The following is a 144,179-nucleotide window of genomic DNA, read 5'->3' as shown; positions in this document are numbered from 1 at the left end:
AATCAAAAAATCCACATTCTTTCTCCTTTCATCCACTCTCCCACTTTTTCCTCTCTCTCCCAATCCCTTGTCCTGGCAATTCTTATCAGATTTTCATTTTACCCCTCCTCCTTTACCAGTAATCCTGTAGTTTTCTATTTGTTTGGGTTTTATTTTCCTTGTTCTTTGGTTTTTTTTAACTCTTCATGGCCATTGCAACATAACATAGAAGGATGTCTGCCTCATTCATATTTTTTAAAATCCTACATTTGACCTCATTTTGCTCTCGCATTTCTGTCGAGCTTTCCTCCTGTCCATAAATTATAAAATAAAATAATGCATTGCCTGAAACAATTACCTCAGATGGCTTTCTGCCAACTTCACCTTTTCCCAAGTTGTCTCTAATTTCGGCTGTGTACACTCCACTCACCTCTTCTGAGGTCACTACTAATGATGTGACTGAATCTCAGGACTCCTTCCATCTCCACAGTCTGTGACATTATTGATCATAGCGTGACTCTGAAATCTTGTCCTCTCTTGACTCTCTGTTTTTTCTTGTTTTTTTTTCCAAATCATTGCCAATTCCTTAACCTTTCTTTCAGCCATGGGAGATCTCCATCCTAGCTTTCTCTTTCAACAGATATCTCACCAGGCTTTATTTGTACTTCTTACTATTCTACTTGTGTTTTCTTAGGTGATTTCTTGTGATTGCATCAATGCAACTGGCATCTCTACAATGCAAGTTCTCCACTTTGCATTGCACATACCTGGTTTCCCCTTGAGCGTAAAACAGTGAAGTCAAGATGACCTTCCTGAATTCTTTCTATGATTTTATCAGCCTGTCTTTGTATTCTTCCCTGGCATTCCCCTTTCTGCCATTTTGAATACAAGTTAGGGGCATCCATCGGGCACTCATCTATAATCTTACCTTGTATCTTACTGTGCAGTTTGTTGTTCCAAGCTGATGATGCCATTTTCAGTTGCCCATACATCTCTTTCCCAGAAGTTCTTTCATACACATCTTTCAGGATTTCTTCTAGAAAACTATCCCAAAAATAGACTGTAAAAAAAACCTACACAGCCTTCCTTCAAAGTTATCTCAAATCCCACTACTTTCATGATGCATTTAGAAGACTGAGAATTGGAATCGGTCTGCAGCATTTTCAGTGGGGAGTGTTCTTTTTCATTTATCTCTAGATTTGTAAATATGTTGTGTGCTACATTTTGCGGTATAGACATCTAGTCTACACTGAATACATACTCCACTCTTGTTCTCTTCTTCTTTTTTAATTCAATTTCTTTTACAAATATTACAAGCGCTTTTGCTTTAAGAACTGCTTTTTTTTTTGGGTGTGCACAGTAACCAGTACAACATGCCATGACACAAGAAATAATACTAATTTATTTTTTTTTTAGCTTTACTCACATGACACTGATGAAATTTCCAAAAACACTTATTCACCCTGGACACCTGTAGCAGCATATACACAACAATAAGACTCGGTGCTAAATAATGTGATGGCAAAAAAGTAATTAAGTTCAAACACGTCAGATGGTTTGAGGCATTAATATTGTGGCATGTCAGCCCATTTCATCTCATTAAAACAATGTAAAAATATAGTTTGAAAATCAAACCTTTGTAGTATTGCACGCTTCAGTGCAATCAAAATCTTTTCACAATCAGGATTTCACCCCTATTTTTGGGATAGTGAGGCAGATAGAGATTCCCACTGCTGACAGTCAGACCTGTATCTATCAGGAGAGGAAAAGGGGATGGAGAAGTATTTATATTCCATGAATATACAATGCCAGACACAATAGGATCACGACTGACCACTACGTCACACAGGTGCTATGACAATGAACAGGAAAAACAATTGAATTAAAGTTGGCTAGGGATTTGAATTTAATGTCTTAAAGGTGTGAGAATCCCAGGCCATTTCAGATCAGCATATTCTAATCTTACATAAAACAAAAAAAAAAACCCCAAAATACAAAAGTCAAGCCCACTGGATTGCATAACTTATAAATCACTTCAAGAGAGTTCAGTGTGAAAGGTGATATGAAAGTGCAAGTTGTTAACCACCGTTGCAGCTGACTGAGCATTTTGTTTATTCTCTAAACCAGATTCTGCTTCAGGAGTCTGTACCACAACTAATTAACCATAATGCTTTATAATTGTATAAACAGAATATATAATAGATCTGTATGATATATAATTAATTCTGCCCTTAAGGAAAGCTTTTGTAAGTCAAACCATGTGCTGTTTGAGAACTGCCTCTATGTTCTCGCTCATAAGGCAGGCATATTTCCCTGCCAGCAGAGCTCAGGGAAGATTCTAGAAAATAATGTTTGTTAAGACTAGCCAGATGTTTTCTTGCAGGACTGCCTACTGGGAGCCCCATCTCTGAAGCTGAGGTGGTTGCAGCTGCCTCTACCCCTTCCTTTATGCAGCCTGCAGTGAGGAAAGGGGCTTCAGTACAGAAATTTCTCTGGTTTTAATAAAATCAAGCTCACTTGCTGTTGTCATGCAGTGGTTATTTGTTTAATCTTGGGTTTTGTCAGCCTCACTTTTCTATATTTTTGTGTGTATTAAATTCTAGGCTCAACTCCATTCTTACCACTGGACCTGCAAGACCAGAAAAAAAACCCAAACACACACAAGTATTTTGTTTCTGGATTATAACCCATAAATAAGCACAGCCCAATGTGGTTAGAGGATCGCCATTCTCCCGTCTGGTGTTTGATGTGCTTGCTCTTCCTGTGAAAAAAAAAAAGGAGTTCAGGAGACCTGGGGGATCAGACACCTGAGTTCATTAGATGAGGGCCTGCTTCCTTGAAGTGACACAACAGGCAACATCCATCTTCAAGACCCATTCAAGCAAAGCTGTGGAAATGCCACGTCACTTTTACGTGGGGACCAGAGCTTTGTGTGGTAAAGAAGTCTTAAAACACCAGGCTTAGCAGAGCTGATTCAGTCCAGTGAAAGACTCCACCAGACTGTTTTCAGAGAAAACTTGCCATTGTAAGATGCTAATCAGAGCCAGCAGCCATCCAAGCACCCCAAGATGGGAAACTCCCATCTACCTAGTACTCTGCTGATGGTCTAGCTGGAGATCCATTTCCATGGATCCATGCCTTGGGGCATTGGTTCACGCTTTGGACATCTTAAATGTACATGATAAAAGAAGTTAATATGAAGATAAGTTGTTCGCTGAAAGAAAGGAAGAAAAACAGAAAGAGAAGAAAAGAAAGAAAGAGCGAGCAAAGCACAAGAAGTCTCCTTGATCTAGCCACCACTCGGCTGAGCGCGAGGCACAGGTTCACATTACACTCCTCTGGAATGATAATCACACCCTCCCTCAAGCCTGACACACCACTGGGAGGATTATCTTTGCATGGCAGCCTAGATCCTTCTCACTGATAAAGCTGCTGTATCTGAGAAGTATTTGGCAGAACTGTTGCCATACACACAAACAGAGGAGCTGACTCTCCTAACCTCAGAGGCTTGGTATGGGGAGTAGTCTATGTCAGCTCTCGTGCCCTCCAGATCAACTCTACAGATCATCTATGTAGCTTGTAGGACAAAACACGCAATTCCCTTGGGGAGCTTTGAGGTGGTTTTATTAATTGGCTTCCAAACCATTTAAGGTAACATTTTTAAGGTAACAAGCTTTTTCTTCTTCCATTGCTTTCCCACCCACATGCACTTCTGAATTCAAAGCTGTCTTCTGTCCCCTTGTGAGCTGAGAAGTCACAAAAAATTTCTTCTTCTTTCCAAAATTAAATGATAGTTTCTTCTACCCTTGCATGATGAATTGCACTTCTTACTCCCTTTCTCTACATTTCTTATGATGAGTTATCTCATATCGTTCTTTTTCCAAATACACTTTCCGTTTAACACTCCCTCTCATATAACAGAGATGCAGTGTCTGCTGGAAGAGCCAAACCTGTAACTCAGTACTATAGGGGAAGGTCTTCCCCTTAAGGCATTTCATCCTGGCCTTATCATAGCTGAACAATTACATCAAAGAGTTCAACTTCTGCATGACAACACTGATTTCAACTGTTTATTTGAATGTAGTAGTTATATCTCCACCAGTAGTGGTTGCAATAATATCTCAAGCACCAAGGAAATTATGTGTGCCTACGTCTACCTGGCTGGTCAGTCCAAGTTTGCATATGACAAGCTTCAAAAGAATTTCTTCAAGTAATGTGTGGGCTTTTTGTCATTTAAGACTATGAAGAATCTGAAGACGTACTTCACTGGAACTGTCCTGATCTCTCAAAGAAAGAACACTCTTTCTGGGCAAATAACACAGATAGATTAGATAGATTAGCCAAATAATGCTTTTCCTTACAAAGACCCATAAATCTCAGGTTACTCTTGAGAGTAATAAATGTTGCAATAATGCTGTTCTTGTTTACAAGCAAGACTGTAAGAGTTCTGACTGGTAGTGATTCCATAATTATGTTTGATTACAGACATGCTCCTATTGTACCGATGCAAAGGGGTTATTTGTTGCCTTCTATCAGTCCACTGGATTCCACTGGAGACCAAAAGCACGCCGCGCCAGCATACACAAACTTACTCAGCTGCCTTCCTCAGAGCTTTGTCACTAAAGCATAGCATTTAAAAGCAGGACCTGTGATATTTGGGTATGCAAAACCTTTCATGGAATTGTAATTAAAACGTTATGTAACTACACCACCGATGGCCACTTTCTAAGAGGATCCTGAATTTCAGCAACTCTTGAGGGCTCGATCTTGCAAATAAAGCTTTACTTCACAGTACATGGGCTAAAGATACTCATGCCTTTACTATATTACCATTACTATATTACCATTACAGAAAGAACCAAAATGACAATGAGAAATAAAGAAAAACTATATCCATAATATTGTCCATGCTTACTACTGCTACAGAACTTTAAAACCGAAAAGCTCCATTAAGTCCAGTAGCCCTCCCTCTGTCAATGAACAACAACAACAAAAAATCATGCCTTACAATTTATTCTCCACTACTTTGTTTATTTGGTATTAAATGACTCATGGAATAAGGTTTCCACCTCTCCCCGTGGGAGATTATCCCAGCTGCTGAGACCTACTAGCAGTTCCCTTTCCTTTGTCTCTCTTTCAAAGATGCCTAAATTTTGCATTCTATTTTAGCTTGGGAAGTAAAAGCTACAAAGGAAGTTCACATCCCCAAACCTGCTTTTAAATGCAATTAAGGCCATGACATGAACCCACAAACCCAAGGAAACATGCAGTTAAAACAGAAATGCATCATATATTTCACTTAAATACCATGCCACCTCAACAGTACACTTTTAAGGTAACTGCACGCTTCCGTGTTTTTACGGGTGTGTTCCTTAGTGTTATGTAAATGCACTTTTATTGTATGTAAATTAGCATAAGGCAAACTGTTAAAGCCTGTTTTATAGCTGTCACACCAACAAACCACATTTACAAGTAAATATTTGTTTTACAGGCAAATATATTACCTGCCTGGAAGCAATAATTATTTCCAGCATTTCGTCTCAGTGCTGTGACTCTGCTCTGGCCCCATAACCTGTCGTATGCACAGAGGCTCTCAAAATGGAACATCCTCAATAAGAGTACACCACTTATGGAGTAGTAAATCCTAAAATTCTTTAACCAATATGTGGCTCTTTTTATTCTTATTCTTCTCGGCAGGCTTACATGTTATTCTTCTTAGCAGGCTGCAAAATCTATTTAACAAGAGAATATTCTCCTGATTTGAAGATGTAGAGACAGCGTGTTTACTTGCCAGTAGTGGTTGTGGAGTCCATTGTGTCTCTCAACAGTGTTCCATTTGGCTGGTAACAGAATAGGGGTGACAAGCTCCAAATAAAGTTCAGTGCTGCTTGTTGTGCCTAGGAAGAAAGATGGTGGTGAACAAGGCTTTATTTGTAAGAAAAAGTAAAGTTGGATAAATAGACAGGTAGAAGAAATCCAGATACGGACTCTCTGAAATAGAGGCTGGAGTTCCCAAACCCTCAGATTTGGCTTTTAAATCAGTATTGTCAAAATGTACCCTTGTTAACACTACCACAAACCCAACAGCTAGAGCATTGGTAGGGGCATCCATGGTTAATGTAGTTCAAAAAGAACAAAAAAAACCCAGATCTAGACCAAATCAAGAAATCTTAATGGAAAGATATCAGGGAATCTACTATCAGACACTTACAACTGTTTTAATGGATCATAATGGCTTCAAATCTACCTCATTAAGGGGATGCTGCTCATTTAAAAAGTAAAATGCCATATAAATCAAAGTACTATGCAGCGCATTTGCACTTACCTAATATCCTTAGCAAGGTAACGGCTCACATGAAGTGATGCCTTTCCTTGGTATGATTAGGAATAAATATAAGAATACAAATACATTCAGATTGCTACTGATATTTGCTCACTGTTTCTATCTTTCCTATTCAAGGTACTGTTGCTGTACATACTTAACATAGAGTACCTAAGCTACCCTGAAAACATAGTATGTTTCCTCACAAATGATTTTATGATGTAGCATGAGGGTGTTTTATAAATATGAAGAAATATTTTTATTATGTCCTTGCAAAATGAAGTGTTGCATTATTTAGCTGTAATTCTTGATATTTTACAGATAAGACACTGCCAAAAGAAATTAAGGTAAAAAACACTAGAGGTGGCCATTATTTTTTGACACCCCAGGTTATCAGAATACTTAGCATTTTACACTGTTTCATTAATTCAATGCACCGTATCAATCAGCTTCACAAATTTGGTTCAGCAACCCCACAAATTTGGCCTCTAGTGTCCTCATACCGACCGCCTAGAAATGGAATAAAGGGAAAACAAATCTGCAAAAGCCCTCAGCTGCTCCTGTGAAAGGACTTGGGCTTAAGTCCCAATGGTGCCAACTGGATTTTTTTTTACCAGATCATGAACTGGGGAATGGAGATGGAGACGGTGATTGAGTCAAGTGATGAAACTCGAAACAGTAACGAAGGGCAGGGTTGCAGGCTGGAGAAAACTCAGCTTCTCACGGGGTACGGCCTGACACTGTTGATTTGTTAGCTGAAGGAAAGAGTTGAATGGAATTACCTGTACCAATAGAAAGAAAAACTTCAGACTGAATGAGGAGCCTGGAAAGAAGAAGGATTGGTGATTTTAGTTGTGAGTTGAATGTTTACCTTTATGTTAAACCAAATGCCTAAGGAATACATAATTCAAAAGTCCCAAGTGGTTGGCCTCTTTTCCTGAAGGAGAGAAGAGGATGTAGCAGCAGGTCTGATTCCAGATGAGATAAGATTTTGTTATAACGAAAGTAATGGTTAGTGGGCAGGTTCTGGTTTAAGTGAGTTATTCAGTATCACAAAAAAGCTTCTGGAAGACAGGAAAAAAAGACAACTATCCAAAATAGTATTCAATTTTCTTAAGGGAAAATCTTATGGTTCTTATCCTGTTGTTTCTTGGCTTGTTTATTACGCAGTCCTTACTCATAGCGACAATGCTGTGCACTGAATGAAACACAGATACAAGTAGTAGCATTTGACTAAAAAGACAGCACTATAATACCTTTTTGCTGAAATTTGATGCTAAACTTAATTCTGAAATTTTTCAGTTTGTATTCATAAATACTAATTTGACCTAGTATAAATACTGTTTGACTCCATAGCTCTAACATGCCCTTACTTAATGCCTTTTCCCCATCTTCAGGAAAACAAAGACATGAGGAAAGGAAATCTAACGCTTGACCACATGTTTGGCCCTAAACTGGATGATCAGCAATGTGAAAGTAAGTCCTCAGTAGTGGGTTTCCTTTTGTTGTTGGAAGATAACTTGAACATGTAGAGACTTGAAAGTCACCGCGAGTTGGAAGTGCTGTAAGTGGCACTGAATGGTGAGACAGACGTTTTGCCTGCCTCTACCCGCCCTGTTTTAGCTCCTGATCTCCTTTATTCTCTGTGCCTGAATCCTGGCTCTCCTACCCCATTCCCAAATACCTTCCTTCTTCTTTATATATATATATATTTTTTTTTTTTAAGGTCTTGTCCCATTTCTCACTCCTCTGCATTTCACCCAGATTGCTTAACTCCAATCTCTTCCCTGGTGAGTGTCAACAAAACCAGATAATGACTGTATCAGCAGCCCTGGAGAATTCAAGGGCATGATTGAATTCCAAGGGCGAAGCCTGTGGACAGAGAGTGCTCAGCTGATCTGAGGAGATCATACCTGTGCCATTGAACATTGCGCACTTGACAAAGGCAGTGTCCAGCTGTCAAAAAACCCTATAGTAAAAAATTCCATATTTTTTTTCCCATGACTGACTTGTTCTAGCTAGAACTTTTTCACAAGGCAAAACAGGCCAAAAACTAAACCAACACCCCCACAGCTTAAGAAAGACATTTTCTAGGAAAATTTGCAACTCCTGCTTCAGCAGAGTTACTCAGCAGCAGAAAGCAGCATTTCACACAGGAGCTCTAACTACAGGTGGCACTCCCATTCCTGCCTAGGGGTACTGCAAGTGCACAGTGGCAAGCTTATTTTAGACACAATTTTACAATTTGAGAGCTGTACCTTGGGTTGTTTGGGGTTGTTCTAGTTGTCAGCTGCAGCTAATGCTTTCTGGTCATCTCTTCCAGAATATTACTGGGATATAAGTACTTCATCTTGTTATTTCTCTTTACCCAAATGCAATATTCTCACTTGCGTATTCATTACAAATAAGTGAAATACAGGGAATGGATCCAAAGATTCGTGAAGATAAATGCACCATTTCTCATTACTATTTTGTGTTAGGCCCTGTGTGAAAACCTCAGAGACAGTCACAAAGGACTTGTTTCTAAGTGGAACGGGCAAAGGGCAGCAAAGAAAACACAGACAGAGGGAGATAAGAGAGAAATAAAAATAAGGAAACAAGCAGGTGGGTACACTGGAAGCAGAGTATTGATGGCCTTATGCCCAGGTAAGTGCCTAGAAACAAAAGATATGTCCAGATTTGAAGGGTTTTTCCTCTCTAAAACCTTCAAGTAGGAATAAATTAAGGATTAGGATTGCACCATGTCTAGTGACCGCCTAAACCTTCTTGGTTTCCATGGCTCATGGCACTCAAGGAAACCTGTCTCTGCCCCCAAGAAATGAACCCATTAGTAACTGATAATAGTAGGAGAGATGTGTCTAACTTTGCTCCACACTTGCCTGTCATTGCCCCGCTCTTTGAGGTCATTCCCTTGCTCCCACGCTCTTGCTGTGATGTATCATTTCCACTGCTTTCAGGATGCCTCTCTCTCCCAGAAGCTGTGCTAAGGACGCCCATGTCTCCAAAAGGATTTAAGTTTCAGAAATACCCATTACCTCCAGTGTAAACTCCCTTAAGCTCATGCCATCTGACAAGCTAGTTTCTTAAAATGGAAATGAGAAGCAAGAAATGCCTCTTATGTGGCTTTTGAAATGTTGTCTTGAGGTATTTAAGGCAAACTTGGGTTTTTGAAAGATACGAAGATTCTGATAGGAGCTTGGTTTTTGCTTCACTTCTCCTGTTATATCTTCTGCTGAGTATTACAGGGCAATGTATTCCCTGAGGGAAGTGCTTTGAAACCTAGACCGAAAACATAATGAAAAATTCAGCAGTTGGCATACCACTTTAAAATAAGGAAGAATACTTTCATCATCTCTTCTGAAATCACTGTTTCCTGGGCACATGGCGTGGTGCTGTTATACTACGTATGCTAATTTTAGTTAAGAAAGGGACAAGGATGGGAATAACTTTTGGGGATCGAAGTTGCCCCTGTACAGCTGTTGATGTGTCTGGTAACAGTTTGACTGGAAGAGGCCCAAGTGGATCTTTTCTTATTCCCTTGCTTTGAAGGCTATGCAGGCGATGTGTCGGTTCAGTTCGGACTGCAAGGTTACGGCACAGTCCTCAGTTTGTTTAGAAAGGAAGACTTGCTACTGGTATTTTACACTGCTGTGTCCTACGGATTGGGGGGTTAGTTTTGTTTTGGGGCTCGTGGGATTTTCTGTGTGTCACACGTTTACCTTGTCTTTATGCATCTATTCTTCTTGTTCATATATCTCATTTGTTTTGATGGGGAAGAATGTGATGGAAGTATTTGCAGGGATTGTAGAATAGTGCCTAAACAGCTACAATCAAGAGTTATACCGGATCATCTTTACTTTACTCTGATGCAACCCTGAGCACTGGCAATAGCTGCAACGTAGCAGCTACTGTTCTAGTCAAAGATGCACCTTTTCTCTCAGCCGACACCAAATGATTTTCAGTCTTAAGACATTACTGTATCAGCAATGCTATCTGACAAATAGAGGAAAACGTGCTTACTGTTTAACAGTAGTGTGGGCAGACTACTTCTACAGGTGAATGCTTTCCAGCCATTTTGATCTCAGTGCAGTGAAGCAGAAAAAACTAGGTAAACTTCGTAAGCTGTGATTAAGCACAGTGCAAAATCCTTGGGGGAAACATCTCTACACCACAGTTATACAAACAAATTTGGCTCATGCTAGCAGAAAAAGAAAAGACTGGACTAATGGAAAAATACATGCTTGCTGATTTTTCTAAAATTAATTTATACAAGTGACTTTGTTGCTCGAGCACATGTTCTTGTGGATGTGAGGTGTATTATTCCAACCCTTTCTGTAACACAACCGCAGTGACTGCGTCACATGGTGCTAGTGCAAACAAAGTCTCGTTAACAACCCATGAATAGATGCATTTTCCGAGAATACAGTTTCTCATTGGGACTCACTGGTTCCTGGGCTACCAGGGGATAAGGACAGGTATGGGCAGCTTCGGAAGTATAGAGTAAGCATAGTAACATGCCGTGCGCTACAAGACAATGTGTTTATCCTATGATCAGAAAGAGTACAAGGGATATAGTTAGTTCTGTGACACTTTTGCTTGATTACTGATTGACCTGAAAGCAGTATCTTATATAGTAGAATACAGCTTGTTAAACACCAGCCATTCTGCCTCTATCTATGTCCTTTTTGTTCTCTTAGAGCCTGCACTTGAATCTGAGAGGCCATCACACGGAGCTGGCTTCCTCCACAAAGCAAGACACACTGCATTTTTCCTTCTCCTCCATCAGCATCCTATTTCGCATCAGATCCAACATAAACACTGCTCTTCTGATGGACTCAGCTCAACTTATCTTTCTGATCTTAGAGCCATTTATTTTCTGTTATTAAGCTACTCATCTTAAATCTTTCTTTCCGTCCCATTGTCTCATGTTACCAGTTCATCTAATGGGAGCTCTTTCTTGTAGAACAAAGGCACTTTTCTTAGTATTACTGTAAAACTTTTTATTTTCCTCTCGACATTCTCCAAAAACTGTTTTTTGACATACATTAGGAAAAAAATCTCATAAATTCCATATACACTTATACGAAATGATGAAACTACATTTAATTAGAATTTGAAGAACATCTTGATCTTTAAGCAAAAGGAAAATCGTTGTGAAGGCTCGACAGTCACACATGATGGTTGTGAGTAAACCTCGTTGCAGGTAATTTTGGCTCTGTTTCTGAGCCTTCCCTGCACGGGAGCAGAGAAATGGCTTAGAGGTAGAGAGTCTTCTGGGATTAGGGTGAGTGGCAGCCTCGGTTCAGACCACCTGCTCGCTGTAGTTAGTATTAAGTCGGCATCCTCGTAAAGTGAACTTTAAGCTCAAGATCGCATCTTGATACCTTACTGACCAGGCCCCCCGCTGGGCTGCTGCCCGCGCCTTTCCACCGATTGCCAGTACAGCCCAGTGCTCCCAATTTACACAGACCCGCGGGATCGGGCATCCCACCGCAGCGTCTCCTGGCGGCGCCCCCGGCCGGCCACCCCCCGCACCCGGCCTCGCCGGCGGGCGGCAAGGAGCCAGCGGAGGAGGCCATCTTTACCGGCCGCTCACACAGCCCCACGCTGGGCGGCCCGGGCGGAGACAGCTTTGCGGGGAGAAATCGCCCGCTGCTCTGAGGTAAAAGCTTCACGAGCACAGTTGCACCGGCCCCGCCAGGCCTCCTCCGACCGCCAACCACCGGGCCGCGGGACGACTCCTCTCCCCCCGGCCCTCCCGGGGCTGCCACATCCCACTTCCCTCAGACCGCCTCCGCCCGCCGGCGAGCCCGCCCCGCGGGCCCGCCCCGCCCCACGCCGCACATCGCCTCCTTCTCATTGGTTGAGAGCTAAGAGCGACGCCACCGCTAGCCCATGGAACTCGAGTTGGCGCGGCGGCGGCGCCCAATCAGGGTGCGCGCCTGCCGGCCCTGCCCGTCGCGGCCGGGCGTCGGGGCTGCGCGTTGCCATTCGGAGGCAGGGCGGCGCGGGGAGCGGATGGTGGTGGCTGTGGCTCCCGGGCGCTGGCGGGGACAGGAGCAGGAGCTGGCTGCCAGGGCCTCCCCTCATCCCCGTCTCACTCCCTTTGCTTGCGTGCGCCTTCGGCGCGCCACACCGCCGCCCGCCCTGAGCCGGCAGCGCTGTACGATGTGAGCGGCCGCGGGGCTCGGCAGCGCCCCCGGTGCCCACGACGCTGGGGCGGGCAGCGATGGCCAGAGCCTGGCGTGGGAGCAGCCGCCGTCGCCGATAGGAAGCGCTGAGGGCAGCTGGGCAGGCGACGCGGAGAGACTCGCTTGGGCTGTGAAACGCTTGTCCCGTCCTGCCCCGCCCCCTCCCTTCTTCCTTCCCCCCTCCCCTCCTCCTCCTCCTCCTCCTGCGGCCGGTGCATGCGGGGCGCCGGGGGTCGAGCTCGGGCTCCCCGCAGCCGCCGGAGCGAGTGACCCGCCGGGTCCTGCGCATCCCCGCCATGTCCTCCTCGTCCAGCTCCTCGCAGACTCCTCCGTCCCACCACCAGCCCCCGCCGCAGCGGATGAGGCGCGGCGCCGCTGGGTCCCCCACTGCCGGCGGCGGCACGGCCGGGGGCCCCGCTAACGGCGCCGGGGGAGGCGCGGCGGGGACCAGCCGGTTGCTCCAGCCCATCCGAGCAACCGTCCCGTACCAGCTCCTGCGGGGCAACCAGCACAGCCCGACTCGGTCCCCCTCCGCCTCGGTGGGCAGCAACACCGGGCCGGGAGGCGGCGGGGGTCGCGGCGGAGGCAGCCCCCCGCCGCCGCCCAGCGCGACGCCGCCGTTGGCGGCAGGAGGCGGCGCGGCGGAGCCGGGCAGGGTGAAGGGCAGGCAGCGGCGCTCGCCGGAGAGCGGCGGCAGCAGGAGGAGCAGCTCACCTGAGAGACGGAGCCCCAGCTCCCCGGTGTACAGAGGTAAAGCACCGGGACAAAGCCGGCGCCCTGCTTCCCTGCCCCCCGCGGGTGCTGGCCCGGTCGGGGCCGCTTTGCCTTCGGGCACCCCCGTCACCCCCTCCTCACCCCCGGCTCGCCGCTGAGGGGCGTGCGCCCTGCCCTCCCCCCGGGGCCGCGGGGGTGGGAGCCCGGGGAATGCCGGCCCGGCCCAGCGGGAGCAGCCCCGCTGGAGTCTTGGAGGGTGTGTGGGGGGTGCGAGGATGAGCCCTACACACACTTCCCTTCCCGAGAGCGGGGCAGGTGCCGTGCCCCTGCCAGTACGGCAACCGAGCGGCGGAAAGCGCCTCGTCCCGCCGCTTCCCCCCAGGGAGGCGAGGAGCCCTTAATGGTTATCCTCCTCCTCCTTCTCGGAGGGCGAGGTGGCGAGCCAGCCTGGGAAAAACACCCTGGTCGTCGTCGTCCCCGCCCCCGGCCCTCTCCCCGCCGGCCTCGGGAGGAAGTGCGGAGCGGGGCGGGGGGAGCCCCGCCGCCCTCGGGGGCCGCCGCCGGTTCCCCCCTCCCGGCCTGGCCTCTCTGCGGAGGGGGGCTGCGGGGGTCTGCCTCTGTCCCGCCCGGGCGGGCTGCGGGAGTGGAGGTGTGCATGAGAGGGACGAGTCTTAAAATCAACACGCTTCCCTGCCTACAGGTGTAATTATTCGGTACGGGTTGTTAATGGCTTAGATGCGTATCTGGGGTGTCACAACCCAGTTCGTAAGTGGTGTGCTTAAAACCAACCCCGAAACGCTCTTCCTTTCAACAGAGCTCGGTTTCTGAAAGACTTGCGGTTTTATAACAGGTTAAAATATGTAATGTTTTCAAGCACAGACTCCAAAACAAAAAGGAATTTCCCATCTTGAGATGCTTAAAAACAAATAACACAGTCTGCCTCCTTGTGATACTTAATACTGAATCCTTGAGACTGTAAAAAAATCCCAGCAAAACCCAACCAAAAAAAAAACCCCAAAACCCTCCCCAACCACACCCAACGTAGCCGAAATAGGCCTGTAAAGTTTAAAATGTAGAATTGATTCCGTCCAACTTAACCTGCGTCAGGTTGTCTGTTAAGTTATTGAATGTGTTAAAGTGGCAGTGGCCATCTTACCTCCCCTCACCCTTCCCCCATCACTTTAGCAGTTGAATGGATCGGACTAAATCCACTTTTTATGTTACCCTGCTGTAGCTATCAGGTACCGCATATCATCTCTTCCTGGGAACGGTTTATGTGGTTCAATACCCCTCGCTTGTTCTGTCCCTTCCTTAAGTCTCACTGTGTTTCGTTTTTGTGTCAAATTGTGTTCTGTGTTGGTTGCCAACGTGTTTTGTAGCAGTGGAATCTGTTGTCTTCTCCCTGCTCCCCCTCCTTTCAGTTTTAACGTGTAGTAAAACCTTACAATCTGTAGTATTTGTAACTTCGGCAGATCCCTGTCATCAGAACGGTCCTAGGACATGGGCAGCATTTTGCGAATGAGCGAAATGTCACTGCCGGTTACGCCTGGAGTTAGTTTACCCGATACAGTATTTGTGCTTATGCAGATGACTAAATTGGTTGCGTTATAAACTGAGCAGAGATACTTTGTAACTTATTTCTCAAAACCAGCATCTATTTATGCAGAAGTTTTTGCATGCTTGAAAATGGAACTGGACTTCAGTGGTTTTGCTTCATTCAAGCTATATTTAAAATTTTAAAGATCGTATTTTTCCCACTGTATGAAACAGTTCTAAAATGTAGACTTCTTTTTTTCCTCCTCCTTTAACCTTTGGAAAATGCTAATGGGGAACTAGGCAAAACAAAAAAATCGGTGCATATGAATAGTGATGGTGCTGATGATGAATACTGTAAATTATTTAATTATGGGAACCCGGAGGAAAACATTGTAGTGCTGCAGTGTGTAAAGGTCTACGCTTAAGGTGTATTGAAGGGGGAGGAATCTGGGCACTTACCTGCAAGCAAGGAAGAATACTGCAAAGCCGTGAAGTATTTCATTATTATGTACGTATTTTTTGTTAGAGGGGAAATTTTAATTTTTAGAAAGTGGTTTCAACCTTCTTCCTCCGTGGGCTATTTTAGCCTTAATAAATCAGACTATAAATTAGTATTGAATGACTTTTCTGTCATTAAACTTGTTTGAGCTTGCCTCACGGTGAACCACGTTAGCAGCATACATGGCTTGATTCGGTTTAATGAGTGCAATGTATAAAATCATAAACAGTCCGTCAAGAAATGCATGCTGTAAATCTGTATGCCTTGTGAGGAATGTGTTCCCCCTCCTCCAGGTCAAGCCAGCTGCTGCTGCAGAAGCTGACATCCTCTAGCAAATCCTGAATGAATGAATGAAAACAACGTGATCGCCCTAATAATGACCACAATTGCACACGTCAACAGCTTTATTTTACCGAAATACAGGCACCATTTTCTAGCAGGCGAGAGCAATAAGATACCCTGTATCTTTGGTCTTGCACATGAAAAAAGGTTGCCACCCCCCCTCCCCAAAACATAGAGCTGTTTCTACACAATCTGGAATATAGTTGCATGCCACGGGGCAGGATTTGGTCTTTGTTTCCCTGCTTTTTCTCAGCATTTTAGTATATATGATGTGTGGATACTAAAAATGATGTTTGTAGTCTATACGGTAGTAGTAGTATATAGAAAATTGATTGCTGAACCGGAGGACTGCTGCAGTAATAATGGAGGACTTGGCGGGGAGCAGGGGGAAATGTTCTGATTTCAAACATGGACCATCTTGCTGCAGCTTGTTAAACAATGTGCTACTCTGGCTATTTATAGTTGTTATCAGTATGCAAGTCTTGGGGAAGCGACTTAAGTTTTTTTTTGTGTCAGTTTTGAAAAAAACATTTCCCACTGCTGTAAAATAGCTGTAAAATGTGAGCTTAGGCTCTAGGTATAATCCTGTTGTTTGTCTCACCAGCGCAGGAGATCTGTTTGTCTTTGGTTCTGCAGTCTGACTTAGAGTGTTTCATGAATGTGCTCTTACTGGAGACTGCTTATGATTCTGATGGACAGATGTTTTTCTCTCTTCTTAAGACGCCTGCCCCTTCCCCACCTCCTTTCAGCCTTTTCCAGTATAGATTCCTTGAATTTGCTATCCTACTAAGCCATTTTGTTGTGGATATTTTAGTGATTTGCCAGAGGTTCTTTTTATAAAGGAGATTTCTGTGAAAACACTCCAGCTTTGAGCCTCTACAGGTCAGAGCAACTACCATTGCAGGCGTTGACATCACTACTACATGAATGGAAGCAGCATGCTCTGTTTCTTCTCCCATCATCATCATCTTTTCTCCCCTTTCTTTCTAGGATGCTGTAGATGTTTTTGTTCTGCAGCAAAACCCCGTGTGTTTAGAGCTGAAACATTAAGAATTTGATGATGCTTTCTTTAAGTTTGTGGATTGTATTTGGTTACTACTGATACCGAGTACATGAGAAATCATGAATGCTATGTACTAATTTCAAGGTGCTAAAAAAGGAAAAAGAAAGGGGAAAAAATTTCTGATATTGTGGAGTAAACCTGCAATGTGTGAGTCTGCTCCTTTCCTCTTTCTTAAACATGTTTATTCCTTACTAGTAGATATGTTTTTATAGCGTGCATTCATGCTTCAGAGAGTTGGCAATGTCAGAAGCGTCTGGCTGAATGTAACAACACATGGGTTTTTTTGAGGGAATATATCCGATACATCTCTGATTGCATAAATGTAATGTCAATGGAACGTGAAGCAGCGTGGTTTACGACAAAGGACATTTCAGTAATGATGCAAAAAAATCCTTTGAACAGGTCAAACAAAACATATTAGTTGGTTGTGAACATTTCTGTTTTACAGAAAAAGGGCAAGTTGTTTTCTTTCTTGCCTTACCTGGATAAAATCAGTAGTTTCTGCTATTATGTAAAGTAGCTTGCATAAATATAAGAGAGTGGGTTTCCTGTTTAGTTTGTTTTTCACATGGTATGTGATGTTTTGTATACAAGGAGGGTATAAATGTCTTCTGTATGATTCAAGCTCAATATTATTTTATCAAATGCTTTGATTTGTTCAGTGTTAACTCTGGTGGTACTGTAATATTATGCTTTGTATTTTTCTAACTTTCACTTACATAGTTTATAATATAAACTTTTTCCATATTAAATTTTGGAGGAAAAGGTTAGTTTTAAAGACATTTGAAAAATACAAATCAATTTGGCTGTTAAAGGTTCCCAATATATTTTTCCTCCCAAAATAACTCCTGAAGTGTTGCCAACATCCGTAAGAGAAAGGAATTTAAAAAGGTGCAAAACAACTGCATAACACAGTTCTGAGTAATAAGTGTGTATATCTGTCATTATGCTAGTAGATAAAAGGCTAGTGGCGTAAGACAGACAATATTGCTATCTCGAGACTTGTTAGGGATATCGGCATTTAAAAAACCAAAATTCAGACTTCAAAAGGCAAAACTATTTTAATATCCTGGATTCAAGCTATCCAATATTTTGGCATCATAAGCACCTACACGAGAGATCAAGATCTTTTCCTTTATTTTTAACAAATGTAGGTAAGGAAGTAATTTTTGTGACGCTTCCTATTTCCTGATGCCTGAATAATAGCAGTATTCCCATAACTGTATGGTCAAAACTGTTTTGCTCCAGCTTTGTCCCTCTCTCTTCCCAAAATAGCTTTCATTGGTGTATAATATGATGAAATAAAAGACTGGCTAAATTTGAACCAGTTGTCTTGAACTCAAAGGCCTTTTAGTTGCATGTTTTAACATGACTTTAAATGAGACTAGTATATGAGATGTCCTTAATAAATACATTTCATAAAACAAATTGATCTTCTCTTAGGTGTTAAAACAACTGCAGGAAAGAAAAATAGAAAGGTATTTTCTCCATTGAACTTGAATGCTACTGTAGTAAGGCATTAGCTATTAAGAAAGCCTCTCCCCCCACCCCCACCCCCCCCCCCCCCCCCCGCTGGAAAAAACAACTTACAAAGTAGATGTATATATCTATTTTATATCAGAACCTGACCTTTAATTCTTATTCTTTGGATGTAAGCAAGTATTAGCGTGTTAAATATGGTTGAACTGAAGTTACTTGCCAACATCCATGATCCATGCACAGTCAAAAAGTGGCTAATACTGACATTTGGTTTCTGAAATTCATGGTTCCTGTTTTTTGTCCTTTCCTTTCCCATGGTGGTGGGGTGAATGGAGGTTCTTAAAACACAGGGAGTGTAGGTGAAGGGACTTTATCTTAGAATCCTACAAAAAAAGTCAGTTTGCCAAGTATAGACTGACAAATAATGAGTTGTTGAGCTTTGCTATATTGTGAAAATTCACAGTGGAAACCTAGTTATTTTTAAAATTGGGTTTATGCTACTACTCTCAATATTATCACAAAAAAAAAGATAACTGATGCAGTAATTCTGAAATTTCAATTCAACCTGGACTTGAAAGCAATAGTTGTAGCCATGCAAAACCTATTGGAAATAAAGTATATGGTCGTCAATGTTTCAGTTTAAGTGAATATTTGAAATACTTTTTTATGGGATGTAATCAGTTGAGTAATTATCTTCATCTGAAGAAGGTTATAGTTTTGGTGTGTTTTTTTTTTTCCCCACAGTGAAAAATGGAAGTTCCTGTTGAAATCGGTTGGCAATATCTTCAATAGAGAAAAGTATTTCCAACACTTGGCACAATAGTTAGTTCTCTGTGGATTTAGCATATGTTGAGGAAAGGTTGTTAATATAGTAGGGTTTAAACATCGACTAGCATTTTTTAAAAAGTATCTTTTATTAATGGAAAAAAAGGACCCTGTAGTAAAGATACATAGCTGGAAAACTTTGCTCAAGACTTGAGATGGTTAACTGTTAATGATCATCATCTTGCTTTAATGTTAATATTTAAATGCATTGAATTCTCTGTCTTTCAACACTGCCTCCCATGTAAACTTGTAGTGCCTAAACAATGGCTTAAGGCATTTTTCAGGCAAGTGAAATAATATTTACATCTCATCATTAGAAGGGATACATCCACAGCAACTTGTCAGCCTGAGATTATCCCCTTTTCCTTCGTGTCACCATTTTTAAGGTGTAAGCAATTGCAAAATGAAGAGAATCAGAGATTAGAGTGATGGAAAATGGGTGTTTGTGCTTAACAATCTAATCCTTCTTACATTTTGTGTGTGTATTTACCTTTTTCCAAAAATTAGATTGTTCTTCAGTTGTGCTTTAATTTTTCCCCTCCTTATTTGACTTTGAAGTTCACCGCCACCACTAATTTGTATTACGACTATTTTTGAATTGGAAAATAGCTGATGTGTACTGAATGGGATCACAGTTTGAGAGGTGTTCAGTATGGATACCACACAGAGTGTTAATAATACAAGGTATAAGATCAAACGTTTTGAATGGTGACTAAGTTTCTCCAACTCTTTATTTTTCCAACGCTAGGATACTATCCACGGAAACACCCAACCCATGGTTGAAACAGAAATACACATTCTGTCAGGAACCCTTTCCTGCTCTCCCAGCAGCCTGAATATGGACTTAAGGGAACATCTCTGGTCCTATGTGGTTCCCTTGGACTGTCTGGTGGTGACTCTGCTCAGACTACATGTTCTGCTGCTAGTAAAACAGAAGAAAACATGTAGGAGCGGGAAGCTTATCTTGGGGAAAGGAGACCCAGCCAGGCCAAGTGGGGCCATGCTGGGGAGCACCCTCAGCCCGCTGCCTCTGGCCTTGTAATGCTGCCCCGGTCCTGTTCATTTCTCTTCTGCACCCCCCATGCTCCTTTGGTATCTGCATCACTTCTTATTAGCTGCTGCTGTATCCTACCAAACTATTGACTTACCACCCTGTTAAAAACAGATTAGCTTACTTGGGAGGGTGGGGGGGAACCAGAAGGTGTGGATGTCTGGCTCAAGTGATAGCTGTTTTCTGCACAGTTTGTAAATGGGGATTAACCTAACCAGTTGGTGTTGGGTTAATGGAAGATGGTTTTAATGGAGAGTTTTCATTTTTTGTATTAGTAGATCCCCTAATTAGCTTTCCATATTAGATACTGCTGCTTCAGAGACAATATGTACTTCCCAGCAGGTCATAAAATGTTACAAGCTTGGGTTTTGAAACCTGAATGCAAGATACTGTATTGGTTAGACCTTATTTAGTGTTGCATGTGCCCTAACAATAAATGATGTCACATATGTTGGTGTTTATAAGGATTTAACTTTCACTGCTGCTACTGTTGAGGAATAGCTGTTTGCAATGGATCTTATTCTCTGAATCAGATACAAATGAGTGATTAACAACACTGGTTCTTATATGCCATTTGTTTTGCACAACCTGAAACTAGTTTTACCCAAACTACACATTTTGTTTCCTGTTTAGGAAGACTCTGTCTTGTATTTTGCTCATAAGAGAGGTGACTGAGTACTATAGCAGTTGTGTTTTTTGAATAATCTAAAACCGTATTTGCTTCTCACTCTGCCTTGAGATAGTCTAAACTGGAATAATAATTACAGAATCACAGAATGGTTTGGGTTGGAAGGGACCTTTAAAGATGAGCTAGTCCAACCCCCAATTTGAGTGTCCCATTCCTTGAACAGTGCAAGTCACCTGTTTGAACAAGGTTAGCTTCATCCTCCTTTCCTACACTCTCAGCACCAGGCAATAAGCAAGGAGATTAGTTGTAGACACACTTTTGAATTTCAGGAATTAACACTAATATTTAACTGGCTTGGTTGATCATTGCAAGATCACTGGCATTCATATTACAAACTTGAAACTCATTTCTGCAGCTGTATGAATTCTAATATTGTTTTAGTACATATAAATCTGTCTTTTGGAAATGCTTTCTGTAACAGTAACCACTCGGTTGTGAACCAATTAAATGTATGGCAAAATGGGTATTGTTACATGGTGTGCCTTTTAATCTCTGTTTTGGTGTACAGTGCCTATTCTGGAGTTCTGATGGAAATACTTTGTGAAGGTTGACTAGCTGGATTACCTGTATATCTACATTTTTAAAAAGGCTTCATGGTTAGAAAAAAGTAAACGTTTTAATACAGGTGTTTAGACCGCAGTACTAAAAGTAATCAAAACTAATAATTTGTTGACATCTGTCAGCATTTGGAAATCAAACTGTGATTTGGAAATAACATGTTCTTTTCAGAAAACAAATTCTGGTTATTCAGTACTCAATCACTAGCAAATTCTGTTAATCCTAGTCTGCAGAAATTAGTCTGTAAATACAAAGACCACTTTTTCAAAGCATGACATGCGGTCAGCCATTGGCTGTTTGGGAGCAGTTTACCGAAGTGCAGATAGAAGTGCCTAGGCTTGTGAACATATGGCTTCCAAGGATAACAGTACGTCTGTTTTCATTAGACGAAGCGCTGTACCCATGCGGGATCAGAAATATTGCTGGATAAACCTTGTTCCCAGAACTCAGGCCACTGACACACAGCATGGAGGAGCCAGTGAGCAGCTCTACAAGACCTGTGGGTCGCTGGTATTTAGGTTGGTATTTAACATGGTCTCACTACCGCTGCTTCTGCACGTCAAGGCAGAGCTCATTAGGCCAGTCGGACTAGAAGATGCTGATGGTTACAGCAGGTACCTGTGTGGTGCAATCTGTGCTCTGGAAGGGTTTGGTGAGTGCAGTTCTCACACATGGAGTCAGCTTAACTTCAGGGCCGCATGTCAGCTAATCAGTCTTACTGGAGTCTGGAGCTCTGGAAAGTACCTTGCAAAACCCAAGTGGCTTTGTGGTGTTGACTGTGCAGTTAGGTGTTATACCTCTGTATGCAGTATGTCATATATAATTCAAAATCTTTCTTTATACTGGTATCTTAACTTTCTGTTATTCAAAGTAATGGAGAGGGGACTTGCTCACTAAAAATTAAACCCAGATTTATGCTGAGTGTCCCGGAACAGACTTTGAACAGTGTGACTCAAAAAATACCAGCTAACTGCTGAAGAATGCAGAAGGTTTACACAGTAGTTGGGAAGCTGCCAGGTTAAAGGAGAAGCTGTCTTCACAGAAGTAAATTTCAGTTAAGGTGTTCAAATTTTCGTTCTTAACTGATAGCTGTGTTTGCTTGATTGTGGCAATTGACAGTGGAATACTGTTACACATCCTTTCTCTCATACTCTTGATTTCTCTGGTATTTCACCTTCAGTGGCTCCTTTGTTGTACCTGATACCCTGCCCTGCATCATCATCTTTGCAGTGTTTTCTCCTTCCCCGCACCCCACAAAGAAACCATAAAATATGCTTGAAATACTTGATGTTCATTTCAAGGGGAACAAGAAAAAGTCCTAATCTGGTAGAGGAAAGTTTCTCATGGGCAAAAATGTAATTAACTCATGCACGTTTGAAAGTAATGTGTATTTGAGAAATGTCCATACAAGGAAATGACTGGAGGCACATACTCAATTTAGGAAGTTGTCCACACTGAAGATCCAAATAATCTTTTGGCATTACTGTAGAAACAGGGACACTCATGCTTTCAAACCAAGTTGTGTATTGAAGTGTGCAGTCCTTATATTGTTTAAAATACTAATTTTGTGAAACTGTTGTCTACATCTACCTTAATTTCTTCCAAAGAAGGCACTAGCCTGTTAAGACTATTGGAGTCTTACGATTTTATTTAGTGGTGTGTGTAACCTTTAATACAAAGATCTTTTGATTGCAAGAATTATAGCAGAAACTCAGTTTGGCTGCATGGAAGATAGGAATACCAAGTCTGACAACTCAAATCTGGGAGAAGCAGAAGAAATGGGTGTGCTGGCACTGTATATACAATAAATTTTAGGTGTTTTCTACAGCTAGGACTTTTTAATCATGCAAATTTACATGCATATACAGCAAACCAAAAAATCCTACATAGAGATATGTTCTAAAATTCATAAATCTTGAGTAAAGTTTCAGATTTCAGAAATAAATAGTTTGAAAATTTGGCTAACCAGGGTTGCTCTGACTTGAATATGGAGAGGATCTGTTTTTATGACAAATGTTAATTAACACTATTGGAATCTTTCAAACATCAGAACAACTCAAGGAAGTGATCTGATTGCATGGGCACTTGTCTCAAAAAGTCAGCAATGAGAGAGAGAGCCTGCAAGAAACAGCGGGAAGAACTGGGAAAAGAAGGTCACATTATCAATTAAAAAGTGAATCTTAGCTGAGAGTTGTTAAAACCCAAACTGACTTGGACTTTGCATGCTTCAAGACAGACAATAGAAACATGCAGCTAGAAAAATAAAGAAAAAGTAGTTGCAGCCATTCACTACCAAGAAAAAAGAGATTAAGGATGGTCTGAGATTGATTTGCTGGCATGTATGGTTTCAAAATCAACTCCAAGGAATAGTAGCAAAAATCTCAGAGGAAATAGCACAGGTAGTTATGCAATGCTTTGTGCTCACCAGGACGAATTATAAGTAATCAAGTTTCAATAAGGAGAGTGATTTTTAACCTAGTCTGGTTCTAAAAGATAGAGATCTGTTGGTCTAACTTCAGCTATAGGTGAAACTTCAGAAGAAATTCTAAGGGATGGTGGAAAGCAGTGAGAAATGTTAAAGTGCAGAATGAGCTTTCCAAATTGTGTCATGCTAACCTGGTGGTTTTGATAAGAGAACTGATTTTCTAGACGGAAAATAGATCTTATCTGCTTAGGCAAATTTTAAAATTAGGGTGATGAAACCATTGATGAATTTTGAGAGGTTTAATTAGTACACAGGAAGGTTATGCAACAAGAGTTGACAGACCTTGGGAATGGAAATAAAAATTTTTGAAAGTGAGATTTAAAAGTAAAAATTGGAGGTTTATGTATGTGAGGTTGTTCTTGAGCAGAATATATTTTCCTTGAAGTGGGGACATGTAATTTGAAAATGCTGGAGGGTGGAGTTAGGTGATGGTGGGATCTCTAAACTGCCAACATGAAGTGACTGAAAAAGTACTTGGGCACAGGTCAGGTCTTGCAGAAATGAGCAACCTGCTGCATAGGGGCCTGCTGAGACGTCATCTGGGATTTTGCACACAGTTTTGGTGCTCTGCAATTTAAGAAAGATAAAATCAAACTGAAGTAGACTCAGAGAAGGACTACTAGGTTAAGAGTTTAACTACGTGATGATAAAAAAAATCTACTCTGAATAAAAGTACAATTGCTTTCTCTGAATCCAGGTGAGTGGGGAAAGGGATGGAAGAACTGTAAGTTAGTGCTAGGACATGAATGGGTGGATTGGTTTGTCAGTGTAAATATTTATGTGGAACGTATGGCCTAAAATCATGGGGGGGGGGAATCTACCTGGAACATATTCCAGTAGGAATCGTGGGGGCAAAATACCCAGGTGCTGTAAGACTTAAGTTTGTAATCTGTTTTTAAGTGATTATATGTATTTTGTCAGTGATAGTTGAGAACTGGGCTCCTGATTTAGGAAGTTGTTTCTAGTCCTTTGTTTCAATGACTTAACTGATAATGAAAAGATAATTTATTTAATCAGCAAAGTTGGGTAGCCTGATTTAAGTAATCAATTTTAATCTGGTTTTACATTTCTATTTTTCAGTATTTTTTTGAGGAAAAATATATTATTCTTGTTTAGTATAATTAGCTCTGGCTAGGAGAATGCTTTCTATCTCTAATCACTGGTGATTGTTACAGTGGTATTGTAGAGCCTACTGTGCATTTATTACAGTTCTTTGTGTATTTTGATTGTGAAAATGGTGAATGATGCCTTCTGATTTTTTTTAAAGGGTTTTTATTCACAATTATGTTCAGCTGCATTTTTATGGAAAGTGGAATTAGATTACAGGTGTACAAAACCCTCACTTTTCTACATTTTGTTAAATTTGAAGTATTACAACAACAACAAAAACCGCTTCAGAGGCATCAAGCTTATTCAAGAAAGGTGATATTATCTTTAGTTACTGAATTAATTGCATGTGTTTATAATTTCCTTCAAGATTTTAATTATTAATACACTGGAAGAAAAAAACCAAACAGCTTTAGTACTCTTTTTGGTTCCCAGTTCATTCTCGATGTTGCATTTATCATTCAACAGATCTAAACTAATGAACTAAAATGTAGAAAATTCTCTGTACCTGCAGAAGTGCACAACAGTTAATGGTTGGTTGCGTGTTTCAATGTGCTCTTTTTCCCAAGTTCTTAGCTGCTGAGCCCTAATCAATTTTGTTTTAACTTTTTAAAGTGGGAACATTTTTGAGATACTTTATTAAATGATACTAAGTTTAGGTATTTGCATAGTATTTAGGTTTGAAGTGATAACAAAGAAAAGTATGTTCTAAAAATGTGAAATATATAAAAATCTGAAAGGCTTGGGATTAGTGTTTTACCTACCTAGTGTCCTGTTAGAGTGCGAATGTGTAGGTTACATCTGTTGAACAAAGCAGGCTTTTGTGGTATTAAACGCTTAGTCTTTTGTATACAGGTCCTATATGTGCCAGCAGTAATCTTTGTTAGAAGAATAACTTAGCTTTAGAGGGCTGAAACTTTCTTCCTTATAGTTTGTTTACTTTTCTTACTGAGATTAGAGCATTCTTTCTATGCTTGATCTCTAAGGATAATGTTGATTTTAAACAGGGGAGTTTTGCTGTGAACAAAATCTGAATTCTGAAAGATGCATAGTCATGTGTTACCATGTGTTATTTGACCTGTAGTTGAGTGGAATAGGGACATGAGGTAGAGACCATGTTTCAACATATATGCACAGGCAACCAAGATTTGAGAGTAAACTGTGGGTCCAATGAAATTCATATGCCTACAGGTTCATCCATCTGTCCCTCTTCCTCCAGGTATCTATAGCCTAGCTCTAAGCATTGTGCTTTCCTCTACAGTTAGGTGAGTAGAGCTGTATGTCCTTGAAGAGTCATGCATAAAACCTCCTTGATGGAAAGAAATGCCTTGATCTACCTGTTGGATTCAGTGACTAATCAGAAGACCTCTTCCCTTTCTAGGTGGCTTAGTCATGGCTATAAAAGGTAACTCAATATGGTTGCGTCCCAAAACCCTTACTGTGGGCCTTTGTCTACAATTTTCCTTTGACAGAACAAACTGTTCTTGTTTTGTTTTGTTTTCCCAGTATAGGCTACCTCTTGCATTGATAGTCTTGCTGTTTCATGCAGTTCAGTTTCAATTCTTGTAAGCCTCATCAGGTACAAAACCGAATGTGCCCTGACTACCAAACTGTAAAATGGCCTTTGTGGAAGACTGATTCCCCTCTTCCCCCCCGCCCCCCCAAAGAATCTTGAATGTAGAAGGCACTTCATTCATGGACCTGGATCTCTGAAAAGATCTCATCTTATGAAGTGGACTGCTTTCTGCTTGTTCAGTTTGGTTGTTGGAGCCTTGGTTAGGTTATGGTGCTGTTCTGTGCCTTTTTTTTTTGGTCAGTTCAATGCTATAGATAATGGGAAGAAATTAGAGTGCGTTATGTCAGTCTGTTCAGAGTAGTTAATTTAGAATGTCATCCTCCTTCATTTTTAGTCATCCTCTGTTTCAGTTTCTGAAAACAGAAACTTGGGAATAATTTCTGAAGTTGATACAACTGAATCAAAACCAATGTGGTGCACATAATGAAAACACATTTTACGGAGCTGAACGTAAAATAGTTTTGGAGATGTATCAGAAGGTAACTTAAAATGACCATCTCTTGTTATGTCCTCTTTGATATAACCTTTTGATAGTAAAACACTGTACTGCATGTTAAATGTTTGAAAAAGCTGGTATTTTGCTTCGTTTTAAGCTATTAAACAGGTTAAGGTGTTTAATTTGAAATTCTAGAAAGAAGAGTGCAACAACTGCATATTTTTTCCATTCAATTACATATTAGGGTGTTGTGTTTTTTAAGTTGCTATTTAAAATCCTTTTTTTTGTTGTTATTTTGTATGAACAGTACATTACAAACAGTATGCTCTTTGTTGTTCTGCACCACTCTGAACTGTTAATGCAGTCATTCAGCCAATTTGCAGATTGGGTCAGAAACAAGTCCGTCAGTCACTGGCAACTGGGAAATGTCTTTTGAGCCAATAGATCTGTCCTGTGGAGTAAAACTTCTAGGGACCCCAAATCCCTCATTAATCCTTTTCTTGAGAGATTTTGGCTCCAGTTACAAGAGAAAAGCCTTCTTGAGAATGGAGATTGAAATATTTTTTTGAGTGGCCTCTAAATCCCTATTATTCAGTCTTTTTCTTCACAGTGTCAGAGACAAATTCTGCAAATAAACATGCACTGGTTTGTCCATCTACCTACATAACTGGAGTGGGAAAGACCAATCAAATATACATTCACACATTAGTACAGTATCACTATATACTCGCTTAAAAAACAAACAAAAAAGCAAAAAACCCCTTGACCAGACTTTTCAGAGAATGTTCCTCCTCTTGTATCTGAAAGTCTACTTTTGTAGTACTCAAGGAGTCATTGTCCAAAGCAAGCAAGAGCAGAGGAATCCCTTATCATGCTTGTAGAAGATTAACAGAAGAGGGGACTTTTGACTAGAGATGTGTGGGGCAGTCAGCAGCAGCCACTGCTGTGGTAACCATGACCTAAGTGTTGGGCCACGATTCTTAGTAGTCACTGTGGGTCACAATTCCTTAATATTCAGCTTTCAATTTCTAGTTTATGACTTCCCATGCTGCATTCCCACATATTTCATTATTTAAGAGGCATTCACAAAGGCACTTCTGAATCATCGGGTTTTGAAGATTGTTGTAAATTTGTTACCCTCTCTAGTAGGAATGTCCTAGAAATATCTGAAACTCCTTCGTAATGTGATATCTAGTCTCTGCGTCTCCTTTGAGACAGACTACTTGAATTCTGGGGTTCATGGAAAGAGTCTTGAGCAGACTAGGATATCCATCAGAGTGAGTACTTCCAAGAATCTTTAGTATTTATGGAGAGAATTCTTTTGAAGTTAGTATTCATTTCCTAGGTAAAATCCAAAATTCTTTAGGAATGGATGAGACTTAAGCTTGGGACTTATTTCAGTAGTAGATCTGAAGGTGAACCAGAAAGATCTGCAGAGAATTATTAACTGAACTGAAGAGAAACAACATCTCATGAAACTTAATTGTGGAGTTCAGTACTGATATTTCATGGTGTCATGACTTGGCTGTCTTGGGTAAATAGCTTAAGATATAGACAAATTTTCAAGAAAAAAGATCAAAGATATTACTGCAAGAATGTTGTCTCACCTTTTAGCAGGAGAGTGTTACAGCTGACATGGATAATGAGATGACAATATTAATGCTCCTAGTTTTAGGGAAGAATGAAATTTATTTCATTTCATGTTTTTCATTCAACTTTAGAGGTAACTGTGTCATCTGAGAAGTTCTTAGGATAATTTTAGTCTTTTCAAGCTGGATATATCAATGCAAGGATGTGAGTGGAAAAGTTTTGGCCAAATTTGAACTGCGTCTGCTAACTGCTGAGAGAGAGATGCGAAGAAAAGATGGTGATGGATGAGCTCTGGTGGATTTAGCTGTTTTTATAATGGTACCAATGCTAGCTGTCAGCCTTGCTCTTCTGCAGCAGGTGATTTTCCTCACTGCATGCACGGCAGAAAGCATTATTTAAGCTAAAATGGACTGAATGTGGTTTTGAGATTATGTGCAGGTTAGCTGCCTCTATGTTGGATGGGAAGGCAATCTCTTCATTTTAGAGCTGTAGCAGATGGTTTTATTTGAGCCCTATGTCCTTTTCAAAAGAGCTGTCATATGTTAGTCTCTTACTAAATTACATTTTGCTGGCAGAGAAATGGAAACCTTTTTTCAGTCAGTCTAGGTGGTGTAACTAGAATTCTTTTGGCTCTCAATGCAGCATGCAGAACCATAATTTCATGATTTCATGCAGTTTATTTTAGTTGATTCCTGCTGGGAGGTAGGATCACGCTGAATTTCACCAGCTGTAGTATTCAGGTGGAGCCTTGTGCCATTTTATGTAAAATCATTTGTAACTAGAAATGTGTAGCAATAGCCCCTAAATACATACCATTAAAACTTGTGGCATATTTTAAATAACACATGAGGCATTTTGCTTTCCTATGAGCATGCATCTTGCTTTTGTAATTTCTAGCTAACTTTTTCAGGTAATGTTCTGCTTCTTAAATACTATGTTCCAAAGTTTACTTGTTCGGGAGGTAGAGCTGAGCTCCTTGTGAGATATGTCACATGTCACTGAGAAAGAACAGAATTGTTTTGAGTTACCACTGCAGTAAAATCCGCTCATACACTCTGACACAATACTGTCAGGTGTGGTATAGTCTGAAACTTGGGTAAAATAATTCTGTAATTTTAGAACTTTCTGAATATTGATGAAGCCTTTCTGAATGCTGAAGTCTGGCTAACTTCAGGAGCTGTTGAAGTGCTTCAGATATCTGATGGCACTTGCTGCACATTTTTTTGCTTCTGTGAGAAATTCAGAGCATGAGGTTTCCATCTGGACAAAGTGATTGGGACTGGAGAAGGATGTGCATGATAGGAGCATTGAAATCCCAATGGTAATGAAAGTCTGGGGAGAAGTGAAAATTCTGTAGTCACTTGTAAAGTAGGAAGAAGCCAGACTTACAATGAGGTGAGAAAAGCAAAATTAAGGAATAAATCCCGAGAACAGTTTTAGTATTTAGAAAACAGTTTAAGCTGATTTGAGCCACCACTGTGCTGGTCCAGTTCAGCTATGCTCTCCGTGGCATCCAGTCATCTTTAAGTTCATTACTATACAAGATGGTTTGTCAGATGCTAATTTGTAGACGTTCCATCAAATTTCATGCTTTGTAGATCCCTTCTTCTTTATTTTTTTATGGTCTAAGGATATATATCATAAAAGAGTGAGAGCCGAAACTGTTACTGAACAGACCTCAGTGCTGCTGCATCCCTGTTGTTACTCCTGGATCTCCTGTGGTTGTTTCTGCCTCTTATATTATGCAAACCTGCCTGTAATGGGGAAAACCGTGTGTTTATGACATTTTTCAGGTAGGTTTTAGTTTTCTTTGTTTGACTCAGTGAAAATCACCTTACTAGGTGGGTTCATACATCTGCGCATGCCATCGCAAAGTAGATGGAAGGAGCGCAGACAGCAATGGAATAGGGTTGGCGTTACACTAGTGCTAACTTGGATTGGTATATGCAGTTGAGAAGCGGTGTCGTTTTGTTTCCTGTGATTCAAAAAAATAGTGAAGGGTAGTAGGGACTTAGGAGACTGTGTCTTGAAGTTTCCTTCTCCTATTTTCAGGGTTTGATAGTGTCCGGCAGTCTGCTTCCAAGTTTACCATGGGAAAATATAAATGTAGTAACTTCTGGTGGTTGTGTCCGTTGCCATTGCAGTACAATTATGTGAGTTACTAATGCTGGGATTGCTGTTGCCTTTACTCGGTGTCAAACAAGATACAGATCTTGGATCATTCTCTGGTTGTATATATTTTATTTCTGTGTTTGGACTTGTGTTTTCTTGTAGGTTATTTTTTTTTTCAGCACGACTTTATAAATTTAAAGTTAGCAAAGGTAACTTTGCTTAGTCCTTATTTCCCCATCTTCAGACGTTGTCTTGCCAGTTTGTCTCTACATGGTCTCTAACTTGTTTTAAAAGTGCTTTTTAGTACATACTTAACTACTTACATATTTAACAAATTCCTGATAGATTTTTCATATGTAATGTATTTCTAATGAACTGAGCTTTTGGAGGAATTTTCAAAACTCAGGCTACCTGGGAAAGTAGTGTATTGTGCCATAGCGTGGCAGTGAAGGTTGGAAGAATGCTTTGTAGGTACACGTCCCTTAGGTGCTTTTGTGTTTCGGCACAATGTAAATACTGGTTTCATGTTTAAAATTTGTCGCCTTTATTTTGGATTTCAGGCTTTCTTGCTTCTAATAGTTCAAAAATCTTTCTTAAAATGTGAATGTCACAATTGGAATCCTATGAGAATAGATCTGTTTGACATTGTAGGGATTTGGTTTATAGATAGCATTGCAATCAAAGCAATTATATTATGCAAAGGCAGTATGATGTCATGCAAAGTATCATGCTTCCAATTCACAGCATTATTTAGAACTCTTCACCTAAAATTAGCTGTCAATGAAGTGTTTCAGCAGCTCTACATTTCTCTAAAATGGTCCGTTTTAACATCATCGTATTCATATATATCATACTATAAGCATGCTGTATTAGTGCAAGCTGTACCTTAATCATTGTGCTGAATGCGCTATAAGACACTAATGATGGAGTCTACCTTTTGAGATCCAGCAATTCGAGATGATATACAAAGAGAAAATGCATGTGGAGGTCAATGCCCGTCTTTGGTCTCGGAAGTGTGCTAGCAGGTCTGCTCTCAAGTTCCGAGCAGTGAGTAGGATTTTGGTGGGTTGGATCAGTGTGTAGCATGTGACTAACTTGAAAGTAATCTCACTTGCAGACTTCTTTTAGTAGGGGTGAGCAAGAGAGACAGTAGCTGTAATGTAGGGCTTAGGTTGGCTTATGTAAAGTCTAGAAAACGAGTATATGAAGTAATTTTGCCTAAAGGACAAAGCAAGATGATCCAGAGAGCATGCTGTAAAACTCTAATGTGGGAAAGAACAGTCTCATGAATCACCCTACTCTCTGCTTTCCAAATTAAATGCAGGAAAAAGTGTTCCATGATCTAGGTGTATGGGGAGAGAGGTACAGGGAGGAGTCAAAGATTGCAGGCGCTTTGATGAGTGAAGACAAACACAGTAGCTGCCTTGACCTGAGCTATGTCGGGGGAAATAACGCACACACACTTTCAGCTTGCTAAGGCCTGTATTGGGATCTTGTAAATAATGTGGAATGACATACATGAGAGCGAGAAATGGGATATGTGTCTTCTTAAGGATCACAATTTTTGTCATGATTTGTATTTTAGAAAGCTAAGCAAGCTGACTTAAAAAAAAGTAACCCAATACTGATGTTATATTTTCTATTTCTCCATGCCTGGCTTTCCTGAATTGCATTATCACCGTATTTAAATTTGCTTGATGTTTTTTGTTGATGAAAATATATCACATAAATAGCCTGGTTCTTTGCAGATATGAACACTTCAAGCGTTGTTGTTTTTTGTGACTGTTAAGTTTTTCCTTTTGTATTTTTTTTCCTGTGTCTGATGTTATTTGCTTTGATGTGATAGCATTCTTTTCAACTTGGTATTTAGACAGAGTTTTCTGATTTGTTCTTGCCATTGTGTGTCGTAGCTAGCTTTTAACATTTAATATCAAATTTAGCCTGACTTTTTTGTTGGTTTTGTTCTGATTTTCTACAGTGGACAGGCCAAAATCCCAGCAAATCAGAACTTCTGGTACCATAAGGCGAACTTCTTCTTTGGACACAATAACAGGACCTTACCTCACAGGACAGTGGCCACGTGATCCCCACGTACACTACCCTTCATGTATGAAAGATAAATCTACTCAGGTAAAAAGCTGTAAAACAGGATGACAGAGATGTTGTCATAATTTGTTGTTGTCAAAATCCATTGTCATAATGGATGTCTTCCTGATAATACTTTTAGCACCTGATCTGGAATCTTAGCTCAACTTAATTTTGAAGAAATGTGGGTTCATTTGATTTTATTATAAAGCCTTAAAAATAGGGTACAGTAGTGTTTTTTTAATCAGTGCCAGTTCAGTAACATGGTATGCGACAGATAACATTTTTATGCTTTTAGAAAACAGTTGTTAAAAATAATTATCTGTATGTGGGCAGATATGTTGAGGCTAAATAGCAGATTTCAATCTCAGCCTTGTGTCTGGTTTATTTTGAAGCTGCCCTATGCAAAATGGTGCTGAATGTTATTTAAAAAAAAAAGATTCCGTAATACTAGTGGCTGACAAACTAAAGATTTTACTGAATCATGGTAATAAATCTGTGGGTATTAAAAAGTGTATTTGGGGGGGGAGGAGAGAGGTTACTGTTAAAAAGAATCGATCATTTTGTCACTAGAGGGGAAATCAAGAAGAGAAAGCTGGGAGTGAGCATGTAACGTGGTCTTGAGATGTTACCTCTGCTTAGTAGCAAGAAAGACAAACAAAAATGGTCTGTGGAAGAGTGGCCTCTTGAAGCCAGACATCAGAGTGAGAGCCTTACCACCAGCTACAAAGGGAAGGCTACTGAGATTATTTATGGCCTGATACCCTTGTTGATACCCTTGGATCCTCCTCTGGGCTCTATCCTTAGCAGGAACCTCTGGCAGCTAGGCTGCTGTAGCATTCATAATGCTCCAGTGCTCTTTGGCTAGAAAGCTGAACATTGTTTCTTGGCTGATTCCTACTCATGCTGGAGCTTGTTGTCCACAAAGATGATCACTATAAAACAGGTAAAAAGGACATAATTCTAAAAAACCCAAATTATTAGCAAAGGAGTTGCATTCCTGGTTTTTCAGTAGTGTTATTAGGGTATGGAGTAAATCATCTGAGTTTGTGTTCTAAACTAAATTGGAAACGATAAAAAACTATCGATCTTTGGTTATATTTTCAATCTACAGGCCACATAGGAATGGTTGTTGAATCAATTTCCCATCTCTTGTGCCATGATTCTGGCCCATTGTTATCATGGGTGTTCTGCAAAGAAAAAGGATGCTTCTGTCATCCTACCTTTTGCTTATAACACTTTTGTGCCATTAAGAATTGTTTTTAATGGAAACATATGTGTCACAATGTGTATGATACCTTTAAAATGTCAAGGATTTTTCTGTCATAACTTGTAGGTTTATAGGATTTGGTTAGTTTCCACTGACTTGCAACGTTCTTGTCACCCATTCTGTCACCGTTGCTTAGAGTAAACGCAGCAGCTCTTTAAATTGATTCTAGGGTTTAGTCTATTTTGTGTAATACAGAATTTCTCAGGACAAGTTAGAATTTATAAATGATTTCCCACATCTCTCTAAAATCTACTGTAACACAAAGCAGGAAGCCCTCTGATGGGGGAACGATAAGTGTAGAATGCTTAGAAAAGAAAAAAGATCTGTCTGTATGATCAAGAAATCCTATTTAATGAATTTGGAAATCTGATGATTAAAATTGTTCAAGGAAACTTTTAGAAACTCTGGTGGGACCCTTTAAGAAAATGCTGTCTTCATGTCCTACTCATTCATTTTGAAACCAGCTAGCCAGTTTTAGCAAAAAAAGAAGCAGCAGCAGTCATCTTTACTGTCATGAAAGATCTACCTTCTTAATCCTGGATTTACTGCCAAGGTGCCTTCCTTTCACAATACTGTGCCTTGAAAGTCTTTGTTTTGAAACCATAATTTACATTCAGGAGATTTTCGGTAGCATACTTTGTAGTGACTATATTCTTAACCCCTCTGTCATAAAACAGTTATCCATATCAAAGTTTGTAAATACCCTTATGAATAGAAAATCTAGACTATTTAAACATTCACAAACAAACCTTTTCACTAGTTACAGAAAAGAGAAACAAACTTGTTCTATAAATATTTGAGCTTGAAGCATTTGGCAGTAAAATTGCTTTTCTAGTGAGCTCAAGTAAGTGTTTGGGTTATTTGACCTGTTGGCTGCCACCCTTTGCCTCATTCAGAAACAGAGCTCAGGGAGGGGAAAAAAAATAAAAAAGAAAATTTTACCTTTTCAGCATAATCAAATGTAACAGAGAGGAAAGGCACTACTGTTGTCATTACAAGGTGAAGTATTATTTCAGAGGGATAAGGGCAGGGGAGTTTCATTTGTGTGGATATCTTCTAGTAAGGAATATTAGCTGTCTTTTTGTTCAAATTATGTAAAAATCAAGAATTTATCAGTGTTTAAGTTGCGTTGAAAAATGTGTGTCTTGACTACTCAGGACTATATGAATATGTAAAATGTCACAAGCACAGTGACTGGCAAAGTTGTTTTAAATAAAACAGGGAGGCTTGTAGATGAACTTGATCATAAAATATTGACTTATGTTTTGGTTGCATGCAGTTTTTTGTTGTTAGAGCTCTGTGTAGTTTGAAGTATATCTAATTTCAAGAGCTAAGGATGAGTTCCAAGTCGTTGATAGGATGCATGCATGGCAAATTAAGTTAAATTAAATTAAAACCTTGCTCTTTGCCTGAGTACCAGCACAAGTACTTCCACTACTTTGTGTTTGCTGGCTAAGTAACAGTTTAGCTCATGGGAGTTCATATAGTTTACAGTAGCTAAAAATAATAACACTTGATAGTTTAGCAGAGTGGATTATGGTATCAAACAAAATAAATAAAAACAAGATAATGAAAATCAATAAACTTTTTTTTTGTATGACCATGTTTCATTGGAGAATAAATTATCGCTTGTTCTAGTTCTAAACTCGTGAAAAATACTGTCAGCATAACTTACATTGTAGGTGGAATAATTATTTCTCTTTCAAGGGTACTTTTTGTCCCTAATGAAACATTAATTTAAAATCCAAATTTTGTGCACTTGCGTGAAGGTGGTGATTATGGCTGTTCCCAGTTTCTTAGAATTCTTGTATTTAAAAAAAACCCAAAACCACAAGAGTCAGATTCTGGTCTTCATTGTGATCTGATGAACCTTTAATGAGTTTTATTCCACGTCCTTGTTTCCCACTTAAGTTCTATGAAACTCTGTAGTGCTCATGAATAAAATATTTCTTCTTTCCCTAAAATTAAACCAGGACATTTAAAAAAGGGTTCAATAATATCTCATTATTTAAATAAAGGAAACAGATTTTTGTTTGTTTGTTTTTGGTTTCTGTTGCATTTTGGAGAATAGTAACTGTAGTTCAAATTTCTGTGTCTCCCTTACCCACCTCAAGTGTTTTGATTGAAAACACTGAAAAGAAGTGAGGTTGTTTCATTTGCTTTTGGAAAAATATACTATGATGCTATGCATTGTGACATTTACACAATTCCAGATTTCTAAGACTTCACCATATTGTGATGCTTGTGTGTGTCTGTGTGCATTTGCATACAACTAGCTGCTCTTTTAAGGTGCAGCAAGTTTTGGATAATCAGAGGTACGCAGTTTTATTTAGTAGTGTTTTAAGTATTTCAGAAATGCAGGGAAACTTACTATTCTAGGAAATTCTTACATGTGTTGATATACTTTGTGATCCCCTTCCCAAGTTCCTCCGCTGTCCTACTTCCCTCTCCTTTTCAGTAAAATCTGAACTCTTCATTAAGGCTATTTAAAACACAGTGTAGCTTCCTTCCCCATTTTTTCTGTCTCTGTTTGGAGCAACGATGGTGTGATTTTGTATACTTCTCCTTCATGCTATACATGTAAGTATTTCCCCCTTCCTAGTATAAGGAATAATTCAGTGTTGAAATAGTTATGTCTAACCCCAGAATCACAGAATCATTAAGGTTGGAAAAGACCTTTAAGATCATTGAGTCCAACCATCAACCCAACACGACCGTGCCCACTAAACCATGTAGTGAAGTGCCACGTCTACATGTTTTTTGAATACTTCCAGTGACGGTGACTCCACCACCTCCCTGGGCAGCTTATTCCAATGTTTGACCACTCTCTCAGTAAAGAAATTTTTCCTAATATCTAGTCTAAGAATCTTCAGAAACATCGTCATAGTTTATTAATATCATTACAGCTAAATAATTTAAAAGATTTTTATAAAATTAAAAAGGAGGATTAGGGATAAACATATGATGTTGATGTCATAACAAAGATATTGCCAGTTAAAGTTCATCTATGTCATCTTTCTCGATCTAAATAATACAAAGAAAAGAACAAATGACCAATTGGAATATGATTCAGTGATTTCCTGCACAACCCCCCCCCCCCCCAGTTGACTTCTTAAACTGGATTCTGATATGTCTGGATATGCCTTTTTCATTGTATATGGCAATTACATGTTACACAAATGGAAATTAAGAAAGTTTGCAAAATGCCTTTCGGAAATTTTACTTTAATCTAAAGAATAATCCAGAGTTATTAAACTGGAATGCTTGGCTAAAATATATTTTTGTTCCCGTCTGTGGGTCAAGGCTTTAATATAGTTACCTCTCATTTATCACCTGAGTATGTTTTGTTTTCATTGCTTTCATGGGGTATTTTAATGATGTACTTTGGGCAGAAGGAACAAGGAGGAAGATATATGTGTCATATAACTGAATTTATCTTTCTAAGTTTTCTTAACCTGTCTGATGTTTAAGAGGAGTAGTCACCTACAGTCAAATTAACTTCTAACCCTTTAGGCCATTTCCTTCTGTAAAATTTCTAGAAGGCCTTTGAATGCTTTAGAAACATCTGAAGACTCATCAGACTTTATCTTCTAGTGCTGTTGTGTTTCTTTTGATTGTGGAAGTTCTTCAAAAACATTATTGCTTTCCCTGTAAAACCTAGACTTGTGTTCTTAATCTTTGCACCCATCCCCCAATGTAGTTAATCTGGAATGCAGGCTAGATATAGTAATTAGAGTGAAGGGCTGGCAATAAAATGTGAGATATTTAGCGTAATTCAGTCGTATTTTTGGTTTAGGTAGGTTGGTACTCCAGTCATTCTGATTTAAATGAAGTGGAGAGAATGTAGGTGTGTATATCCCTGACATGGGTGGAAAAGCAAGGCAGAATTACTAAACACGTTGGAAGAAATGCTAATCTCTACAAGGTTGGGTGAGTTAGAACAATGGTAATTGTGATTTACATTAAGACTGAAGAGAGCAACCAGATGTGGTGTTCTCAGCATGTCCTATCCCATGCGCATGCTTTAAGCATTTTGTCAACTGAAACTGGGACCGTGAACCTTCGCATTTCGAAATATCAGCGATCCTCCTCTTGAAGCTGCAGCGTGCGTTACTTAATGTTTTCAAGGTTCTTCTCCTAAAATGTTTTAAAATTTAGTTTCTGAATATAGGCTTGCAGGAATAATCCTTCAGTTTCATGAAGTTCAGTTCCTACTTAAGTGATGCTGTACATTTGTTTCAGCTCTGAAATATTCCCAGTTTCACAGATAGTGCCTATGACCTCTTTCACTCTGACTTGAGGTGCTGCAACTTTGGTTTCATTTATTGTGATTCAGAAATTTTTCTTCAAATACAGTTTTGAGTTACTTTTTTTACTTTTTTTTTTCAATATGCTTAACACATGGGAAGTACATTTGCAGCTTCAAATGAAGGCTTCCATAAATAAGCCTGTTTTGTAGTTGTTAATAAAGATGGGAGAACAGTTTTTGTGAGGTGTGGCATATCAAGGGTGCTGTACACCCCCATCGTATTTGTGATGTAAATTACAACATTTAAGTGAGACATGAGGTGCTCATACCTGAGCTAAAACAAAGGCAGAATTTCTGTTTAAATGTAACAAGTGTGGAGTTTCTTGTTTGTTGTGTTTTTTTTAAAAAGCTTTTCCTTGACTCTAAGGGTTTTGGGTTACAAACCCAAAACTTATCCTCATATAATGTGGGTTACAATATATTATAAGCAGCAATTTCTAGAATTTGAAGAAGACAGTCTTGCTATAGTATTCTTGTAACTGCTTATGTTGTGTTATTTTTTTTAACATTTTTCTTTTCTCCATCTGAATATTATTAATATAGCATTGCCCGACTTCAGTACTGTGCTAGGAACATCGTACAGTATTTCTAATCTAATACTGCAGGTGAAGTTGAGGGACACAAATAGTCTGATCCCTGTATACTGATACTTGTATGTATATTCTGAAAGGTTGTGATTTAGCTTAATTTACCAGAGATTGAAAGCAACTGTGTAATCCTTGTCTCAAGGGAGATAGTATTTGGGTGGAAGAGAGTGTCAAAGCATATTTGAGAAAATACAAAATTTCTTATTAAGTGAATGGATGTTTTATATTTGTTATTTTTGATTTCTGATTAAATCAACTGCAATATAAGGATTCCCACCTCTCTCTAATGTCACCAGTGTTGTTGATGAAGTTCTTCAGGGTGTTGCTATTAGTTTGTTTTTGGTCTTGCTAACTGAATTAATATCTGTGCTTATTAAAAAATACAGGCAAGCTCTTGCTTTCTACAGAATGTTTTGTTTTGGTTCTTAACAGTTTACTTCTCCTTGTTGAGAAACTAATTTTGGCTTTTAAATAATTCATATCTCTTCTGTTTATTAAGCTGTAATTTAAGGGCTGTAAGCTTTTAGTGATCCCTGGTACAGCCTCCTGCACTTACAGGAAGATATGTAAGCACTTGAAACGCCTGTTTCTACTTTGTCCAGGAGTTGTTCCCCGAACTATGGAGCACTGTTCAGAATACACTCTTCAGAAGATAAATTTTCTAAGAATTCCCTTTGCATTGATGTTTTTCTGGTTTTGTATGAGTATGGTTCCAGCTGTACTTGGGATATAGTAAAATACTTTAAGAAAAGAGTAATTTAATTTGGAAAGTAAATTGTAAGAAATTGTGGAAGCCCATGATTTTGAAAAAGGAGCAAGTTTCCCCCCCTCCATTTTCTCTAGTTCGTTAGAAATCTGCAAGCCACTTCAGTGTTTAAAAAAAATTTGAAAGCAATACAGGGTCTTTTGCACAAATTTCAGGGAGGTGGCAAGTACCCAATCTGCAAGAGCAAGTAATTATTTAGGACATGGCTCTGCTACAGTGCAGAGCGGAGGCACACATCGGTCGCACGCGTGCGGCAGAGGCTCTGCTTTGGGTGACCGGAGTCATGGGGGGGCTGGCGGAGGGACTCCCATGTTTCCCTCACAGTTTTAAATTGCTGTTTTAACTCTTCCCTCTTGTTTTTGTTTTCTTTTTTTTTTGTGTGGTGGGGGGTTTTTTTTGTTTGTTTGTTTCATAACCACATTATCTTCTGGCTTCTTCCCTAGACCCACACAAGGAGAGTCATATAATAAAGACACAGAACCCTAATTATAAAGACTTGTTTTTTCTTTCCGGCAGAAAAACTTTATTACTGATTTCCACCCCCCCGCCCCTGTTTTGTTTTCTAATCACCCGCACAGCTTGCTGGGCCTTTGGTGGAAGTATTCCTGGTGCTGTAAAAATAACAGAGGAAAAAAAAAAACCCACCAAAAACATGGAAAATGCGGGGCTGGCAGAGAACACATGTGGGGTATGTAGGCCTGTGTCCACAAAGCGACTTAGCACATTAATACTAGCACTTACTGGTTAGGTGCCGGGCTGTAGGCCATACAACACTATGGCAGTGAAGTGATTATAAAGGTATAGCCCTGTGCTCTGAAACTACAGCTCGGTGCTTAATGGTGCCCGGCCTGGGGTGCTTGCCTTGAGTGGCCCCGGAGGGCTGCTTCCACCTCCCTTCCCAGGGCAGCGAGGATGAGGAGCTGCAGACATTGTTTTTATGGCGATGCCCGGCCTCCTTCCTGAGCAGGACAGTGTCTACTACGTGTGTGGGTACGACAGAAGTTTCTAGACCCCAGAGAGGAAGCAGGAGTAAGGAGAGGTCTGGAGGAACAGGGTTTCCATACATGAGAGGGAAGCCCCACACGCAGGTGGATCCCAGATCCTACCTGTCCTGCTGAGCTGGGGTCCTATCTCCCTTGGAGAAGTATTAGCAATGGTCCCCTCCCTGAAAAACCTCACTGCCAAATTGTTTTCAGTGGTATAGTTTTATTTCTTGTGGCCTTACTGTGAAAGATTCAGCTAATACTAGTAGGAGTTGTTAAAAAAAATCTTTTTTTTTTTTCTTTTGCTTTTCACCAATTTATATGTGTGCCTATAGCCCCGAGTTTTATATGGTTCATACCCCAAACTCTCCCTGGATTTTAGATGCCTGTGTTGCTCCTCTGGCAGCTGGTGACAGTCTTGTTCAGAAATGCTGGTGGATATCCTCAGTTGTCATAATAATCTTGTGGTGAATAAGTACAGGAGTGGGAGATCAGGCTTCCAGAACCTTCTCAATCTTTGGGGTTTAACTTTGTAGCTCCTACATCCAAGGACAGTCCTCAAACTTCTGAGCTCGCGGACAAGGCTGGAAGAAGTCTGCTTTTCACTGTTCTGCTCGTGTAGGTTGGCACCAAAAATAATAAAAGGTATATCCAACTCTGTATCAAGTCAGAGTTAGCAAGAAGGAATTGATTATGTGGCCCAGTGATTAAAGACGACAGGTGAGAGAAGTGAATCCTGGCTTTTGGTCTCTGAGTTTGCATATATATATATTTTTTTAATCTTGTGTTTTTTCACTGAGTGAAAACTAGAAATGGATGCCAAAGCGCAGATAGGACTAGCCAGGTAGGGTTTTTTGTGATTATCAGATTCTTCAGTAATGTGCATTGTCCTCATCCTTTGCAAATGCATGTTTACAAAGCATTAGTTTTCTGTATTTTTTTTTTTTATGTATTGAAACTGTTACTGTTGCATATCAGATTCTGAAATTTATTCTTCATGTATAATGCCTGAACTCTGACACTGCAGAAAGAATAAACCAATATTGAGCAAAAGTTGTTCTTACCTGGAGGATTCGGTACAATATGTTTTCTTCTTTTTTCCCCTCTAGACACCTAGCTGTTGGGCTGAAGAAGGAGCAGAAAAGAGATCACATCAGCGGTCAGCATCGTGGGGAAGTGCTGATCAACTAAAAGAGGTGAGAAGTTTTGCACAGTCGAGCCTGTCAAATTTTGATATGCCCAAGACATTTTTTAATTCCTATCTCAGGTCCAGGAAACTGCACCCTTTCCCTCCCCTCAGTTCCTTTTGAAATGGGTTTTACCTCCAATGTAAGAGTTGTTTAGAGAGTGGTTGTTATTTTATGCCTGTTGGATTTCCTCCTTTCCTACTACACAGTGTTGGCTGTGAAGGAGTGGCTACAGTGAGTGCTGAGGAACCAGCTTGTTGTTGCTTACTAATTTTTCGGTTGAGTTACCTTTCTGTTCTTTAACACTGTTCTCCTGAAAGAGGCAAAGTGTAAGTCAGTATGTTAGCATATTCTTGTTTAGACTAAATTTCATTCAAGTTTAAGGGTGGAGATAGAGAGGACATCACTTTCACAAATGAAAAAGGAGGGTATGTGTTGATACAGTAATGATATGATTACTTGAAATGCTCTTTAATCGTACGTATTTTGCTGTAGACTACAATTGCAACTAGAAAGAACCCACCAAAAGTGGAGTGGATTTGCATCATGAGAAAGTAGATATGATAAAATGATCGCCAACTCAGCTGAAATGACAATATTTCAGTTTTTGTCCCAGTAAACTCCGTTCTGGCCAGAGCTCATGTGACTCCAGCTCTGTCCAGTGCCTAATAACTGGCCTGCAGTTAGCTTCATGCCCCTGTCAGGAAGCATGCAGCCTTTCTCTAAGAGCCACACCTTTCTTTTTAAGAAATGAATCTTGCACATGTTCTCATGGGATGGGACTTTTCCTTGGTACTCTGGGCTTTTTGCATCTTCTCTCCTGGCTCTCTGTTTAATAAGACATTCAAAAATGAGAAGAAATGTATAGGTTGTCTGAGGAGATGATGTTACTGGCAGTATATAGGCCTCTTCTGGACAGCCATTGATAGGACTAATAGTTGTCAAAAGGAGTGATGTAAGTTTAATTACTTGAATTTTAAAATCAGATTTGAGAAACATGGAATAATCTTGCATTCCAGTGGTGGCAATAACCTCATTTTTAAAGATGAGGACCTGGGCCAAAGAGAGGTCAATCCAAACAGGGTTGTCTATTCCCATCTCATTGAGTAGCTGTTATGAAACCCATCACAGCTGATTTATTAGTACATGGGCCTTCAGTTGCCTGGGTGACTTCATCTGCAGCTCTGAGGAAGCACTCAGAATCACAGATTAAATGCCCAGAAATTAGTGCAGAAAAGTTTTTTGTGTCTGAAAAGTTTTGGCTTAAACATTACCTACCAACACAAAGGAATCGTAGCAGGGGCAGGAGTGGTATCTGTATTTCCAGGATAATGCTTGCTTTTACTGAGAGACCATTCTTCATCTTCTGGCAGTTCCCTATCAAGTTCTGCAACAAGGCAGCTTTTCTTCACCACAGGGCTGTGACTGTCAGCGATAGCAAAACCTTCAGCATGTAAGCAAGTGTCTACCATTTGATAATAGTGATCAATTGTGCTAGGTTGCCATCCTCTTTATGGACTGACCACAAGAAAAGAAAAGAAACGAAACATGTGTCCCATGGGTTTCATGGTTCCTTGCTGGTAGAACACACTAATGGAAAAAATGGGGTGTGTGGAAAGGAATTGTTTCTATCCAAATTTTGCAATGGTTATTCACCCCAAAACCTGCCCTTGTCTTCTCCAGCTTATAGGGCTTTGCCTTCCTTTGCTTTCCTTTCTCCAGCTTCTCAAACCAGTTTTCTTGCTTTTCTAGCTCCCTGGGTTCATAGTCCCAGTGGTGTTCTGCGTGCATTATCCAGCCAATTCTCGTCTATCTTCCCTTACTTGAGCTCTTGCTCAGTTACCTTCCAGCTCCTTGTCTGTTCTGTCTCCCAATCATTTGGCTTCTATTTTATCCCTTTCTTTTTACTGTCCCTCCCGTGTAAGTCCTGGTTCCAGCTTCTCTGTCTGCCTACTTAATGCCTGTGTGGTGGGTGTTAAGAGTTTGCTCAATACCAACAGTATCTGTGCACTCCATTTCTTTGTGACACAGTAATTGGCAGTTTCTGGAAGGAGAAATTCTCTGGGGCAGTTCTGTTCAAACTGTAAAGCCCCGTAGAGACTGAATTACTAGCAAGTGTAGCTGCCAGTTCCAGACACCTTTCTTGAACATGTGCAAACTGTAATTTTTGCTAAAGCTTTGCCAAACGTAAAGGTTTTTCTAAGGGAATAGAGGGGCACATTCTCAGCATAAAGGACTCCCAGGCAAATGTTTGGCTTTTTCTTCTGAAGTATTGGACAGCAGAGCTTCCCAGGTAAAAAGCTACAATAATGTTTTTTTAGCACATAAAATGGTAAAATGATTTCCACCTCCCTTTCATTTAAATCTCATTCTTAAAACAACTCTAATACTTGTACTGAAATTTCTGGTGGGAAGGGGATAGGAGAGCTCTATTTTGCATGGTAGACTTCAGAGAAAATTTGACAAAGCTATAGGCAGCTGAAAGCAAGAGCTTAAGTAATGGAAATAAAAGTTTCACCTCTCCTGGGCAACTGCATTTGTTATGAGTAACACAGGTAACAGTAGTTCTGCTCAGCATTTTGAATGGTTTCCCATAACATTTGACAGTAAACAAGTAGATAGCTGTTTACAGTTTCCTTGGCTTGTCTTAGCAGTTTGGATTAATGTTTTCTTGTTTCAACACTTAATGGAATGATTTCTAGCATGTATTTTTTATTATGTTGATACTGTAAACTAGCCAAATACTTATATGCACAGTTTTAATTAGTTTTGATAAAAGAAGATTGAATGTGCTTTTAAGTTTAAAAAATTGGTTTTCACTTGGTTAGTTTGAGGGCTATTACAATTAAATGCATTTATTTAACACAACTGGGAGCTCTTTTAAAAGTATTTACATTTCAAAAACCTAAAAATGAGTGTATAGACTTAAGATCCCAAGCAAGTAAATGAATTCTGTATTACCACATAAAAAATTTTCACTTTGGGTAGTTGAAAATTATTTTGCCCTTGAATTGAAATAGATGGGTGTCAGGATTGAATCTGTCTGGCAGGGAAATAGGCAATGCTTGCTTTCTCATAGTGGGTCTATTAAAAAATTTGCAACTCCCCAACTCTCAGTATGAATTTTGTAATGATAGAGTGTACATTTTTTATCACCTCCTAACAAGGTTTACTTCTTTTTTTAATTCTGAAAGGATCTACTGCTTCTTTTTACCAAGTCTTGAATATAACTTGCTTTAAGATAATGCCAGACTGCTTTAATATTATTTTAATAGATACATGTCTTGACTGGGAGATGAAGATTGCTATCGGAATCTTTGTACTGGACAGACACCAAGTAGTGGTTTGAACCATTGGTATTTTTTCCTCCTTTCAACCTGAATAGTTAGTCTGAAATTCTGTTGAAGTGTCATAGGGACAAGTTTAGTTATAGCTTACCCTGAACTGGAATTTACCCAGAGGTGAAAAAACCTGGGCTTTAAAACACATAGTTTTCCTTTGGTGTCATTTTTAAAAGACATATTTCAGAGAGCTAATTTTTCACTTCCCTTAAGCACCTCTGTATGCTGTATCTGTTACACTGACACCAGCAGTCCCCTACTGGAAGGTCCCTTTTGCTCTAACAGAGTACTTGAAAAGGACTTTGGAATAAAAGAGAATCGAATATGAGAGCTTGCACTTTTTATGTGCTTTCATATACCAATCAAAAGATTGTATTCAAAGGTTTAGGGTGAATTTCTAATGCTTGTTTTACTCTTTGACCTACTGGTTAACTTATATATTAACAAATGGTTCATGAATGAGTTAGAGCTCACTCCCATTAATGAGGACTTCGTGGCTTGTTCAGCAGTAGGAAGTTACTATGTTGTGTAGCCTGATTTCTAGAAATACAGCCTATTAACTAGTAAATATTGATGAGTATTTGGACAGGAATGATGAGACGTGACATGTTCCTTCATATTAGTAGTCTGCATTTAGGTCTCTTCCAATGAAAAATTATTAGGATACTCAGATTATTCCAGTGTTGTAAAGAACTGACCTAATTTGCTTATTTCTAAGCTTTGTGCCATTAGTTGTAACATGCATGCAGTCTGATATAAGTGGTATAGACAAGATTCATATTATTTCAAGTACACTTCTAGCTGTAAAAATACTCAGCAAGCAAAAAAATATATAGGGTTTTTCTCCTAGCTTCTTGCTTGTTTAATAATCTTTGATGATTATCTTATAGTTGGCTGTATGACAGTAAACCATCAAGGCTGAACTGCAAGTTTGTGTCCTGAATGACCTGCTATAGGTTTATTACTGTTATGATGCACTGATCTTTGTGTTTTCTTGGGTTTTTTTAGTTGGTGTTTTCTTTTTTATAAATAACTGCAAGTATGTCACGAAAAGAATCTTTCTGATACATCAACAATATTGCAGGGAACAGTCACTAGAAGAGGAAAGGCTGAAAACTTTCTTAATTTTTTTGAAATGTGCAGAGATGTGTGCTTTGTGCTCCCCCCGTACAGCCACATGAGAGTACTTGCCAAATGTGAACTAAAAAATATAATTTGAAATTTATGTGTCTGAGCATTGGAAGTAGGGCTCAAATTGCATTTATTCCTTGAGGAATTCCTTGAGTGTTTTTTTTTTTTTTAATTTATTTTCAGCTGTATCCTCTAAGAAAATGCCTGTATTGTATAATGAGAACTTTCTGCCCATCTTCAAGCTAGGTAGACAGGGAGAGCATTTGAACTGGTATACTAAAATCACTGTCACATTTTATGGATCTAAATGGACTTCTGTGAAAGGCCAAGACTTTAATGTTTTCAACAACTGGAGGCTTTAAAGGATACACATTAGATCTTTTTGTGTTGGTTTACATGTGTTCCTTAATATGATCGTGTATGCCCCAGTCACCTTCATGGTCAGTACTTGGGCATGTGAGGGAAATGGTGTCCCAAACCCTTTCTGTACCTCCTAGCTGCCTTGTTAAAATGGAGTGTTTTGTTACTGCACTCTTTTTTTTTTTTTTCCCCTGTATAGCATATTACTGCGTTTCTGCCTCATTTTCCTAACTGAAATATCTGTATTGCTGCCCTGAATGGAGTTCAGTGTCACAGTGTATTTACCCCAGTGTAATGGCTGGATCTTCAAGTACAAGTTTTCCTGATACCAATCACATGGCACCATTTTCTTTGTACGGCAAATTCCCTAGCTCGTATTAGTTGCATCAGCTGAGTGCCCAAGAGGCAGGATCTGCTGCTTTTTTGAGATACTTGGTAAAACAGGTGCCATTAAGGCATATGTTTCAGACTCCTTCCTTACTACACAGATTATATCTGCTTTCATAGGATTAGTGTACCTCATACCTATCTGCAGCTCATTTTGGTTATGTTTGGTGCTCTGATTGTGCTTCTCTGCTGCTTAGGAAGAAGGTGAAGATAAACTTCTAGCAAGCCAGCACAGCTACCTCTTCCTGTTAGTACTAGTGGCTTTATTTGAGTTTCAGAGGGAAAATAATTGGCAATAAAAAGATAAACGTGTAGAAGAAAAAAGCTGTTGGGATTTTAGGATTAGTTTTAGCAAGTGGTAGATTCACTGTGGACTCCCCTTGGTGAAGAGATGGAGCATCGTTTAGTTTGGGAGATACTTCTGCCCATGTACTCGCTGCCACTGCCTGCTTAGTGTGGCTGCTCTGAAGCTGGGCTGTCTGTGCTGACAAGCCTCTGTCTCCCATGTCTGGAGGATGAATAAGAAATGGCAGATTCCTTTTTTATGTGTCCATCCTTACTTTCTCTTTTTTTTTTTTTTGTCTAATGGTAACTACCACATCAATGGAAATCTGGAGTCCTTCAAATTCAGGGCTAGGACTAAGGATGATCTGAGAAGGCACATCAGTTTCTTCACTGCCTTGTATGTTTGGCTTACGTGATCATACCAGCTCCAGATACACAGATTCTTCAACAAGTTTTCATCTTTCTCCACAGCGACCCAAGAAGCTTTTTCTTTCTGTTACTGTCAAGAACCTACTGACTGCCAAAATATACATGAGGTGGCTGAGAGAATCTCAGATTCCAGGGGTCCATGATTCCTTTCAGGATATCAGAGCTTCAAGGTTTTGGTCAGCCTAGAGACATACCAGCCTATCAACACTCTCCCATAGAATACTTTCACTGTCCAAATTTTACAGTGAGAAGCTATGTTCTCAAAGATTTGCAAGCTGTTTGTGACAGAAATCAGTCAGACAGATTTCTGAGGTGGAATTGTATAGACTCTTTTTTTTTTTTTTTATAGCATGCTCCTGAAATTTATTTTCTGATTTAATTTAAATAAAAAAAATAGGGTATTTAACTTTTTAAATAGGAGGAAATGCACAGCATCAAGAAGAGGCAGCAGAAACAAAAGACTTATATACAGCACTCTCCCTGCTTTCTGATTATTCTTGTAGCCAGCCATCTTAGTCCTCAGGTTATCTGATCTGGGCATAATTTTTCTCTTCTGTTTTTAAGTTTTTTAAAGGGGAAGATGAAGATTATTTCCTTGTTCTCCCCATTCTCCAACATTTTGATGTAAGACATAAATCTTTGTAGATGTAGGTATACTTACCAGACTGGTTACCTACTTGCATGGAGCCATGTTTCTGTTGTGGTTTAACTTCAGCTGGCAACTAAGCCCCACAAGCTGCTCACTCACTCTCGCCCAGTGGGGTGGGGGAGAGAATCGGAATGGTAGAAGTGAGGAAACTTGTGAGTTCAGATAAAGACAGTGTAATAGGTAAAGCAAAAGCTGTACATGGAAGCAAAGCAAAACAAGGAATTCATTCACCACTTCCTGTGGGCAGGCAGGTGTTCAGCCATCTTCAGGAAAGCAGGGCTCCGTCACGCGTAACAGTTACTTGGGAAGTCAAAATGCCATAGCTCCAACACTAATTGCAATTATTCCTACAGGGAGAATGGGGAAGTTCTGGACAATTGGGGTTTTTTTTTAGAAATGAAATATCTCTTCAGACTCTTTGCCAGTATCTTCCAATATGGTGACTGAGTTGCATCTTTCATCAAGAGATTAGTCTCCCAGTTCTCTAAATCTAGCTTGTCTGTGTTAGAAGCTCAGTGGTACTAAGTGGTACTACATCTTTCTGGATGTATTTACATGTAGAGCCTTTTGGAGGTCTGAACTGTTTGTTGCTGAAAGATCAAATATTCAGCCGTTTCTGAGTAGCAGTTGTTTTGAATATGGGTAACAAGCTGTGGCAAGACTTGATATGAAGCCTAAAAGGTAGATGCTTCTTTTGTGAGTGACACCAGAAACATCACAAAGAAAAGTCCACAGCCTGGAGCTAAGCTCCATCCAAAGCTCTTCACCAAGCACTATCATCTCTGACACTGTGAAGAGTGATGTGAAATGATTCTCTACCACAGAGTTGCTTTGCAAGAGCACTAGTGATATATTTAACTATTTGGAGTTAACCACAGAGTGCATGTACTTGTAAGCTGTCACTCAGAAAGAGAGGTTACTTTCCAGCTGAAGTTCTTTGAAATACGAATTCTATGTCTATTCACTTCTTAGTCATCCTTCAGGTTTTTAAAAATTGTATCTCTAGATGAGTTAAAAATTAAATGGGGCTGTGCATATTTTGCCTTATATGCCTGTGTGGTGAGCATGAGGAAGAGTGGGACTTGAGCCCAAAGGAAAAAAAATTATCCAGTCTTAAGTAAGTGTCTGTACCTGTTGTGTGAATGTGGACATAGTCTAAACTTCTGAGACAATGCTTTAAATGCTTTTTCATGTAGAAATTATCTGGGAGGAATAAATAAGTGGAGGAATCCCCAAATTAAATTATTTGGTTTCTTGTTAAGGAGCAGGTCAAATGGATAATGGCTTTATTTACATTTGACCTTTAAAATACGTAACTTTTGATTAGACATCTTTGCAGCAGACAGCAGAAGAGATAATTCCGTCTGCCTGAAGGGATCTGTGATAGTTTAGCCTGCAGGGAAATGCTATTAAATGTATTAAATAAATTCTCCAAGATGAGCAATGCATATTGATTGCTAGTTGTTTGTGAAGGCTCTTTGCTTTTATGATGAATTAGAATTGGAAAACTTTGGTTCAGTTTAAGATCAAATAAATTAAACTCTAGTCTTCATAGTCCCCAGTTTAGACCAATTATAGGCCAGAAATTGCTACAAAATGTGATTCTGACTACTTTTGTTTGCATCAGTTATTACAGTGCTTGTTTGAGACTGAAGAAGTTTAGTAATTAAACTAAGCCTGCTGTCATATTCCAGTTGACAAATAGGGCAGATACTTTGGAGGAGGTACCTAATAAGCGGGAAGAAGCTTTTATGCTCAGGCTCCAAGGGAAGGCAATGCCATACGCTAGTAAAATCCTACAAAGAGGACCTAAAGTGTCTGTGATTCATTTTATACATGAAGATTTGAGCAGTTACCCATTCGATAACTCATTATCACTTCACCTGAACTTCTTTCCAGCAGATTGCCAAACTGAGGCAGCAGCTTCAGCGCAGTAAGCAGAGTAGTCGTCACAGTAAAGAGAAAGAACGTCAGTCACCTCTCCATGGCAACCATATAGCAATCAGTCAGACTCAGGTAAGCAGATAGTTGCTTATATTAACAGCCTCCTACCTTATCAGGGTTGGGTGAATAGCCTGCGTTTCTTCCTATCTTTCTTATGGTTGGTTTTCTTATGTGGTACACTGAAATGCTTAACAACCTGATACCATTGCATCTTCACTGAAATTTAACTGATAGGCATTGTATAATAAAAGAAAGAAGGGTTGCAGCAGGATAGCAACTAAAATATATTAAGAAGCTGTAAAAATTCCAAGCATGGCCAGAGAAGACTGTGTTTCCAGCAATATGTACTCGCTTCCAAGACTAATTTTTGTGGTACATTTTCACAGTCTCTGCTCCTTTGGAAGGTTATCAGTTTTGCAACCCAGTTTCCTCTGAGCTGGTTGAAAAAAAAAAAAAGAAAGAAACAAAAAAAAAGAAAAAGAAAGTACCAAGGGTAAGCAGTCTGGATTGGCAGCCCAATTGATCAGTCTTTGAGCAGCAAGCAGAACACTAATTGGCTTGTTGCAAACAGACTTCTAATTCACCTTACCATGTATTCATCAGTAAAAGACAGCGATGCTGTATCACCAGAGATTTGAGGGAAAAATCTCATTTCCTTGTCCCATTTTAAGAATCTTTCTGATACTGTGCTTATTGGTCAGTTCCTGGCCAGAGAGGCAATTTCCACATGACACCAAGAAAAACAGTATTGTGGTGTTTACTTTCTAAAAAGAAAGTGATAATTCACCTTGGATTTAAACTGAACTGAAATCAGGATGATGCTTACCACAGTACAGCATCCCTGGTGACTGGTGACTAGACAATCTGTCACACTACAGGATAAAAGTCTTTTTCTCCATGGTTTTGTCTAGGACATACCTCTTGGTTGTTACAGTAGTCCACAATCATTGTCAATACAGGATCCTGTCTTCTACCATAAGAGTTTGTTGTTGTGGTGGCTATGTTACAGTACAGTCATTACAGTCTATTTTGAGAGTTTCCATTGTATTAAATGGAAAAATTGCCATCACCAACCTGTTCTTGTTCCAGATACTGTGACTTACTGTAACACCTCAGTTGGACATTATCTTTAGGATACAAAATATTATGTCCCGATTATGTTCGTGACCATTCTCATGTTCTATGCTAAAGGACGTTGTGATGACAGGACTTCTCTCCAGACATCAGTCTATGGATTTGATATCCTCCTCTCTGAGAGGTTAAGCTCAGTTTCCTAGTCTGACAGCTTCTGTTTTCTGTTGTCTTATTACTTACCTATTTTTCCAAGTGATGTGTGAATTTAAGCAAATGTTAATATAGCCGATCATCACTATCCTGGCTAGGACATTTTTTTGTTTTCAGGTCATTTTCATGTTTTACCAAGTTATAAAATTTTCCTGTGCTCTGAGTGTATCTATATTTCTCCTATTATAAATATGCTGACACATATGAAGAATAGCTTTGGTCAAGTTACCTGGCTAAATTACCAGCCCATGAACTAGATTCTCAGCAGGGTGCAATGGAAGATGCCCCATGCAGTGTCTGCTCTAGCCATCATAAGCTGCCAGCGAAACTGAAACCCAGTTACGGGTTCTAAACCTCAGGCAAGGTTCAGTCAATGACTTTGTGAACCTTAAGCCACTTGTAGAAAGCAGTTAATAATTTCTCATTTGACAGTGCAGACATCTGAGTCCTGATTATATTTCACCTACAGTGGATTCTTAACTTGGACCCCATGTTACTAACAGGCCAGTATTTGAACTCCCGAAATGTTGCTTCTGTCATTGTGTTTCCTGACTCCTTTTTAACTAGCTAGTGTTTTAGAAAGAAGAGATTGAGCTGTGAGGGCAGATCCTTTATGTTCCTCCTGTTTGGACAAAACCTCGTGGTTAAAACCTAACCTTGTGATGAAGACATATAGGAAATAGGTATTTTTCCTGAAATTTATATGCTTCTATAACAAAGAACCCCACTACATTTTGCATAGAAAAGCATTTTGCTTTCCATCTCGAAGTAAGCTGTTGTAGGTACCTGTGTGACTATTTATAGTCACCGTAAAAACAGTCTTTGACACAGACTCAAATCAACCTAGGACATATGCTTTGAAGGAACATTCTTTAGTACTTGGAGCTCACTTTGGAATGGCTTGTGCGGCATTTTGATTTCTCAAGAAGGTGTTCTCTGAAAGGCCGGTGAAGTTTTCAGTTCTGGCACTCTTATGGGAAGCTGTCCTGCAGGCAGTGTGTTTTGTCAGAGTCAGAGAATGCCTCCACACAAGTGACATGCACCTTTGGAGCTGCACATTGTGCGAGGTTCATTTGGCAAGAACTCAAAAATAATTTTTACATTTTGTCTTAAGCGTCCTGTGATTCTGTGAACAAGGGGAGAACATATATTGGAAAGTGAACACTGTTCATGGCTGTCAGCATAGGTGCATCTATGCTATGTAGCTTCTGCCAAGGTAAAGCTTTTGAGGTTGACTGCGCAAGATGCATGTGCACTCTTCTGAATGGTTCCTGTTGGTAACAGAACTTCACTCCAGCAGGTTTTTCTGAAAACCATACTTCTGTTTATTTGCATGCTTGATTCTTAAACTCAAAATGATTTAAGACCTTTGACATGAAGTTCTGAAAAGCTATAAGCTAGTGAAATTAAAGGTTCAGAATGAATGCTTTATTTTTCATTCACTAAAGCCAACCAAAAGAGAATAAAAGTGCATTAAGTAAATATTTCAGTTGAATGATTAAGCTTTTAGGAGTGTTACAAAATGTCTTTTGGATCCCAGTTAAACCATCAGCATCAGCACCCCGTGTGCTCCCCATCCCTCTACCACATATTTTGTAGTCTATATATCTGGAAAGTACATATACTTGCCTACTTACTGATAAGTGAAATAGTAGAATGCTTTTATTATAGAACACTTCTTTAAGTAGAGATGATTTTAGTGGCTTTTGATTCATACAAGTATTTCTCTTTATTTAAATTTGCCAAGTAAAGATGGTCTTCTAGATGGCAAAATTAATACACAGCTTCTTACTTTTTAGGTTTTTTGGTAGTACTGTTCTTAGACTTCTGTCTTTATTCCATTTTCCAACTTCAAATCATGTTGCGCTCTATCTTCTAGGCTTCTATTTCCAGATCAGTCCCTATGCCACTGTCAAACATTTCAGTGCCAAAATCAACTGTTTCACGTGTGCCGTGTAATGTAGAAGGAATAAGCCCTGAATTGGAAAAAGTGTTCATTAAGGAAAACAGTGGAAAAGAAGAAATATCCAAGGTAAGCATATACTAACATGCTTATGGTTGTTTCTTCTTCATAAGCTATAAACACATGGGAAACCTCCCTCCTGAGAAACCTTCCTCATGGCTGAAATTACAAATAATTTTCTTCAAAGAACTGTTTGTTTGAAAATTTTGTTTCAGTATTTTAGGGTGGTGTTTGTTTTTGAGGGTTCTTTTTCATGTGGTTTATTTTGTTGTTTGTGGTTTGTTTTTTTTTTTTTAATTTATTTTTGAAGGGCTTCTCGCCAAACATACTTTGTTTAGAATGCTCTTTCTTGAAAGTTTTTGTGCAAAATGGAAGTGCTTGAAAATTTAGATACTTCAGGCTACAGCAGTAAGTAATTGGAGACCAGGAGATTAATTTATTTGCTTCATTTTGGATTCTTTTTCTTAGGCAAGACTTAAGTTTCCTGTGCTATGCTCTGCTTTTTGGTTTTAATGCTTTTCTTCCATAAACTGAATGCGGACCATTTTACTTCCATGAAACCACTGTGATCTGTCATGAGAGATCTCCATGTGGGAAATACTGACAAACGGGGCAGCTTTGCTTATGGGAGAACTGGACCATTGGAATTGTCACTGGGGAGCAGTGGAGTGCTCAGATGACACTTAAAATATGAAATACTTAGTTTACAGCCACTGTTTCCTATATAGCCAATGAAAATTTTCTCCTGTGGAATAAACTACTGTTTTTTCTAATCTTATCTTGGACGTAGGTTCTTTTCTTGTGAATGGTCATGTAATACCAATTCAATGTACAAACCAAGCTATAAAACTTCAATTGGAAGTTTTAAGATTCCAAAGCCTGATATTTGTAGTTATTCATTTTGGCAGTAAACTTAAAAAGTTTTGGAATAGTCTTGGCTTCCCCAGAGACTTAGTTGTGCAGACAAAGCAATCTTAAGAATGAAATACTGTAGTAGTAGTAGAAGTTTTATGCTAAGTTTGCTTTCCTAAGGCTGTCTCATCCCTTTAGAAGGGGTGTGTGTTGTAATGGGGGAATAAGGAAAAAAACAAACACACAAACCGAAACAGAAAGCCCCAATCAATAAACCTTGTTACACCATCTCTAAAGAGAATATAAAACTGTATGTATTACAGTGCCACCATTGATCTTGCTATGGCTAAGATTGTAATCTCCTATGGTTAGAGGACATTTCATTTGTTTATCAGACAAATAATCTTCATAAATATTGTCCTTGAGCTTTAACAGCTTATTACTTGGGTTGCAGAACTCAGTCTCCTAAGTTACTAAATGTACTGGCTCTGATCCAGCAAAACAGTGAAGCACATACTTTAAGTGCATTGTTGGATTGAGGCCAGAGGTGCTCAGCAGTTTACGCAACCAAGGCAATAGTGAACCCTTCCTCCAAACATCTAGCTGGGAAGAGTCTTCAGACACAAAAGAAAGTCATAAATTAGATATTGCCCTTGAAGTCAAGCCCATCTTTGTGGGCAGAGGGTTGTTTCCTCTTATGTAACTGCTAATTTCTATGAAGTCTGGTCTAGTGGGACCTGAAGTGGAACTTCTAGCACTGTCTTACAGCTTACTAGATCTTGTGTCTTTCTTACGGAAGATCATAATAAGAGTAATTTACTCAGTCTTACTGTTGGTGAACTTTCTCTGATAAAACAATTTAGCTTCTTTTTAGCCTGGGGGAGTTGGGGCAGCTAGGTTAAAGGTTAGGAATTACTGAACAAAAGATAAACTATAGGAAACCAAATTTCATTAGTTTCACTGCTAGTGAAACAATTTGTTTTTCTTTCAATTTTCTGCCATTCATTCTTGCTGTAACATTCTGTATTTTTAGAAAGTATTTTAAAATAGCAATCAAAGGTTGGTTGCTTCAAGTGATGTGTGAAGCATAAATTATTCTATAGACTTGCTTGTAAGATTGGTGTGTATCTAGATTTTCAGCTGGTTTCTTTTAACCTTTTTAAGCTTTGATGCTTACTTCACAGTTTTAACAGTGCATGTTCAAATGTTAATTTTCATATGAATCGATCTATACGGCTGTATAAAACATTTTGTGCCCTGTTGTGAATCTGTATTCATTTGGCAGGAAAGATTTGGGGAATAACATATAATCTGCTGGAAAAACTGAGAAGGAATATTACCTTTATTTTAGGTACCGCTCACTACCTAATTTTTAAATTTTTTTCTTCTTAAATTCAGTTATTACATTAGTAGCTTACTGATTTCTTCCATTTCATTTTGATAACCACGTTTGGGCTGTCCTAAGTAAAATAAAATGCATTTTAGTTCTGTTAACTTTCAAAATTTTAGTCTAGTGTTCTTGAATTTTTTTCTATTAGTCTTTCATCTCTTCAGTATAAACTTGTGATTTTTTTTTTTTTAACAAACTTTCTTGAAATCAGGCTAGGTTATATATAAGACAAGAATAAGCTTAAGGTTAAAGCAGTTTTATGGATAGTTTTATGAATATTACTTGAATTACTTTTGTTAATTTAGCTGCCAGTTAAAATGGGTAACCAGGGAAACTTTCCTTCTGGTTTTGTACTTCCTTGCTTAGTCTTCAGATGCATAAATTGATTTAATTTATTTTTTAGATTTATGTTTTGGTTTTGTAGGATATGATGTTACATACCTGCTGTTTTCCCTTTTGCTGACTTAAATTTTTGTAACCCTCCTTCTTAAAAAGTTTATAAATTGATCTGGAATATGTCTTCTGTCTTCTGTCATGCTGACTTTGTTCTTTGAAACACTGCTCTTTGCTTTTGTTTTAAATAGTATTTTATTGATAATACAGGTTATACTTATAAAAGTACAATTACTTATCAAAGTAAAAATAATTGTTGTAGATATTAGTCTCGGTATTTTTGTGTTTCACAAAGATAGTTGATGATACAATAATGTCATTATGTCATTGCCTTTGAATAATGTAAATGACCATAAAATTTGGAGGGATTGCATTATAAGTGGTCACAACATTCCAAATATTTTATTCTGAACAGATTCGTACATGTATGTGTATATTTTTTCAAATCCTTCATCTTGCTTAGTTAGCTGAAGGTGTTCTCTCTTTTCTTTCATAAAACTAAGTTAAAGGTGGCTTTTTTGAGTCACTTCTTAATCGCTTCTTTCTCCTCAGATTTATTAATAAACTTTAATTTTCTAATGCATTTATTCAAAAATCCTGTCTATATTTTCCTTCCTATTTTATAACTTGTTGACGAGCTTTCCAGGTAATTGTTACGGTGTGTCTGTTCCCACCCTTAACATGAAAGAGGGAATCAGCTTTTTGTGAAGTTGTGACAGGCTTTTGTTCTTTGTCCTGTTGTGACTCAACAACACAAACATTGGAGACTTCAGTACAATAAGACGATGGACTTACTGTAGGGAGTTGGGGGGTAAGAGGTGTTCCCTCTTACAGAATACATTGCGAAAATAGGGAAAAGTGCCCTGTAGCAGGATGCAGACACATTCGTAGGTCTCTTATTAGGAAAAAAATACTCTCTTTCAAGTATACAGAAGTAATAAGAAATTAAGCAATTTTGATGGACTATCACACAATGTAAGTAAAATGATTAATGTGTTTCTTGTTTGATTTCTAATGCTCCTGGAAATAGATAGCAAGACGGTTTTTTGTACCTATCAGAAAAAATTCTGTAAAAAAAGGACTTTTTCTAATTTGCCCGTTGCAGAGGATCCTTACTTAAATCTTCATATCCTTCATCTGAAAAGTTGATGGTTTTTTCCAAGTGTTCCTTCCTGGGATACATTATATTCTTTTGCACTTGCACCTTATCTAAGGCATTGATGACTTCATTGATGCTAGATGGACAAAGCACTTTCCTATGTCTGCCTTTGTGTTCCAGCCTAGAGAACATTTTTTTAAATTGAAAGCATCGAATGCTTTGCTCTCAAGAAGTTGCCTCCCAAACAGATGTAAGGCTTATGAAGAACAGATTGTTTTTAAAGCTCCTGTTGGTATATTATATCATAGTAGCATTCCTGATGCTTCTGGGGAGGGTGTTCTTGTTTTTTTCCAGTGAAAATATGGATACTGAAAACAGTGTTTTGAGAAATGCATGCTGTTGTCAAACTGATAATTTCCATACCTTTGCAGGGAGATGAGGGTAGTATGTAACTGTGGCTAAGAATACACTGTCACATAGGGGTTGGCAGGTGTCCTGTCAGAATGCATTTACTATAAGGTTAGTACATGACTGGACACTCGGGGGGGGGAAAAAAAACCAAACCACAAAAAAAAACCCAATACAAAAAGAACAAAAACCAGCATATAGAATGCAGTAATTTCCATGCATTGAGTGTTATGAAAACTAATAGCAGCTGTACCAAATTAGTTACCCTATTTCTTATGTTGTAAGGTTGTGAGGACTTCAGTTTTTAGAATAGTTTAAGTATGAATCATGGAAAATAACTTCTAAAGTATTTTTTTTATGTTGATCAGCTTTAATACATAAAGTTTTTAAAAATTGGAAGACTTTTAGTTAACATTTTCATGAAGTTTTTTGCTCTTGTCAAAACTTGTATTCAATATTAAGGGAAAGATAAATACAGCAGCACAGTAATCTGAAGTATGTGCTGTTATTTTCTATGCCTTAAAAGTTATTTTACTTGGAAAGAGTGATAAATACTTAGCTTTTTCTACTTGTGTGTATATTTAGAGGCATGTCTAAAAATATGGTTAACTTTTTGTACCTCAAATTTTAATTCAGTGGAGGTTGAAATATGTTATTTGGGATATACTTCCTGACATAAGACTACGTTGTTCCAGGTGTGGAAGGACATCTGTGTAATCCTGAAGTCTTTAATTATGTAATCACTTACTGTTTTTTCTCCCTCCCTGGAATCCTTGCTTTACCTGTTACATGGAGCCATAGTACATGCACTTAATGAGCAGCTGTTCGGTGTTTTTGTTTTCTCCTCATTAGATGTGTGTCCTAATGCTCGCTATTAAACCTTGAAGTCAGAAATCTGAATTTTTTCCTGGGTTTTTGCTTCTATATAATGGGAGAGTGTCTGAAATTTTATTCTCTTTTTATCACACCTATGTTATCTGCACTTTATGGACAGAGAAACACAAATCCATCAGGTTTCCATAATGTGATTCTTGAGGTAACTCAGGATACTGCATATCATTTTGAGTTTAAAGTACAGCTCCTCTAGTCTCCTTCTGCGTCTGTGAATGTGGAAGACTTTTGCAAATCAAAGTCCTATATAGACTGGGCATCTAGATAAGAGACCATAAAAGAGAGAGGTGGGTTCAGATGACTTCCTGGCATCTCATAGAATTTTTGTGGCTGAGATGGAAATAAAAACGCTGTTCTGCAAAGCAGTTATTTTTTTGGTTACGTTAATTATGAGATTGTTTTCTTTTCTACAGCTTCAGTCTTGTTTTCTACCTCTTTTCTGTCTGTGTAACAAATGATATAATGCTTCAGGTCTATCTTGTGCATTGAATGAGTCACGGCCTGTTAGGGGTGATGGGAATAGCAACACGTAGTCATGTTGTAACGCATATGCAATGTGAACTGAGCTGTTGGAACAGACCACACAGCTGTGTCCAAACTTTTGAACATTTGATGTACCAACTGTAATGCTCTCTTTATAGTGTGTTTCTTTGCTTTTAATTGAAATGTGAAATGGTATTAACTGGAAGGCTCATAAGAAGAAAAGGATCTTCCCATTCTCTTACGTCTGCCTCTTTGTATAATATGTGGTGGTTTTCTGGATAGGCTTTTGCTGGAAAGGGGAGAATGCAATACTTGGCCAATAGGTTTCATGTCCTCGTTGCTAGCAAAAGAGCGTTGGGTTGAATTTTAGGCTCTGGAACAGGCTGTTACAATTTTGGACTATATCGAGAAGAGGAAGGCAATAAAATAAAAATGTTCACTTGAAGTAAGATGGAAAGAGACATTAATTTTTTGTAGCTAGAACATTTAAGCTGTTCTCTATGGCTTGAATACAGTCCTCACTGAAGTGAGGATAAAAATTATATTTAAATCTTGCAGGCATTTTTTCCCATTCACTTTTAAGCAAAACCGTCATTCTCATTTGGTTTCTTACATTTAAAGCAACACTGTCTTTGTGATAAAACTAGTTTTCCACTGGGAAGGGCAAGTAAGTAGAGCATGCCAATCTACTACTGTAAACATGTCTACACAGTATATTGCAGAACGGGTGCAAGATCATTCTGGCCAGTGCCAACTAGGCTGATATGAGCAGGCACTGCTTACCAGCTGTGGTTCAAGACAAAGCTTGTGAACCTTATATAAGCCTGTGCATCATCTGCATAGTTGCCATTTTGTCAGAGGTCACCTATAGAAGCGAAGGATGGAATGTAGAGCTGTGCTAGAGGATTATGACCTACTGGCAAAACTTGTATGGTTTAATTTGTAATGGTAATTCACTTGGTTGCTATGGCAATAGCATGCCACTGTATTTGACATTTTCTGCTTTCCCTTTTATCCAAATGTGATCTCTGTCAGAGTACTTGTTTTTCCTTCATAATAACAGTGACCTTTACTGAAAATTGTATTACTAAGTATAATTAGAGATCTATTTGTTGGGGAGGTGGAGGAGTGGTGCTTTTTTAAAACAACAGTAAAGGAAAAACCCAAACCCAAAACATTATACTACCATTTGTTGAAGTGCATTCTGATGTTAACTTTGCATTAAGACGATGTAGTTGGCTTGGAACATCTGCACATTGTCCCAGTGTTCAGCGTAATTTATGTATGTTGTGTCCATTGTGCGTTGCATTGTTTTCTTGTATAAAGTTGTTCTTTCAAAAATGGCTTGTTTGCTGTTCTTAAGGCATTGCCTCATTACCTCTGTTATGTGTGCTACAGGCTGACATTGCTTTGGAGTTTGATCTTTTCTCTGTAACCTGAATTGTTTTGTTTCTTTTGCAGCCTTTGGATATCCCTGACGGTCGAAGGGCACCGTTACCTGCTCACTATCGTAGTAGTAGTACACGAAGCATTGACACTCAGACTCCGTCTGTCCAGGAGCGCAGCAGCAGCTGCAGCAGTCATTCACCATGTGTCTCTCCCTTTTGCCCTCCTGAATCTCAGGATGGGAGTCCTTGCTCAACAGAAGATTTACTCTATGACCGTGATAAAGGTGAGAGTAGAATGGCCTGCCTTTACCTATGGAAGGCATGTGATGTCCTGCTTTTACAACTACCTTCATTTTACTCATTACATCAGTTTTTGTTTTTGTTTGATTGTTGTGGAGGGACTGAGGATTTATCTTAAAACTGGTTTTGTTTGTTTACATATCTTTTTCCCTCTTGTTTGTGAAACTTCACAAACATCTTCCATAAATACGTCAGAGGAGCACAGCAAACAGTCTTAACTATTTATGAAGATTCTAATGTGAAGAATTCAGATTGTAACATGTTTATGTTTAAAAAGGGTTTCAAGAAGGTTTGTGGTAGACTATTCATCATGGGTGAGTTACTTGCTGATGAAAATGGTGATGAAGTTTTGGACTGCTTTTAAAAGTACTCTGCTTCTGAACGCTTACATTCCACTTGAAGCTATTTGCTGAGGAGCTCAGATATGAGTTTGAACAATCTGATGGAGAGTCATTATTTGTCTGTGTATGTTGCATAACAATCCAAAATTTCTGAATGATTTATGTGTTTATATGAGATATATCCTGCATATTTTTCAAACTCTGTAAAATGTAATTTGATTTTGTAGAGAGGGTAAACTGGAGTTTCAGTAATTAAGAGTTACTGACAGAACATGTAGTATGAAAATATAGGCACCAGTTTAAAAAGACTGATTTTATTCGATAACTGTTTAATAGTGAAATTATTCTTGGGCTTCTGATCAGCTGGAAGTGTGGACTTTAGCTTGGAGGGATGCAGGGTTTTGATAAAATGTGCAAGCTAGGAGTAGCAAGTTTCACAGAGGAAACAAACTTCCTAAGATTCCGTGTAGGTTTACTAATAAGCTAAAGACAGCAGTATTTTAAGGTTACAAGTAGGCTTTTTCTGTAAACGTTCTCTGTTTAATAATTCTTAAGGTAATTTGTGAATAAGATAGGGGAAGGCAGAGGGAGAAATAATAGCTTTTTTCAGTTTCTGAAAAAGTATTGCTTTCCCATCTTGGATTTAAAAGGAAGTAGTGGAAAACAAATCCACCTGCCCAAATCCTGAACTGGGGGTGGGTGTGTGCACGTGCGTAAGTTAACTACATGAAAGTAAAAGTTGCAGTTCAACACGATCGTTGGCCATGCTCCAAAAATATCAGCGATGTCAGCTTCACCCCCTACTTCTCTTATAGTATGCATGTGAACTGTAATGTGTTGTCAAGACTGAATCACTGTAGAGACATCTAGTAATGTACTAGCACACGGGGAAATGTCTTGACAGGTAAAGTCGTTCATATATGTCCTGATAACAAATACAAGTTAAAAAGCAAGGAAATGAAAAGAATAATTCCTTTTGCAGTTAGTATTCAATTATCACAGTAACTGGAATTTTAAGTGGTATTTTATTGGCAGTAGTGAGTGAAGACAGTTTGAAATAGTGCATCTTCTTAATACTTTTCAAGGGTTTTTATCTCCTGTCTCAGATTTTTTGAACAGCTAATGGGAGTAAAATTTATTGCTGAACTTCACGACGAATAGATATGTATTTGTGGATTTTGCTTTTAAGACTGGCTTTAATATGCTAGGTTTGTATCAAAAGTCTGCTTTAGTAGTAGTGCATAGGTGATGGTGATACTTTGATAGCCAGCTTTGTAAAGTTAATATAATTGCATTTTTAAATTAGTTTACGTGAGATACTTAATACTGTGCTTTTGAAAGATAGAAGTTTGAACTGCTCATCACAACTTCATTCTTTAAGGACAAGATAGAAACTAAAAAAATGCAGAGTGGTTTTTCAACAGAAAGTAATTTGTTCAGAGGTTGTAAAAGTATAGTCAGCAAGGTGCCTATCACTCTCAGTTCATTGTGATCCTGCAGGACAGTTGTTCTGAGTAAGAATGTTCTTTTCAAAATAGTTAAGTTATAGATAAATGAGGTATATAGGTAGAAATTATAAGGGACTAGCAAGTTTTGAGAGACAGTTTATGAACATCTGTTGTGGATATTAACTGCTTTATAAAACAAAACTCACACAGTTTTTCACACCTGCATTTTAAAGGTTTTTGTAGTGCTAGAACAAAATTGTCTTGAGTTTGCTGTGAGACCTGATAAGTTTTGAAAAATGCATTTATGTATATGCATATATGTATAACCAAACATAGACATTTTAAACTCAAGATTATTTTTCTGTTATTTTTCTCAAGTTGAGGTTTTAGTTTCTTCTCTATGGGAATAACTTGGCTTTACCATTAAAAACATATAATTATCAGCTTTATGAATGCTCCTGAGCGTGTTGCTGAATAGGAAAGGAAGGTTAGTAGTTTGACTGAGAGACATGAGCAGTGAGAGGAGCCAGCACTCTGTACAGACACAGCACTGCTTTACATTTCTAAAGCATCTTTTATTTCTTGTGCAAAGCTGTGTTTTGGCCTGAGGCCCTCACAGCTGCTCTTTGGACTGTATCAGCTGTTTGGTTTACATTTCTGCAAGAAGCTGCTAAATCTATCGAATTTTTCAAAAGAAAGTGAAAGCTAAATTTCAGAAAAGGCCCATAACACTGCTCCGAATGGAGCAGTGATGCTAAATGGTATCAACTGGAGCATAGAGGGAAAGGTGGGAGAGAAGGTGTTTTAATGGCACCTGGCTTTATAATTTTGTTTTTGAAATATCATCCTGTTGCAAGGCCAGTGATTGCCATGCTGCATTAAATCTACTGGTTTCACTAGACCTGTTTTTTGATACTCTGGTCCATGAGACTATAATATTCAGAGTGCTACATAGCATATTTAGCAGCTGTGACAGATGTAAAGTTCAAAGGCATCCTAAGGTATAAGCAGATGAAATTTGGGGTTTTTTTGTACAAAAATAGAGAGTATGAGCTGTTTTTCAGGGATTTTGAGTTAGGTGCTTTTGTGTACCGTTATGTATTCCCACTGCCGCTAGCACGCTGTTACAAGCAACATGTTCATGAAGATGAATTGAAGATACTTTTTAACTTCTGGGCATCTGATTCATGGTTTTTAAAATGAGAATTGTATGTGAAGTCTTTGTGATAGTCTTAAGAAACAAAGGTATTTTTGAACCTATCCAAACAAATCCCAAGACTCGCTGGCAAAGTTTCTTGTTTCCTTTAAGTTTTGTTACTCTAAAAATTGTTTTACAGATTCTTTTTTATTTTGCCTCCTTTGATGCTCTAACATATGCAAGCTAAAATTTGTGGTATTACGTCTTCTGGTTAAAACAGTGCTTTTAGTGTTTAATTACAATCTTAAACATCTTTTAGATAGAATATATCCATTTTGAATATTTATATTTAGAAATTTTATGTAATAAGGCTCCATGTTGTCTGCTGTGTGGTTATGGTAACAAAACTCACTTTAAAAGTTGCATCTGTTAATCTTCAATCATTGTCATCTTAATGAAATTTGATTAGTTGTCTGAAATACGCCAGCAAAGCACACCCTACTGGTGGAAGCATGGAAGATGCAGACGTGTCCTCTGACATGAAGACTCTGAGAAATTAAAAAAAAAAAAAAAGTGTAAACATCACAGTTTGAGAATATGCATTTGTGGTGTTATCAAGGATAAATAATGTGACAGTTTCGCACTTAAGTGCTTGCAGGATACGCAAGTGGAGACTGGCTTAAGCTGTAAATTCCACTTCTTACCACTTTAACTCCAGGCCTATTTTCCCAGCACTCTTCTGTTCTTGCACTGCTGCTGTGCCTGTAGGACCAACACCAAGTGTTAAGTGTGACCCTCCTAATAACAACACTTATTTTTCAAGTAGTGGTGTGGTGTGGTGTGTGTGTTTGATCAAAATGAAAAGCTAACAACTTAGCTTTAAAAGCAGGGAGGGTAAAGAGAGGAACAGAATAGTTAAATTATACAATATATTTTTTTTTTTTACTTGTTTAACAGCTGTCGTACAGAAAGTTTCAGCCAGACAGGGCTAAATAAACTGAAAACTTGATTGAAAACTGAACTGGCTAGGCAAGACTCTAAATATTCCAAGAACTGACTTAACTTTGAATTCAGTTCGATTCTTTCCTTGGATGTACTTCCAGAGTTTTCCACTATTTGGTGGAACGAACAGTAGCACATTTTATGTCTCAGAGTTTTTAAATAGAAACTTGGATCTTCAATTTCAAATATTAGAAGGAGGAAACAAACTGTCTGGGTTCTGTTAATGATTTCTGTGTTTGGAATGAGCTGTATGGGCCAACAGTGGAAAGATGCCAACAGGACCATCATGCTTCCAGCTTGGCAAATATCTGTATTGTCTCTAAGCTTTTTCTGCCTTCATACAGTTAACACCTAAAATTCTGTAAATAGAAGTTCTGTGTTCACTCTACAGCAGGAAAGAGCTGGATAACCAATATACTACTGGGGTTCACTTCAACTGTTTTTTTTAATCATATCTTTCATAGTAAATCTCCAAAGAGAATTGTGGCATTTGAGCTGCTTTGTGTCATCTTGTAAGAGGAAGCAGAGATGTTTCAAAACATCTAATGATTAGCCTTTGTATTTGAGTCACAGTTAATACAAATGTTTATGTAGTTACTGTTTGCAAGCTGTTAAAGACAACCTTATATGCTTCAGTGACTCTAGATCATAGTGCCTGAAGCTTTGGTGGGTTTTCCACTGTTGCTGAAAAGGCACCCACGAGCAACAATAGGATAAACAAAGGTATCAGAGTTAAAAATGGTAAGGAATCCCATATCGGTAGAAAGACTCAAAAGGAGCTAAAGCAAGAGCAGTTATTTTTCTCTAAATAAGGTGTGTTTGTAAGTTAGGGGATCCTCTTTAACCTTGCCATTTCACTTCATTTTTTTTTTAAATTGCAAGCCCAAGCAGAGAGTAGGGAGAAACTAATACTAGCCTGAGATAGGTGTTGCTCTTTGAAAAGGTAGAAGCCAGTGCACGAAGCTAATTTTCTGTGAGTAATTACTTTTGTACCTACTTTTATTTCCTTAATGCATTGAATATCCTGTTGTCAAGATGAGTGTTTAAAGTGAACCCTTTCATAGTCTTAATTTTTCAAACAGGTGTGCTTCTGTCATTACCAGAACGGAGTCTTACCTCTTATATTTTCCAAGTACAAAGAAATCTGCTTATTGCCTTGTGTCCTAGATCGTTGCACCTTTAGTTCTAAGTGTGTCTAGTAGTCAGCTGTAAAATAGACACAGACAGCTAGAGTTAGGAAGAATACTTACATCATACAGTTAGTAGTGATGAGAGAATCGAGTTGTGGAAGTTTTATTGTGGGTACTAAAACAACTTCACAATTGTGAAGCAAATAAGGTAGGGCACTGTAATGATGAGGTATCAGTACCTGTATTACAAATGTGCTTTCTTTACAAGTTCTGAACAATTCATGAGACCTGAGGTCAATATTCCGGTGAAGAATTATGTTTTAAAATAAGATACATGCTGTATACACACATTTTCAATAACTGTGTTTATACAGTGAGAAGGTGTATTATCATTACCACTCATAATTCTTCTGCATGTATTATGCATATTACCTTGTTCATTTATGTTTTTTGAAATACATAATAAAGAATGTATTTGTTTCCAGGATCACAGCTCTGCTTTGTTCCGATTGCAGTGTTCTGGATAAAAATATCCTCCTGTTATGTGTTGTTATATGATAGATTACTGCTGCACTGAAGCTTTTATTCAGAAGAAATGTGCTATACAAGGGTGTTAGAAATAGCCTGCAATAAAGGAAGCATTGTGGTAGAAGCAAACCAGCATAGTGGCTAAATTGTGAAAAAAGGCATCTTGTTTGGAAATCGAATTTAATTTAAAAGCACTCTCAATCTCTAGTAATATAACTGCTTTAAATTTTCAGACAGTGGGAGTAGCTCACCGTTGCCCAAGTATGCCTCATCTCCCAAACCAAACAACAGCTACATGTTCAAACGAGAGCCCCCAGAGGGATGTGAGCGAGTGAAGGTCTTTGAGGAAATGTCGTAAGTAATGCCTTTTATATCAGCTGGTATCTGCAAAGCAGTAAACCTGTTTACTGAACCTATTCAACTGCAGATGAATAAACTATTCCAGCTGATGAGTTTTTCAGGAGCAAACTATTCTTAGAGTTTGTACAGAAGAGAAGTTGAAGTGTTCACGTTGGTTTGAAGAAGAAATGGAGTCTTTTATGCTTGAACTCTTTTTGTGCATTTATAAAAAGCAACAAAAATCCAAGCAGAAAAGATAAGGTACATTTAATTTCCTAAGCATTTATAAACCTGTTTCCATATATTTTTTTTATTAACTTTTTAAATGATCATGGCTTAAAACAAAAACTCTTCTTGTCGTAATTTATCAGTTTCAAGCATAGGTTATGTTTTGATAGGTTTCATTCCATTTTATGTTTTATACATATGTAAAGTGTTTGTAGATGGTAGTCTACTTATAGCATAGACTTTGCCCAATATTTTTGTTGAGCAAGAAATCAGAAATTAAACTCTTGGACATCATGTCTTTTTCCCCTAGACCCAGCAGTATGTGAGAACATGCTGTCAAGGTTGCATGCTTAGCTCCTGTGGATGAGAGAATTAAGGAGGGGACGTTTCTTGCTCTAAAGCATTCATTGCCTGCTGGATGGTGAAGGAACAATACTGGGTTGTGGAGGAAGCCTCTAGACAAATTACGGAATATGGGAAAGGAGAGGTCTATTTCATGGAGGTTCTCAAAGTGATTTAGTATGATTAAATGTGTTGTTGCTGCATTGTTTTTATTAAAGAAGAATTTGTGCCATTCTAAATTACTGCAGCATTTTTTCATGTGCCTATGTAGTGCAGATTTTTCTTGCTGGAAGTTGCATGTTTATCCAGTAATTATCAAGTCATTTTTGTGACGGTACTATTTTTAATGCTGTGGATCAGTTAGCTGACTACCAATATGGAAGATGTTTGCCCCTCTGTCCAATTAATCTCATTCCTTGTCATTCACATTTTAGCAATGTGTAGAACCACAAAGCTCATGACATGTGAAACATCTTCGTTGGCCAGATATATAATCTTTTTTCTTGTTGTAGGTCTCGTCAGCCTGTCTCAGCCCCTCTCTTTTCATGTCCTGACAAAAACAAGGTTAATTTCATCCCAACCGGATCAGCTTTCTGTCCTGTAAAACTTCTGGGCCCCCTCCTTCCCGCTTCAGACCTGACGCTGAAGAACTCTCCAAACTCTGGTCAAAGCACAGCTTTGAGCACCCTGACTGTTGAGCAGCTTTCATCTCGGGTCTCTTTCTCATCTCTGTCGGATGACACCAGCACAATGGACTCTACAGAGGTCCTGGTACAGCAACCGTCCCAACAGCAGCAGCCGCTTTTGCAAGAAATTCAGACTGAAGACCATTCCTCTCCTCAGAGCTACGTGTTAATCTAGACAAAGGTGGAGCAGGCCTCTGCCCTGAAACAAGGATTGAGGAGATAGTTCAGATACATCTGCATGAGGTGGCAACCTTTCAGAACAACACGGAATACTTAGCAGCATTCAAAAAAATATCTCAACGCTGTTCTTGGCAGGGACAGAATTCACATTCAGCATTTTTTGTGAGAAAGCAGTAATGCCTGCGGAATCCATATATCAATAAGCGTTTTAAGTGGAGACTATGCATTTCATAGTATGTTTGACCAGATTAGTACTGTGTCCTGTGTTCTGTTTCAAATTCTACAGTATAAATAAGCTCTATATATATATATTAAAAAAAAAAGTTGCCTGTCTGAATAGAAAATGTCTTGCTGTGTTGTGTCCTATGGAAAATACTGTACTTCAGGATTATGTTTACAATTGATCCAGGTGTTTATGTTTCTAACTTCTGTAATACACACAATGCAAAAAAAAAAAAAAAAAAAAAATGGCCACAACAGTTGCACAGTGCCCACCCTATGGCCTAGCTTCAGGTACTTCTCTCGAAGTGTAAACTCAGGTAACTTGGAATGTATGTCATATTAGGATATAAAATATTTTACAGCTACAAAGCTAAAGAGGGAACATCACTCTTTTGCCTTTTCTTATTTTATGCATTAATACTTCCTCATTACATTCCACTTTCTTGGAATAAGTGCATTCAGATCCAGGTAAACGATGACCCTGGACATGGGTGAACATGAGGAAAACCAGCAAATCTGTGATGTATATCACTTTGTCATGTGCTTACAAGTAAAACAACTGTTGCATTTACTGTCATTTCAATATATGTAAAAATGTGGCATTTAAAGGTTTCAGGTGTTGCTCAGTTAATGACTGTTAAACTGTTGCAAATAAAGTGTTCAGTACTAGGCTGTACATGAGAAACATTCCACGTTGTGTGTGAAAGGATTTTGAAAGACAAGAATGTTTTTGTTCAAGGACAGAAATTCTTTCAGGTTTCACAGGGGGTGATGGGGATTTTCCTCTCATGTTTTTGTTGGCAGTTAAGGATGTGAAATGCTACTGTTGCCGTCTAAAAGTCAAATTAATGTTTAGTTTCTCTTTTGGAAATGTTCATTCATTTGCTTGTTTGAAATAGGTTTTCAGATTTTGTCAAGCAGTGTTAGATGAGCAGCATTTTATTTATGTAGTGAGTAATTGTGTTTGGATTAAATTCCAACAGTAGCAAGTGAGTGTTCTAAGAGGGGTGGGGAAGACAATAGTTTTAAGTTCATGTTACTTAATCAAAGCTTCTCCCATAACTTTCAGTTACTTAAGTTGTGTGTGTAAAAGTGTGTTTCTCCCCTCATTAAGTGTGAATAAAAAAAAATCCTTGTAAAATAATCCTGGTTTTGCAGGCTGGACACTTTCTCAAAATAGTACATGGCAAGAACGGGTTAGTGGTGCTCTTCTATTATACTGGAACAAGAGGAGCGTTGCTTTCAGAGGTAATTTCCTGTGATACAAAGAGGACCCCAAAGGCAAAATAAACTTGATGTTCTTGCTCCATTGCTTTCAGCTCAGTGGAAGTCCATTTATGCTGTCTGCTCCTAAGAGAATAAGGTTCACCTTTTCCAGGAATTGAAGAGATTAGTAGCCTGCAGCTACCGAGCATTTAAGCTTGGTCCATTATGTTTTTTTCCTCTTTTGAAGATGAGATTGGAGGGGAGTGAGTGTGAGCCACCAATAACTACTCACTAAATATGTGCTTTCTTTGGAGATAAAGCATCGTTTCCTTTTTATTACTGAGGTTTTGTTAATACTGTGTTACAAGGTGGAATTTGCAGCCTATAAAACAGTCACTGTTTTTTGACTCCCCTTGCAGAAAATGTAGAAGGAGAGCGAGGTCTGTCTCTAACAATTCTCATGTGAAAAACCTTGAAACACAACAGCCATCTTTAACCCTACTAATCTCAGGCCTAGGTGAAAACACTATATATTTTATAGACTGAAGATAAAGGGGAGAAAATACTCGTGATGTAAGTATCAATTCCTTTTAATATTTTTCTTTCTAGATTAACATCGCAGTATGATGACCTCCTTATGCTCTGGAAATGTCCAGATAAGAAATAGTAGTCTCAGTTATTGGTGTTAGGTTAGCAGGGGAGATGATGAGTGGTTTTTAGATCAGTGATGAACTCTGTACAATATTTGCAATGCCATTACATATTCTTTTTACTTTTTCCATGAGAAACTAAATATTAATTAAATTGCACACTTGTTCTTAGCAGATTTGAAGGTTTTGAACCAAATGTGTTAAAGCTAATGCTTTGCCATGTAAATTTCCCAGCAGTTGTTGATCTCAATTCTATTCTACATCCAGCTGTAGAAATTTGTCAAATATTGTTTAAAGTTTTGTACATAGTTGTACTGTTATTTCTAGCCACTGTGCTGAACAGTATTCAAGTTATCACACAATATTGCTTTACACAAGGAAATGTGTGGCTTTTGTTTTGTATTTTTTTCGGTATAGACGTTCCTGTGTCTTATTTAAATAAAAATTATAGTTAAAAAAAAAGTGATGGGGACGATACACAAAAGCAGTGGTTCATTTATTTGTTCTGGAAAGTCTATGAAACACCATAGAATGAGATTAAAGTTTAATAATATTCCAAATTTACATCTAGAATAATGTCAACCATGTATATTTATGACTAGTGTGCTGTGTCCTCTAGATAATCTCTTACCTATTGATTTTTGCGTAACACTGTTCTAGGAGGTGGGGGAATCTAAAAATAGCTGATGAAATATGCTTAAAAATAGCATATTTTATTTCTGCATATAATGAGGTTTTTCTTTCTTCAGAGCATAGAAAAATATTCAGTTGAGCATTATTGGAAACTGTGTATCCACTGCTGTGTTTGTGGTATGGCTAATTTCAAGTTATCTGTTGAAAATTATGAAAGCCATTAGATGTTTCACTATGTGAAACTAAACTAACCCCCTAAAGGATGTGGTATAAATCTACTGACAGGCTTGGTTTCATGTTGTTTTGTATGAGTCAAGTGATTGTCATTTGACTTGCAGAATAATTCTTTCCAGATGGGGGTGAGGGGAAGGGAGGAAGAAAGGATAATATTTAAATACATGTAAATCCTCCAAAGTCAGTGTTTACTGAAGAGCACTATGGTGATAACCAGCAAGAATGGTTAAATGCTTATTATCAGTAAGTGGAAATTTTAAGTTTTCAGCATCCCAAAGATTATAGGGTTTTGATGTGACTATGTGAAAAACATGCATGTGAAAGTTAACTGAAGGTGCTGAAAGTCTGGAGCCTCAAATGATGCAGTATCCCACCCTGCTATGAAAATGCTTGATGTCCTTCAGTCAGAAGCAGCTTGGTTTTAGCCATTTCATCATCAGCTTCTTAGGGCTTGCTAGGAGAAGCTTTGTGACTGCCTTGTCCTCTAAATGGATTTGGCTGCAGCAGTTTTGGGCTGTCCTCCTGTGGGAGGGCCTTCTCTTCTCAAGAATTACTTTGACAAAAGCATGTAGCTCGCCCTGAAAATACGTGATGCAACTTGTCCCATGGGTAACTTTTTCACCATCCCTGTGAACCTAGGCCTTGCCTGGTTAGTTACGGTTGTAGTAACGTGCCGCTTCCATGAAAGCCACACTTCAAAGTCGTGTGCTTGGTGTAATTCAGTGCGTATGACTTCGTCAAAGCCAAGGCAACTGGTCCGAAAAGCACAAAGAGAGCTAATGAAATAATTTTGCTTTGTGTCTTTGCTTTGTGACTAAAAGATCTTCCTTGACTTGAACATTTTCTAGCAATTTCCAGGGCTCTGGAAGCAGACTCTTCCGTGACTGGAGGACTGTGTAAGGGGAGCCCTTGGCTGCATATGCTACGGGGAGGGGGCAACAGATAGTGACCTGCTGCTTTTAGGAAGCAGGGTGCCGTCAGGGAAATGATTTATGGCTTCCTGACAAATCAGCTCTTGGGAAGGGCCAGATACTGGCCCAAGGATAGAGTCTCTATATCGTCGTGGTATTTAAATATAACCTGGAGTAATACAAGAAATTGAATGGATTAGAGGTGTTGGCTGACATCACAGTTGCAAAGAAAGACCACTGAGGCTTAGCAAACTAGCTCCCGGCCCTACTCCGCGGCAATGGGTTGATACCTTCATCTGTTACTTGAGATAAAATCCAAGCACCTTGAAGATGGCAGGTGACTAGTAGTAATCAATTACTGCTGTAAAACAGCCTGGCTTGCTTTGCAAAGTATAGCCACGCAAACACAAATCTGAAGCCACACAAACAGGAGGAAATAAGCATGTTCCTGCAGTGTGTTTGAACCTAAATGCAAGGGAAAAGTGAGTGAAAACTGGGAAAGTACCTCTGTTACTGGGACGTACATGTACAGGCGTTCATAGTTGGTGCTTGGATGAAGCAAGTTGTTTGATCAAAGGTTCTCATGCTGTTAAAATATGTAGATCTTCTCTCTGTTTGCATTAGTGTAACCAGTTCTGGAAAACCGTCTAGTTCAGGAGAGACTGTAAAAAGTTGGAGAAGGCTCAGGGAAGAGCTATAGGAATGAGCGAGGTACTGGAAAAAACACTCAGCAAGGTTTTGTAGGAGCTGTACATGTTTAACTTAAGGGCTGAGAAGTGACTTAATTCCAGTTAGTAAATACATGCATAGGAATTACTTAGTAATGAGCTACTTAAACTTAACAGACACGGAATACTGAACTCAAGCAGTACAAAAATGAAGCTGGGTAAATTCACACTAGAAATGTGTGTAAGGATAATTAGGTACTGGGCCAACTTGCAAAGGTGGATTTTTTCAAGGAAAGTTGTGTTTAAAATGAGATGAATTTACAAAATATGACCTCAAAGATTATGGTTTTATAAGCCTTACTAGCTCATTATTATTTGGGGCTTTTTACATTTCAGTTGACTTTAAAGAGGTAGGGTTTGTTAAGTACCTCAAGTATTCTGGCCTCACTAAAAAAAAATAGCATGCTGCAATATTTTTAACTAGGAAATTACCACTTTTTTAAACTGCCTGGAATAGTTCTTTGAAGATAGTTTGTGGCTTCTGAAAATATTTGGTTTGTGTCACACATGAATGAAGTCTCCAGTAAAGCAGAGGTGCTTGAGTAGCTTTATAGTTGTTTTGATTTCTGCCACCTCCTCAATAACACCATAACGTTGGAGAGATGGCAAGAAACTGGAGAGTAGGTAGTGTCTTTTTGTAGTGCAAGAGGTCACAGAAATAATGTCTTGTTCAAGTGGGTCTGGTAGAAAAATGCTGATCGAGAAGGTAGAGCATTTCCTCAGTAAAGACTACATTTGAAGTGAGTGAACATGCAAATTAAATGCTAATTCAGTTGACAAGAATAGCAATCAGATGAAGCTGGATAGAGAGATGACCCCTTTTTTAAGAACTTGAAATTTTATCTCAGGTTGTAACAAGTTCTTATGTTAAATTGACTGCCTTGAGCTGTAGCCTGGAAGCTCAGATGCAGAGGAGCTGGAAACCTGGGAGAAGAGGAAGTTGTGTAATCTTTTTTTTTTTTTTTTCCTCCCCTTGAATTAGAGACTGAGCTTGTTAGTGAAGCACAATTAGGCTAATAACTGCGCCTGTAGGAAAATAAGTTCTGGGGTTTTTTAATTATTTTTGTGTGTGTGCATAGTGAAGTGTGTGGTTAAACTTTGCAGTGATTTGTACAGCTGTTGGTTGAGAAATAGGGTTTGCTTAGGGCAACGTATGTTTAGTAATACCCATGATAATCTACTTCTTGTACCCTTGTTTTTGCTTCTCCAAATAAGCTGTAAGTAAATAGCGTTATCTAAATCCAGACTGCTAGGCATAGCAGTCACGTTAACTAATTCTGCGTGTCTACCTGCTTACTGCAAGAGGAGATGAGATTTGAGAGCTCTTGAGATTTTTGTGGAAGGAGGTTCTTCCTCCAAGGAGGAGAAAGCTAAAAGAAACTAGACTCCCTGTTAAGATTTGATGCCAAAGGGCTGGGTGATGCAATTACACCTTTCTGATTTCTATTTGGATAAGAATTTCTAGTCCTACTTTATGATACAGAGGTTTCTACAGCCTCCCTTTCCATAAGAGTGGTGGTATCTCTGGGCTTGTTACATAGGGAAGAAAGAACTCATTCTTTGAAAAAATTAAAAAAGTGAGGGTGTTGCCTTTGGAAATGAAACCTTATTCTTAGGAAATTGGAAAAAAAATGCTTGACTCTGCTTTTGTGGTTCCTTTGGATTCTAATTTATTGTACCTCCTGAGAAAACTCTGAAAAACATAAAGCATTTCAGTGTCAGTTGCTGAAAAAATAAGTTTTTTCAGGTGTAGCCTTGCATCTCTATGACAGTACAGAGATGGTACCATACTACAGGCTTTCACTGCATGGTTTTATTTTGGATGGGACATGGGCATGTATTTCAAGGGTTGCCACTTCTTTCAGGGGCTCTCATTAACGAAGTTGGGTACAATGGTGGATGTGTTTTCTGCTCTTGTGAAGAACATCAAGGAGACAGTTTAGATACTTTCTGAATTCAGTACTGAAGAAACCTGCTTCCCTCTAGGGAGGACTTTCTGAATTGACCCTCTTCTTCAAGGGAATACCTTGGGGGCAGGGGGAAGATGAAGATGGTGGTAGTAGGTTTTTCACTTTCGAAGCAACAGAAAGCAAAGGCAGCCTAGGCCCTAACTGTACCTGATTTGGAGGGCAATCTTGTATGTGCGTATTTGTATGTACAGGATGTTCTTTGGGTTAGGAAGACAGGGGATGCCTTAATACTCCAGAAGAGCATTAGCCTGGATAAGTGTCATTCATTCTCCAAATCAGGCCATCTATAGATTGTAACCTGTCTCTGTTGTGGCATCCTAACTGAAAGGTGATTGAATGCAGCACTGTATCATGAATTGTTTTTGTAACCAGTAAGTGAGAAAATGTACCTACTAGACTGGACAACAAACTAGACACTCAGGGAAAAAAAACTTGTTTGTGAATCCTGTGAGTACTTCAGTGGGGCATCCCAGCAGCCTGGGGTCTTTGGTACTTGCGTAGCTGCCCTGTGGTGCCTGTGGAAATGCACTGAGGGAAACTAACTGTCTACACATTTATGTGCCTTCAGGATTAGGGACTGTTGAATAGAGTTGTAAGAATATTCTGGATGTGGAAAGTTCATTTGTGGATATAGCCCTTTTGGTCAAAAATGTTATAATTGTCATAAATGTCAGCTGAAGCAGGTTGCTTAGGCAGTGTCCAGTCAGTTTGGCTTATCTCCAGGGTCCGGGACTGCATGACCTCCCTGGGCAACCTGTTCCAGTGTTTGACCATGTTCACAGTATTTCAGTTTGTGCCCATCATCTCTGGGCACCGCCAAGAAAAGTCTGGCTCTATCTTTTTTGACACCAATCCCATTTCAGATATTGATCCACATGGATAAGATTTCCCCCTGAGCTTTCTGCAGTGCTGGGTAGAGAGGAAGGATTGAGCTTGGAGTAGGTGATCCTTGAAAATCAACCAGATCTCCTGGACTCCTTTCCAGGGAGTATCCCATGGGATTCTTTCAAGCAGTTCCCTGAACTGGCCAAAGTCTGTTCTCCTGAAGTCCACAATTGTGATCCTGCTTTTTGCTTTTCTCCCCTCCTCTCAGGATCCTAAACTTTACCATCTTGTGGTAACGTTGGCCAAGGCTGCCCCAAACCTTCATGTTCCTGACCAATTGTTCTTTGTAGGTATGAGATCTAGCTGAGCATCTCCCCTCACCAGCTCCTTGACTGTGTCAGGGATTATCAGAGTACTGCAGAAACCTCCTGGATTGCTTGTCTCCTGCCATGTTGTCCCTCCAGCAGATCTCAGGGTGGTTCAAGGCCCCCAGGGAACAGGGCCTGTGAATGTGAGGCTTCTTCCAGTTGTCTGAACAAAACCTCATCTAATCCCTTGTGATCAGGTGGTCTTGTAGCAGACATTCACCACAATGTCACCCATGTTGGTCTACCTTCTAATCCTGATCCATGAGCTCTCAGCTGGGTCACCACTCATCCCAAGCCTTCCCACGTAAAGAGCAGTTTCCCCTCCTCACCATCCTGTCTGGTCCTACCTGGAGAGCCCATATCCAGCCATGGCAGTGCTCCAGTTGTGTAAGCTGTCCCACCACAACTCTGATCCCAGTGAGATGGTAGCCCTGTAATTGCATGCAGGCTTCCCATTCCTCCTGTTTGCTCCCCAGGCTGCGTGTGTTGGCGTACAGCCCCTTCAGGGAGCCACTCTCATCTCCCAGAAACGCTAGGAGAGCTCCTCACAGTGCTGTTGTCTTGGCACTTTGCTTATTTGGGCTCACCTGGGATGAGCCCCTATTTTGTTATCTCCGAGTTCTATCTTGACTGCATCATCCTGCACCCTTTGTTTGCCAAACCTGGACTACCAGGTTTGTCACTTGATAGGACAGGCCTCAGCAGTGTCTCTGTAACATCCCGGATTCCAGTCCCCAGCAAGCTGCAAACCTCCCTAGATGACAGGTTGTGTTGGCAGCAGAGAGTCGCCCACTGCTGTCAGTGGCTGCTCCCTCCTAGTACTGCTCAGGCTTGGCAGGTGCAGGGGCTTGGTAGGACATGGCTCCCAGCCCCCTGCCTGGTATCAGGGCGCTGGCCCTGTTCTGTGAATGCAGATCTGCAGGTGGAGCAGGAACCATCCTCCTGGTGCCAGAAGTCACCAGCTCCCAGCCTTTGCCATTGTGGGAGTCTCCATTTCCCAACCTGATAAACGCGGGCTCTGCCTGCCCCTCCTGCATGGGACTCTCCTGATGACCAGGAGAGGTTTCCTCCTCCTTGTTGCAAATGAAGATGTGACCTGGTCTCCTGCAGCCTTCAGGACCTAAGGTGGACAGCATCACGGTGTTGTTCTGGGCTTCGGCAGCAAGCTGGGGACAGGAACCACCATGCGCCTGTGAGTCATGGTAAGACTGTCCCCAAGCTACTTGATGCTGCCATGGGTTGGGTGCTTTTTTTTTCTTTCTCCATATGCTCTGGTGCAGAAAATTGAGCAACTTAGTAGAGACTTTGTCGATGCTGATGGTGTGTACATTGGATTAAGTCTTCCCTGAGGAAAGGCACTTCCTTCATTTTGGCAGTCCTCCCTGTGGAAAGGAACTTGTTTTGTTTTGGCAATGCTACACAACAGGAAGACTTATTTGGGACCATAAAAATATTTTCCTGTATATTAAAACACTTTCCTTCTTTTCACTTGGGTAACAACCATCAAAGAAAACAACATTACGTACCTCAACCTCAATTAAGCTCCTCCATTAGACACTTCATGTGTTTATGGGGAAATGGAGAGGGAACCCAAACCGCTTACAGGCAAGCTGTACTGCGCATTAAAAGCACCCCATGACAGACAGTTCAATCTGCTCCTGCAAATCTCAAGTAGGAAAATGACCCATTATGGATTTTCAGTGTTTTCCAATTGCATTTAACGTTTGCTAACAGGATGGGCTATTAAAATGGGCAGGGATAAGGGGTGGGGACCTTGAAGCAGTGTCAGTGCAGGCTTTCTTCCTGAATGCCTCTGTTTGCTTTTGAATCTTGTTTCCCTTTATATGTTGCTTTGACAATGTTCCCACGGCTAAAACGGCGAGCTGTGAGATGGACCTGCACTCTCCCAGGTCTACCCAGCCTTTGAAGCACAATGATAATAACGAATGAACGTGGCAAAGGCCGGTGAAGCCAAGAGCTCTCCCACCTCCAAGGAGCCTCGGATCACCACCCTTAAAAATGAAAGCAAAAGCTGCAAAGTGCTCAGTGTGGCAGGGGGAAGGAGGGTTAAGGGTGGGCAAAAGGAAGATTTTGTTTGATTAAGGCTTTTTTGTAATTGTTATTTCATGAAGAGCAGTAACAGCTGTGTATATATCGCAGGTAAACTTGGCGGTGGTTTGGTGACAAGGGGAGGTGACCACAGGCCCTGCCCAAGGGCTCTGGCAGTTCTGCTGCTGCTGCCAGTGTCTCCCCGCTGCGCAGGCTCGCGTGCCTGTGTGACCTCTGCTGCCTCAAACATATTTTTTTTTTTTTTTTTTGGGCCAAGTTTTCAGCCATATCAGTGCCATTAAAGCCTCTCTTTCGGTTGGAAAGGGCCTGCTAGGACACCTTGGGGTGCTGGCCCACATTTAGATGGGTTTGGGATGCTTACAGATCCAAGCCCTGGGCAGGCTTCTGTGACTTAACAGCATAGGCTGGCATTTTGGGGGACAAGCCTTGGATTGCTCGTGTGCCTGTGGCTCTCTTGCAGCCCTGGGTGCTGTCACCAAATCCAGGGACAACCTCACAGAAAGGCCAGACCAGCTCAAGACCTAGCTGAACTGTAGATCTGAAAAATCCCTCCAGGGCTTGTCTCTGTTGTCTTCTAAAAATCAAATCAAACTACTGCTCTGCCACGGGGAGGGTGGCTCTCTGTTGTCAGACTTTGGTGTTCTAAAGCTCTGGTACTCAAGTTCAAGGCAGAGTTCATCATGGAAGACCACACAGACTGCCCAAACAGTCCAGGAAAATATGCAGCTGTTAACAGCAAAGCAGTTACTTCAGTGGCCCATGATTCTAATTTCTGTATTTTATGTGTCAAGGGTTTATTCTGAAGATTGCACTTGGAGTAATAGTAGGTTTGGGTTTTTTTTTTCCCTTGTTGGATCCTGTTCCTGTTAACGTTCAGAATGCTTTTTTCCTGCAGCCAGCTGTTATCTACCCACCTAGATGGAGACAAGGGTGGATGATTTCATTGTGTAGCATTTCTAAATATTTTTTTCCTCGCTTCAGCCTGTTGACGAAGCATATGGCTTCCAGCACTTGTCCTGGGGCCTTTCCTACTTCCATAACAGCTATGGAAGTCCAAAGTAGAAGAAACACCCTACAGATTAGGTTTCTGGGCTAGATGAAAGACTTTTGTTTAAAGAGAAGGCTGTTAACTTCTTGAACAGCTTAGGTAGGTCTGCAGTCACTTCAAAAATCCCTTTCCTACTTTTTTGTCCTCCATTTTGTGGTTTTTTTTTTTTTTTTAATTTTTGTATTTATTAGCCCATAATGATTCTAAAAGCAACCAGTGTAAATAGCTGGCAGGTAGAATGAGATGAGCCAGACCTTCACCTCCAAGCTACAGCACGCTTCTCTCATTGTAATTTGAATTGTGTAATTTTTTGAAAGCAGCCAAAACTTCACACCTTTCCACTATGGATTAATTACAAGGTTGAGCATATCAGGCGTTCGCTATGGTAGAACAGAGTTGAAAGTTGATGCAGTTGATGGGAGTTGTACACTGCTGCCTGGCGAATGGCAGCCTCCTCACTTTGACATAGATTCACAGACTGGTTTGGCTTGGAAAGGACCTTTAAAGATCATCTAGTCCAACTCCCCTGCCATGGACATCTTTCACTAGATCATGTTGCTCAAAGCCTCATCCAGCCTGACCTTGAACCCCTGCAATAATAGGGCATCTGCAACTTCCCTGGGCAACCAATTCCAGGTTCTGACCACCCTCGTTGTAAAAAAATTTCTTCCTTACATCCAGTCTAAACCCTACCCTTTTTCAGTTTAAAATTGTTGCTGCTTGTCTGCAGGCCCTGGTAAAAAGTTTGTTCCCATCTTTCTTAGAAGCTCCCTTTAAGTACTGGCAGGCTGCAATAAGGTCTCCCTGGAGCCACCACCTTCTCCAGGCTGAAGAAGCCCAGCTCTCAGCCTGTCCTCACGGGAGAGCTGTTCCAGCCCTCTGAGCATTTTTGTGGCCTCCTCTGGACCCGCTCCAGCTGGTCTAACGTAGCGGGCGCCTGTGCGGGTAAATACCTTCTGTTACTTGAAAGGGAAGATTATGCTGGTTTCTAATTAGTCAATGAGAGGAAAAGTCGATTTTATGCTTAGGAGAGCGCTGTTAATGCACACCTGGGTAACGGTCTGAGCGCGAAGGCGGCCTGGGAGCTGGAGACTGGATGGTTACCCAAGGCCAAACCTGCTGAACCTGCAGGGCCTGTTTGGCCGCAGCGTACCCTTGTTTGCCGTCACCAGAGAGTCTCTGCGTGTGCGTGCGTGCGTTGTCGCACTCACTGGCTATGCGGCACCGCAGCCGGGCTCTGCGCGCTTACCCAGACGCCGAGCGAGGACGGCAGCCCCAACAGCGGGAAGCGGCTCGTTCCTACCTGGCTTGCCAACGCGGCGCTAGACTGTCTCAGCGTTTCTGCGGCCCCGCCGAGGCAAACCCTCTGCTGCTTGGCTGTTGGCAAGCCTGGTTGCTGCTCTGCTTCCTGCCTTCCCAGATGGTGGCTTGTTTCAAAATAAGGAGCAGAAAATTTTTTTTACTGTAAAAGTAGCCTAACCAGAGGGGGATTTACAGTAAGTGCTCGATGAGGTAGTAAGCCTAGGCTGCAGTGAGGGCTCAACTTCAGGTTACTTACACACCTGTGGTGTTAACCCCTAGAACCACCCTGGGTCCCTGGCTGGCTGTGGCGTACTGTGGCAGAAGTCCAACTCCTGCAACTAGTCCTCACTGATGAGGTGAGCAAGCACGGCCGCAGGCTGCCCAGCCCGCAGCACGGCAGGGCCTCCCTACGCTGCACGGCTCGTCCTTGCTGGCCTGCCCTGGTGCCTCCCTGCCAGGGAGGAGAAAGCTGGTGAGTGCTGGACCCAGAAGGAGGAAGCAGCAACTGCATGCTGGGCAGAAGAGGAAGAGGACTTGAAAAAATGAGACCCAACCCTGGCAGCTGCACCTTTACCACGTCAATGTCTTGCTGCTATGAGTAGCAGACAACTGCACTGAGAGAAGACAGGACCTTCCAGCTCTTCTTTCTTTGCCCTGGGGCTATTTCACCCCATGTACTCTCAGCAGCAAGCATGGACAGTATAACCATCATTCATTCCTCAGTGGTGCTCACCCAGTATCCTCTGTCAGCTGCAGTGGGATGTGATGGTAGATGGCAGAGGTCCCAGGAAGACTTGGCATGATGCACAGCACCTGGGTGCTGTGTCCTCATGTCAACCTTCTGCTCTACTGAGGCTTTCAAGGCTCAGATCCTGGAGCTGTCGGGACTCGTAGGCCTCCTGCTATTCCCACTTGGATCAAAACTGCTGCTGGTGCTGCTTCTCCACTCACAGTCACCTTGTTGCTTCAGTGGTCCCATTTTTCCTAGCATGTGCAGCCCCTAGTGATTGAAGGGCACCTAAAAAAGGCTGTTGGGGGATGGCAGGTGGCTGCTTGTGGCCAAGTGGTCCTGCTTTGAAGTACATCAATGTCATGCCCATGCAACGTTGGGTATGGAAAAAACAGATGGGAACAAGGTAAGTCATATTCTACTATGCTGGAAGTAAATTTTGATCACTTAAGAAGGCCAGGAAAGTTACTTGAAGAAGTTAAGTTACTTGTTAGTTTTCTCCATGAGCTGTTCAATTCCCAAGGCCCACACTCCAGTTGCCCTGAAGCAGCTCTTCTTAGGTTTGTAGAAACCTGGACTCACCAAAATCAATTATATCAACTTTAATAAACTTCCCGATAAAGACAGTTAATCAATTACCACTGTTTTCATCTGCCATAGGGGTTCTGCAGCTGTTTTTGTTTTAAAATAATCCACTACTCAACCAGAATATGCAACTGGAATGAAGCATATTAAATCAAGATGAATGTTATATGTGTAGAGCAATCAATCTGTAATTTCACCAGGATGATGAGCTACCCCTGTTGTCCCAACTACTGCTGAGCCTGTACGTACATCACAGAAAAGCCTCTCACAGTGGCACTGGGGCTCGGAGTTAGCTGCCAAGAAGCATGTGCCGTACGCTTCATTAGTAGTAGGGAAGCATTGTTTTTAACTCTGTAATTAAGATTTTTGCCTGAAAAATGCCTATTTGCAGGGTGTTAGCTTTCTTGCTCTAGTTTTCAGCTTCAATAAATGTTCATGATAATAATGTATTGTACATTGGCATTTCAGCTGCTTTTCTTTAAGCAAAATTAATTCTTTTAACATTATATTTAGAATTAATTTAAAAGTTTAAAAAATTAAGACCTTTTTTAGTTTGTAAGTGTGAAAAAATTGCATAGGCTAAAGACTAAAAATTCAAAGCTAACATTTAAAAACTTGCATATTACAAGAAATTAATACATAATATGAACTAATTGATAGTGCAGTTTGGGGGGGGAGGGGAAAAAACCCTGCAGCCGTGGTTTCTCTTGCATAAAAGGGATAATAATTCAGCTGGTTTCCTACCTAAAAACATGCTGAGGATTCAGAACATCTTTATCTAAACTTGTGCAATGGCCTTAATTGTGCTAATCAAGGCAGGAGACTTTAAAAAAAATAAATAGTGTAAGTCTAGAATCTGTGACCTAAAAACCAAACACAAACATTTTTCTGAATCTTCTTAAAGAACAGTTAATTAACTGTTTTGAAGCCCCTATGGCTTCTTTTTTGCTTTTATCCTAACTAACTACTTTTGCTACTAAAAATGCTGGAATGCATTGTCCACAAGTGTTTTAACAACTATTGAGACAAACACAATCCAAAGTAAGTTTAGCAACCACAGACTTGCTTAAAGTTGCAAGAATCTCTTTAATGATTTCAGTATTTATATATTCAGGTATTTAAAACCTGCTGAGGATTCAGTCAGATGAACTCCACTCAGACCAACCCCCCCATCCATTGATAGCACATAGCTTTTTAGCTGGGAGCTATCAAACGCACTTTAATGCTGCTCAGTGCAGCCATCAAATGATGCTCTGCTGCATTTGAGAAGCAGCAGGTCAGTTTGGTTAACTTCTATATTTATATAGTTATTTTCAAGTTTCCAATGCAGGTACTTAATTATCTAATAGACCATGAGGCAAGGATTAACTAATTGAGTGTCCAGTTAACTGGCAGTGAAAAACTTCACAAATGTAAAAAGAAAATTAACTGAATTAAAAAAGGCCAAATACAAGCAATTGCGAAGCAGGTCCTACACAGTACATACCGCAAATAGGCAGAACTTAAGATCTTAAGCAGCTGCTGACACATCCTATTTCCCTTCCCTTGCTGTAAAAGGAGAGTGGGGAGGCACAGGGACACTGAGTCAGTTCAAATTTTCTTACTGTTGACTGGATTACTATTCAGAAACAGTGTGAGGTAATGATATGAATGATTAGGTACTGTCTAAAAACTGATCATGTGTTTTATCTTCTGATGCTTGTTACGTACCATTTCAACAGCACACCAGCATTCCAGTGGGAATAAAAGGTCTTTTTTGTCAAAATCATTTTATTAAAGAGTTAAGGTCACAACAAGCTCAAAATAACACATGCTTCAGAAATAAATTGGATGAAAAATACTGCAAACAGAAATATGAATGTTTTGAAGGCATGGTAAAGCATTAGTTGCAAGAAACGTCTGCAAACAGGTGCAAATTCTGTTGGTGCAATGGAGAAAAACCTCAGAAAGGAAGCCTGCTGGGGGCATGACTTCTGTTTATGTAGTGCAGTTTGTCTAATAAGTTAAATCAGAAAGGGCACAATTTTCATCGCTGCACAGACCCAAGTGTATTTCTTCAATAATTAGCTCCAGCACAGATTTTTCACTGTGAGTACTAACAAAACAAATCTGACATCTTAACATAGCAGGAATATATATACTATATACATGATAGATGTTTGACTCATGCAGCCTCCTCAGTTACATGATTTTTTAAAATGTATTTATTTACTCAAGAAACATTATAAAAAAATAGGTTTGCAATTTGTATTTCACTCCAGTGTTAGTTCCGCATCACCTCAGGCAAAGACAGTGTTTCAGCAGATCATCTAATTTGGCAAGAAATCTGCCCTAATTTTTAACCTCATTTTTGTAAATCCACGTACAAAATAAATGTGAACTCTTTATACAAAACAAGAGCAAATAACTGTACCTATATAAAAAGGGATTAATTCCCTTTAGTTTTATTATCATGGCACATACTTTATAGTTTCACAATAGCATACTAACTTTCATTTAGTTTTGTTAAACCTCAAAATAGTGTCGATGAATGGAAGAGTTACCATAGGCAGCCGACTCATGCATTAAGCAATTCATGTTCTTTATCAGTTTTCCCAACAGCATCAGGATTGGATAACGGGTCAAGGTCAGCAAAGAGACTGAACCAGGCAGTCAAGTCTTTAGGATTCTTTGTAGGTTCTGGGGGGGCGGAAAAAAAAGTACAGACCCATCAGCTATTTTAAAACAAAACTGACTGAATGTTTGACTGATGTCAAAACACCATGCTGTTGTTTAATTTATTACTAAGGGCACTTCTGACAAGAAAGTCGGAATGAGCGATGGCATTTTAAAACACTACCTTTAACAGAATATAGAACTTCAGTAAAAGGAATGTTTTACATCTGTCTCCCTGTGTATTTTATATGGCTCCTGCCATGATAAGTACAGGAACACTTTAATTAAAAATAGAAAGACTCTTGCTCTGTCTAGCTTTGTTTCATGAAAGGTATTTTATTTGTGTGTGCACCTGCATGCCTGCAAAAAAAGTAAAAGGAAAGTGAAGGCAAATTTTACTTTCAACCTCTCTTATAGGGCTAAATTCCTTTGCCTAAATCCAGTTCATGTGACTGTTCTGTGCCCCTGTATATGACCACACAAGCTCATTACTCATCTGGAATTAAGTTTAATGGGAAGGTATTGGCTGGAGAGAGAGGGGGTACCTTTGATAGTTAGTCCCAAGGACAGCTTCTATGATTACAGTGTATTTTTTGTGGATATAAAAAAAGGTGAACCAGGAATATATTCCAACAGCAGCTGGACTATTGCATCTATGTGTCTATATTGACATACAGACTACACAGAGGTCTTCTACCTTCTCTTATTCCAACGGGGCAGATGTTCAGGTTAAAGCAGTGACAACTTTGGTTGCTATAAAGAAGGTACATCACCACTTGCTTTGTGTTTTGTGACCCTATGCTTAACATGTATTATATTGATCATGAAATAAGATGTGCTCTTCCACTCAGAGAGATAACGTCACATGAAAAAATTTTGATTTTCATCTTGGTGTCTGCAAGGCTGGAGTTTCTCCCATTTTCATAAACATAGATTTCAAAGTACCTGGTGAAGGTACTGTGGCTGTGGTATCATACCCATTGCCAAAATATTTTCTAAAACACCTTAACCCTCTTTTTTTCTGCTGAGCTGAAAAATGTCAGTCTTTCAATCCTGGGAGGCAGGAGAAAGAATACACGTCGCTCCTTTCTTCTGCACTGAACATCTTTGATGTAGTTCTGATTGAATGTGAATGCATAGAATAGGCTACAACCTGGCAATAAGGATTCAACATATTTATGGTTCACTTATCCAGAAAGCCCTAGTCAAAATCAGCAGGCCTTTATCTCAGTAGATGGCAGGACTATGCACTCTTGGCTCAGCTGCAATAAGTGAATTAAGTTTCAAACAGATGATTACTGATACGATGTATGCTATCAACAAAATTTGCAATTAGGGCTCTTCTGCCTTATCAGTAGCCTTTATTTTAGCCACAATGTCCTCCTAGAGCTTCAAAACACTGTTTAGCTTAGACAAAGTGCATGCAGATGTTATTCTGTGTGACTTAAAATTAAAGTAGTAAACAAAACTGTAGTTTCAGCTCCCTCATTATACTACTAGCACTGAAGTCTACCAAAAAAAATACACACACACAGACACACACAATCAATGCTGAAACAGAGGAATTAATTAGTGAGCACAAGATACTTGACATGTAACTACTACAAAAATAGGTTCTATTATGATAGAATAACTGAGAAGAGTCACAGCTGAAAAGGAAAAGTAACTGAAAAAAAAAAATACATGACTGTATCACCTTTCATGGGCGTCTTGTTAGCATTCACATTCAGGCTGTTTGGTTTCTGTGCTGGCTGTGGTAGAGATGGTGGGCTCACACTGTTAGCTGCCCATCCTAAAATTCAACAGTAGAGCAGTGTTAGCGTGAGGAATTACTTTGTTAACTCCAACACCCCGTTGCCTGGCAGCACAATGCACACGTCAGATGGAGCAGAATATGATGTTTATGGCCCTTCGTATCTTTTCTTATTCACAAGGAGTCAGATGCTGCAGACAAGCAACATCCTGAAGAAGAGAGTATCTGTGGATCAGTTTCATCATCTCCAGGTTCAGGCAACTGTACTCTTTTCAAATCTTTAACCTGGCTAAAAAAGATTTTTCTTGTTTCTTTTATCCAATCACAGTTAATACTTGTTCACAGAAAAGCTACTACAGTAATCAAGTCAAGCATAGCTGTAGGGAGAAGAGTATCACTTACATTTGGGTGAAAATATCACACATACTAAACATTTTTTCCACCTTTCTTTACTTTTACAGTTCCAAAGACTTTCATTTCGTCAACTATTCTAGAACACACATATTTAAAGACCCTAGATTTTTTAGTTAATTTTGAAATTATTAATCCTGAAAAAAATAATTTGTTGTAAAGCACTTTGAAGCATTAAATTCAAGATGCACTACTTTGAGTTAACTTAAAACTAGGTTTTAAAGGAGCGTTTTTTTGTTCTTCATTTGAAAGGATCTTCTCAGCAGGGAGAGAGTAAGTATGCAAGAAAAAGTGAAGCTGGGTATTCACAACTTTTTGTTCTTACATGCGTATTCCATAGCCACAAAAGAGTAATGATAAATACAGTTCATGAGACCAGATGAGCGAGGCTGGCAAAATGAACTAGAGGAGGCCTACCATGGAAACATAGTAGGCAAAAATTTTTGTCCCTGGCTTAAGATATTTAAAATTTTATGCTTTATCACATTTAGAGGACTGGAGGTTGTATTTCTAATTTCAATAATATCTCCTTTAAGTGTGGCCTGATCAATTATCCATCTATCTCAGGGATCTAGTATATCTAATTCTGCAGTATCACAAACAGGATATCCATCTGTGCACAGAGTCTTATTCAGTCTCTTCTTTTTTTTTTTTTACAAGTTCATGCTCTCACATCCTTTTCTGCTCTCTTTGTCCTTCCTCTTCTTACTTTCTCCTCTTTTGAGACCCCTGTCAGATATTGGTACCCTGACAGTTACTGTAGCAGCCATGTAAGTCACATAAACCCTTCCTCTCTCTAATAGATCACTCTCGTCACTCTCTGATCTTACCGTGACTATAAAAGGTCTGAAGCCCAAGCTATGTTATTAAAAAAGAGGCAAGAAGTGTGTTTCTATAAGATCACATGAATTAGGAAGGAAATTTAAAGCCACAAACATCCTCTGTATCTCTAAGGAAACAAACCAAAACCAACTTCAAAATCTGGATGCAGAGTGCTCACATATATTTGTTCTAGGCAAAAGTGATAAAGGCTTATGTGCTAGCCTGCGCACCCTGAAAATGAGATTTTAGAGTTTAATCTTTCAAATTAAGTAAATTTGAGTCATAAATAATGAAAAGTATGTCATTAACACTTCAGAATGACATACTTCTGCAGGCATTTTCTCTGCTTGGGTTACAAAAGAGAAGAATGGCAGTGGACATTACACACAACTACACAAAACTGTAATGCTTTTGTTCGTTTGTTGTGAGAAAGTGTTTTAATATATCAATGGATAGAAATGGATAAATTGAGCAGCTTAAGTGCATAGGGAAAAATCCTAATTTCACAGAAATGAATGGGAGTGCTGCCTGGAAACTGTCTGTGCAAATCCCAGTGACTCCAGTGACATCAGGAGTTGGCTCCCAGAGACCTCCTTGATGCTCGTTCACACTGATGTGACTGGCAGATCACTGAGCGAAACGCCACAGACCAGTTAACTCCTTTGGAGCCCTCCTTTTGAGGGCTCTTTTTGAGTCCCCCTGGACTAAGGCTTGGTAGGTAGCACATCCGTGAGAGATGCTGTGGTCTGGTTCTCTGTTGACTGAAATGCAGGTAGCTCAAGTACCACTTAGGAAACAAAAAAAACCTAACAGCAGCAACAAAAACATCCAACCAAAAATGCTCCAGAAAATGTGTGATACTTTCATTATGAACTTATCCATCCATGAAGGTACTGGGAAAGACTGACACAGAATTTTTATTAAATACTTTCATGAATTACATTTTTAGTGTCCACTCACAGTGAGCCACAGGGGACAACTTTGCCTTTCAAAACCAAACTGCAGCCTATCAATTTGCAAGCAGTTGTTGGCCCTAAGCCTGTTCTGGTTTGCCTGTTCACAGGACAGCTTCGTTACATGACTAGACAAAAGATTATTGCTGAGACAGCAAGGAAACCAAACAGCTTACTTTTCAGTTAGCATCTTCACAAACTTTGCCACAATTAAATTTAGAAATGGAAATGGTGAGCTGCACATTTTCTTACCAACTAGAATATATGCACATGTAGGGAAGATAAAGAGAAGCCCTTAGTGGTATGAGTAAGTAAGTAAATGAGGCCATAATCATCATGAAAGAGAAAGCCAATGCTCTCTCTGAAAAAGTGGAAAGGCAACCAAACTACAAAGCTGTATCTGGAGGAGAATCTAAAAGATTTGTTGAGAGCATGCTTTGTTTCTTTTTTTTATATATATACATACACACACACACATATACAAACACACACACATTTATATGCATTTTAAACCAGCACCTGGTAGTCCCATAGCAATTCAAAGTCCCATTGTGCTAGATCTTGGTTATAAATACAGCCAGAGAAAACTCCAGGCTGGGAATTCCTGACCATAACAGTTTATAACCTGCATAGCATTGTGCCTGTTTTACAGATTAAGATCTGAGGCAGAGAGAAAACAAAGCCCCAAAGATTTATGAGCGTGCTTAACGTAAAATAAGTAAGTAATCCCACTGAAGTTAATAGAAAAGTTAATGTGCTTAAAGTTAAGCATGTGAGTTTTAAGAACCTTTATGGTCTTAAGGCCAAATTCACACAGGAAGTATGCAACAACGAGGCTCCAGTGTAGCACCTCACACTGAATAATTATTAAGCAATCCTACCAATTAGGGGGGGAAAAAAGTGTCCTCGGGAAAAATTTCCATAATTCATATATTCTAGTATTTCCAACTTGTATGTTTAGGTATGTTTATACTACAGTTAGTATTTTGCCTGGGGAAAAAAGAAGTCTCTGTTCCCAAATTTGTTAATAAGGTCAAATTATGAAAGAAGTGCTGTGAAGAGAAATGAAACAGACAGAATTTTACCTTCTGTTAAAAAAGAAACAAAAAACTTGGAAAGAAAAACAGCTACGAAAGTTACATTTAAATAATGCACTTTGCAACTAGTCAACTGGGAACGTGCTGATTATCAGATACAATCATTCAGTTGACTAGCCCTGATTTTTCAAGTGCTAGTAGATCAGTTACCATGATCTTCTGCCAAAAACTTGGAAATCCATTCAAAAACATCAACCTATTTTATTATTCCAATACATATTTACTCTTTTTCTTATTCAAAAATGTTTTGGGATAACACGTTGGCTGGCATGGATTTTCCATTTCTAGTGTTCCTTGAATGCAACATATCCGAGTTCTGATTTTGAAGTGCTAACAGTGCAGCCAGTGCCAGTGTCTTGTGCCAATGAGAGTGATAACAGCCTCAGAAAGGATACCCATCCCTGTTTGCCATTTACACCTCAAAAATATTTTTCCTTCAAAAACATGCTTATATTTAAAACCATGTAAAAACTCTAGGGGAAAAAAAATCAATCCCATAATATTTCTGTTGCTGTTTTCAGTAATTTGCTTAAAATCTGTTTATGTCTATCAAGAAAGATGTTTTTCATTGTTCCTTTTTCCCCTTTCAACAGATAACCATGTCTGCTTCTGGTCACAAACTGTTTAATTTGACAATGCAATGGCTAAACCTCATGATTTTTTTAGCTCATATTTTATGAGGTCAGATCCTACACTCTTCCAGTCCCTCTTCACTCTAGCAATCACACTCATATATGCACGTACCTCATAATAAAAATATATCTAAAACTGTGCATCATTGCAAACGTTACTCCCCCAGTTTCCATCTAATCATTGAAGTCAGTGAACCCAAATACCTTGCTTTAGGGGTGGTGGTAACTGTGTTAATTGTAAGGTAAATTAGACTTTCTTATTCTTGACAAAATGTCACAGGTCATTTTACATCACGTATGATTGTAGCAGTTGCATGTGTTCCAAGAAGTAGTCCTCAGGACAGAATCAGTCTGCTAGTCTTTCCTGCATCACTCCTCCCCAAATGAGATTTAAATGACTTGGGACAGAACCCAAAAAGGCAAGCTCCTCCTCCAGTTTGCAAAGCCCTAGAAGAAATCTGGCTGGACTGTGGGGACAAAGGCAGCTGCTGTTGGTTTATCACCAGCCTGCCTTCCTCCTCTCCCTTCCTCACAGCCAAAGCAGCAGCAGAAAAGCTCTGCCCTTAGTTCCCCTCTTTCTTCTCCTCTCGCCCCAGCAGCAGCTTGGAAAACCCATGAGAATGAACTGCATAGAAGAAAGGGGAGAGAAAGAATTGTTGCCTGCATCAGGAAGTAACCAGCCTACAAGAGGAATCCACCTATATGGTTGCTAGGATGAGCCAACCCATTTTACCTTACCCATATCCCTACACGCAACAGTATGGGATACATTGAAGAAAAAAGAAAATGAATGAATGCAATTGATTGTCACTAAATTGTTTAAAAATAGTACTCCCAGACAAAATACAGTAATCATTTTTGGTTCTTTGGCCCCTTAACAGAAAGAGCAGTGTGATTTAAACAGTAAAACCCACTCAAACAGATTTTCTATTGCAGAAAAAAAAAAAGTCTCAAAGGCCTACAGAATATTTCAGGAAGCTCAATGAATGAATTCAAGGCTGTTAATTTTTACTTCAGGTTTCAGGGTACTTTGTTCACAAACAACAAATAATCAGGACTAGAAAAACAAATATGCTACTCACATGTTTTTCTCCAGGCCACACTCAGCTTTAACTTCCAAGTTTTCTGCAGCTATGGCACAACATAAGCTGTCACCACACTTCTACATAGCAGAAAGCCATACTCTAATGCCTAAAACCAAACACCAACAACAGAACAAGATAAGCTCTCACCATGTAAAGACGACTGCAAGTCGTTCATGTTTTGGTCTAACAGCTGTGAGGGCAAGTAGCCCGATGGTGTTGGTGCCACAGATGATGAAGCATTCTCCACATCTCCAGCTGAAGAGTTCACGGTGAGATCACCAAGTGCAACCTGTCCAAAAACAGCTGTCCACTCTTTGCTGAATTCCCCCTCGTCCAGGGAAGAAGCGTTGAGGATCTCATTCAGTAATACCATGTCATCCTTATCACCAGGTTCTGACTCCAAGGACCTCACAAACTGATCCTTTGAAGCTGTCTCAGAACAAGAGAGTCAATATAAATAATTTTTTAGACAAACAAAGAAAAGGAACTTTTTAAAAACATCCAGTCTAGGTTTTGTATGTTAAGTGAGACGGAATATTTTTGCGTGAATATTTGGTTTTTTCTCTTTTAGACCCAATTTCTGGGCTTGTAGCTTATGTAACCAGTAACTCCTTCGATATTCCTTAGATAACCTCACTGCTGTTAAGACTCATTTCTCATTAAAAACAATAACTATGCTTGAGAAAAAAAAAAAAAAATCTATTAAACACCATACCACAATCATGACATAGTCTAAAACACTGGAGAAGACTACTTTTATGTTGCTTTTTGAAGCATTATATAAAACTGTCAAAAAAATCAGACTGGTATAAATGGAAAATAAGTAAGAGTTGAGGATTATTCTAGAATTTTGTGAGAACGTACTTAAGATGACCTTTATGACCTGCTGACCGATGCTTGAATTATTGGGGTATTTCCCCATGAGAACGGGTTACTCTACACAGAGTGAGATTTCTACACCATTCAATGCTGTATTGACTTTTTTCATTCCTCTCTTAGGCTGCTGAGAAATAACTGGGGCCACTTTCTTCCTAATTCCCCTTGCTAGCACCAGAACTGGAACTGAAGAAGCTTTTAGATCACTCGAGCCATTACTTCTTAAAAATCAATTTTTCCTATTTTAGAAATGTTAAATAGTTATATGCTTGTAACCAGGATCATAATCCTTTTCTCTAGCTTACAAAAGGATTGGAGAGCAAAAGAACCGTCAAAGAAGTCCAAGTGTTGTTTTACTTGGAACCATTTAGAGCTACACTGTGGGAGTATGCAGAGAACAAAAATGATGGTTAACAACGTTGATAATGTTATGTTACTGAAACCCAGATCATTTTATCTCAATTATGCTAGTTTCAAAGTTGTGGTAAGGCACAGAAGCAACTTCAGTTGTCCAAAGTTTGCGTAGATCAGCTGAGCTCTCCAAGTTGCATATGACTTGCAAAAATGTTTTTAACCCTTTTGGGTTGGGATAAAAGATTGATAGTAGCAAAGTTGTTGCAACAGGCCATTTTATTTAAATGCAACGGTCTTCTCAGGCAAGTTCCCTTTTAATAGCTGTAATAATTTATAATGAAATGGCTGAGGTTGCGTCAGAGGAGAAAAAAAGCACAAAACTGTGTTTTACAATAGGCTGATGAGTCAACTTACACACCTATGTACTAAGAAAGAAATAAATCAACACATAATATAAGGATTTTATTCATTACTGAAGTCAGTTCTGAGATTCAGGTCCTTTCTAATTCACATTTTTATACACTTCTGTATCCCCTGACAAAGGGCAAAAAATTATAAATAGAAACATCACAAAGTTGTCAATTCCCCTGCTGTTCCCACTAGACTATAACTAAAATATCACAGGAAACAGTTCTCACAAATTTTCAGGCTGCTTTCCCATCTTCAGATAAACAGAAAAGAATGTTAAGGTTGTCCAAGCACCTACAATTCCCCCAAGTCTCTAGCTGTTGAGCAGGTGAGGCAGAGAGGTAAATCTTTCCACAGGGTAAAGTCACCTGCTATTTCAAAGGCACTTAAGAACTCTGATCTCTATGGGGCATCACCTTTCGGAGGTCACTTGTATGACCAATAATTGTATGCATTTTCTGTATGTCCACTAAGAAGGTCCAACAAGGAATGGAACTGAGTAAGGAGAAAACCAGAAGAAAAAAGGCCACTATCAAACATGCACTGTCCTTTTTTATTAACCACAGAAAAGAAGTCATCTCTACCTTATCTATCCACAGATTAGGGCTGCTTCTGTGCAGGCATCTGAGGAACTTTCCCTGTTTCTGCCTTCATGGTTGACTCCCCACATGGGTAATTTCCCCACAGTGCAATAGACTGCCTGTGGCAAATTCAAAGTTGAGGTGTTTGCAAATGTTCTCTTCCTTACCCATCATGAAGGCAGTGCCTTAAATACCCCCAAAACCACTCTCGGTCTGACTGAGTAAAGCCCACAAAGAGATTTTTTTTTTTCTTTGCTGCTTTACTACTTGCTTTTTGAGTTGTCACAGCTGTTTTTGTTGTTGTGAAAGTTTTTTTACTCATTCTTCATAAATGAGTGAAAAGCAACTGAGAAATTATATGCAAGACTCTTACTGCATATGAAAACTCAATATAAAACTTTTGGCCTACTCTTTCATATATTACAGTACCCTTTAGGAAAAAAAAAGGGTACCCTTGTACCCTTGAGCTGCCACTGATTGAACAAAAGCGATAATAGTTGAGGCTGGAATGAAAGATTGCTTTCTCATGTCTATATGAGAACAGCACAGCAGGTTTAATTAACTATCCCTGGAAGAAGTCACCTTTTTTTTTTTTTTTTTTAAAGAGGACTAAAAAATTTGTTTCTGATATGTAAATTTCTGATATAAAATCTTGTGATTACTAGCATATTGCCAAGGGTTGTGATACAACAACAATTAAAGAACCAAAAAGAAAAGTTTGTGAAATGTTATGGGAGGGGTAAGATTTACAGTGGGACCTACTTCAGTGGAGCAAATGCCATATAGTCTAGTATACCTAACCTTCAATCACCTGTTAAAATGTTTTATCCCTAGTAAGGTTTACTTCATATTTTAACATCAGGAATAGCATTTCTGCATGTATATGAAGTTGAGTTTCCTTTAACACTGTTTAAACACTGCAGATGAATAATTTCATTCAGAAATACATCAACGTTTTAGATTATGAAAACAACATCTAAGATTAACATTATACTTCGTGCTTGTAATTGAAAAGCAGCTGAAACAGACATGCACAAACGTTTCATACCATTTTCTTCAGGTTGCAGGTTTAATAAGTCATCTATAGCACCTAAAAACAAAAAAAGAAAGAAAAAAAGAAAAGCAACAAAGGAAGATCTGCAGTATACTGACAATCAGTATGTACACATCTAATGGTAGTTTTCTGAAGTATCTTCACCTGAGTTCTGTGTGTAGTTACAATTTCCTTGTAATGTGGGTATGACATCCTTGCCATTGTCAGCTGTAATCAAGGTCTATAAACATGTCAAATTGCACTTGGCACAAGACCATGCTTATAAACAATGTCACTGTAAGATCAATATGCAACAATTGTTGGTATTCATGGTCAAAATGAACCTGGCCACAATGGACAGAAGACCCAAAATATAAGCATTTCTAAAAAGTGGAGCAAATTTCTGAGTAATAACCTGGTGAGGGATCTTCCTTTGAATCACCACCTGCCACACTAGCCCATCTCCAGTCTGAATGTACCCAACTGAGCCAACTGCAAGAATCAGACAGGTCTCTGCTGCTTTTAGAAGCTTGTATTTACACAGGCCAGGAGAGAGCATAGAAGTGCTCTCATCATTCCTAAGAGGATCTCATCACTCCCTAAATCACCTTCCCTGACAATATGTTCTTCCTCATGACACCAACTCTGGGAACGGGGAAGAGGAATCTTTTCCAAAGCATCCCAGGTCAGGATATAAGTAACCTCCTCTCCTGCAGGGAAATAAATGGTCTAGGACCAAGAGGAGGGAAAAGTTATAGCTGAGAGTTATAGGCTGTTAGAGGTGAAAAAACACCACCATTCCCTGACTGTAACTACCTTAAGCTCTGAGCAAGTTTCTTAGGTTAGACATAGAGTCAAAGCAATCATCTAGATTCCATCTATCAGTGAAGAGAAAGACACCTTCTTCAGGTGATTAATAGCATTTAAGTTATGTAGCAAAACAGGAGGGATGAGTTACCTGCTGAACATGTCTTTTTCTTCCCACTAACTGTTGAAGAAATCTAGCTCCAAGACAACTAAGTCTGTAGCTCTAAGGGCAAATGAAGGGGTTGGTCACAGTATTGCCAGAACTGGAAGGCAGATCTGCTGGAAGCCTCAAATTTGAGGCTGGAAAGGAGACAAAAAATTCTCTATAGAGGAAGAAAAATTGACAGCCAAACCCTTTCAGGCAAAACTTCAAGGTGTGTTCAGAACTAAATGAAACAGAACAGCTTGCTCACTGTTTAAATCATACTACTTTAACAAGGCTTTGACTAGCACAATGGCACGGAAATGTGCCACCAGCACTAGAATCAGCTGGTCATTTAAGGAGCCATGATCACATCTGATTACACTCTATATAAATATAGACAGGAGAGGCATAGACATGCATGGCAAATATACATGATGCTTCCATACAAGGACAATGCACAAAGCCAGAGGGGAAAAAAGCCAGAGAGCAAAAACCCAACCCTAAACTGACTGGCAAGAGGGAAAAAAAATAAGAAAGAGAAGTTAATGAAAGACGGGATATGGATGGCCACAATTCTGTAACGAAAAAAGTACAACTGCTGCTGAAAGCCAGCCTTGGTTCAGTGGCAAATATGACGGAGCCAATCTTAAAACCACCCACAGTATTTTAAAAGAAAATACAGAGCAAATGATAAAAATTACGAAGTACAAGTAGTTGATGAGGAAAGCTAAGAAGAAGCACAGTTCCATCACTAGTAGCGCTACATCTATATTACTTTAGCCTGTACAGAGTACTTTTAAGAAAAAAAAAAATCTTAGCAATGGCACAGACTCACTAGTGTATGGAAATAGAAAAATTTAGCAGAGCAGGCAAAAGTATTCCAAAATACTTCAGTTCCTTTTAGGAGTGATGGAGAAAGAGACAGAAGGAGGTATTTATATTATGGATGATGGTGAAATATTTTACAGCCCATAAGTAACAGATTCTAGAAAGCATCTGCTAAGAAAATATAAGTCAGATTTTGTATCCAAGAATACTAAAATATCTCATCAAATATAGCTGATCTAATTAATTGCAAAATGAGTTAAGCTTCAAAACACTAGAAAAGTCCTAATATTGTGTCATTATTACAAAAACCATCCAAACAACAACAATTATTATTATTGTTAATTATTATTATTGTTAATTATTATTATTGTTAATAAAATAACAGGGTGACTCAAGTAATTGTAAGGTAACTATGGGCTGGTAGCTCAGCATTACTCCTAGGCAAAACATTAACTGAATCCCATTCAGTACGGGATTCAGCAAAAGAACATGAGCATAATAAATGCTCCTATAATAAAAGTTTTTTTCAAGGAACACAGACCTAATTAAAAAAATCCAACTAATTTCATTCTTTGATAAAACTATTACCTTTCTTTGGTAAAGATATTTGTTTAGAAGCAACTTGACTTTGCACTGCATAGCCTTCCAGCTAAAAAAGTTAGCACTGAATAATATCTATAATGAACATACTGAATAGATTAGGAACATGACAACTAACAGATGTCAAAAAACAGTTGTTAGGAGAAATAATTGCAAAGTAGAAGTGTTTCTAGTTTAGATCTGCAAGGTTTAGTGTTACATCCATCGCTATTCAATGGCTTTAGCAGTCATTGGGAAGTAAACACAAAATCAGTCTTGAAAAAAATGTGCAAACAACTAACAGACTATTAGAGGTGGTTGTTCAGGCCAGTCATTCAGTTTCTGTAGTCAGATCTGAGAGAATTTAATACCACCAAGTCATAACTTACACCCCTAGGAATAAAGGATATAAGCCACGCTGCTGAAAAGAAAAACGAGTCCTGGAAAGCTGTGACCAAAAGGAACTGAGTCTTGATAAACCACATATTCAAATACAACCTTCTAACTTGATGTTGCAGCAAATGACATAGCCTTCTTGGATATAGAGACAGGAATGCGATTTTACCTTCTAGAAACATGACAGGCAAGACCAACATCAGAAACATCTTTTACAGTTATGTATTTCACATTTTAAAAGGGATGTTGGAAAGTGGAATGGAAACAAACACACACGAAATAAAGGACTAGAGAAGATGTCTTCAAGACATTAATATGGTTAGTCTATCGAAATGAACATGTGAGAGGTGTCTTGATTTTAATGTAGTACCTTTTAAACACCTTAGTGGAAGATAAACAAAAATACATATTAAAGGGATTCTCCATCGATTTAGTATAAAATGTTTACTATAAGCCATGGTATTATTTAGGCTGGAAGGACCTCTGGGCATTATCTTGTCCAAGCCCCTTATCAGAGTAGAGCCAGCTATGAAGTCAGATCACGTTTCCCAGGGATCTGTCCAGTCAAGTCTTGAAGATCTCCAGGGATCAAGATTCCACAGCCCTTCTTCCAGCACTTCACCACTCTCACCATGGACACTTTGTTTTCCAGTATGTAATCAGAATTTCCCTTCCTGTGACTTGTGTCCATTGTCTCCCATTTTTTCCACTGTGCACCTCCAATTAAAGCCTGACTTTGCCTAGTTTTTAGGCAGAAGTTCCACCGAATTCATCAAGTTTTTAACAGAGTACATGTTCAATCAGTGGAATAAACTAGCAAGCTAAGTGGCATACTTTCCTTGTCTCGATGACTACTAATCTGCAGATCCTTTCCTTGGGACATGTCCTGTGTAAGAATTATGCTTTGGAAGACAAACTGTTTGACCTATCTGAGAGCAACTGAATGAGATGCAGTGGGATACAATATATGAGAGACTAGTTTTAACAGATCTTCCTGGCCTTAAGTTTTATGCACTTGTAGGGATTGGCTGGGTGAAGCTGAACATACATGAAATAAACAAAAATGAAAAAAACATGTATTACAGCACTTATGAAGTTATGATAACATGAAATAAAATACCTGAATAGTTTGATTCCTTAGTATGGCTCTCCTCATCTAATGAAATCAACCTTAATTTGAAAGAATAAGAAAAAAATTGAGAAAATAATTCTAAGGCTATAGAACAATAATACATTTTCCCCTTTTTGGTCACATCATTACAGAATCATATCAATAACAAATAAACAGTAATTCAGATGGACTCTCACATTTGGTGTATATGCTGGTCTGTTGTTAACTTTTATTGTTTCATTGGCAGAAGGCTGTTGAAAACAAAAATTAGATTGAAGACCAACTATCAAAACCTACCATGCTTCCATTTTTAATCTAACTAAATCTCTGTAATGAAAAATGGAGTGCATTCTACTTTTTCAGATTTGCTTTTTCATAACAATCATGAGGGAGGTACAAATGTTGCAAAACAAAAACAAAACCCGCTTTGCCCTTCTCTTTCTAACAGCAACTAATTAAAAATCAAGTCAGGTGAGTTTTGTCCCACATCAGCAGATTTCTAAAAAAACAAATCAGCAGTGTTGATGAAAAAGCTCTTGACAGAAAAAAAGCTGTGATTTACATGCAATTCTTATACAAAGGTAATCTCTTCAGTGAAGAGTATATACTTTCTAACTGCTATTATTTTGTGTAAAGCCATTCAACCAGAAGGGAATGAAGCAGCCACAAGGCTGATGTGGTGGTGAAGAAAATTGTGTAGGCACATTCCTCCTACCCTCTAGTGATAGGACAGGAGGAGCCACCTCCCCTGGTCTTGAGGATAGGCTTGTGGGGAGCAGAGGAAAATTAGATTCAGGCCAAATTCTAGTATAATGAATGTTTACTGTAAATGGAAAGTTCATGAGGATTTTAAAAGCTTTGTTTTGTGTAATTCTTCTAGAATCTTAGATGTTTGTTTATGATTTGTTTTAGACAGCAAAATGGTGACATATTTTTTCCCCTCAGTTTTATGACAGACAAGGAAAAAGATAATGCATAAATAAAACCAAGTACAACCATGACAATGCATCTGATGCATTTGCTGGTAGGTGCCAATGCACACATCTTGCATAAATCATGCATTCATTCTAGAATTTTATATTCAACATTGATGAAAACACATTTTTATAAAATTCTTTATTATTGTCACGTGAGATGCAGCAGATTCAAGGAACTGCTGTGGAGGCAACCGCCTGCCAAACGGTACTTGGCTGAGTCCTTTCTAATCTGTTTAGCACCAAATCTGACCGATTTATAAACTGGTTTTGGTCAGTGGTTCTGAATCTAAACAAGGAAAAGGACTGGAAAACTGAACTCTTTAAAAATCCATTATTAGAAACAGCTGAGCAAAATCCACTAATTATCAGTCAAGCTGTTCTCTGCTTCTTGACAGCTGATCCTTTGCTGGGTGCTTCATTTAACCAGGGATAGTCAAAACAACAGGTGGCAGCAGGATTATATCAACATTGCATCTCCTCGCAACTGAATCCTGACGCTCTCGTCGGGCAGGGATCGCACCCCGTTCTCCTGTTCTCATCTCCCCATAGAAGCCCATTCATAAGTCTGTCTCCCCTCAGAACTACACGTAACTCAAACCTTGATGGCATCAGCTCACTTAGGTGTACTTTTTACTAAGTACCTACTGCTTCATTGGATTACTAACCGATGCTGTATATGTTACAAAAACTAATAGCTGCTCAAAGCAATCAGGAACCCATATCCTATTCCCAGGTGAAAGGAGATGCTGCTGAAGGGAGAAATACAATGCTCATACATCTTTCTCCCATGTGTAACTGTTTACCATTTCTTTTACTAAAGAAAAAATGATGCAAAAGCTGAAACATAAAGAGAAGGCTACGAAAGATGAAAAACATACAAAGGTTTTATGGGTCTTTTTAAAGCTCTTAATTTCACCATAAAGTTTATTAGTTTTCATGTACATATTACAACATTTCAGGAATTCTTGTATTAAGCTTACTATTAGCTAGTGTGATCGTACTAGCTGTGTCTGTATTTCTCTTTATAAATGTTTTGTGACTTAAGTAACCAGAAAACAGATTATAGAAAAAAATACTTATTATTTTAATATCTAGGCCATATGACTTACTGACTCTGCTGATCTTGTACTGATTTGGTGCTCTCAATCTGCAGGTCCTCCTTTTCTGCTTTTTCTGTTAGTTTATTCACAGGATCTTGTAAACTCTAGATCATAAACATAATATAAATAAAGAAAACAAAATACAATCAGGGAAGCAAAAGTGCGCCATTTAAGGCCAAACCAGACTATAGAACCTACATAAATTAAGCAAGGATGTTTTTGAGCTGTATCAAAACTACATCTGACTCAAACAAGCAAAATAAAAAATGTTAGAAGGTACTCATTCAAACTGAGTCACATGAACACGTTTTATATAAGGTTACTCTTGGCTACTTCTAAACTCATATTCTGTTTCCAATATTTCTAAGTAAAGCCATCTATACTATGTGCAAAGCAGGCACTAAAAGCATGTTTCTTTGCCGTTTTGGGAGGTTTGCCTTTTTTTCCCCTCCTTCCCCCCTCCTTTTTTTAAGATGAGAAAAATTCGTTCTTTACATCTGTTTGTTCCTCATATATTGGTTTTTTTACTTCTTTATTCTCTTTTTTTCCGTGACACAACTATTCACACAACCTTGGCAACTGCAGTGTAGTGGGAAGGTATTACTTGTATCCTGAGTCTGAAAACGAGGGTTAAAATCTTGGATGATTAGTTAGATAGAAGCCAGGTCTGGTATTATGAAACACTACTGTCCCTTTGCAATTTGAAAACTGTAAGATAACAATGTACAGTTTCACAGTCAGCATTTTTAACACCAAAATTTGAACACGTGAACAAGCCAACACATAAAGCATTACAGACTCTCTGAGATCACGGAAGTGATAAATATACTACTGGTTGTCCCTGTTATGCATTAGTTAGGCTTTCTGTATGAAAAATTAAATGACTGAAGATAGTAATTAAATAATTGCAGATGGTAGCAATGTGAATATTTGGCTCTATCAAATGGTTTTGCTGTGAAGGTGAAAACATGTTCCTCTTTCCAAAGTCCCACTCAGTTTCTGCAAAACCCCCCATGTTTCATGTGACTAATCCTGACCACTTGTAATTAAGTTTGTTTATGTTTCACTGATATTCATAGTAGTGCATCTCGCCCATCCCTCAGAAAGCTGAGGCTAAAACAAATAAGCCACCTTTTGCACAAAACATAACAAACACAAAACCTTAGTGGCTTTGCATCTGAGTTTTAACAAAATGGTAGTATATTTCATCAGAATAGTAAAACAAAGAAAAAAGCGTGGCTGCTAAGTCCATCTCATCTACTGAAGAAAAGTTAGAGTCCCCAGCCCATCCGTTACAAGAAAAGAATTCCCAGGCATGTTGCAGGTCTTGTTTGCACTGCCCTGTTAACCAGGACAGATGAGTCCCCAGAAGGGGCACTCCAGTTTCTGCTTGGCTCAGTACTTGTCTGTATGAGGAAATGGACACTTCAATGTTTTAGAAACCAAACTAATGGACCTGTCGTATACTGCAGTTGCATTTCTTTTTTCTCTCAGTAAGTTGGTTCTTCTAAGACAACAGATTAATTTGTCATAAACACCTAGAGCACTGCAGACATCATGTGTCAAAAGATGAGGGATGACAAAAGCAGCAGTAATAGAGGCATTAGTTTACCTTATTCTGTGTTTGCCACGTTTTTTGGAAACTAACAGTGCTAACCAGAACCAACTGTAAGTGTACTTCTTGCATTATGAATAATGGACGCTAGCCACCTCAGGTGTATCACCTGTGAATGAATATGTCACCCTTTAACTGCATTTATGCCAGGTATTGATTAGATTCCACTTCTTGTACTATTAAAATTGATGGGTATTATTCCATTGGCTCCAACAGGCCCTGGATTAGAGTTCAAAAACATAAAAATATGCACTATACGTGCACAAAAGTGCAGTGCAGAGAAAGACAGCAGAGCTTTGCATTACGGGGACTGTACTGCTTTGGTGCTTGAATCATCTTGGACACCTTCGTAGTAGGGCACCCAGTTTACCATAATCAGGAGGTGATGGTGCAATAGTTGTGGTGCTCTGCCTGCCACTAAGTAAAGCAGCACAGAGCCTGCCCCAAGAAGGATGTAATGGCTTTGAACAACAAACAGGTCTATTTTAAGTACTGCCTGATTATACAAGTCAAAGAAAATCATCAGAAGTAAAATCTTCTGCATCTTCACCAAGAAAAATACAAAGAAATCAGCATTCTTCTTTAAGGAACTACATTTTATCATGCTTCCTTCACGAGTGTTTCAGGAAATCCATATTTAAAGGATTGTGATCAAACCACGGAAACAGCATATAGAGATGGAGTTCACAAGTACATTGGGAAGGAAATAGCATGATAATAATGGCAGTTACTATTTCCTGTATTAGAAAAATAAATATAGCTCCGAAATATAGCTTAAGTTTCAGTGGAGATTATGATAAAAATTGTTAAAAATCACCCACTGTATTTTATGCAATAATTAAATATAGCAATTTAGACAATATTCCCTCCAATTCTGTTAGCAAGTAGTGATACTATTTTCCTCTCTCCTGCCTCTTTCTACTCCACATCCTAACGTACACTACAAACTGAGGTATCTTTTAAAAAAGATTTTAAAAAAACCTACACAATGGGTATGAAATAAAACTGAATGTTAAAAAGGAGCGCTTCCTAAACAAGAACCCATGGTAATGTGATCACTATTGTCAGCACGTGCAGATATGAAACTCTGATATTCTGTTAATTGTTTCAGGTTACATCACAAGAAGGGAAGAAGTCCCTCATCTAGAAAGTGTAGTGATTAAACACGGCTGTATAGATACAGACTGAGTTCAGACAAAAGCAAGCACATTTCAGTTGGGTATATGAAGCATCCCTGACTTTGTTGGCTCAGAGCAGGCAAATGTGTAACTTCACAGCTCGTGTGGACTCACATGGACTTCACTGTGAGCTGCACCAGTATGTTACTGAAGGTAGGACCCTCTCGTGTTTAAAAAGCTTTCCTCCTAGCTTCATTATTTCTCTTTTACTATAAAAATCACGGTAAGACTGTACATACTAGTAGAGCAAGTACACAGTCATTCACTCTGCCTATCTTGTCTGTCTCTACAACCAAAAGTCACCCGCTGATATTTCATTTGCTCCCAGTACTCAGACTAAATATCCAAGCCAATAAGGGGTTCCTCCGCTGCAGAGTTAAGTCTGGTTCCAGCTCAGACATTGTTCCTAGGCTAACTGCTACTCACTTACAAAATTCCTTCACCTACATCTGGGCTGCTTTCAAGTCAAGCCAAGATCATCTGGACTACACACAAAACCTGTCCTCTGCAGTTAAATCACTGTAGCGTTGACAACATGCTCAGCTCGCCCACAGTTCCCCCCAGGTGCCTTGGACAACTTATGCACTTCCTCTTGACTGAGAGGGAATCAAAGCAACATAGGTAAAGGGCAGCTCCAGGAGCCAGGGATACATCCCAGGATGTCCTGACACATATGGAGAAGTGAAACACCACTGAGGAGACAAAAACTTGGGTATGTTTCATTTGCGGGGAGAGCTGAAAGGGGAGAGGAAAAGCAGGTAGTCTCAGAGTTTCCTCATGGAGACTCATAAAAAAAATAATACCACCCAAATCCCAAAACAAACCCAAGCAAAAAAAAGCCCTAGAGTCATAAAATTATACGCAATCTTGCCTATGAGTAAAGTCATGGTGCAACAAACAGAAACAAGAAAGGATACGAGACTACAGCAGAGGTCAGCAGAAGACAACAGTGTTGTAGTATGGACAGAGTTCTCCAAACCATGGTAGGAGCACAGGCAGCAGCATTCCACTTTGCACAGAAATAGATGGATGCACTGAGGTTTACGCTTTTTAACTCCCTTACCAGGGCCATTATTATTTCTAGGTTCATATAAACTCTTCAGGAAGTTTGGTATTATAGCATTAAAATGTAAAAAATGCAAGTAAATATTCATTAAGTAACTAAGGCAAATAAACAGGGACAGAAATTAGAAGGAGATATAATTCATGAAAAGTAGCCCCTGTAATAAATTTGAATTCACTTGATATACAGTAATTTCAAGACAATGAAACCTTAAAGGCTTTATCAAAACAGCAGCCCATCATCTTTAATATTACAGCAATGGATACAGTAAGAGATACTTTTGCATCACGATACGTAGAGTTGCTAGCGCATTAATAACCATCTTTCATCAAGCATAAAACTTGCAGTTAGGAAATACAGCTGCAATAGCACAATTATACTACACTCAGCATATACCCTAAAGCAAAGAAAACAAATGGGCTGCTTTTCATTAAGGGACTTTGGCAAACATCTCTAAAGACAATGTTTTCTTTCCAGAAACAATCCCGAGAGGCATTTAAGAATCTCTTTCCTGAGGTAAACCTGGTACATGAATATATTCCTACTACACAATACAAATAGTAATTTTCCAGTAAATAGCACCTTCCAATTTTTCAGTATGACAATCTATGTCTACGTCAAATATTAACAGTTTCTTTGAATTCTTGTTTTAAAATAAAACGCTAATCCTACATACATGTACACTTAGTTTAATCCAGAAGGATCACTTGTATGAGCAAAATTAAGCTGCTCGTACCAGGACTGGGATCATAAAAGACAAAAATGAACTGCAAACACCAAATTAAAAATTTTCTTTTAGAAAAGATCCCTCTTAAGATATAAGACAGGGAAAAATCTTCTAAAAGGGGTAACTCCCAATTAAACACAGAAATGGGCCCATTGAAATATTTTATGTACCTTATTAATTTAAAATAAATTATATTTATTAAGCAATTATATATTCTGATTGTATATTTTTAATGCATAAAGTCAACAGCAGACATGGCATCTTCATTGGGTACATTTTTAGACCAAAAGCTCCTCCCATCAGAAACTACACTTACCTTAGATCAGCTATAGCCATTTATTATACTTCATAAAAAAAATAATACCGTATAATCTCAATGTAGAATTAGCTTGCAGCTCCTTCTTAATATATAGTTACTCTGGCATGAATTTATGATATGAGTGGTAGGGATAAGTTCCCTAACCATATTGCTATTCCACACCCAGGTCTAGCAGAGACATGGCACTCATGGGAGTCCCACACCCTTCAGAAATGACAAGTATAGGAGAGGTGACTCACCCTAAGAAGGCATCTGAAGCAGCAACAGACACCTATTCTCTCAGGCAACAGAATCTCATCTGATACAACCATCAGATTTTGATTTAATCTCCTTAGCAATCGTTTAATGTAAACAAACAGAAACTACTAACTGGGGGAAAAGATCATGGAGGAGACATGATTTTGGTATAGAAAATAATCCCACACTCTAAGGACCGAAAGAAATAGACTTGATACTAAAAGGCAGTAACACAGTCTTATTCCTAAGCAGCTGTTTTCTGAAAGCACAGACTTCCATGAAATTCCGTAGTATAAATCTACCTCCTGATTCGTATAATTTCTCAGCATACCTATCACTCCACAAATAGGAAATCACATACTTTCAGCTCAGGAAGCCAGCAATAAAAATAGTTAAGATCCTCATAACAAAGTTAGGCTGCATCCTAAACACATTACAATATTCACAACCATTTTTACAGGTACTTTTGCTTCAAGGGAGTGCTTGTTACAGATGTGTGGACTCAAAATAGATTGTATTTTTTCATCATAGATTCCCAACCTAAGTTGAAGTTTAGATTATACTGAAATCTTTCACAGCAAGAAGTTTAAAAGATAACAAGCATCCACAAATCTCTCTCATCCTCCACTACAAGGGTACTTCACATTCCAGAAAAGGTAATTTTTCTGTACAAGTTTCTCTCCAAGGTGTCCAAATGTTACTACAAATTTTGAAACATCATATGTCTTGTCCAAGTAATCACATTTTTTGATATAAAAGAGAATAAAGAATAAATATCCAGCAACAATACAGGCTACCTACACAAATTAGACTGAAACTGGTTTATATCAAAGCAAACAGAAAAAATTCCTCAGAAACCTTCTAACACCAGGAAGTTACGAGAACAGCCCACCAGCATGGTACCCAAGCTCCTGAGCAGGACTCTGGCTGTGCTAAACCCAGGCTGTGAACTTGACATTGTTGCAATGGGAGGCGATGGTGGGGAAATAAAGGGGACTTCTTTTCTGGTTTGGAGTTTAATTGGTGAGGCTGTAGGGAATTACTAGCAGTGTCAAGATAACTATGCCCAACTGTATCCTGCTGAAATCTGGACATAAACTCTGGCTAAAACCCATCTTCCATGATGCGGACAAGAAAGAAGCTTAGAGTTAAGTTAACTTCATAGCAAATGAGGACTTGTCCTGCAAGACAGGATTCTGCAGAGGCTGGGTAAGATGAAACAGTTTATGAGCCTCCTTTTATTTCTTTCCTCGGTCAGGAGAGATTGAGCTTGAAATTTCTTTGTTGTTTGGTCTGTTGTGATATTTCAAGCTGTAGCAATAACAGTCTCCACAAGCTCTCTATGCACCTCAAAGTTCAGAAACTGTTCCCTCCCAACCCGCATTCTAGAAAACAATTTTAAATAGAGCATAAACATATGCTATATTTAATACAGACAAGTTTGGTAGTCTGGGGTGAATTAAACCTTATACCTTCGGGTGCTTCTTTTCCAGGAGCTCTGGGGTAGCCACAGGCTATATAGCATAATGGAGCCCGTCTTCCACTTCTACATGTCATATGCACAAGCGTTTCATGGATTGAGGCTATGACTTGTAATTGTTTTCAAACAATTGGGTTGTCTCTCCAAGCAGTGGCTTTGCCGCAAGCTGTTCATTCCTCACTTTCCTCCTGATGGCAACCCTTCCATCAGACCTCCTTCAGACAAATGTTATTCTTCTCCCATGCAAATAGGATCAACCAATCATGTAGTCATTACTTTGCACAAAATAACTACAGGACAAAGATCTCTACAGGGATAACTGGAAAGTTAATGAATATTTTTGCTGTTTTCCCATTCCTTTACTGAACCTCAAATTGCAATGGGCAAAGCAACTTCTTATGCAGGTGCAGGCAAAACCAGGAAGATACACAGTGCTGAGTGATTATTTTTAGATACCTGGTGAAACTCTGAACTCTGACTTCAGTCAGATATTGCACATATTCCATATACAAAGATTACAAAGGATCAGCAAATACCACTAGTCAAGCGAAACAGTATTTCCCAGAGCAGTTAAGGGTTAAAAAGTCTGAGTACAGGTGTGGAAACTCTGAGCATTCATGTACTCATATTCAGCCTAATTAGGTGTTCTTAAAGAGTGTGAGTTTTTAAAAACAGATGCAGAGGCAAAATAGTATTAATTCACTTGCAGGATTTTGGAGAGCAACATAAATCCCTAATTCTGTTGGATTTTATGATTTTTAGGAATAATCAAACATAATCCCAGTTAGCACTTAAGTACATACTTAAGTGCAGCCCTGAATAATGTCTTCCTTTAAAATATTCCTTAGTCACTGCACATGCAGGTTTTTTTGATCCTGCTAGCCAGAAGTGCATTAAACAGAAAACCTGTATTTAAATGAAAAGACAGGACAGGCATAAAATTGTCAGAAAATATACGGACAAAATACAAATGTGTGCTTTCTGCATTCTTATATGATCTCTCATTTGTTATCACTGGGCAAACAAACATATCTATATGTTCCTTACCTTTAACATAGTGAATTCATATGGCTGATAACCTTTGAAACTTTCATGAATGGCTGCCATCGTGTGCGAAGTTTTTTCCCAAAAATGAAGAAGTGTTGTCTGTAAGGTGGGATAAAATTTCAATGCAATGTTAGCTTTAACACCAATCTGCTTTCAGTGCAAATTTCACATCTCCCCTCCAATACCAGTTACATATTCTTGCAGTTGAATATTGCCATGGTAACCTCTTAAAAAACCCATATATTAACAGGAAATCTTTCTTTTGGAGGTCAACGTTTTCTTTGGATACCTGATACGTTGTTAACACGTGAGACAGGAGGTTGCATCTGCTTGCTCCCAAAAGATCCACTTTTTGACAGACATCAGTCTTCAGTTTGTCAAAGTTGAGTTTTGCATGTCGCACCTGAGCTTGAACCTTCAAACAAAGGGACAATTGTTTATGTAGTGGTTTCTTTTTTCTCTGTTTTTCATGAAAGAGCAAACTAATACAACTTTTTGGGAACTCAGACCACCTCACAGACTCAATTAAAATTTGTATAGAACTTTATTATAGCATCAATCCTACTGACATGAAGATATAGCAGACTGATAGATGCTAAAATATGGCACTTAATATCTTCTACGTTACTATTTTTCTAAATATATTAAGTGAAGAAATTTTGCTTTCTAACTCCTGTTTGTAAGATGGATATTAGTATTAAATATATACTGAGAAGATAATAATTGGAAAACATACTCATTTGGTATCTTTTTACAGAAATACCAATTCAAAGCCTGAATAACAAATTTGGAACTGAAAGTTTACATAATATGCAGGTGCACAGGCAAAGACATCTCCATGTACCTCTAGTAGGAGACAAACTGCACTGACAGCGTCTGTTACACAAGCTGCATGTTTGACAACAATACTGGTATTATCATGATTGGGTATCAGGGCAGAAATTTTATGTAGGCATTTTGTACCCAAGATTCCCCATTTTTCTGACAGTTTTGTACACTACCCAAATACTATACTAACAAAACAAATTTGTTTATAACAAAATTTGTATAAAAAATTTAATTTTCTTCCAAGGAAATGGGAAACAATCAAACCACAAAACATGATGCTTTTTCTGTAACTCTTTCACAGTTACAGCAAAATGTTTACCCAAAAAAACCTTCACAATGGGAAAAACCCCACTGAATGCAAATTAAATACATCTCCTTTCCTTTACCTAACTCAGACAGTAAACTGATTTTGTTCAGAATACGCAGACTCAATCAAACAATACCTGACAAACTTGTATGCTCCTGATCTTCAGAAGTGAATCTAGAACCCTGCAGCAAGTGCCTGTGCTCCTTGTGTGGTAAGGACGGGTACATACCTCATAAACAATCCAAAATGTTAGGGTTACCATATTTCTGATCTTATTTTCCCTAACTCATAGTATATGAGACTTCCAACCAGGCAGAAAACCAGCAAAAGATCTGCATCGCAAATTCATCACATGACCTACTGACACAAATTGTCGCACTTTCTGGGGTCGTTGGATGCATGGCAATATTTTTTCATTGATCAGATGAGCTGTGCATAAGTAATGTAATAAGGTAGCACATATCATAGTCTGATACGTTCATAATGAATGAACTACCATAATTCAAAATTGCTGATAAATGCAGCATCTCACAGGTGAGATTTTAATTGTAGAAAAAGATGACGTTGAGAAAAATTTGCCTTTTTTTTTTTTCCCTTCCTGCCAGTAAAAAAATACCAGTGATACTCTACCTTTATAAAACAGCTTTGTGGTTAGTGCATTCATCCAGAAGGGGAAATGTTCAAGGATAACTACATATTACACCAAACAATGAACAAATCTTTCTGGTAGTAACAACTACATCCCAGACTTCTCCTGACCTGATCCAGCACTCTAACCATGAGACTACAGCATCTTAATGATGACTTGCTTTGTTGTTTTGGCATATTGAAGAGCTTCAAACCAAAGAGGGGTGTCCAGAGCTGGAAGAGTTCTTGGGTAGTTAGGAGATGTTTTTGAGTTCCTTCAGGAAGGAGGAAATTGTTCCCATGGCTTCCACTCCTTACGCAAGCATGACAAATGCTAAGATATGATATAAGCAGCAAGGAGCAGCTACTGCCAAAATACGCCCCTACATTATTTTCTGAAAAGCCTTACCCAGTCGGAACTACACTGGCATGATCTGAGACTGCCTCTTCGTTTGGGATCCTCAAGGGACTTTACTTCTTTTAGCTTGTGGATCTGTGCCTGGCTGAAGCCCAAGTGAGGCACCATGCTGTCTGTGCCAGGAGAAGTCCCATTCCACGCAGAACTGTCTAGTCAAACAGCAGGGGGATAAAGAGCTTATGGGCCTCCAAAATTAGGTAGCAATGGAGGAGAACAAGAGCAGTGGTGGAAGCAGAGTGGAGGCTTTATCCAGTGCTCGTTAAAACACCTTTGTCCTGCATTAGGTCCTCAAATCCTTCATTTCCTTTAGCTCCGAGTAACTGAGAGCACAGATTTACAACTTTGGTCTAAAAAGAACACTTGTGAAGAAAAACATGGGCCTGTGCAAAAAGGAGCTTCTAACTGAAATCCAAACATGGGATTACCTACATCTTTCACCAGCAAGAATTGTTACAACAGGAAGGTATTTAAGTAAAAGATGTTGTAGGGCTTTGAAAAACCTAGTGAGACTTGAGATCAGATTCTTATCTCAGTTACAGTCATGAAAATCCAGAGAAATTCAACTGATGTCAGTGGAAACATGTCAAATATAAACCTGTATTTTACAATGGTGCAGCTGAGATTGGAATCCCTTTCCTATTCAGTATATCTTAGCATTAGTGAAAGCACAGTAAGAACAGCTGTGGCTTTGTAGGCTGATAGTCCAAGTAAGCAAAGAATGCTAGTTCTGCGGAATAGAAATAGAAATAGAAAATCAGAGATGGTGGGCCACAGGGGGGAAAAAAGAACTAGCAATCGTAATTATTAATTTCTACAACTGTAAGTCTGCACAAGGACTTCATACAACAGACTGGGATTTGGATCTACCTCATGTCTCCAAGTCCTTAAAGGAAAAGAAAAAATCCAGAAAACACAAAACCTGTAAAGTTTCCAGTTGCAGTCTTCCTGCATGCAGTCTTCAGGGAAGAAACAATGCCAGCATTTCTCTTAGTTTAACATGTAATTAGCTAAAGCATTCATAAAGAGGTGATCCACAACACAATGTGGAATACAAACCTGTATGTTTGACATGCCCATACAGATTATCCAAAATACTTAACATAGTGCTGTGTTACTAAATGCCACACATTTCTCTTGCCAAGCAAAGATGACACAATACTATAAGAACTATTAAATTAAGGATGCTTTTAGGTATTTTGATATACTGAAAGTTTATTGAGCAGAAGTACTCTCCATTTTGCAGCACAGTGCAAGTCATCCGAGAAAGAACACCGCATACTACACCAGCATAACCTTTTGCCTTTTATGTGTGCCAATAAATGCATTGTCAATTCAAATTATTATTAGACATCTTTTAAGATTACTTGTGGCTTCAGGAATTAGGTATAAAACCTTAGTGCTTACAAAGCATAATCTACTTAATACCACACAAGTTATCAGAATGAACCTTTCCTTTATACTCAAGGGAAAGCTGATGTAATACATACTAATCTTCTCCTTTCTCTGCAATTACTCTCTAAGACATGAGAAACAGGACCTCATTGTGGTCTCAGTCCAGCAATTTTTTATTCATATATTTAACTTCATTAAAGCTGAACATACAAAATTTCTTCAAAATCCTGGTCTGAAAAGTGTCAGGATTTATACTGATGAAGAGAACTGCATCGATCCAAATGTAACTTGAACATTTTATGATGAAAGAGCTCCTAAGCATCTGAAACTGTAGGTGCTAGTTGTGAGGTTTATGCTGTACACGAAAATCTTATGGTACTACTGACACAAAAAAACATTATTACTCTTCATCTTCTTCTTCTTCTAAGCAACAACCTGGAGCAACCTGCTTTTAATTTCCCAATGTAAACACTGAAGCACAATATTTATGGAATAGAATTCTTTAAAGAGAGCACATAAGAAAACATAAATTTGGAAAGCAGTATCTTATTAAATCAATAGCTTGATAAACTGTAAGATACCAGTTAAAACTGAAATAATTTTAAAAGACTAAAATAACTAGGTAAATAAATAAACGTTAAAATCCTAAATCCTGTGGGCTTGAAAGTCAGATTCTGGTATGCTTGATTGTATGGACAAATATTTGCTAACATTGGTTCCTAAGCCTATATTCAAGCAGAAAACTTCCAATCTTCAAGAGTACTAACATTAAAAAAAAAGTTCAGACCCAGTTAAAAAACCCTATTCAGCATGTTCAGTTACTAAAATACAGATTTGTCATGTATTTTCAAGGAATTTTTATGTCCTCTACAGTACATCTGTGCTATTCATTTCTTTTTGTCTACCACAAAATGCAAAACTTATTTTCAGTAGTAGCCCAATTTCAGGGACAATTCAGCTAGTGAAGCATCATCTCCAAAATGAACTTATATCGGATAAATGCACTAACTCACTTTACATACAGTGTATTTTTGTCTCAGCATTTCCAACATAGAAGCAGTAACAGATGCTTCCAGTCTAATTTGTCACCCAGCCTCTCCCTTACTTGATCTGAAAAGCATGCACAGCATGTGTACAGGCTGGAAGGAGCGGGGTAAGTAAATCAAGAGGGAAAAATGCCTGGAATATAGCAAACCTTCCTGTTGGGGGCTCTGGGTAAACTCTACCAGCAGATGGAATCAGTATGAATCTCTGCATTAAATAAGTATAGCACCTTCTGGCATACCTGATCGTTGTAAAGACTACATAAAATTGAATGCCGACTGAAGCAGGCTGTAGTTTGAGCCCTAAGTACTTAGTGTATAGTGTATCTTTACAGCATACAGATCGCATAAGGAACTAGATTCTCAGTTCCCACAAAACTGTAATAACTTCATAGCTTGAGTGATGTTACAAGGAGTACCCATTACATTTTTACACGAGCATATATGAGCACTTGCTGATTTTTTTTTTTAAGTTCAAGATTGATGCTGGGTAGTCAGAGAACAGAAAAGGTAATGTTTTATACAAAATAATGCATGTAACTAAACTTTTCCATGTGCAATGTAAAGACTTCCAACACAGTACTGAACCTGATTTTGTCTGCTTTGGTATGTTCTACATTTTGCAGACTATACTTTGACTCAACTGTTCCCTTGGGCTGGAATAGTATTTATTGCATTCATTAATCTCTGCTCCATCAACTTGTAGGAATAACACGTAAGAACAATGGTTAATGAAGAAGAGGCAGCATACTTCTGTTCATCTGCTTCAGCCCTGGTTATTAAAATCTTCATTGATGATCTCATGAGAAACACTGATAAAAATTAATTTCAGGAGATGAAATTTATAAAGTGAGAAATGCCTAGCTACAAAGGAAAACTACTTGGACAATACAATAAATCCAAATAATTTCTCAGGTCTGAAGCCCAGCAGATGTACATCAGATTTGTTCAAGAAAAGGCACAACTTTCTGGTATCCTAAAGTGGTAGAAAACTCTCATTATAAACAGACTTGATCAAAGCAAGTCTATCACAAGATACAATACAGCATACAGACTTTTCAGCCACAAAAGGCCATTTTTCTAGTGGCTGAAACATTCATGGTGAGAAAAAACCTAAATATTCAACTGAAACACAGTGATACCCAACATAATCCAATGAAATCAACACCTACTCAATTAACTGCAAATATCTACTAGCAAATTACCTGCAATAATTACCCAGAGATTTTAAATTTAATTGAAGCATCTAATTCACTTGTTCAGATTTCTCACTGGAGGCTGCAGCATGTTCATGGTAGTTCTGGAACTGAATGGAAGCAATAGGGGAAGAATGCTAAAGTACAGCGAAGAAAAATTAAAAAACAGAAAAATAGAAAAAAGAAAAAAAAAGAAAAAAAAAGAAAAAAAGAAGGCAGAAGCAATGCTATACCACTCCATAACACAATATAGAGAAATGCAGCTTAATATGGATTAATGTAGCAGGAACAGCATTTCACTGCATTTACTGGGACCAAGAACAATCATGTTCTCTGCCAAACAACTCAACCTGAAACTTCAATTGTCTACAGACAGAAGGACCACAAAGTCATTGTATGCTGGTAAAAAGTTTTTTTCCTCTAACCACAACACTTTTGTTTCAAGTCAGAATAATCAAATCTCCGTGATTTTAACATGTATTTTGCTCTCCTTACACTATGTTGAAGTGGTCTAGAGAAAAGAACTAGTAAAAAGTCAATTTGTAACTGAAATGTTATTCCCCCAAACCCAGCAGCTTTCGTGCAAACTCTGTCATTCAAACTTGCTACATTTAAGCTATTTTAACAATCCTACCCTATTTGAATTTGCACAATAGAATCATTCTTACACTTAGTTTTCCTTCTCAAAAAATGAGTTTAGTCAAAACCAGGCTTTTTCATCTACCTCTGCAATCGGAGTGGGAGACAAACTAACAGCTGTAATAGTTTTAACTCACACACAACACCAGCCTCTGATGATAATTCACATTTTCATTTGAATATGAGACTAGTCCCTTTGATTTCAAGGGTATTGCTCATTATTATTTAACATTTGTATTACAGCAGCTCCTGAAGGTTTCAATGAGACTGGGTCCCATTGTCCTTGACACCAGAAAGCACTGAATAAATTAAAGGTCTGCCCCAGAGTTACAGAATATTTAAGTACAAGCCCAAATGTTTGAAGGACAGGGGACTTAAATCAGGAGTGAATTGCGCTGTGAAAACAAGTCCCTACTGGGTATCTACATGGGTGACTCTTGCCCCTGGGGTAGTGGAGTCTACCCCACCAAAACATTATGACATTACAGCAGCCACTTGTTCAGTTTGCAACATAAAACAATTAAAGATCCCTGTCTGGTAAACATGACCATGAGAACAGCCTGCACCATTCTGTCATTTGTGTGATACAGTTCTCCTAAACCTCCACTGCACTGTACACACACGCATGTGCACACACATGCAGGTCTACTACAGACTTCTCTACTGCAACACCTGACAGCTAAAAAGCATTAGAGCTGCCACTGGAGCCTGGATATAAAACATTCCTGCCAACTTCAGCCTTCAGCTCTGCTCCTGATCTGAGAATTTGGAGAGTTTGAAGGGCTTGGAAGTTTTTTTTTCTGCTTATACTGATTCATAATAAAAATATAAACATATCCTGACTAGTGTGAAGATAAAATTGAACCTTTCTACATAAAATTCCAAGTTTTGTGGGGGGCTTTTTTTCTGATTTCTCAAGGGTAAGGCCATAGAATTTTAAACTCCTCTCTCCCTTTTCCTTCTAGCCCTCTCATGAAGGGCTAATAAAGATGCTACAGACAGGAGAATATTTGTCTACCAGGCAAGGAAAGGATTATATGACAGAACTAAATTTCACACGGACACTTTACACCGACACATGATAGCTTTGATACAACGCACAGCTCTAAATTAGCGTGTAGCACGCAACTGATAATACAACAGAATTTCTCTAGTCCATGAAATTAATAGAAATAAAAGAACGGTTTTTGAGTTCTATTCCCATCTGTGCCTGTGATGCTGTATTATGCTACAGAACAACTAGGGGGTTAATTCTTTTTTCATCAGGAAAGTGATCATGCTCTGATAGCTCTTACTTCTGCCTCTAGCATGCCCTGATGCACTGAATAAATTGTCATTTGAAAAGAAAAAAAATTAGGAGCTTTTCGAGAAGCTGTATTGAAGGAACTTTGCAAAGTTGCATTACTTAGACCCTAAATTATATATACATAGCTTCATATATATATATTTAACATTAGAATATCATCTCCCATAAATTTATACTTAATTTACTTTTTACACTATGATAAAAACACTTTATGAGAAACATTCAGGTAACTGTGGTTAACAAAATTTTAACCTCCAGGAAGCACCAAAAAGGATCCCATATTTTCTCCGATTCTGTGATTTTCAACACATCTTAATAGGATATGGTCCACTTCAGCAGTTCTTTGAGGAGAGCCATTATAACTCCCATAGTAATCGTCAAAACTATAGTCACTATTCTGGCTCAGTTTTTGCCAGAATTTGTCCCTGTGCACAGCAGGATTCCTATCCCCTTGGTCATTCATACCTGATCCAGCTTTGGGAAGCTCTGCAGATTTTCTAGAAAAGCATTCCTAGACAGTTGCCATGTATTTGGCTAGAGAGTTTAAGGCCAGAACAAATCAGCAGATTAACATCACAAAATATTACTCCTGCACTTACCTTAAGGCATGTCTTCCAGAAAGACACGCTAGGTGTGCCTAGCTCAGCTGTTGACATCTGCATTGTTACCCTGTAACCTGTTCCAGCGGATGGAGAGCTGGCCAACACAAACAATTGCGACTAGAGTTTGGTTCACACTGCCCTAAAAGAGCCCATTTCTCTCCACTGGACTATAAAGGGAGCTCTTGTTGATTAGTTTAAGTGCAGACATCTACACAGCAGATGTCTGAAGTTAGGTTTCATAAATCCTAACCTAAGTGACATCCAGGAAAAAAACCAATTTCCTTTATTGCTAATAATAAGCGCAAGTATTTAAATACGTGCCTTATTTGAAATCATCCAGGATATGCTTCCAAGCCATGATTCTTGATAAACTCCTGATGAGTAGATTGAGGAGCCTGAGCAATTTACATACCATGGTCAAGCCAACTCTATCTTCTCTTCGTTAAACGAGACTAGCTTAGAAACACCTCATTGTAAGTAATTTCCCCTAGTCCTGAAGATACATCCTACACTTTTTGATACTCTCCCTCTCCAGTTTTTCAAGCCACAGATGTGGTCTGCGATCTGTGCTCGCTCAAACTGCATCAAGAGATTCCTGCCACTGGCTGACAGCTAAGCTACATCTTTACAGAAGACCTTCATAAAAATTGTTGCAGAAACCTTGCAAATGTAGTTGCAAGGCTGCAATTAGCAATTTGCTGCCTGGGAGGAGAAAAGAACTAAATATACAAAAGAGATGAAATTGTGATTATATATACAAAAGACTTTCTTAACCTAGAACTCTGACCATACACTGTTGCGTTGTTTGTATCTCCAGTCACTGAAGATGTGGTTGTTTTGCTCCCGATACAAATATATTCCAGACAAACTACTACCGTTCTCTGTTCTCTTCTCTGACTACAGAGTCTCCTCTTTTTCTTTTCTCCTGCCTATGTAACTTTGTCCTAATTTCTAGCACTGCCCTTATCCTCTAAGTACTTTGGGTCACATGCCTGCCTTTTTGTTCCTGGTTTGAAATGCATGTCTATGGTCCTGGGTCAAGGAGAATGCCATGTTGAAGAGTAAAGTGCTTAATGAGCATTGCTACATTTTTTTTTTCCTCTTTAACAGCAATATAAAAATATAAGGTAAGAAAAGATGTTATTATTAGGTACACTGAATTAACTACTGCTGTTTTTAAATCTCAGTAGAGGGTTTTTTTCCTAAAAAAAAAAAAAAAATTATACAAATATCATATATACCAAACAGACAGGTTGTGGTCATGCACCATGACTTCTTTGTGGATTTTATTCAACAGAATATGAAATTTGCTCTTTGTGTCACATTTATGCCACATTTTCCTCTTAAGTTCTTCAGTATTCAGCCTGTAAAAATTTTACTGCCTTGCGCCTGTTGGCTCACACGCCATGTAATTCCAGCCTGGCAGTAATGAGTAAGCCATGGTCAAAACTGCTTAGTTCATAACCGCTGACAGTCAGCAGATGTGAGCAATTCTGTGACCCCTGTGAGGATATAAGGTTATGGCTGGCTTGAATATTCTTCCTTTTTTTCCTCCCAAAAAAACAAAGGTTGGTTGTACCATCTTCTCATATAGTCAGTGATAGAGATCACAGAAACTGAATCCTACCATAGCTTTGCCTCTTTTCTTTATGCAAACACATACACCTTTTTTTTTTACTCCTTTCTCTTTCTTTTTTTCTAGTGCCTCACTGCTTTCCCAGTCCTGTGTTTATTTCTGCTGTTTTATAATGTACCTTTTCCAAATCTCTTGTGTCTCTTTAGGGATGGGGAAAAACAAGAACCTCCTCACACATTATGCATATGATTCCATAAATATTATATAGTGACATGAAGATTTTTTTTTTCCACTCTATATTTTTCTTCCACCCAAAGCCAAGTTGGATCTGCAAGAGTAGATCAGTTCAGGCTTAGCAATGGGGAAAAAAAAGCAGGTGAGAACAAAATGTCTGATCAAAGATCTAAATTAGTTTCTGTAAAAAGAATGTTAGATTATGATTTTCCAGCCCAGAAAAAAAGAGATGATTAAGGAGGAGTATGATGGAAGTCCATCAGACCACACATACAGAAGTTGTAAAAGACCAGACTTGGGCCAACACAGGAACCAGAGGGCATTATACCAAATTAGCTGTTTAAACTCAACACCAGGACAGAAGATTTTTACACAAGTTCTGTGTCAGTAGGGCAGATCTCTGATCACAGCTATCTGTTGTGATGGTCAGAATTTACATTGGTTCAAAAGGCAACTGGGCAATTTTGTAGAAAAAACCTCAACCCTCCTTGGCTGTGACGTGGGAGGACTGATCCTGATCTTCACTCCAAACATATTCGGTCTTAACCAAGGGTCACAGTGAGGGCAGTTCTAATTTCTCTGCTCTTTCTCTTGCCGCCTGCAAGTCATCAAAAGGGTAACCAGTTCCTGATCTTAGGGCTATTTTTTATAGAAAAACCCCCATGTCTTACGATGCCTCCACTGGCCACTGTACTACAAGAGAACATCACTGTGTTTATGTATACAACTCCCTGGTTGTTAGCATTGGTCACCAACAAAGACAGATGATGGACAGACTGGATTTGTGTTTGAACTAAAGTGTCCGTCCTTAAGAATAAGGTAATCCTGAGGCATGTTTGCGAGTTTGCTGTGCTGGATTCAGACTGGCTCAGTGCCTTCTCATGGTGGGAGAATTCTCTAAGGCAGCACAGACACTTCAAATGAGCTTTTCCAACAAGGTAGTAATCTCTTTAACACCTGTGTAACAGCACATTTTCCATTATCAAAATTCCAAAGCATGTTGAGTTACAGAATTTTATAACTGGAAGAGTGCTCAGTTTCAATTGCCAGGGTGTATTCAAGCACTGCCTAAGCCTAAATATGCCTGAATAATAGAAAGCATGTACAAATGCTTCACATATTGCAACTGCATGACAGTATGTAAACTTTGCATTCACATAGATTAATTTGGAGAAGGGGTGGGGGCAATTCTGAGATGCTCCAGCATTTCTACAATTATAACTGCAGTGCAGAGAGCAGCTCAGATCTCAGTACTTTACTTTCACAAAATTTTGTACCCCCTTGTAGAGAAGTTTACATATATATTAAGACCTGGGTTTTGAATTTTGGAAATCGATTGCTGAAACCTACAGCATCTACTTGGACAGGCCCAGCTTATCTTTCAGCATCCATGGCCCATGCATGCAGGCAACACTCCTCTCTCCTTGTCCAAGTCCTAGAAGGTTGTCTTCTGAGTGAAGCTTTTACTCATGATATTTAAAGAGGGGAATGGTGCACTGAACAGTGCTATTGTCTGCATGAATCCTCTGGGAAAAATTGCATATAGCTAATTTTTTTCCCTTTTTTTAAAGAAGGTAGTTTGCTAAAAATAAATATTGTTGGAGCAGCTCTACTACTGGGTTAGATATTTAATCAGAACAGGCCCATCAGTTAAAGATACTCTAAATTCATATGCCAAAAGTCTTCCTGCTCTTCAGTCAACAGAGTGTTCTAAATAAAGAGGTCTCAAAAGAATGTGGTTTTTTTCCTTGCCTGTTTTAACTTTTTGGACTTGAATTTGACATCTTTTCCTCTCTATTATCAATACTATTGTAGTACAAAGACCCGGATCCAAACGTGTCTTTGCAGCAGCAAAGTTTTGTTACATCGAAATCAAATTTCTCTGAAACATGAAAACTATCTGTGGCAAGTAATATTGCTCTCTGTGCTAAATAAAACTTTTTGAACAGCTGCCCTGCAGCTATAGGAATACACTTCCTCCTCCATTATTAAAAAATAATGTAGTCCCTTCACAAGAAAAAAAAAACACAACAGTTTGAAAGGTACAGCCCAACACCAACAGAAACCTCTGAAGTTTTTTTTCCTAAGGAATTACCAGGAATGAAGGAGATATTTTCCTCATCCTTCCTGATTTCTGCCCCTCTAGCATGGCCCAGCGCAGACACAGCACGTCACTTGGTGAGAGCGCAGTCTGCAGAATCCTTTCCACTTATCCAGTAGCTGGACACAGCCCTGATCAAAGTTACATTTCTCAGCACAATCCACCAAGTTCATCCAGCCAAAAACCAGGCAACAAAATTTTTAGCTTTAAGCTTCACAACAGCTTTCACAAACAGAACAGCACAGTGCAATGCCAGGATATGAATCCAATTGCTCTACCACCCATGAGTTCATTGCAACAAAATATAAAATGAATATACATAGAAAATACAGTACATCAGGTTTTAAAAAAAATTCTATCAAATACAGGATGGAACCAACACTCAAATATAAGATGTAGTTCACTTTCATAACTCCAACTAGTATTTACCGCAAAATGAAGGAAAGTTTGTTAAATTTAAGAAGCTGAAAGCAGCAACAGTCTTCAATTTTTCAAAATCACACTCAAAGTCATTATTGAAATTAAGATCACAGTACAACATAAAAATCAGGCAAAGCAAAAAAACATTATTGAGTCACCCCATCTTAAAAGATTCAAGAGCCTACAAGACCACAGCCCTAGAAATGGAGAATGTATGTTACTTTTATGCAGCTTAACTAAACTGTTTTAAAAATTATTTTGAATTAAACAGATGCTAAGTATGTTTACACAAGACATTTCAAATTAAGAGTTGTTTACTTGAATTTAAGCTGGGGATAATACATTTTTAAGCTAAACTGATAGATGCTATTCTCAAAACGCAGCGAGTGTTTACACAGAGTTCTGCACCAGTTCAGCTCCATTTAGGCATCACCTTTCAGAAAAGCATCATCTCTGCATAGCCATACACCTTCCCCGGAAAAAGGGCTGTGTGTACTCCTTCCTGGCTTTTTCTTTCCAAAAATCTTCTTCCCCCACTCTTCAAACACATAGCCCTGTGCTCCTTATGTAAAGCTATCTTCCTTCTGCTTCCCTATCTCCTGCTTGGGCAGAAAGAAATCTGCTCCAAATTAGTGTGTGCACACTGTATGTAGGGAAGGGCCCAACCTCAGCAGCTTTGACCCAAAGGGCTGTAGCTCTTGCTCCAAAGGAGGGTACGGGGGGAAGCAGAGGGCTGCGGTCAGCAGCCACATCCCAGCTGACGACACTGCTGGCTGCATAAGGCTTCTCCTCTATTTTTCTCCAGCATAAAGACAAACTACTCACGGTTAATCTGTTTATACGTCAAACAGCACCAAAGGAGGGAGTTGTCGTGCACTCAGATGTGTGACAGCCGAGAGCCAGAGCGCACACAGCCTCTCCTCCTACCTCATCCACATTGGGCCTTTACAGGAATAAACTGTGTATGAGAGCAGCTCCAGCCCTCAGAGCTTACACCTTCCGGCTACTCTCCGATTACCAGCCAGCACAGAACGTAACATGCTCCTCAGGCTGTTAAGATGGAAAGGTTTCTCATAGCAATTTTATTAATTTTTACAGGTTAGATCAATATGCAAATCATTTCAAAAAGGGAACAAACATGAAATAACAACTTAAATAAGGAAAGGCAATAAATATGTAGCTTCTAGCCTCGCTAATACAAGGTCTGCTTTTTTCTACTTTAAGAAGCCTAGATACATGCCCCAACTTTCTGTTGGTAACAAGTTTCAGTATTAGTCAAACTCAGTATGTGTGCTTTACTAGGCCAAAAAAAAAAAAAAAAAAAAGTGTTGACACTAATACAGACCTTGAAGCAAGGACATGCAAAGAAAATAATTACCAATGATTTTTCTATTCTTGTGACCAGGAGACTCAAATTGCAACCGGGACAACATTCATCTAAGTAGCACTGCTTCAGAGTTTTGGGACAGACTTCTACATCATGAGCTGCAAATACACTTGTGAGTAATTACCACAACAGCATGCTTAGACACATACTATTCTAAACTGCAAATGGGTGCGCATTTTTGTGTGCGAACATATATCCTCTTTAGGGAAGAGTTTGGTCCTGGTAACTTAAAATATCTCCTCTCCTCAAATAACTACGAGGGGTTGATAAAATCCAACAGTTCTTTGCACAGATGCAAATAACTTTATGTAGTCTGAAAACAGCCACATTTTGTTGAATATGATGAACATCTACAAGTTGCCAAAGGTGATTGCAAAGATTTGTAACAAGAAGCAGGACGACCAAAATAAATGGCAAAGAAATAAGCTTTACGCTCTGAAAGATCATGTTCAGCTCTAAACCAGAAGTAACCTGGACTTAAGTGTTGAAAATGCTGAGAATTGCTCTGAGTTTATCGTAACTCAATTGCATTAATCATATTAGATAACCTAAGAGCAAAGGATGGCTGGCACACATGGTGCAGGGAGGGATGCTGGCAGGTGCAGAGCAATTAGTCAGTTAGCCCCTGCAGGAAACGGAGACAGGTAATTACTGCCTTTGAACACTGAAAGACCAGAGGGGAGATGTAAAGAAAATCGTAATATAGCATAAAACTAATCTCTCTATACGTCCATGATTTTATTAATCTAGTAATTACACAGTTCAGTTTATCTCATTTACTGAAGATATTTTGGAGATCTTCTTGAATCCTTTATGTGGAATGTCCTCATAGTTAGAAAACGTCATTTATGCTTTCATTCCTTTCATCCAAATTAAATTCTTCAGGGTCTGAACAAGATTGTTACTTGACGCTAGGTCCCTTCTGAGCAGGCAGATGGGGGGGGTGAATAAACTGGAATTAGGTAAAAGGGTGTGAAAAACTCAAGTTCAGGGGCAGTAACATTTTCCCCAGTGAAAGCACCGTAAAGCAGTAAGCTGGCCTGCAAGATCCTCTTGGCCAATGCAAAGGGTGGTGGGACGGGTGGATGTACAAAGGGCCAGGGAACAACATTGACACATATGCTACAAATCCTAGCTGGATATGACACCAACGCTCCAAGACACCTGTAACAAGGTCACCATGATGACCAAGTTGCCTTTAATATTTAGTCCCCAGATGCTCTTGCTGTCCTGAGCACAAAGCCACTCTGCCTATAGTGCTAATGCAGGAGTAGAAGTCCCATAGTTGAGGTTTTGGATTTTGTTTTCTATTTAATCTCTTTCTGCAGAGAGTATGAAATGGCACTCACTAATTATCATGATTGACTTGTAATACCATGTCTGTTGTACATAATCCCATGCGTTGTTATTGCTATATCTGGTTGGCACGTAATACATCAATAAGTATGCCTTGTTCCCCAAAAAACAATTGAATTATATTTTGTCCATAAAGATTGTACTTTGGGGAAAAAAACCCCAAATCTTTCTGTAGTGCTCTTCAGACATCACACTGTGCTATTACAGAAGAAACAACATTTTAAGTCTTAGCAGGGTTCAGGCAGAATATCCCTAAAACAGAGATGAAATGGCATATTAGCCATTTTTCTGGTTAGAACAGTACCTTTTGTTTGTTGGCTTTTTTTGATCCTATCTTCAACTTGGTTTCATTAAGTGAAGAAGAAAAATCAAACATAGCATCTTTGTAATCATTCAGAGCCCATGTAGCACATAACTGAACAGCAAAGGCCTTATGAAGTAAAAGCATATGGACTACATTATGCATGTGCCCAGGCATTTTAGGAAAGTATAAGAAGATTTCCTGGGCAGTGGCAACCATAGAAAAACTTGGTTCTCTTGTGTAAACAATGTTTTCCCCAACAGCTGTATTCCCCTTCCTGTTTATTCTTCTCTCCTGCAGAATTCTCTCAGTTTGGTCACATCTGTATTTCATTTATTTTTAAAAAATATTTCTTTAACTATCCTCCTAGCCTTTTTAGATTATTAAGGCTGAGGGAATTTTCCAAATCTCATTTCTCCTTTCACAACCTATTCTGTTTACATTTTTACACTTCATTTAGGTTCTGAATTCACATAATGATCCACATGGGTTAGGGGCTTTGCCCACACAGACCGGTTTGCAGGGTTAGAGTCTTCATGTGAGCAATACAAATTGTCTAGGCAATAATCTTTTCTTTCTGATTTTAAGGCCAAAACACAGCAGAATAATTAAGTGAAAACAGTATTCAGTTGTTCCTTTTTTTTTTTTTAAACATTTCAATATTACATTTAATGCTTACACATTTCTATAATTATTAGGCATATTATTAAATTAAATATTAATATAATCTATTAGGCATGAGAAAAATTCTTGGAGCTTAATTTTTCACATCATATTTGAGAGTGCCTTTTTAATATAGGGGCTAATAATTATTACATTAAAGTTGGACTTAACATTGCTATCAAGTTAAAACACTGGTGGTTTTTTTTATATATTTGCTGTATTCTGTTGAAACATTACAAGTTCTGCTACTTATGTGAATAGAATTTTTTAGGATGTGTCTGCCTCCCTTTTCTTGAAATTAATAGAAGTCTGAAAATGCATAATTAAACCAAGTCTACTTTTTTGTTTTTATTTCAGTTAGGTTACATGAAACAATGTTGTTAAAAAATATATTGTATCTGTAGCCTAGCACTTCATTTTATTCCATTTTACAGCCATTTTGCTGAGTCTCACCTCAGACTCCTCTTTCTAAAAAATAACTGAACAGATGATGAACCACCTCTCAAGGGCAAGCATCAATCTCTAGAAGCAACTATATTCTACAAGCAATACCTCTTAAGATGATGTAATCTGTTCCAAGAAGCCTGTTTCTATTTTTAAATGGCATACTAACTCTTATTATGCTTCTAAAAGGGCATCTCCATCACACATTGTTACTTTGCTTTTAAGCCAATAACAATCATTGATGATATTTAATATACATGAAATGGCTTCAGAAAATAATTGATTTTATCTTATTGTCTACTCTGATTCTTACAAATGGTATTTGAAATGGTAATTTAAAGTTATAAGACTATAAAATGCGTACACTGTCAAGAACATTTCTGCTTAAGGTCACATTTTCAAAAAAGGTGCATCTTTCACAACCGCCTTAAAAAGCTTGAACATTTTGTATGTAAAGTATCTTGGAATGTTTTGGTTTCTCCACTTAATGTTACAGAATTTGACATTGGAGAAACTGGAAAAAACATTAAATCAGAAACTACACAGAAGAAACATGCTCAGCACTGAAATTCCATCTGCTTTTACAAGGAGAGACAATAATGACAAAGTAAAAACTACAATTTTGTATAAAGAGCACTTTTTTGTGTGTTTTGTTTTTTACTACCATAATTTCTAGGTAAATCATTAAATTTAACATTTCCAACACCATATACATGCATATTAAAAAAACCCTGAAAAAGTAATGTGCTTACTGCTACTCCCTACCAGGATGGAACCAAACACACTCTTGGTGGCACAGGCATGTCACAAGAAGTGATATGTGTAGGTGTTGCTTATCATCATATTGTAAGAGCATGCTGTTTTCTCTTTATCTCTGCCATCACATTGCTACACTAAGAGTGCAGTGTGACACCATCTTACTAATTTTAGAGTATGCAGCTATCTTGCAGCGAGTATTATTGGATCTCCTGGAATCTCACCTATTCATCTCATGAGCAGCAGCAATCCAAATCAGCAAACAGACTGAGGTTTCTTTGGGTGGGGGACTTTTTTTTAAGGAAGATTTTGAACCAAGTGGGATAAAGATGGCTGTTGAAGTGACAGATTCTACCACCTCACATTCATCACAGGTATTATGAAAGCCAGCATTATATTTCACATTGTAATGCCACACATGTCATATCTAATGTGTGGTCTACTAAAGGTACTCAGATCTTTCCGACATTTCCAGAGCACAATAATTATCATCTGTTCTCTCACATGCAAAGGTCTACATTTTTGTCACCTAAAGACAAATGCACTTTAAGTTTTCCAGATGAAGTTAACCTTGGAATTTAAATATAGAAGTATTACCTAAGAGAAACAGACAACCACTGTCTACAACCTTCCCCCCCCCCGCCCAACCCTTGGTTTTTAAAAACTAAAAAAAAAGTTGGTAAACAGTGACTGTCATAGCTGGCTCTAAACACCAGTCACTTACAGTGCTATTTGTAACTATGGCAGCTGAGAGTCTATTGATTACACCACTGTGACTGCAATGGCCAAAGACATTTTTATTTGAGACGTTGGTATACTTTGCTGCTTGGAAAACCAAAAGACTTTCCAGTTCAATATTGTCTGCAGATGTAATTATCATTAGCACATTTTCTTTTGGTTGACTTTTTAATAATTGAACTAGAACACCACCAATATCCACAAAACTTCTAATAGTGTCACCCTCAACTGAATTATATTTATTAGAAGTAGAAAAACACTTGGAAATTATATTACAAATGCACAATTTTGTCCTGGCAGAAAGAGAGTTTAGTTGATCTTTAAGGTATTTTCCATCTTTATATTCTATGATCCTCTGAAACTGTTTAGTTTCCCTCAGCCAATATTCTCAACTCTCAGCTCGAGAGATCTTACTTTTCTAGCAAAGTTAAATTTATTTTTACAGTAATCACTCATAAGGAACTGCAACAGTCAAGATTTGCAGTTTTTTCCTATTAATTTAATAATTTGATTAAAAATGCAAAATAAGAAAAAAAATCTGTAATGTTATTTACAAACCTGTGTAGTTTACTTACTCTTCATTTTGTTAGCCTTTAAATGTCTACAGATTTCCTTTTCTTTCCTTTTTTACCAGGAACTGAAATTAAGTTTACAAGGATGGCAACTGCCAAGTCTGTTCTTATTACAAAGAGCAGTGTCGGTTTTTTTTTTTTTTTTCTCCTCCTTCCCCAGGCTTTGGGAAAACAAGAGGTTAAGTGTAACAAAGAATTAAAAAAAAAAATCCTCCAGCACATTTCCACAGTGCCTCCAGGTTTGCAGGACTGTTTGCAGCTGATGTTAATGGATAGGTGAGTAGAAGGAGAGCAGCAGATGATGCTGTAACATGGTACAGCCCTTTCATCATCACACAAATCAAAATGCACTCATAGCAGGCAGTGCTAACAGGCAAGGAGACAGCAAGGCTGTGGCAGAGGTATCTTATCCATACTTTCCAAGATCTTTACAATGAACACATATACTTCAGCATTTCCCTTCTCACCTTTTAATCAATGGATTTATTTAGATCTTCATTATTCCCCAGCTGTACACACAAGCTTTAACTTTTATTTCTTAAAAGATATTTATCAGACAACTTGCATAGATCAGCAACTCCCTACATGGGTACATTTATAAAAACAACAATTTAAGGTATTGTTGTATCATTACAAGTTCTTGTTGAACTTTCCTTTTTCTCACTGCTGTTCCTTCTCTCTTGCCAGATTTATCTCTAAAATGCCATTTAAGGGAATTAATTTTGTTTCAAGTATATAGTGTGCTACAACTAGGAGGAACTCGAGATAAACCCTGCCCAAACAACTCAGCTGCAAGCTTGCAAGTTTCTCAACAGCTAAAAATAACAAAATAACAGCTAGGCATTAAGAGTCCTACAATTGTTTAGGATCTTTTGGGGAATATTCTGACAATTCTCTTCCGTGGTAGGATCTATTCCACTTCTTTAACACCACTGAAGTAGTTCAGGCTTTGCACTGTGGGGTAGGGCCTTTCTAATCTTCCAGAACAAGGAAGCCCAGCACAAACCATGCTACTTGTTCTCCTCACAGATCCCAATCAAATATACTGATCAAAACCCAACTCTTTTTCCAGACAGTACCCCATCTAATACCTACAGCAATATCTGAGTTTGTAAAAGTATCCAAGTACCACAGAGATAGATACAGGACTTGCATTGTATTCCAAGCAGATGAATCTCATAGCATTTACAAAGCTCTGCTTCAACCAGCCCATGCATCGCTCCTTATCCTTACACAGCTTCAACCTATTCTTTCTTCCATCTGAGCTTCGTTTCATTCATACAGAAGCAGAGGTCCTAGGAAAGCTCTGGCAAAGCAGAGGGGACTAAACAACAGAGAGGAATGGAGCCCAACCCTCCAGGTACCCAGTTCTCAGTACACTGCTGCCGTGAGGCTTGACTCAGAGATGCCAGCATGGCCACTGGCTATTTACAAAGCTACTCCAGCTTTGGTTCAAGCCTCAGAATGAAGAGGAAGCAGAGGAGTAGAAGAATGATGGAAATGAAAAACAAATATAGATAGGATTAATTTGCTCTATCAATGTAGCATGATATATGTTCTACCATGTGACAGATATAATTTTTCTTATAGTTAGCCTAAAGGTCAGCATGATATTTTTTTCAGCTCTTTTTACTTGTTATGGGTGGAACTGTAATGTCTAGGTTTGATGAGAAAGTCTATATTGCACTGTATAAGCATCTGAGATAGCTTAGCTAAGTAAAATTGAACAGCAGAGCCTCTTCTGTGTTCCTGTAGGCTGCACATGGGTGGCTGTTGCCTGGTGGTATAGCCAATCTCTCTGCACATTGGCATGTTCCTTCTCAGGAAATGCAGGGAAAAGCTTAACTTTTTCAGAGCTGGAAGAAGAACACTGGACTATTAGCGCTTGGGTAATTTGGTCTATGTTTTTACAACATCATGGCAGAGCTCATGCTATAGTGTACAGTCACACGACAGATAAAACAGACTGGATTTAAGAACCTTAAAAACCTGATCAATGGTGGAGAATTTCGTAAAGGTGTATTAACTCATTCAAATTCTTTTAAATATCACAGCATTGCCAAGGTGCTGTCAAGAACTTCAAACTCTGAACTTGGGATGGAAGACTTCTATATCTAGAACAAGACCGGAGTGCCCATAAAAACTGTTAATAGAAAAAAACAGAATGAAGGTACATAGCATTTATAGAACTCTGCAGGCAAAAGTAAATATTTCACCTGTTTCCTTGGTTTGACTCAAGTAGCTACAGTCACATGGATATCTTCAAATAACAGTGTAAAAGGGCTTTTCTGCAGTGTTCTGGGACACTTTGAAAGTGGTAGTATTGCTGGGTCTCGCATATTTAGACTGATGCCTTCAGAAAAGCATTAGAAAATTCTTTCAAGTACCTCATTGTTTTGAAGGAGCGCTACAAAAATGCCAGTGTTTTAACTCAGATTTTATCAGCTCTGAAAATACTGACTCAAACTATTGATCTTTTAGCCTGAGCTATTCTGAGGGAAGGTATGAAAAAACCATCTGGATTGATTTAGCTTTGGTCTCCAAAAACAAGTACCATATCTGTATACATAATGATACATTTAGGATTACATTATAAAAGGCTACATACTAGAAAAACAGTCCTATAACCAAGTGATATAAATACTGCTGATGTACTAGATGCATTAAAGATCACTAAACCAGCACTGTTTACTTGAAATAAAAAAAGATGTTCACTAAACTAATACTTAGGATTTTTACAATTAGAAGTCTAAAGAAAACTTTCTTTCAAGTGCTCCGACAGGATCAGCGTCATTAAACTACTTGCTGGTGTATCACTAGATATGCAGCTCCAGATCAAACACTTCTTTCTGGTGATGGTGTATTTTGGAACCAAAAACCTTACATCAGTAATTACGATATCTTTCTCAACACAAAACTAGCATGACTTCTTAAATTGTTGTTACAGATCCAAAATAAGCCCTAAAAACCCAGCATTACACTGCCACACTATGGCATGATTAAGATCTGCAAGCAGGAATAAAACAGACAATAAAAATTACTCCTCTGCTTTAATTATTTAGGACTACAGTATCCACCATTAGTTTTGTTTGCCTACTACATCTGTAAGGCACTAAAAACAAACTGTTGTGTCTTGTTCAGCAACAGCTATCTAGGTACATTATGCATGAGGATTTTAGTTTTGTAATTTTTTTCCCCCCAAAATTAAAAAAGAAAAAGTTTATCTTCTGCAAGTGTTAAAATCTTCAAAGACTCATTTGATATGCCTGTTGCACAGATGGGATATATAGGGAAATGGATACCAAGGGCAATTCTTTACTTTCTTGCCTACAAAATATAGAGCTTTTTGTTCTCTCCATTACAATGTGATCTGGAAGGTTTTCAGAGGACAGCCAGTAAGAGGAAAGAAAGGTTCAAAAGACCTTCTCCAAGTTGTTGTGTTGGTGGGGTGTTTTTTTTTAAATAAATAAAACTATTTGAGGTAACACTACACAATTTTAGAATCTACATTCATTATTTCTTTATGTCAGAATATAACCCATTTCAGACCTAGAAATATTTCCAAATACTTTGTATTTCCACATTTTTACTACTAAGTTTTGCAAAAGCTTTAAAAAGAAGTAAAATCTTATTTTCCTGACCTTGAAGTACAGCAACCCAAAATGGCTGAAATTTCACATCTAACTTTTTGTCCACAGCAGCTCACCATACAAAGCATACATTGTTTTAGTTACTTTGCCATTTATATAATTTATACCTTCCATAGCATTTGTTTTGCAAGAAAGCTATAAATCAATTTTGTATGACCATTACCAGTACTGCTTTATTCATTCTAACATTCCATTTTTCAAGTCTTTTTCTAATAAATCAAACATTATACATAAGCAATTGGCTGAGGCCAAGAACAGACCAATTATTTTACCTGCAAGAACTTGCCATTATAAACATTTCCCACAAGGCATAATAAAATACATGTCTGGTGCCACAAGACTTACAGGAATATCCTGTACTGAAGCATTAAATAAAGATTAGATGACTAGCTGGGGTTTCATTTGTTCCACCCCTCCCTTAATTGCTATTGTCACTGCTTCAGTTTACAAAAAATGGCATAGTTGAGATGGATGCTAGTCCCTTCCCGTTAGGATGGTTTATTCAAGCTTTTAAAATCCCGAATTAGGTATCGTTCGTCTCCAAACACTTTCAGTCACAGACTGCCTAAGCCATTGATGGACACAGATTCTCATTTGTACGTTACCTAAGTCACACGCACATACATATATGCACGTACACTTTAATATGTTATTAGTCTCTGCTTTCAATTATCACACAATTTCTGTAAATTTTTTTACTGCCTTCAGTCAAAGCACAAGCCACCTAGGATCCTAACTCCTCCTAATAGTCAAGATTTATAAACAGCAAACTATGAACATTATAGTCTTTTAACACAATCAGCTCTGGAGTCTCACTAGCAAATGTGAATTTCTCATGAGCATTCCTGAACTGACTGGGACAGGATCAGTCCAAATAAATTCTATACTTGCACTTGGTAACAAATTTGCAGACTACCACCTAGGACCTGCGATTTTTGGAAGCCCTTTGGGAGGGGAGGAGTATAGCAATCCTGAGTGATGCTGAATGAAGACCATTTATGGAGAGTGTATTCTTAGCAGTTTTAGTGTTTAGCAGTTGCCCAAGAGTCATGCTGAACTGCACAAAGAACTTAAAAACAAATTCCAAATTTGCAACTCCGCCCCAAAATCCAACAGTATCCAATTTTGAAAGTGTTGGTCTTTAACTGCACACAAAAATTCAGCAGCAGATACTACAGGGTTTCTGTTATTCTGTACTTTTTAGTTGCAAAAATCAATTTTCCCTTCCCCAGCTGACAGCAGACATATCTTCTTCCATTAGTCTTTCAGGCATCACAGCTAAGTATTTAAAATTAGATAACCTTCTTTAAATAGATATATATATATTATTTAAATTGTAAAGATTTAGGCTGAAGTTGAATAAACTACTGGAAAATGCTGTTTCTTACTACCATATCTTTCCTTACAGCCCACTCTGTGAAGGATACTGTATTCTGTATCAGATTAATTTGAGTTCTGTAACATGGAAAAGATTAGTTACGATAAATAGCATCCTTCGTGCTGCTGAATTATGTCTTCCTCAGTAGAATCAAAAACACGCTTCATTGTCATTCAGCAGACATCCCCTTCTAGGAAACTACAGGAAACTTCATACCTTCCTGAACTTTTCCATCTGCTTATAAAGATCTGGATCCAGCTCCTGAGACACATCTTTCATCCAAAGTAGAGCTCCTCTGTATTCAGTCCGATACTGTTCCATTCGGTTTACTGTCAGCCACGTGTCTGAGATGGCCCTATATCTGAAAGTCTCCACTTCTTGATATAATCTACTCAAAGGAGTACGCAGTGCTAATCTGGGGGAAGTCATGAAGGAAAGGAAGGAAGGAGAGGAACGTGTTAAAGAAGTTGTTCCACAAAGGCAGACAGATTAATAGAACTACTGACACTTTACTAGCAATGAAAAAACCCATATACAGCCAAAATAGTTCACTTAAGTACTACTGTATGTTCAGGTGGTTCTACAGCTTGGTTGGGGGTACACATGAATGGGGTAATTTTGCATGAATGTTGTGTTTGTAACCTTCCTATTCAAGTAGTGGCCTTTCACTTACACATGCGAGTGGAAAAGGAACCTTTTCCAATGTATATATATTAGTTAGCCAAGCTGCTTGTATGTATGCTATTAACATTCCTCTTCGCAAGTTGCATTTAACAACTCTAAAAATGTACCTGAGGTAATTTATTACTGGATACATAACAGATGTATCAGGGTTGTCATGTTAAGCCTCAGAAAAAGCACTACCATTAGCCTTTTAATCTTCAAATGTACATGTAAAGAAAGACGACATCTGTCAAGTAGATAATGATCTGGGTATTTTCCTCCTTCTTCCTTTTTTTTTTTTTAAGGAATCTGAACAATTCCTTTGAAGCACATTTATCTTTTGGAAGGATTTTCTTAAATGTTTCTTCCAGCAACTACACTTTGGAAAGGCAGTAGGGGACACTGTTGTCTTCCCTATGCCTTCACTTTGGCTCCTAAGGGATGCCAGAACTAGACAGGATCATTCCAACTTTTGCTTTGCTTCCTTCTGCTGCTTCTCTTCCCTCTTGGTTGCCAGCGGCCACCTCATTGGAATAGGTTCAGCAAGTTCCACACCAGTGTACAGTTAGTTTAGTGTGCTACTTAGGTACTTCCTAGGCATAAAAGAATTTCTAATTTCAGCTCCAGTAACCAGCAAATTGTGTCTTCTTGACCTCCAGCTACTGAGCTATCTTTTGGCATGCGACATAAATAAGTGCAGTCCCAAATTCAATATGAGCTTGAGGATGGCTCAAGAGAAGACAGACAACCAACTGGTTTTATTTTTATTTGAGTTTATTTTAAAAGATGCCTTAAAAAAGCATTGAGTAAGAGATATAATAAAATGTGAACTTCTTATTGTGGCTTTTTTTTTTTCTTCGTACTTTTTCCTCATTCCACAAATACTTACACAGCCATTCAGGGGAAAATTCAGTTTATGTAGACATGTCATACAGTGGGATTTCTATAAACAGTTAATCTTTATAAAGAAGCAAGTCATCAGGGCTTTTGCCCAATGGTGTCCTACATGTGTTTTAAAGATCCCACTCATGGCTGTTACTGGATGTGCTAATGACCAAAGTCTAGCCCAAGATAAACACATGAAACTCTCAGTGCTGTGTATGTGATGTTTTATTTTGAGCCAAACAGCTGCACAGTTAAGCTAAAGCTGGAAAGTATCACAGTAATTAAGAGCCCTGAAAAATCCTGTAAAATATAATGGTATAGAATTTTCCCTTGCAAATTATGGTGAATTTCACACTTTCATAGTCCCAATACTGTTAAAAAAAAGCATCATAATACTCATAATGCCATCAACTACTGTTAGTTTTAAACTCTTTGAGCAAACACAGGGTCAGTGAGATATCAAGGGTTCTGGGTAACAGCATGTGTATGTCTGTTCCTCTGTATTCCTCACCTTTTACTGATTTGCTCCTACTCAACCTACATGAGCTCAGTGGGAATCTAGGATGTTCTCCTGGAGGACTTAATGGTTAAAGCAAAAAATGGCATTCAGACTCCTTTATCCTCTGTCTACTTGAGGTGTGAGACTCCATAGCCCAGAAAAAATCATTCCCTTACTACTCATTTACCTGCCCTCCCAGGATTGAGAAACCTCCACAACAGGCCTGCTGTAGCATTTGTCTGCAGAGTGAGAAGTGCCACCGAGCAGGAGAAGGACCTGATATCAGCTCTTTTACAGCCCCACTGCTAGAGAGGCCGTGCAAATGCACCTGTACAGCTTTAGAACTGCTGAGCTGAACAGGTGGGGGATCTGGAGATACAGAGACAAAGCAGGTCCATAAAGACAAAAAAGAGGATCGGGCAAAACTACACAGAGCAAACCAGTAACATTGGTAATACTACAGCAGGTTTGGTGAATAATAACAACTTTCCTATCATTTGGTTCCTCACCCATTTCAAATGGCAAAATGAATTATGCTAACAGTGAATCAACTACCATTATGCCACGTACTTTGTAAATCAGACAGTAATTCCGACGCATATACCTTTGCTGAGAAGAAAAGCAGAGGGCCTTTCCTGTCGCTTGCATCATTTTTCCTGCTCTCGTTTTATCCTGAGAACCCTGTGATCGAAGAAATTTCCCCAATTCATTTTCTTCCTGAGACAGAACTAACAAAAAATAAATGAGCAGTCAAACGTGTTATTTAATAGGCTCCTAACAGCTTTAAAACTGGCCTAACGACAAATAGGTTAGGTCACTCTAAATCCAAGCAGCACAACAAAAATAATTTCATGGAATTCCTGCATTTATTAAACTGACGAACTGATTCACTTGAGACATTTGTTGATATACTTTACAAGAATCACAAAATTCCATCAGTGCCAAAAGACAACAGGAGAAACGTGCTACTTCTTTCTTGAACAAAATAATTAGGTTGGTTAGATTACACAAAGGGCCCAAACTTGACTATAGTATCTTTTAGTCTTGGGTTTTTTGGTTTGTTTTTATTCTGTGGGGGTTTTGTTTGTTTTTTTTGTTTTTTTTTTTTTTTTTAAAATCCTTTTTTACCACATGGACTGCCTCAGCTGATCTTTGGTAGCATACTTTCACTGAAGCTAATTCTAAGTTATATTACCCAAAGCTCATTCACTTGCTTTTCTCTTGTGCTCCATTTTTCATGCTTGACTACAGAACTGAATTTTTCATATGAATAATACAGTACTTCATTTTAAAGAACATTTATTTTCAAATTACTTTACAAGATTATTTTACAACTTTGACTTTCTCCACAATTCAAACATTGTTTTTTAATTTATATTTAAATATCTGAAATTTTTCCATTTCAAATTAACTGATTGTTTTTTAAACAAGAAGATGAAGAAAAATAAGAGTGTTTTTACACTGGCTTGTTGACTACTTCCAAACTGGGACCATGGGTCTTCATGATCTCACATCCTTATAAAAACATTGCATTATGGTCTCATCTATTAGTCTTCCAAAGCAGCTGTCTCCTATAGTACCAATTTCTTCCCACTATCAATAGGGAGAATAGCTCCCTATATTCATAATATAATGAAAGGATCTCTTGAAGTCCTCTTGTCATTTTTCCAAAATGACAGTCAAATCCAATGCAGACTCATAGCATATTCTGGTAGAACATGCCGCATGCACATCTTTGCGTCAGAGACTTCACCTGCTACTGTGGAACACTTCTTGAACTCAATACACTACTACTCTGTATTCTAATTTTACCTCCAGATCCTGAAACATTGTTTCTGACTCTGTTCGGACAGGCAAAAGGAAAAGGAAAGACTGAAGAAAATATGGATAACATTCAACAAAAGAAAGTAAATTGAAAGATGTCTCCAAAGCTGGATTCTCTTTTCCAGGCCAGAAATCACAGCAGCAGAGAATCAAACAATATTGATCGCAGAGAACCTTTAGAGGTCATTTAATACAACCTGCTGTTTGAAACTTCCCAAATGAGGTCCCGGTTTCTCACTAATGATTGCCACTAATTACTGTACAATTGTTATAGCCAAATAAGCATCATCAAATTCACCATAATAGTATGGATTACTTAACTACAAAAGTAGTAATAAGACCAACAGTCTTCTCAGTCAATCCTGATTGGAAAAAAAAATAAATTAAAACAGTTCAGAACAGAGTTAGGATTTCTAAGATGATTTTCTAAGATGATGATTTCTGAAATTAAACAACAAAGCCAGTAATGGGAAAAAACCCTTAAAAAGCAAGCTTTCTCCCATAATTATTGCTGCCTATCACTGCGTAATATCAAATATACAACCTAAACCTAAGAACTAGGAGATTGCCAAGCAAATAAGTAAGTCTGTCTTTAGCTGTCTGCAAAGAATGTTATCTTTATTTTTAAACAGGATGAAACTAGTAGCTCTCCATTTGCATTTTTACTTTTTCATTTGTTCAATGATACCAAAATCCAGACCTCCTTATCATTTTAACTACTGTATTTGATCATACTTACAACAAATCCTTTTTTGATACAGTTCAATTGCTTTCAGCAACTCCATACACGTTCTCTGAATAGAATGGAACAGCTGATATTGAAACAAAAAACACAAGAAAACTGTAAGCATATGCAATAAACATTGACACTTAAAATACAAGAAAAGGTTTAATTCTTTGTAGAAATTATTAGGGAACACTATTTTCTTGTTGAACAATGAGTAGTCTTTCCAGCTTGAAAATAATTTTTCCTTATCGATTGCGCTTTTCTTTCCATTAAGTTGTGCACTGAAACTACAGACAGGCCAATCATAACTTACAAAAGGAAAATAAAGACAAAAATAATTTTGGAAACAGATCTATTCTGAACAGCTGATAGTCAAGCAAAAAATTCATGTGGGGTTTTTCCACTGATATCTTTGAACATATATGAAGATGTACAAATTTTTGTTTCTAAAAACTCACAGTGGAGCAAAAAGTTATCAAAATGTCTATCGTGTTTATCATGGGTAGCAATATGCACACTGAATTTTTAATACTGCAAAGTTTAGTGGAACAAATGTGCATGGGTATGCCAACATAGAAAGTTATTGATTAATTGAACTTTTTACTGGCATACCTCTGGTTTTCTAACCGAATTTATAAAGCAGCAGTTTCCAAAGGAAGTAGAAGGGAAAAAAAAAAACCCTCAGTCTTTAGTAAGTTTGCAGATTGTTTCTAGGAAATAGAAAAATTACTACTCTTTCTGTCTGTCCATTTAAAACCTCTGATCTGTAACTTAAACCTAAACTCCACTGTATCAAGCATCACACAAACATAAGCAAAGTGGACTACTGGCATGGTAACTGTCTTCCTTCGCATCTGCTTGACTTACATGGGTCTTGTCTTTTATACTGAGAGCATGACTTGCTGTTGAGAAGTTGTCCAAGTGATGTTTTTTTTTCTGGTAAACACAAGTTTCCCTATTTCCAATCCCACCTGAGCTAACAAAGCATCTTTCCTGGTGAATTTGCAACGCAGTAAGCATGGTACGAACTCAGTTATATATTTATAAAATATTGTTCCATCCTTCCAGCTTGTTTTACATCAATACTCTTGACTTACAACCCATCATGAAGACCCCCAAGCTAAAATCATCACTTTATATGATCACTATTATAGCTAGAACTACAAAAACTTATTTGTTGTAAAACTGCCTCTTGTATTTCAGCTAAAAAGTGAATAAACTAAGAATCCCAATACAACAATTTTCTAAGAAACTGCAAGAAAACCAGTCAGGCAAAACCTTTGCCCTTATGTAACAAAACAATATCTATAAAACTTACCTGGACACTAACTTGATTGTTACACTTCAGAAGTCCTTTTTCTATCTTTTGCTTTGTGTCAAACATGTTCAAGCTCTTCAATTTGTAGAACCTTAATTATTTTTTTCCCCCCTATTGGGGTTGAGGATACTGAGAGTAGGACTGTATGTCACACAGCAGGATTCCTTCTCTTGATTACAATTTACAGACTTTCAGAAACTTCTTTGGTCATGTCAAAACCCACTTATCTGCACAGAAGCTCCAGAGAGCAGAGTGCACTATGCACCTTGTTACTTCCTGGTACATTGCATGTTTTTCTGGTGTATGTGCTATTTTGTAACTGTATAAAGAATGTAATTTGTATATACTATAGAATACTATTTAAAAAAACCCATAAACTCAAGCACAAAGGAAGATCATCTGCTCCCCCCTGCCAACAAAAAAGAAAAAATCTGCCCCAAAACCTGAATATAATGGTAGGTTCCAAATAAAGTTTGAGAGACCTGGGTTTCTGTGTTACAAAATGCCACTATATTCCCCATATTTTCATAGGTACTTTTGTCAAAAATTGGAAGAGATATTACAAGAAAATAATGATAAAAATCTATGTACATTATTATATCCTATGTGTACACATATTAGAGGCTTGATGAAAATGAAAACATTTTAAAAATTAACAGAGAATGTTTATTATGTAAACATTACAAACCTCTAGTTTTGCATCCAGATCTGCATCTGAAGCCACAACATGTTCATCTTCCTTTTTTCCTGTAACTTTTATAAGGGTTTGTTTTGTTTTCCAGTATTTCTGTTGCATTTTATTGACCACAGATTTTTCTTGGCTTTGAGCATATTGGTCATAAAATTCCCTTGGATAATTGCTAGAATATTAAGCAACAATATTACAAAACTTCAACCGCATGCTTAAAAAAATAAGTCTAACATGCTAGATTAATAACATTTCCATCAAGAATATTGCATTTGCATGCAGACATGTATATTCTAACATGCATTTCCTCATTATGCATTAAAATCAGTACTATTTTTCCCCTCCTACTTTGGAAAATAATACACTGCTTTCAGTTTGTATGTCTCCAGCATGTAGTACTGCCAAATAATCAGCTGCAATCCCAATGCATTATAGAATGATTTATAGCCCATGGAATTAACTTTTTACTTTTATGTAACTAATAGGAGAGTTTCAAGTGAACTACCAGAGCTGCTTAAGGAGGCAGCAATTTTCATGCAATTTCAGCAGTGTCAGGATTTCACAAAGTTCATTTTATGAATGAAATTAGACTACTTCTTTCTTTTTTTACAATTGAATAGTAAAGAATTAGAAGAACACTAATCTCTTTTGAGCATGCTGTGTGCAAGATGGATAGCTCATGTCTGTCTTTATGCAATGACTACATGACAACTGTGGGTGCGTAACAGGTAGTCTTTTTTCAAGCATTATTTTCTACTAACACATGATTCTGCATTACTGTAGCAGACCTAGCAAAAAGTGTAATCTAAAGACAAACCCCATATTCCACAATATTTAAACCATACAAAGATGGTTTAGTAGAAAATACAGCCTTACAATGAAATCTTGATCTTTTTCAGGAAGAGTTATTCCACTTTTAATTTCTGCAAAAGTCCATGCCTTTTCCCCTATGTGCATATATAAAAAGTTGCAGTGATTTTGCAGATCTTTAGAAGTAAATGGTTGCTAAAACTTGTTATATTAAATACTCCAGGAAAATAAAGATGTTGATTTTATTTTGTAAAATATATCCTCCACCTGTGGAGCGACAAACTGAGATACTGACCACCAGCTCTGCTCACAACACACAGACAGCTCAGGAACGTTACCTCAAGGTCTTCAGATCCAACGTACACATCAAGTCATGCATTGAGACACACAGATATATAAAAGATACATACATATATATATATATGTGCTTGCTGTGAAATACTATGGCCATTCTGAAACAACAGGCCATCGGTACATGTTCCCCAAAAGCATGGCACATCTGCCCTATGTAATTACTAGTAACAGTTTAACCTGAAAAGGAAGTTTGTTTCACAGGGACTTGTTACTTACTGATGAAAAATAACTATAGCAAGTTAGGAGACAGTGCCTTAATCACCAAAGAGATGGTAAGAAATTAAACTGGAAGTGAGAGAGGACAAAATTCAAAATGCACTTATACACAGCACTTCTTGGCTTCTTCCCAAAACTTGAAAAGCAAAAATATTTATGCATTTAATTCTATGCAAACATTAGTTCCAAGAGTTTAATTTATGAATTTCATTAAAATTCAAATAAAGGCCTTTTTGGTGCTACAGCACAAAATAAACAACACATGCAAAACATACCACATTTCACGTGGAATTCTGGACAAACAAACCATTACACACTCTGACAACAGAGAAGCTATCAAATTAGGTGAGCCTATATTGACCTGATATTATGCTGCACCTTTAAAAGACAAAATCTACAACCTCTAATAAATAACAAGAAGATCCCCTTGCATTATGAGAAAATAGAATATGAGAGTTTAATAAAAACAGCATTACTTTACAAATGATAATAATTAAAAAAACCTCGAACTGCTCTCAAGGCAGTATAAAGACCCTAGCTGTCTGGCTAGTTGTGTGCTTTAACTTCTGCTACAGCTGTGCAAATAAGCAATATCTCAGTTCAGTGGTCAAGCAAAGAAAACACTATAATTCATCTGATGTCAACCAGCCTTGATATCTACCTCACTCGAGGTCACTAGAAATTCTGGGGGCATGATGCAAGGAATAAAAGTGAGTTATTAATATGAGGTCACCAAAAAAAAAAGAAACAAAAAAAGCTGGGATTAATACAGATACCCCAATTAGAGACTGATAAACCAATTGAAGGAATAAGAGGAATATAATCTTTTACCACTACAGACAAATTCAGCTTCTAATTTCATTTGGAGAATCTACTGGCTCCTGTTTATGCTTAAGATAATGAAAGATTTATAATCACATTACCGAAGTATTCAGTGGACAATTTTTACTGGTAGACACTTGTCAATAAGTTTTAAAATGGATTTTGTGGCAAGCAACCATGGACATACTTAGCCTTTGTTAAACCATCAGAAAATGTAACTAAAAGAAGCATATACTTTATTCTGAAGTTGGCAACCACAGATAAACCTCTTGAAATACAACAGTTCATACACTTCTTTACATTAAAGAGGAAATTGGTAGCATATGCTATTTTTCTATCTTGTCAAGTCACTTGTTTTTCCATTATTTGGCAATTTTTCATTGTTTATTTTTATTCTTTTTAAACACAGTGTCTACCAGTGACTTCATATAAATACTAGATGCCAGAACATAATGTGTGATAGACTCAGGCTGTGACAAATCAACATGCCAAACACCATTAGCTCTTTAGAATAAGAAAAAATGGTCAAGGTACTTACTACTTATGACCTTCCATGTCTCTGGTCTTCTTCAGACACCTAAATAAAATAAGAAATTATCAGTTAATACAAACATCTTTAAAACATAATTTTCAAGTTAGACACTAGCAAACCTCTACCTTTCACACAGAAAATTATGTTGTAGCATCTTATCATGTTACAACAGAAAACTTTTCAAGCCATGGACCAAATGCTTTCCTCTTGTAACACACAATTCTCGTTTAAATCCATGACAAACACATTGAAGTGGTGTTGCTGGTGTTGCCAATTACTATACGTTAGCAAATTTTCCAGGCAAAAGCAAATTTACTGGGTATAAATTCAGTGACTTTTGACGACACAAGCCAAAATTGTCCATACTAGGCATCTTCCTCAGTCAAGTTTTTCTCCCCAAAGTTTTAGCCACAATGCAGTTCAGCTACCTTTTTCGCCTGTGTCCAACTGATGTATTTTTTTAAAAACACTAGCTACATCATGTCTTAAGCCGTGATGCAAAATGCGATGCCGTTTTTGGATGCTTAATTTAACCAACAGGTGGTTTTTCTATGAGGGACACCACAGTTTCTGAGGACAGACATGATTTGTATGCATTTAGATTTTATAAGTTACTATCTCCCGCTTGGATACTCATATCTCCCACTGTATTTTGAGCTGACCAGATGGCATGCACATCACTTCCCACCGGTAACTGAGCACACTCCTTCCAGGCCAAATCTACAAGCAAAGCCAGACACTCCTTATACACAACAAGTACTTGGCGTCTCCTCTGCTGCTTTCAGAGAGAACGCTATTCTCCAGCATACAGCCAGCATGCGAACGGAGACACTGCAGCATGATCATAGACAAGACCAAAAAGAAGCTGGTCAGATGGTGCTGCCAGGAAATGGTCTTTGGCATGACCAGCCACAAAAGGAACACATCAACAGGCTGCACAAATATATCAAGCTCATTGACTGAAAAAACAGTAATAGAAAAAGCAGCTAGGAAGGTAATGGTGCTGAAACTGAACTTTGGCACTAACGTGGGCAAGAGAGAAAAGGGGTTGCAATGGGGAGACGTGACACCAGAAACATCTAGCAAAGTGCTGCTTACAGATGGCATGGCTAGCACTGGAGTGGCAAAGGGGCTGGAACAGATTGCAGGAACCCGAACAAGGGACTGCAAAGAACCTCAGTGCTTCCTGCAATCGTGAAGCACATGCACTTCCACTTGGAGCCGTATGGAGCCAAATCCCTGATCTCCGATTCCAACCTCTCTGCTGTCAGTACCTGTGAAACTTCCTGGCAAAGTTCCATGAGATGCTGCAGGATTATATCAGAGCAGGAAATTTTCCTGAATTGGAGTTTTTGTGAAGTGCTCATAAGCATTGCAAGAAAGACGACAAGAAAATTAGTAACCCTGTCTTCAGAGCAGAGTTTAAACATAAAGGCCAACAGCCAAATGATAAACAAAGAGGAATAAAGAACTGCTTCACATTGCTGCCTACATTATAGCACCACTGACTCAGACAATATAAAGAATGGACAGCATCAGTCATGGTTTTGCTGTAGTTTCTAGACCCATAAGGCACGGGCAACATTAACTCCAGTTTTCTAAGACCTTTATGCTTGACTTCACTGTTTTAATACTGGTCCTCTGCAAGTCAACTGTGGGTGTGTGCAAGTGAGATAAGAACACAGGATTTAGCCTGTATACACATCCATGACTCAGCTATTCAGCAGCCCACTTGGTTTGACAGGAAGCAAAGAACAGTCTATCTAGATGGAATAACATGCATATTATGTGGAACAAAGTGTAAACGACCAACACGGGGAACCGGTCTAAGGCACTGACCTTGCACACTGTACCCGTCTACTTGACTCTCCTGGAAAACAATGTCCCTAAAGAGAAGGGGGAAAAAAAAAAAGGGGGGGGGGAAGAAAAATACATCAGGGTCATGGTGAAACAGTTCTCATTTGCAAGCATAGCTCAAGCTCTTTCTTCATAAACATCTGACCTTATATTTTGACTTTGGGATCTTCTTACTTATGCTCCTCTGAGTCCTACATAGCACCCCTATGCCTTAAGATATTATTTGTGGGGCTTTTAGTTAAGTGACAACTGTATCACAGCTATTAGGACAGTGTTTTCATGGTATGAAAATGAGGGCATGTATTCCCTGTCCTGCTGTGTGACATGATGGCATTTGAGGGGTTAGAGGCTACAAGGTCTGCTGGGATAGTGGTGTATGGCCGAATAGGTTGGAAGGAAACAAAAGTGCAGTCTTACCTACACTGCCTGCTGCAAATGGCTTCTGGCATGTAGTATCATCCAAAACGTGCCAGGAGGGAGAAAGGTCCCAGAGAGCTCCAGCTGGTACAGACAAAAACCATGCCAGGGATCTTTCCGCAATTAAACAGCGGGAACAAGCAGCAGCCAAGTGCTCAGCTCAATCCCTGGGCCCATTTTGTTTCCAGTATGGAGATAATTTTTGGTCCTAGATGAGAATTCAGTTCGTACAGACAGCTTAATAAGCACTGGCATTGAATAAATAGAACTGTGGCTACTCAGAAAGAATCAGATGACTTTTGATAAGGCTTGCGGTATTTTGCCTGTGATTTCTATCAAGAAATGTTCATGGATCCCATTCATTCCAGATGCTGTTCAAGAAGGAACTTTCATAAAGAAACCGGTTATGCCTCAGAAGTCCCAGCTGAGTTTCACCTTTCTCAGTGACTGAGAACACTCCAGAAAACATGGATGTCCAGTACTGTGATGCCATTCTTTTAGCTGTTAATTCAGACCACAAACGTGCATTTGGTTTGGGTCCCACTAATCTCAATAGTACCCTAAATGACTTCCACTCACACAGATCTTGCTTCAAGTTAGATACACTTGTATAATATTTGCATCACTGTAAACTAATTCATATTTCATGCTTCAGCATTGCAATTAAGTTCTACTGAAATGGAAACAGTATATATTTCACATAGCCATGAAAATGATCAGAGGGCTGGAACACCTCTCCTATGAGGACAGGCTGAGAGAGTCAGGGTTGTTCAGCCTGGAGAAGAGAAGGCTCTGGGGAGACC

The 144,179-nt window shown here is 38.7% G+C and overlaps 2 protein-coding genes across 5 annotated transcripts; one reads left to right on the top strand and one right to left on the bottom strand.

The window, feature by feature from the left end:
• Positions 1 to 12,680: 12,680 nt before the first annotated feature.
• On the top strand, positions 12,681 to 68,074 carry GLCCI1 (glucocorticoid induced 1; the record flags this gene model as incomplete). Of its 4 annotated transcripts, none has more annotated exons than XM_081996635.1 (8): positions 12,681 to 13,242; positions 32,532 to 32,683; positions 41,663 to 41,749; positions 50,225 to 50,338; positions 53,430 to 53,582; positions 60,491 to 60,701; positions 66,538 to 66,658; positions 67,726 to 68,074. In XM_081996635.1, exons 1-8 carry the CDS (start codon positions 12,789 to 12,791, stop codon positions 68,072 to 68,074), a joined length of 1,641 nt encoding a protein of 546 aa, XP_081852761.1. In that variant the 5' UTR covers positions 12,681 to 12,788. The 4 variants fall into 4 exon arrangements, with proteins under 4 accessions (XP_081852761.1, XP_081852760.1, XP_081852763.1 ...); XM_081996634.1 differs by having other exon boundaries at positions 50,222 to 50,338; XM_081996637.1 differs by lacking the exon at positions 66,538 to 66,658 and having other exon boundaries at positions 67,726 to 67,817.
• A 16,044-nt stretch (positions 68,075 to 84,118) lies between these two features.
• On the bottom strand, positions 84,119 to 141,147 carry ICA1 (islet cell autoantigen 1; the record flags this gene model as incomplete). The annotated part of the gene is made up of 14 exons (XM_081996641.1): positions 141,109 to 141,147; positions 138,369 to 138,540; positions 136,375 to 136,447; positions 134,416 to 134,539; positions 131,981 to 132,179; positions 108,120 to 108,245; positions 107,831 to 107,929; positions 100,174 to 100,268; positions 98,097 to 98,146; positions 94,387 to 94,449; positions 94,237 to 94,278; positions 91,117 to 91,398; positions 85,913 to 86,008; positions 84,119 to 84,240 (listed from the first exon to the last, which is right to left on the bottom strand). The coding sequence occupies exons 1-14, from the start codon at positions 141,123 to 141,125 to the stop codon at positions 84,119 to 84,121; spliced, it is 1,560 nt and encodes a 519-aa protein (XP_081852767.1). The 5' UTR covers positions 141,126 to 141,147.
• Positions 141,148 to 144,179: the final 3,032 nt, after the last annotated feature.

This window comes from Phaethon aethereus, assembly GCF_964289735.1.
Source record: "Phaethon aethereus genome assembly, chromosome: 2".
Lineage (NCBI taxonomy): Eukaryota > Metazoa > Chordata > Aves > Phaethontiformes > Phaethontidae > Phaethon > Phaethon aethereus.
The sequence above is the reverse complement of the archived record's forward strand: the minus strand, read 5'-3'. Positions and strand labels throughout refer to the sequence as shown.